This window comes from Cebidichthys violaceus, unplaced genomic scaffold (genome assembly GCF_023349555.1).
Source record: "Cebidichthys violaceus isolate CVI_PGR_0920_01 unplaced genomic scaffold, fCebVio1.0.p SCAF_21, whole genome shotgun sequence".
Lineage (NCBI taxonomy): Eukaryota > Metazoa > Chordata > Actinopteri > Perciformes > Stichaeidae > Cebidichthys > Cebidichthys violaceus.
In genome coordinates, this window is record NW_027176384.1 from 5,936,633 (window position 1) to 6,063,046 (window position 126,414).

General features: G+C 42.2%; 2 protein-coding genes across 2 annotated transcripts; one reads left to right on the forward strand and one right to left on the reverse strand.

The window, feature by feature from the left end:
* Nucleotides 1-30,440: 30,440 nt before the first annotated feature.
* efcab6 (EF-hand calcium binding domain 6) lies at nucleotides 30,441-38,679 on the forward strand. The gene is made up of 6 exons (XM_068716769.1): nucleotides 30,441-30,605; nucleotides 31,397-31,615; nucleotides 32,950-33,159; nucleotides 35,170-35,364; nucleotides 36,933-37,083; nucleotides 37,626-38,679. The coding sequence occupies exons 2-4, from the start codon at nucleotides 31,523-31,525 to the stop codon at nucleotides 35,338-35,340; spliced, it is 474 nt and encodes a 157-aa protein (XP_068572870.1). The 5' UTR covers nucleotides 30,441-30,605; nucleotides 31,397-31,522; the 3' UTR covers nucleotides 35,341-35,364; nucleotides 36,933-37,083; nucleotides 37,626-38,679.
* Nucleotides 38,680-40,061: 1,382 nt separating this feature from the next.
* On the reverse strand, nucleotides 40,062-120,773 carry mpped1 (metallophosphoesterase domain containing 1). Its single transcript, XM_068717059.1, has 7 exons — nucleotides 120,654-120,773; nucleotides 114,891-115,306; nucleotides 112,608-112,789; nucleotides 91,888-92,113; nucleotides 55,409-55,524; nucleotides 47,285-47,398; nucleotides 40,062-44,631 (listed from the first exon to the last, which is right to left on the reverse strand). The coding sequence occupies exons 2-7, from the start codon at nucleotides 115,067-115,069 to the stop codon at nucleotides 44,510-44,512; spliced, it is 939 nt and encodes a 312-aa protein (XP_068573160.1). The 5' UTR covers nucleotides 115,070-115,306; nucleotides 120,654-120,773; the 3' UTR covers nucleotides 40,062-44,509.
* Between the last annotated feature and the right edge of the window lie 5,641 nt (nucleotides 120,774-126,414).

The following is a 126,414-nucleotide window of genomic DNA, read 5'->3' on the forward strand; positions in this document are numbered from 1 at the left end:
TCAGAGTTTACTCAGTCAAGATACACTACAATGCATACACATTGATCATCAATAACTTAAAAGAACAACCTGATTGATTGGGATTCCTGAATCGAACCAAAGTCAACAGGATCCTTTTTGTTGCAATCTTTGGATTATTTCCTGAAGTTGGCAGAATAAAACAGTGGTATTGTACATTTCTGCAAACTACGATTATGCTGGATCTCAACATTTCTGAATGTTTTCTCTTAGCATTTCTACATGCGTGTGTTTCTGAACCAAAGATACGTTTCAACATTTTTAGATACGCATTATCTTTTGCCGTTTCGAAACATTCTGAATTACTCTGAGGTTTAGGCAACAAAACTACTTGGTTAGGTTTAGTAAAAGATCATCATTTGGGTTGAAATTAGTACGTCACTATTGGTTTCAAACAGGACACAAACATTGGTCTCTTGGGTGAAAGTCCCATCCGTCCTCCCTGTCTTCCTTCCTACATGGACTTTGATTGCAGATGTTTTTGTGATGCGTTAAAAACAAACATGGCTGTATTAACTTCACATAGGCGCTGTCTTTCGCTTAATAAGAAACGAATGCATTCTCATTTCTTTTTCAAAATTGAGCTTTAAATGTACACGAAAAAGAGAAATTAAGCAAAATAACAAAGTCAGATGAAATATGTCACATTAGAAAATATCCCCTCTAGCTTAGGGGTTAAAGGAACAGTGTGTAGGATTTAGAGGGCGTTATTGGCAGAAATGGAGTATAATGTTAACAACATATTAAATGTCATTAGTGTGTAATCACTGAAACTAAGAGACGTTCAGTTTTCTTTGCCTTAGACTGAGTCCGCCATGTTCCTACAGTAGCCCAGAACGGACAAGCCAACCACTGGCTCTAGAGAAAGACTTTTTATGTTACCTGAAGGCCAGTGTAGTTCTCTGAAATGCTTTGAAAGGGAGGAGTGAGCGGAGGGGTAATCAGTTGGTTTCAATCTGCTACCCCACCACTAGATGGCACTACATCCGACACACTGCTTCTTTATGATGATAAGCAACATCCCCTGTTTCAGTTCAGCCAGGCATCTTTTCTGTATCTCTCTCTCTCTCCCAAATGGCCTGTCATCTCTCTACAGTCGTTAATAAAGTAAAAACATAATCACCCTACATTATTCAATGGGGCCCTCTATCACGATGCATCTGACTGAACCCTATTCTGACAGAATTAAAGCTTTTAAAAGTTGAACATTTTGGAACAGAGCTATACTTTTCAGACTTTTTTTTAACTAATTCAGTGATTTTTGTTAACTTAAGCAGTGACTGAATTGTGTTCAAATATAAAAAAACCAACAAAGGCAGGATCAACATTCAATCACATTTCTGTCTGTTCTGTGATGGATGAGTGTGTCATTTTAATCCCATTCTGGGAAGTTGTAACTAATCGTTGTCTGCCTGTTTGTTTGAATCTACCACTTTGTGAAATATAAGCTCTCTCACTAGTTGTCGATCTTATACCTGCCCGTTTAGCATGCTGTTAAAAACTGTACTGTATAAAAGTGCTGAGGGGTCAAAACCAAGGGGATTGTCAGACTACAACCAAGAGGTTTAAATACAGCGATGGACACAGGTTTAGTGTCTAATCCTCTATTTATCTTAATTGGACAGCAATACAGTTCTGATATGGTCACTTCCACATGGGTGATCACCCTTATCCATGGGTTCTGAGTTCCCAGCAAACTTTCCTCGAAAAAACGTCTTTTCAGCAAGTGCCCCACAACGTCAGTTTATGTTCAAGTGAAGGGAACAAAAGAGAAAGTCAGGTGACATATAGAGCGTAGTCCTCGTAGAGCTCGATCTATGCCTGCTACATCAATAAGGATCGTGAGAGTCTACTTGTCCAAAGTTACATCCAAAGACAACATCAGACACAGCCCTTTGTGGGGGCTCTGTGCACGTTTTCTGCTGTCCGTGCACATCCAACATTTTCTAACTACGTCGAAGGACGGAGAAAATTGAGAACTTTTGAGGATAAATCCCCCCAAGGCTTACCGAAATGGTTGCGGTGGATTGATGAGTCACAATATGATTCCAACAGGCTGTTAACATTGTCGTTTTTAAAATGATGAGCACTATCATTCCATAACCATCACCATGTGATTGTAACTATGGCAATGAAAGTCCCCGAACTTTAACAAAGTTAGTAACTGTAACCCGAACCACAGTCTTTCCCTAACCAAAGTTGTGTTTGTGCCTTAACCCAACCAAACCTTAACCTTAGCGCAGTTTTAGAAGGCACAGAGTAAAGATGTCATCCTGCTGAGAGGTAACCTGACCCATCAGATGGTTTGTTACACAGAATCACCTGAGAAGCCGTCATTGGAAATTGTTTGGAAAAGGGCAAGCACTTTCAAAAAAGATCTTTTCTAATGCAGAAAAGCCTTCAGTGTCATTCTTTGCTCTTCTGTCAGTGAAGTCATTCGCTCCAGTTCTCATGTCTCTTGCCGGTTTAACAGGGCCTGTTCGGCCAGGATTCTAGAATCTAGAATTCTAGAGTCAAAAAGACTAACAAGTTCATCCTGTATATTGCTCATAATACTAATGATTTAATCCATTGCTCAATGCTGTAGCACACTCAAAATGAACAATTTATTCTTCCATTCTTTACTATTTGACCTAATCACATTTCATGTCATCACGCAACCACGCACTGTCCCTTTAAATGTGAGATCTCGCCTACTTATACTCTACATAATGATGGTTGTGATGAGGTGGGCTTTCTCTTTAATCACCAGCACAGAGTGTATTTGAAAAATTGTAAGCCAAATTTAATTCTTTTTATTACAAACCAGCCAGAAAGAGTGTTTTCAAACACCATCAATATGCTAATGAATTAAAATTAACACAAATGACAAAGACAGGATCTTCTTGAGCGGAATGGATCAGACCATTGGCACCATGGTCAGGGGTTCAGACTGGGTTCTTATTTATAAATCTGGGAGTCCCCAGAATAAATATTTATCTATATTTTCAACAAATAATGTCTAAAAAAATATTCTTGACTCTCATGAGCAGTTCCTGAATACACCAACACAACATCAGGAAGCTTCCTATACGGGCATTCCCAGGAGTACATCTTTATCAAATGTGGGTCTGTGGTCTAATCTGCATCTAGTTCAGGAGCCCAGTATTCCTGGGAAGCCCTCTTGTAGACCCATCGTGTTGTTAGGTTATGTGGAGCCTTTGTAAGACTAATGTTTAGATAGTGTGCGAACGGTTTCCAGAGCCCCACTTTAATGCCGCCTGTCTCTGGCAATCTGGAGCCCGACCAGACAGAAATTAGCCCTCTAATTGACAGACAAAAAGAGAGTTCATCTCCGTGTTCTCTTATGATCGTCGCCTGATCCCTCTCTGCTCCTCTCTGTCACTCCTCATCCTTCTCGTCTCGTTTGTGATCCGACTGTCTCCCTTCATTCCTCTCCAACTCTCCGTCTATCCCCCTCTTTTATCCCTCCTCTTCAGAGGAACCGTCCCGTCCCTCTGCTCGTCCTCCTCCCATAATTCATAGTGACAGGAAAGGTTAGAGCGAGCACGGCAGAAGCTCCAACTGACAGAGAGAGGGGAGAGTCGAGTGTCTTTTTAAAGCCGCGTCGTTACACGCTGTTTACGAGTCAGCACAGTTTGACTGAAAATAGTGTCGCATGTGTGACACTAAATAATGTCAGAGTTGTACGACACACATTTCCAAAGTGCTTAAATCTGGAGGACGACGGCGCTGACGTGTGAGGATTAGTGCCTTTTATTTACTACAACCCAAACATCCTGTCATATTCTGTGATTCTTCTTTCATTAGAGTTTAATTTGGCATCCAGGCGGTTCCATCTTTTTTGTGTCTTTACAGGAAAAAGAAAAGTGTTGTCCGAATGAAAATTTTGACCCCTCTTACTTTCAACACACTGCCAAGCCTACAAACATGCCATACCAACATGCAGGTGAGGTGGGAGGTAGTCATTAATCATTACTCTAATTAGGCCTTAGCTGAGAAGGTTTCATGCTTAGCAAATTAACATAGTGGATTTCCTGTATTTGAATGGGGTTGGCTAGATTAAGGCTACATCCACATTACTCTGTTTTCGTTTGGAAACGGAGTTTTCAAACGAAAACGATCTCCATCCACACGGCGTTTCAGCCATCGTTTCCGAAGTGATCTCCGTCCATATTACACGCCTGGAAACGAATATCACGTGACTCTTCACGTACACTGGGCATGCGCCGATGTAAACAGGAAGTAGATTGTCGTATTTTGTAACTAAGCAACCAGAGTAATAAAGTAGTCGTTAATGATCTTAAGTACGTGTTTGATACTTAAGATCTTCTCTCAAATCTTCCTCTATAAACTCAAACAGATACAGTTCGTGGAAAGTTTAATACGTTTTATTTTTCAGACTTAACTTTAGTTACAGCGCTGTGGGTCTCTCTCTCTCCCTCCCTCTCTCCGCTCACTGATCTCTCTCTCTCTCTCACCGATCGCTACAATAACAGCTGTTTCCTTCGCAGACATGCAGACTTTAACTGGACAACAGCTGCTAGTAAAGACAACAAGGTCAGCAATGCCTGTAATCAGTTGTCAATTAACCTGGTAGTCGATCGCGGGTGTCTACGTCATTGTTTCCAAACTTATGCGTTTCCGTCCGTCCACACGAATATGCTACCCGGAGTTTCCAAAGTTATCCGGCTTCGGGATCGTATCTAAACTCCTCCGTTTACGGTGCTCCAAAACGCCGGCGTAGTGTGGACGCTCAGTGTAACCGTAGCAAAACATATGCGTTTCCAAACGAAAACGGAGTAATGTGGATGTACTCTAAGCAAACCAGTTTAGAGATCTGAAAATTTCACACATTTAGTCTCATTTAATTAATTTTGTCCGTGAATTAATCATTATCTAAACCCATAACTAGATCTGTGCTAGTTCATATTAATATGTTGAGTTTACTTTGAAAACAGGAAAATGTTCAAAGAAAGAGTCAAGATCAAAACAGCAGCCTTTTGTTTCAGTCTAATGCATCAGTCCAACCCTCAGTTCAGACTGATGTTGATCATAACGACCGTATGCCGCCCAACCATTATCTTTGTTTCTTCCCTTTCCAGTCTGCCGATCTCAAAGTTGGGAGTTCACGGCAAGGAGGTCACATGACCTGACATCGCTAAACCAGCTAATTTTTACTTTGATGTGGAAGCTGATTTATCAACTTGAATTAAAATTTTCATGGAATAATATATGTATATAATTTTTTGTTTCATAAATTAGCTTGTCTCACAATAAAAAGCTCAGAGACCACTGTGACTGGATTAAGTAATATTTTAATATTAATGCACGTTTTGAATGGTCACATTCAGACAACTTCTGTTATATCATTTTGCAACGTATCCTCATACATTGGTTTGTATGATATCCTCTAATGTATTCTGCATTCTTCTAAAAAAGTCTGCAACATGAGCGATCAGTGTGTCTGAGCAAGCCCCCTTTAGTGCAGAACTTGTTTAGGCAACAAAACTACTTAGTTTTGTTCAGAAAAAGATTGTGGTTTGGGTTCAAATAGGTATGTCTGATACGTAAAATAAGTCAATTTGTTATGTAACTTATGTACTTAACTAACACCACCTCCGTGAGTTACATTACAGACATAGTTATTTTACGAAACAAACGCACATAAAAGTACAGTAAAATAAGTTGACCTTTGGTCTCACAAGAGATGGTTAACTGGGTGAAAGTCCAGTGGTTGTTTGCAGACTTTGTCGCTCTTCATACTAACACTGTGTCGGCTGAGAGGCAGCGCTGCACGTCCTGGCTCACAATTATATGGTTTATAGCGAATGCAACTTTTCATAGCTATAGGTACAAACAGTGAATGACAACAGCCTGCATATTGTTATTAACACATATTAACACGCATACAAATACATTCTGACCACTAATCATTACATTAGTAGGACCAGCTGATCACAGAGCTGTACAGGAGGATATATTTCATATGCGCTGATTGCGTGGTTCGTCAGACTGCTGCCAGACTCACTTCCCTTTAGCTCTATCAGTCCTTAACGATATGTTTTAAAACAGCTTTTGGATTTTCCCCACTGTACATTCAGATTTTAGAATTTCCTTTCAGTGATATACTCAGTGTTCATCGATGCAATGTTTGTGACATTGTGACAATTTGACAGTTAGAGGTGCTTTCAAGGTCAGAATGCTTTATTGTTGCAATGGGGAACTCCCCAGAATTCATCCAAAACTGACCCAGAATCTGAAAAGTATTTTAAACTGCTGAATGTGCTGTCCTTTTTTTAACGTATAGCGTATAAGGTGCAGAAAATGAATGTGACTTTTACTTATCAAACCTTAAAATAACCCTCCCACTTTGCAACTGTATACAATGGAAGTGAATGGAATTAATAAATTAGATTTAATTTAATTTAATTTAATTAATTTGTGATGCACGCAGCATTTAAAAATGCAAAAAAAAAGTCTTCTGTGGATTATCCAGAGTTACAGAGACACTGGGTGATTTTTGGGTGGAGAAAGATATCCCAATATCTCGATTAAAAAAAACAAAAAAAACCTGGCTGGTTACCACTAGAGGTGAGTGAGAAATGTGTTCTTTCACAATTTGTGTGAACTGACCCTTGAAACATGGAACCGAATACACAGTAAAATCAGATGGCTATCAGACTTGACTTTGGGTCATGGCTGTTCAATACTAATCAGCTGAGAGGGTAACAGGCAGACATGAAGGATGGGGCTTGCTGGATTAGCATATAACAGGCCGGTAAACAAAAACAACAGAGCTTTCATTAATTAAGGACCACGGGGCTGGGTGGGCAGACGGATGGGCGAGGGCTGCTGAGACACTCTGAGAGCGGCACAGCGCCAGGCGTCCAACCACGCCAACCAGAACACAGCTGCCTAATGGAGCGCTGGCACTGCCGAAGGATGGGGGGAGCTGGTAGAGAGAGAGGGGGAGAAGAAAAAAAAGAAAGGTGGTGTGGGGGGGATTGAAGATAAAAAAATAGATTATCAAGGAATTTGCGGGAGAAAAAAGGCAGAGGGAGGCATGGGCTGAGAGACAAAAGGGGGAAGAAAGAAAGGGAAACAAAGTTTGCGAGGGAATTGAGAAAAGGAGGAAACAAAGGCAGATAAAAGGATGGGGGGGGGGCTGTGTGCAGAGGGAGAGATGAGATAGAGATGGAGATTGGATGATATCCCTCTGTCTCTGTTCATTAATACAGTATGATCTCCTCGCTCCCTCCTTTGTGATTTTAACACATTTCTAATTAGCACAGAATCCTCTAAGTTGGAGAAGGAGGGGGAAGGGTAGGGGGGAGATCATATTTATATCTGTCTTTAATAAATTCACTTTCATTTGATCTTTTTTTAAAACGCACGGGCTGCTCTGGAGCGCCTCTTCTTTTTCCCCCTGACTCCAGCAGAATGAAAGGTGGTGTAAATGCGGGGGCTAATTGTTATGCTTGTAAGGAAGCTTGAACAGTAGCTGAAGTTGTTAAGATTTTCAAAGTTTTACAAAAAAAAATTAATAAAAAAAAAACACCTCCCCGAAGATTCAAAAGTGAACTAAAGATGTGGAATTTAGGAATTATAGAAACCAGTGGTGAATGCAGGATAAAGCAAACCGTTTCATAGGTCAGCATCTTGTGTGTTTCTGCTGGACTTTACGCCATCTGCTCCATTTTGGGTATTGGTAGAGCAGAGACAATGTCAGTGTAACACGCACATGAGGGAGGCTCCCTCCACGCCTTCTTTTTTTAACTGAGAGACTTGGCAGCTCGTCTAATCAGAGTGCAATTAGATGGAGACTTCTCTGGGCGATGGAAGACTCTGATTACCCAAGAGTCACCAGGGCTATATTTAGTATTGCTGCTCTTGTTCCTCCACGGTTAGTGCGGCGCCCCCCGGAGCTATACTGAGCAAGCTGATGCGTGACGGGAACATTCGGAATGTGGGGGACGTTGCCGGACTTGGCTGGGGCCGCCCACTCGGAAAGCGATTGCAACATGGACTCCAGCAATGTTAGCCTGATCCAAACCCTCATCAACCTGCTTCCCAGTGAGGGAGGGTGGTCCAAATTACACATGTATATTATCTCTTTGTGCTCAATGCTCCTCAGTGCTCCTCTGCTCTGATCCTGGACTGCTCATTGTGTTAGAAAGAGTTTTTGCAGTGGTGGGCCGCCAACTAAGCCTTCTCTGCTGGCCTAAACAGAATCACAAAGTTATAGCTATTTTATAATTGAATGCTTTTTCACAAATACACTACATGTATTATAATTTTTTCCCATTAGCTTATTTTCTCATTGCACAGCTCCTCTTCCTCTGTTGCTCTGCTTCCAGCCTGCAGCGCTGCTTCCAGCACAGCTTGTTTTAAGTAGATCTTTTATCCAATCAGATTTAGCCCCTATTCCTCTATGTAAGAAGAGAGGCCTGATGCCCGCAAGAGAGCTTTTGCAGTTTAAGTAAATGGGGATGTTATTGTTGATTGTCATAGTCTTCAACCAATCAGATCTTTAGTTGCTTAGCCTGCTAAGTACGTCAGCATTAAGGTGCGCTGTGATTGGTCAGTTGGCCAGCGTGACTTTTGTTCAAACAGAAAGCTAGCTAGCGGAAGTTCATATTTGGTAAGAGTTCAGGTTGAAACATATGTAACAGAAGTTATGACATTTTAAGCATTTTGCTTGGTGTAGATTCTTTTTTTTTTTTTATACCTAGCTTTGTTTTTGTAACACTCAATGGCTGAAGGATGATTTTGGAGTTACAGACTTTGTAATCAAATAAAGGAGGATGGAGGATGCAGTGTTGCTGGGTTGATTTGTCATGCTTTGTCATATACGTGCACGTGCGGTGCCTCAGCTGTTTTTTGTTATTGTTCCGGGTTCAAGAGGTCACACAGCCCGTTGTTTGTTACATGAGCGCAGTCCACCGAAAACATTATATTTCCCACAATTTAAGCTTCTGCATTTTCCAAATGCACTAGTATTATTCAAACGTATTGTTCGGTTCGTAAGCCTCATACCGAATGGTTTAATACGAATACGTGTATTATTACACCCCTAGAAACAAAAACTAACCGTAGCTGTCATAATGAGGCGTTCAACTGTAGTAGGACAGCACAGAAGGCCCAGGTATAAAATGCACGGCCCGCCACTGTTTTTTTGTATAGTAGTTTTGCCTATGAGTAGGGCCAACAATGCAGCCAGGTATATCCAGGAGTTGTGCATATTTTGGATGGCTCTGCAGCTCATGACATCCAATTCCAGCATTCAGTACCAATGCTGGAAATAATGTGTCCTTTACGTAGCGAGTAAAAGTAGCAGTACGGGTGGTGATGAACTGTGTCAGACTTTCGTGCAGGATACTGGAGTTTGATTCCGCAATCACAACTCTTCCCTATCTTGCAAAGTTGCCTCGCACATTGTAGGAAGGCAACATTTAAAAAATGTCATAACTGACTATTGTTAGCAGATTGGAGAGAGGGAGAAAGACATTTTGATGTCTGACATTTTGTCAGACATCTAACATATATTATATATATATATATATATATATATATATATATATATATATATATATATAAAACGTATTTAGAATATTTTCACCGCGTTACTTTGCTGACAGACAGCCCTTTCTGACGGGAAACTGAAGCCGTTATCTATGTTTTTTTCAAAGACAAAAGAATCCATTGACAAAAACAGTAATTTTACCTCACAGGAAACGGGAGCTGTTTTTGTCAAAGGACTCTGGTTGTTTCGAAGACTCAATATTGTCATTTTTTTTGGCGAGGTCAGTCCAGGAAGTTTGGTTTTCTCGTTCATGTAGATGGGTGGTTGGACGTACAAAGCACCAGAAGTCAGCGTTTGCTGTGTTCCAGGGGACCGGTTCACCAAATTTGCAAAATGCTAGCTGTGATTTTCCACTGTTATTTTCCCCCCCACGCATACGTTCAATATGTACACGTCCATATGATGATAGGAATGTCTTCTAGGTGGATTGCAAATCAATTTGATATGAAGGTCATTTTCAAGAGACAGGACTGGAGACCTGAGGTAGAATTGTGTTTTTTGTAATTTGCGTAAGCAATTGATTGATACGAACAGATTCTGCTCTTAAAGGCTGTAAGTATGGCAAACTAGGAAAAGCTCCAAGGCACTGTGAGTATAATAAAAAAGGCTTTCATATTAAATGGCTGACATCATGGCTGTAAGTAAAACCTCCTCACGAAGATATACCCAGGTTTCATTTACACTGGTTTTTATGTAATTCGTCGTATCACATGATGATCTGACACAATAGTTTTCCAGCACTTTTTGGCCCATGGCCTTGTTTTTTTCAGACTCATTGATTATTCTCATTAGTACAGCAATTAATAAGCTGTCAAGTTGTCACGTAAAATTTGATCATGACATATTTTTTTGTAATCTATTTTCACCAACGTAGATAGAAAATGGTGTCTATAGAAACAACTCTTCATTGAATACAAATTGTTATGGATTTTATTTGAACTTTGCAAGTTAAGATTTATAAATGAAAACATCTATTGGCCACTTTAGTCTTGTAATGAGTAGATATATTCTTCAGATCCTCTGTTATTACAACTCCCAATTTTCAGCCAGGAAACACAGAGGCACATCCATTTCAGGCTGCTGTTCTAAACCATAAACTTCTCCGTCTGTGCTTTACCGACCCACAATCCCCTCCTTCTCCACTCTCTATTTCATCCGTCTCCCAGCCGTCTTTGCATCTCCTCCTTGTTTAGCACTTTGGGGAAACAGACCCGGGCCTCTACAGATCAAGGCGGGCATGTTGATAACCGTGTTCACAGAGATGAAAGCTCCGGCGAGCCAAGCCTCACAAGTTCTCTCGGGTTCACGAGTTCACCCGCTGAGGTGTAGTGTTGCCGTTGCTGTCAATCACATGTGTGTGAACCCCCCACAAATCAGGGGCAACCTGAGGACCGTGATCAGAGTGTTCAGCCTGTTTGACTGAAACCGAGAAGGACACATCCAGCGGCACGAGTTCCGCCGCATCTTGGACAGCCACTGCATCCAGCTACTGCATCCAGCTGACAGACAAGGAGTTTCAGAGGTGGGTGGGGGGGTTTGTGGTGCACGCCTAACACAATCTGACACGACAAATCGCATGCCGAATCTGTGCAGCCGCATGCAAAGGAAGGCCCATACACACCGCACACTGGGACTGGTTGACTGCTTAGTGAGCTGGGACCAACATTCAGGTAGTCAGCAGGAGGTGACGTAGATTGCTGCAAGTATGAAGTATTTGTGTAGGCCAACCAGGAAGTTAGCATTGCGCTGGTTCTAAAGACAAACATCCAATGGGATGTTTTTCATTGGATTCTGGATTATTGCAGAAATTGAGATCGGTGGCAAACAAACGTTTATGATATTTACAAAAGTAAAAAGTAGGGCTGGGCAAGTTAACGTGTTATTATCGCGTTAAGGCATTAATTAATTAACGCCGACAATTATTTTATCGCGCATTAACGCATTTTTTTTAATGCAATACACACCGTTAATAAACAGTGGAGGGAGGTTTCGGCAGACTACGTTCGATGCAGCGTGTGGGAGAAGTATAGATAAACAAAAGCAATACAAGCTAACAAATGCCACAGCGAAGTGTATAGCTACAAATTGCAGGCCGATTAGTATTGTGGAAGATGTCGGTCTGAGGAACATTTTCAAGGTGCGTTCGCGTCGCGTTTGGTGTGAACGCACCTTTGGGATCACAACAAATGAAGGCACGTATGAGCCTCCGTCAAGACGCACCATCACAAGAAGAATACACGAGTTGTATGAAAAGGAGAGGACTACAAAAGCGATGGCGTTACAACGTGCACCAACTGTTGCTCTCACTGGACACTACTGGACACTGCTGGGTAACCATAATCACCTCGGAGTTACAGTGCATTATATTGATGAACAGTGGGAGCTGCATTCAGATACTCTGACTGTCATGAAAGCAGAAGACAGACATTTTGCTGAAACGAGCGCGGAACATTTTATTCATGTTGCACTGCAGTGGAATGTTTAAAATAAAGTCAGCACACTTAGCACAGATAGTGCAAGAAATATAACTGCTACTGTGTAAAGGGAATAGTGCTGTTAAAAAGCACCTTATTTGTTTAAAGTGTTTGCAAACCAAATGTTATTTCACTTTTGTTCATATAGCAGTACTTCTAAAAAATAAAAGTGTGCAATACACTACTTTTTAATTTATTATTGAAACAATAATCATGCGATTAATCACGATTAAAAATTGTAGTCGTTGCCCAGCACTAGTAAAAAGCTAAGGGTATAAACAAACTACACCACGGTCACATCTTTTCGTCACCACCACCAATCTTAAGCTGTTTAGACTTTCAAAAACTGCATTTTCACTGAGATCAATTACTGTTTACTCTCTCACATGCACCTGTATTAACGGGGCAGTCTCAGGAATCTAACAGCGCCATAAATTGCAATTCTATACAATATAACACAAAATCAAATGTATGCTAGCATGTTGTTTGATAAGCTACAACAATGTGTGAAGCATAGAGAAAGCAAGAGAAAAATAATTAATAACAGACGTGGCATAATTGAATATTGCTTTGTTACTGTGGACATTTGAGGACCATTATCATGGCCAACCAATGTTATTGAAAGATAAACTAGTCATACCCCCCAAGCCTAGTTGTTGCTATTTAGCTGAATGGCTAATTGAATGTTATGTACTTTTTTGCCTCGCAACCTCACAACAATGTCCAGACTCTATCTCCCTGCCTCCAGTCTTTATGATAAACTAACCAGCTAAATATGAAGCTGACGCTTTATATTTACTGTACAAACATGAGAGTGGTATTGCACTTCTCATATTTTGTAACGCTAAGCAAGAAGCAGAGTAAGCGTATATAAAATGTTGAACTATTGATATTGATTTAGTTATTTATGTTAAATTCCATCCTGGGACAAAAACAACAGCTAAAGACTTAGATGATGTGGAACATTTAAGCTTTTGGATTTGCTTTGCTATAAAATAACTTTTCATTAATGTCTCTTTCACTAAACTGTTTTCATATGCACAGAGTCTCACACACATTGTATGACATCTGAGCTCCACAATTGAAAGTCTGAACAAATACTGACATAAAAAAGTGTGCATACAATCAAATTTTATATCATCTTTTTCTAACATGTGTGCACACTATATATTGCACATACACACGTCATACAACCAGCACGGCCTTGACTATTCCCAGTATTCCCCTGCGGTGGGGAGTCGTTTGTCGACTAGGACGACATCACTAGCACTAACTTTGTGGTCAGCCTTTGTCTCAGGATGAGAGGGAGCTAATTGACTTTTAAAACTTCGGGCCCTGCAGTCAAATCCACTCCAGAAACGTTCCTCAACTTTTTTTGATGCGGCTCTAGAGGATTGTGTGTGACAGGTTCATTTTCAATGGCATTAATTGGTTTTAGCACTCAGGACTCTCTCGCTCTATCACACACACACACTTGCTTCGTCTGTCTGTTAGAACAGATAAAGCCAAGCATAAAGCGTGACCTCTTTTATCATCTCGTCAGTGACTTGGATGTTTTTCACATTATAGATCACCTGTGGAACTGTACCGTTTATTTAAACATGAACGTACAGCTTCTACTTGCTTTTTTTCTTGGCTCTAGAATCACTACAGTCCCAATAACACGTCCACCATTTCCTAGAAACTGTTCCTGGACAAGCTAGGCTTCAGTGACAGCCATGACTTCAAGATTGCTCTAGTCTGCACTAAGCTAGGTATGGATACAGTGAATTGAAATGTAGATTTCGAGAATGGGATTAAGAGGAAGCAGCATTCCAAGCAGGTTGCTAACAAGACTTTAATGAGTCTCAAGCCATGCTAGCTGCTCTTTGAGGCTGTATTTACTTATGCGGTCCAGTTGCCAGAAAAAAATAGTGGCATTGTACATTATTGAAAACCACAGACACGTTGAATCTGGACTTGAAAATGAAAACGTCAACTAAGGGCGGGTCAACCAAGACTTTCACCCTGGAAACCACTGTTCATGTCATGTGTGAAATCAAAAGTAAACGTTGACTTTACACTTGTTACATATCGTTGTTACGCTTGAAAGTCTGCTAAGTGTGGTTGTCTATTTACGTTTGCTACGTTACATCGTTACATTCGTTGTTACGTTATTATCATAAAACAAAGCAGGATGTTTTTCTAAACTAAACACTTTTATTAAACCTAAACCTAACCAATCATTTGACAAAACGTTGACATTCAAAATACCTGGTGGAAACATACAATGCCAACATATTGGGTTGACACAGTGCTGCTTTTTAGCTAAATGCTACGACTAATACCACATGTTATCAAAACATTAGATACATAGTTATTGTATTACATCTAGCTTCTTTGGGGCCGTGAGTTAAATAAAAGCACAGGGAACGATTCTTCAGAATATTTAAATCCATTGAATGATGTATATCATCCAAATACAGATTAGCAAATTAATGTAACCCACAAATTGAATCTACTTTTACACTGATGCCCAATATGACAATTCTGATGCATCCTCTGCATATATTGTTTTAAAATGGTTTTATTCTAATTTGGCTGCTGAGGCTGATGGAAAATAAAACAAAGTTTTGGACAAATTAAAATTTTGACGTGATGGCGCTAGATGAAAGGTCAGGGGATCACCAATTACAATTCTGCCTGAGGGGAACGTGAATGTCTGAACATAGCAATTCATCCAATAGTTTTTACATTTTTTGAAAAGTCAGAGGATCACCAAAATCATTAGACCTAATCCTCTCGTCATCATGGATATATGTACCAAAAGTGTCCAGTTGAGGAACAACTCCAGTCAAACAGAGTAAACAAAGAACAGAATCTCTTTCCGGTCTGCGTGATGCCCCATCAGTACTGCGATACAGGAAGCTGCAGACTCTCTTCTATGACAAGGTACAATCTGAAAGACTTTGTGTGTTTTACATCCCCGTGTTGCGTGTCACCATCTGGCCCTTCTCCCCTGCATTATCCTATTTAAAGACGGAGGGCTAAATTGGCTCTAAGTGGTGCGTCAGGATGCAAACGGCAGAGGGAACACTTTTAATTAAAATGTTTGCCCAGAAAAATCAGCTCCTGAGTTAGTGTGTTAATCACGGCTAATTTGCGGGAAAGGCAGTAGAGTCGGAGAAGGGCTCTTCTCTCGCATCCTCGAAAGCCACACTGGGATGTTCTCCATGGCAACCAGAGATGAGTCACTTCCTGTCTTTATTGAGGAGAGAAAAACAAGGTCTGTCTCTAAAATATGAATGTTTGTACACCAGTGTGTTCTTTTATACCTATCAGATGTGCATGAACCCTACTCCAGTGTGGCAAGCGCTGCAGGCCTTTGACACCACCTGGCTTGGTAAAACAGGATCTCCTCAGGGCCATTCTCAGTAGCTTTATATTTCCCATGAACCCTCACTCCTTTCAGAAGCTGACCAGCTGGTAGGGAAAGACATATTTTATTTATCTTTATTTCTTCTTCCCTCTCTCCACAAACCCACTCTTCCTCAACCTCCCTGCCCTTTACTCTTTTAATCTCAAAATCTAGCGATCGTCCATTCTGTGCAATACATTTTTCATGTGCGTTTGCAGTTACGGTGTGAGAGCATCGGGGCCGGTGAGGTGAAAACACTTCCTGGGCCACTTCGTGAGGCCGGGAGAGGGCGAGACAAATCTTCATAACGATAGGTCGGTTTTTAAAATAAGTTTATGGCTTTCACAGGTCTCCTATCTTAAAGGAGAATTGCACAAAGTAATGCTGCTTTTCTGTCTTTTTGTCAACGCTCTTGAGATTGCAATCATCTTGTTTGGATCAACTTTATTCAAAATAAAAAAAAACGACAGGAGGTTGCATGTTTATGTTCAGTGTGAGCTCCACATGATTGCCAGTCCATTGAGTCGCGGATCTGGCTGTACAGAAAGGCTGATATAAACGTGTATGTGAGTAAAAACAATGCAAAGGATTAATAAAAACACAGTGTTCTCCCAGTTTTAGGCTGGATTTACCATTGGCACAAAGGGTTAATGGAAGTCCCACTGTAGATAGCATAAATTTTTGTACAAACTTGGAGGGTATTATTCCACTTATACCATGGCCATGGAGTCTATGGTTGGGCAATTGGACAAATATATCGGCTATTGACTGAGTTCATCGCTGGGTGTTGTTTTGAGTCCATTTTTTGTCATTTTAAATTGCCCGAGATTAAAAAAAAAAAATGAACCTCCAAAGCTCAGTTCAAAGCGTGCACAAATAGGCAGTTGGATTTTAGCCATATTATACATATTCTTGTTGCACTGATTTCCAAGGATTCTTTCACAAAACGGGGCAGTGACTAAATGACAATTAAGCCGTCTTCAGGGGTTGCTCTGCGGTTGATTGTTGCTGAAAAGCAACGTCCATTTATAAATAATTTTTGATAACTAGACCAAGAACTGTACTGTGGACCCTGATAGTTATGTTATCCGCACCTGTTTATTCATTTGGAGGCTGCAAACAAAATATGTGTCATGTGACTTGTTGCCGGAAGACAAAGGTGGAAATGTGACAGTTGGAGAGTTGAGTGCCGGTCAAAGTTTTTTGTGTTGGAGTTCAGAAAGCGTAGCTTAGTGTGACTTCCACAATGTGACGCAAATTTCAGAACGAGAATTCTTAGAGTGAGACACAGAACAACAAACAGACTGGAAAGTGAAAGAAAAAAGGTTTCATTTCTCTATAGGGTTCTTTCCATAATGTTGTCAGCCTGTCAGCGGCAAAAACAAGTTCTTCAGGACGTACATTGACGATGAGGAGTTCCCCCGAAAAATTACATTACACTCTCATTCAATAACCAAAGTTACCCTTCAATATTAACCCTAACCTTAGTCCAATGCAGAAATGCCCCACAGTATTTGAGCGTAAACCCTAAAACTTTTGGACAGCACATCATGCTACCTTAATGAGTCTCAAGCCATGCTAGCTGCTCTTTAAGGCTGTATTTACTTATGCAGTCCAGTTGCCAGAAAAAAATAGTGGCATTGTACATTATTGAAAACCACAGACACGTTGAATCTGGACTTGAAAATGAAAACGTCAACTAAGGGCGGGTCAACCAAGACTTTCACCCTGGAAACCACTGTTCATGTCATGTGTGAAATCAAAAGTAAACGTTGACTTTACACTTGTTACATATCGTTGTTACGCTTGAAAGTCTGCTAAGTGTGGTTATCTATTTACGTTTGCTATGTTACGTCGTTACATTCGTCGTTACGTTATTATCATAAAACAAAGCAGGATGTTTTTCTAAACTAAACACTTTTGTTAAACCTAAACCTAACCAATCAGACCACAAAACCACAGACACGTTGAATCTGGACTTGAAAATGAAAACGTCAACTAAGGGCGGGTCAACCAAGACTTTCACCCTGGAAACCAATATTAACCCTAACCTTAGTCCAATGCTGTTACTGTTTGTCTTCTGGATTTTGGTTTCCAGCGTCAAAGCTCATTCATTCACAACTGTTCAGAAGAAAACCTGACAAACAATGCAACCATTTGCATTTCTTCAGCCAGAACCCCCATCTATCTGCAGTAGTTGCTCACACTAAAGCCGTGGCAGAGGATTTTTAGAGGAGCTTTTTTAGGTCTTGAGCTGGCAGATTTACAGATCACGTTACACTGGAAATGAACTTGAGATGCAGCAATGGTTGCTGGTCGGGGAGAGGTCTTTGGAATTTTAAGGAATTGCCGACCATATATATCCATTATGATATATCTTCTTTCCTTTCCTTTCCACCTGTCTCCTCCCTCAGGGTTGGATCTCCAGGACCTTTACCCTCGTCTGAAAGAGATTTTCCACCTGCTGGATGCGGTAGGAGTCAGGACTAGGGAAGTAAATAGACAAACAATGGAGCGATGAGTCTCCTACACACTGAAATGCATATTCAAACCTCTTCCTTTATTTGCACCGCCTTTAAAAAAACTGCAGTAACAGACAAGACGGGAGTGATCTTGAATGCGATCAGACAGGACACAGGGGACTAATCTCAGCAGATTGCTAAGAGACAAAGGCACATGCTCAGGTGTGTGCTTTAGATATAAATGCCAGACAGCTTTACAGATGAGCCAATCATCATCCGCAGCCTTTTGATGGCCATAAACATGATTAGATGATTGCATATGGCCAACGGTTAGCCACTCAGTCACTAGCCATATGTTCGTCTGACAGCCATCCCCTTCAACACGCCTCCGCATCCAGTTCTGCCTCTTTAATTCCAAATCAGTCTACTTCAGCTGGATGAAACTTTGGAGACTGACTAAAACTTTGGGGAGAGGGGGGTTGAATTTTCCCATTAATTCACCGTTATGTTTGATGTTGCTGCCGCCACTCACAAAAACAACAGTCGGCTTCCAAGTTTGAGGAAATGTGTGTGTGTGTGTGAAGCCTCTCCCAGATATGAATCACACATGTCTGTCTGCCAAAATCTCCTCCTTTTAATGGCATGGGAGAAAAAAAAGAAATCCATCCATCAACTGTTTTAATAATCTATTCGGTGGGTGGGAGATCAAACAAGAGTGTCCTCACACCGCCAGCCAATAATGAGCTTTTTTACTCAGGCAGGTTTGAAGCCAACTATGGTTTTTAGACTACCTCTGGGGAAGGATTCAAGAGCTTGAACGAATTGCTATGATTAACATTGTCTGTGTGTGACTTCCGACGTAACATACACGTCAGATGGAGGCGCTGTTGTGCCATACCATCATTAGCACCATATTATTACACAGCTTTGTTCTGATTGGTCAGTTATGTCATTCTACAGTCTGTTATTTCTAGCAGACCGTTGCTATGGACGTAGTTCTGATCTCTATACAAAACCTTTTTTTTGCTGAAACAATAAAGTAATCAAGAATTTTTTTTTTTAATCAAGAATCTCATTTAAAAAAAATTGTCATTCAAGTTTTTCTTTTTAAAATCTCTTTAGAAAGTACCTTGTAATAAGCAAGATATTGTACAGCGAATGTGTCATTATTGGTATTGTTGGATAGCGTACTACTTTTTTCAGTTCTTCATACTTTCACATTTCTTCAGTCACTTTTCACGTACAACCAATTGATGCCACGAATGACAATCTAAATATTAAGCAAAGAATCTCAATTTGAATGAATTTTTAATGAACAAACAAACAGCGCTCTGTGATGCAGCTGGGGGGGCTTCAGAACGAGTCGAGTCGAGTCGAGCAAGTCGTCCACAGCAGGCTGGTTGAAGCTCATTGACTGCAGCTCACTTTTGCTGCTGGATGTACTAACCTCACAACCAAACTCTTTTTCACTTATCTGAAACTAACGAGTGCTTGAGCGGTACTCAGGAATGCTGCGAGAGGCACGCGTTCCGAACGGCCATGTGTTCTGATAGGGTAAGCCTTCCATACAGACACTGTCCTATAACAGAATTCTTGGAGGAGACCCTGGGGATGCCGTAAGGAGGAAGCTATGTATGCAGGCTTTATATCTGCCTCTGAGTGTGGTCATTCAGAGGTGGTCAGATGACACTTTGTACACAACGTTGTTCATTTAAAGCATACTGAGACCTTTACTTGACTTTTCTACTAAAGACAGTTTGGTTTCGTTCCAGAAGGAGGAAGGTTGGATCACCAGAGCAGACCTGCGACATTCACTGGAGAGACCGGGTGGGACCAAACCACGGATCACAGCGCTGCTCAATGCTTTGGATCCGGAACACACAGGGGTCATCCAGCTGGCCGCTCTGGAGAGACTCAACCTCAGCATCGGCTCCGCTCCCACAGGCAACACGGCACCGCCACCCTCTACTAGACACTGCTGAGCTCCTGGATGTCCCAGAAGAGACTGAAGACACTGCTGTATGCTTGTTTAACCATGTATTAGTGTGTGTGTGTGTGTGCGCGCGCACTTCAATTCCATGTAAGGCCATAAATATGTACTAAGTGCACTATGTTTTTGTCCCCAGGAGGAGCAGAAAACACCAGATGAGAGGCAGACCACACGGTGTGCTGATAAACTGTCTCTGGCATCAGCTTCACAGAGAAGAGTGAGTGTGTTAACAACATACTGAGATCAAATATCACACGTATCACACACAGCATACAGTACACCACGAGATCAAACAGAGAGACAACACAAGATTGGATCAAAAGAAAAAAGGGGTTAATTATTAACGCACTGTTTGATTTGTGTGTGTGTGTGTGTGTGTGTGTGTGTGTGTGTGTACACTTTATTAAGATGGAGAATTTACCGCTGGACAAGCTGAGTGAGCAGCTCAGTTCAGTGTTGGCAGCTCTGGAGCTGGTTGACCCTCAGCGCACCGGCTACGTCACGCGGGAAGTACTGAAGAAGGTCTTGAGCTGCTATGGCACGGCCATCTCTGACGCACACTTCAACAAGAAACACGACCAGACACACGCAGTGCAGTAGTAATAATAATAATCAAAAAGATGGCAACTGTAGTTTGTATTTGTATATATTGAAATGTAGCCCTGCTAGCTGAATTTTAAGGGAATAGTTTTGCATTTTGTTTACTTTTTCGCTGAAATTCAAGTGACAATTGAATATGATTCTGATTCTTTAGCTGCAAGCAGCTGCATGGAGGTCAATCCAGAACCAATGGAAATCAGTGTCCTTCAAGGCTTGAACATTAACGAGATGCACCTGACTCCTTTAGTTGATGATAGACTCTCTGCCTACACTGGACTTCCTGGCATGTAAGTGTCTTAAGTAATAATAATACTAATAATATGATTGTGCTGGAAAATCTGATCTGGCAACACTATGAGCTTTGTACAGGGGCACTTGTTTGAAAAACTGGACCTGTGCAGGACTCGGCTACAATATGATGCATTAGATATTTCATTGCTAAGTGATAAACCCATGAACTGTGCTCAGTTGTGGCTTGAGTTGTTTTTCTCAGCTCACTTTCTCTCTGTGTTTCCAGGCTCTGTGAGACCTCTACCACTAGACCCGGAAGTTCCTCTAAGTCGGTCTGTTACACCGGCTTTCTCAGGAGCCTGGGAGTCCCGCTAACAGATGAAACACACACATCCTCATTCCAGGAGAAAAGGTAGTATGCGTTCAATGCATCCTGGTACATGTAGGCACTGCTGGCACGGTTCAGCAAGCAGGAAAACTCAGTTTTCTCAGTCAAAATAGCACGCACAATACAGGAATGTATTGCTTCATGCAAAAACATTTACCAGCAACACTGATTGCACATTTCCTTTTAAGCATTTAAAGAGGCTTTGCTGCACGTTTTGGTTTCAGGTTGGATTACTGCATAATTTGCTTTGGTTTCACTTTAGACTTAACTTGGTCACTTGGACTTGTTCGAGACTTTTGACTGCATTTGTGGCTTTTATTACAGTCCCCCTTCTGTACTGTGCTCCAAACTATCTGCCCTTTGGCCATGCACTTCACTTCAGTCGACCCCGCAGTCAGTCAGGGGACAGCGACCTTCCTCCGTCCTGCAGGTCAGTTCAGACACCTGCAACATCCTGGACATTGTCTCCCAGAGGATGAGATCCAGGCTAGAGCGACACTACAGCAGCCTGACTGACCGCATCAGGGCCATCACCCACGGCTCTGATGGGACGCTGTCAGAGACTGACATACGGACGGTGAGTGGGGAACAAAAGCTACACGACTATCTCAACATCAAAGCAGATATATTAAACCCCACCAATCTCCACATGGATTGGTGCTGGATATCTTTTATAATTATGATATTCTAGTCATTTTCAACAAACCAAAACCTATACATTGCTCTTAGCTCTTAACTCATTGGTTCCTACTGTAGACGTACATCTCAGCAACTTTTTCAGCTTTTGTAAGAAAATAATTTTATTAGAACTTCAACATTTTCTCGGTTATGATAACATTGTAGTAAATTGTAGATGACACTGTGACAAATTACAAAAGAAAAAGTCATACCTATATATATATATATATATATATATATATATATTTATTTTTTTTATATACTGTACACCAAAGCACTCCTTTGGATCCTCAGCAACACACCCATCGCATGTGAAGTAGATCAGATGAGCTAGATTTCTGCATTTTAAATCTTCCATAGGTGGTCAGTGAATGATACAGGTCAAATTTCCATGTGTACTTTGTTGTAATGAGTCTGGTTCCGATTCTTAAAAGTCAATGCAACCTGGCCTGAATCACAGTGCAGTGGGCTGCCAACTGGTCCTGCTTTTCTCTTCTTTCGCCCTCAGATAGAGGACAGCTAAGTCATCTTGGACGACAATAATTTTCACAAGTTCAGCGAGCAACTGGGCTTCAGGGACAGATGGATCGAGCGCTCGGCATTCCTGGTGAAGTACGAGGGTGAGAAAGGAGAACGGCAGCCAGAACATCTTGACCAGCGCCGTCAAAAATCCCATCAGTTCTGCATGGCTGGGTTTTCAATGCTTAAATAGAGATTTTCAAAATCCCTTCCTACTCCCCACTAGGCTCCCGTCCCCCTCCACTCCATCTTGCCTCACATCCCGACTCCTACCCCACCCACGGTGATCAAACATAAGCCCCCTGCTTCCTGTAAAATGTCTTTCTTAGCACATGAGCCGTTGGAGAATTCATCCCGGATTATAAATAGAGTAAGAGTGAGCCTCCTCTTCACTCATTAGCGGAGCGGAGAAGCACACAGATACAGAATCACACTCATTTCTGCTTGTTTGGGCTAATTATATGCTTTGGAAGCAGAAAACAGAGCAGCAGGGCATCGCTCTAATTTGTATCCACTAAACCAAAACCTCCCAAAAAGACAGTAGAAAGAATAACAAAAAAAGAGAAGACTCATCAAACAAAGCCAGGACTTAAAGTTAGTCATGTTTGCAAGGCATAAAAATCAGGTCTCCTAGATTTAGAATACAAGTGTGCTTCTAAATAAATGTAGATTAGGTCAGGCAGTTTAAATGCCCAGTATGCTTGAAGACATGAAGGGCATTCTTTGGAGAGCGGAAAAAACACAAATTAATTCATAAAATGGAGCAACTATTCCAATTTACAGGGTATAATTCCCACACAAAGATGGCAAATTTAATTATGTGCCTGATTTAAAGGCCAAAAATCTAAACTTGTGTGAATTAATATCTGTTTCACCCCATGGTTTCTGTAGAGGCCACAGCCAGAGGCAGGCGGGAGTGCTCTGAGGGTCATGGTAATAAGGATGAGGTCGACCCCCTGCTAACTTCTGTTGCATGAAGACCAGGATCAAGATCATCCATGGGGTGAGGAAGATGTTCACAGGAAATGCTAATCAGCAATGCATTCACCTGATATTTTAATTAAAAAAGAAGGATGTGTTAAGTAGAATGATGTGAATAGTCTGCTTTTTATTTTTAAAGTTATATTCCCTAAGATTTTAATAACATTAAAAGCCATTTTGGTGCTATTTATGTCTGGCATTTTCTTTGGCATTTTATGCTTTTATAAGAGACATGACAGGAAATGAGGGAGAGTGATGCTGACAATTAAGAACTAAAGTATTAAACAGAATATGTACCAATATGAGTGGACTTAGAGATTTGACCATGGAACTTTGTGTAAAGGCAATAACTCCAAACATAAACTTCTTTCAGAAAGTGAATCGAATTTATACATATTTACAAAATCTCAAAGCAAAATGATAAATAGTCTAAAAATGACTTGGGACTCGTAGACTTCCTCTTCTGCCTTCTTCAAAAACATACGGCCTACCAGAAAGGCAAAAAATGATGACGCAAGTAGAAGCTAAACAGCAACAATAATGATGTTCAATGGATGAAGCCTTTGTGAAAGTTTTTAACAAAGAGATGTCTTCGAGACCTGCTTTTCTGTGTGCTTGTTGTAGATGTGTCCACAGCAGCAACATACAGTATACAAGATCAATGACAACTCCCTCAAAGGTAGAGACTGGTAACTAAATGCAGCAGAGGGGATGACGTGCAGATTTGCATGGAGCATGGTGAGCGCTTTACAATCTAATCAGATTCATGAGCTGCTCTTTTTCTATTCAAATGAAAACCTGGAACCTGTATTGGTAAAGGTCCAGTTGTCATTAGCAGCAGTAAACACAGGTGTCACCAAATAAACCAGGACCAAAATCTTAAAAGTTCCCTGTAGAGTTGTGCTAAGGCAGCCTGGTCTGACCAAATTGGGTGATGAGCCAAATTTTTTATGTCATGTCGCATTTTATTGTTACGCAATTTTTTGCTTTTCTCATGTCTTTTTAAACTCGGCGCGTCTTTTTAAAAGACGCGCAGAGTAAGTGCTCCAGAAGTTAGGGTGACGTATAAAGAGCTAGAAAGTTGGTGTGGGGAGTGGGACGAGGTGGATGGATGAGTCAACCAAACAAAAGACTATAACCCAGTAGGCCGCTGTTCATCTCCCATGTGAAACCAAAAGTCAACCGATCGTTTTTTTGCGTTGACTGCTTAACTTATGTATTATGTTAATTTACGTAAGAAATGTACTTGATTTAACCCAAACATGATCTCTTCTATTAGTTTTGATTGAATTCACAACGTTAACCACGTGCCATGCGTCCGTCTGTTGGGAATGAAAATGGCGTTAACTGACGCAAAATATCTGTGTAAATAAAAGTGGCCCAGGTGTTACCAGGTGGCCCTAATGATCCAATCTACCCGTCATGTTTTCTAGATACCTGGTGGCAGGGAAAGGCAGGGGTCATCACAGTCCTCATTTTGTTCATCCCGTGAAAGTGCATGAACTTTTGTACGAATGGTTTCCCAGTATTCCACTGATCTATAGGTGTCGCTAACACACAGAGATATGCAACAACAGTGTTTCCGCCGGTAAAGTTGATAGGCCTGGTGGCCAAGTATCTTTTTTGAGGGGCAGAGGGGGTCTGGTGAACATCAAGGTTTGGCTTGTGTCTTGAGGAGTTGTATTATTTTTCCACTGATAAATAGCCCAAACTGTACTCACACTGAACTGCTACATTCAAAGCACTTCAAAGTCCCTCTCGCTCTCTCTGTGGACTGCTTTACTAAGTCTTGGAATGTGAAAACTCTACACTTGTACACAGAACTCTTCAATCAATGAATGTCTCCCATCTGGTAACGCAATCCCTTCCCATTAGGACAGCATGACACCGTTCCGACTGATGGACAGGAAATGTAAAGGCGTGGTTGACTGCCGTGATTTCGAAGTGCTGTTCAGCAGCCTTTGTTTCACTCACTTCCTCCACATTTAAACTGTGTACAGCCCCACTCGCTCTCCGTCGTGTATTTCACATGTAAACTGTCCTAAAAACTCTACAGCGCTACAGTGACAGTCCATAAAGAGTCTCCAACATTAACTAACACACGTGTTTATGTTGACTGTCCGTCCATAGTGCTGTAGCTGCAAGCTAACGTGCCTACAAGCTAACATGCTAACGCTACAAGCTAGCAGCCTCGCCCGCATGGTGAGCATAACATAACACAAATGGTGCATATTTCGGTTTGCAATATTGGAGTCCAGTAGTTCAAGTACTTACAGCATATGTCGTTAGTGTGAAGCCTCATGTTTATTCCGTCAGCTCGTTCAATTCGCTCCGCATGTCTCGTGCAGAGTTTCCAGACACAGTGCATGTTTCAAAGTTTGAGAAGATCTCTGAGCCTAAGTCCCTGGCATGCGTGTTCCAGCAGTAAACACACACACACACACACACACACACACACACACACACACACACACACACGCACACACAATGTCCTGGGAGCTTCTTGTTGACAGCACACAGTCTATAGTTACATATTGATGACGTTTTATATGAAACAATAAATGCGTTGAAATCACGTCTTCGCGTAGACCACCTTTCACTGGCCAGCGTAATATGATTTCAGAGAAATACGTTAAAAGTAACCAATATCATGTCTCTTTCAACCTACAAATGAATAAACCATCAATATTTTAAAACAAATTGGTGTTTTGTGACACGTTGATATTGTAAATTTAGGCGGTTGAAAAGATGGTGAAAATAGGTCTTAGACGTTCAGACCCGATTTCAACCAGAAATCAACGTTGAAATCCGGGTTGGTGCTCACTGGGCAAAGAGTTTAATAACACGGTTGTACAGTACATCAGTGCGGTTCAGTTCCAGCCAGAGGTCCTCCTGCGAACTTGTTTGTTGAGTTGTAGATCTACTCGGGTCTCAGCAAAAGTTTTAAAAGCACCATAGCTTGTAAGTGTCCTGTCATGCTATGGTGTCTTGTTGCTGCCTTGGTTAGCCACCTCAGGTTAGTGCAGTGTAGCTCCAAAAACCAAGACGCTCAGTTGCAAAGCATTCCCAGCCATAACATGTGCAGCGCTTCTCTGACGCTGTTAGCCAGAAATACCATTCGTACAAATCCTTTTCCTGGCTGGGTCAGGGCTGCTAGCTGTGGGGTTGGCCGACCCTTTCTTACAATGTCCATTTTTTCCTGAACTGTCCTTCTCCAGAAAGGCGTTGCCAGTATCTCCGCCACCAATCCGTTTCTCCTCCTCCTTCAGCCATTGAGTGTTAAAAAAATAAAGTTAGATAAAAAAAAAAAGAATCTACACCAAGCAAAACGCTAAAAATGTCATGTCAATGTCATAACTTCTTATCTTTCTACTTGAACTCTTACTACTAACTACTAAGTTCTGCTAGCTAGCTTCAGCATCACAACAGTCACGCTAGTCCACTGACCAATCACACAGCACGTTACTGACATACTTGTCGACTACCTCGATAGCTCTGAAACTGTCAAAGAATATGCCCAACATGTCAAACAAAAAATCTGATTGGTTGAAGACTATGACAATCAACAATATCGTCTCCATTTACTTTAATCTGCAAAGTCTACTTAAAGGGCATCGGGCCTCTCTTCTTACCTAGAGACATTGGGGCTAAATCTGATTGGATAAGAGCTCTACTTAAAACAAGCTGTACTGGAAGCAGAGCTGCAGGCTGGAAGCAGAGCAACAGAGGAAGACCGGAGCTGTGCAATGAGAAAATAAGCTAATGGGGGAAAAATTATAATACATGTAGTGTATTTCTGAAAAATTATTTAATTATAAAATAGCTATAACTTTGTGATTCTGTTTAGACCAGCAGAGAAAGCTTTGCTGGCCCTGACGGCCCACCACTGCATTTATCCATGTCAGCAGTAGGGCTCGTTGAAAGAATTACGATGCCAGTTCCAATACCAATATCCTTAAAGTGATACAGATACCAACGGAGTACCTCACTTGACAGCCATCATGGAAGCTGTGTTTGTGTCCCACTGTCTAGCTAATCGTCGCCCTCAGTTCCACCGCAGGTTAACACTGTTAGCGTTGTTTGCACCGTTAGCTGTCGGCTCAGACATTGGTCCACTATGGCTGCGGTAGTGGGCCAATCACATGTCACATTAAATCGAAGAACGCTTGCGGTGATTGGCTGCAAGCAAAAGCATACAAAGTTAAATTTTCTAGTTCAGGTTACTTAAAAAGATTGATTGCAGGTATCTTTTGACTGGAGGATTTTCGATATTACTTGGTAACTGGGTATTTTCGGTCGATACCTTGAAAGTATAGAGCACAGATGCCCATTCCTTCAGCTGGGTCAGCAGGCTAAGTAACGTAGCCCAGATGTACTTTCCTAAGCCAGATGGGATATGCAATCCCTCCAGCATGCTCTAGGTCCGCCACTCAGAGCTCTTCCCACAGTTGCGTGTGCCAAGAATACCTCCACATGGAGGTGTCCTAATCAGATATCCAACTACCTCTTCGGACTCCTCATAAAATGGTTGAGAAGCAGTTCTACCTTGAGCTTCTACAGGAGCTTCTAAGGCTAAAGATGCTGTAACTTTCATTTCTCTGGGACTTCAAGACTTTTTTATGGAACATTATGGCCTAAAACCTAATGTGTTTTGTGGGGACTAGCAGAACTCCAACCATTTAATTAAACTTTGATGCTGAACAATATTCCAATCTCATAAACTAGCTGGCTAAGTAGGTGACATATGCAGTATTGGGCTGACTTTAGTAGGAAGGGGTTGAGCTTGCTAGTTTAAGAGACATAGATCCTGTAAGGTGAGAGGGCGGTGAAAGTTATCACACACTGGCTCAGGAGCTTTGTTAAGGAAGGAGTTCACGCAAGAGATTCACTTGAAATAAACAGTTTTAACTAAGTTTAACACTGAACAAACAATGGAGTGGGCCGATCAACAGTGAAAGCACTGCGTGAATGTGTCATGTGTGCTATGGAGGTGTTGAAGGTGCAAATAATGCAGGGTGGATGTCAGCTGTAAGAAGGGAGAGACAGAGCGGACCGGCTTTTCTAGTCTGGAAGGCCCAGGTGGCAACAATATAAAGTAAACTAAAGAAATATTTGTAATTTTATATCTATTAACTAAACTGTAAAAACAAAAACATTGATGAAGCTTGATATGACAAAAGGTTGTGATTTAAAATGAATGAACCTGAAACATACACATAACCTAAATATAAAATACATGCAGCCATTAAAATAAAAAAATGAATAAACAGTCAACATAATAGACACAGTTGGTATAGTTTCCTCAATGACTAGGGCAGGATATAAATGTAAAAATATGCCCTAAAAGCCACAACAGAAAACATATGCATTGTCAGTACATTTCATTATTACATTTGCTGTATTATTATTAATGATTTTAGAGCACCTACTCTCGTGAACAAGCGCCTTACCACAGGGGGTTTGGATGAACAAACATTTAAGCACTGCGTAGAAACATTTTGCACACACTGTGATTATTAAGCCCTTATTATAAAAAATATTTTTCTTGATAAATATTATTAAATGCCATGAAGCAGGGCTTCTTAAATTCCACTCATTTTTAAGTTTAGTTGTACAATAGGTGTAGTGACCCCGTTGCTTTCCAAAAAAGTCACCACGGTTGCTGAAATGTTTGTTTAGACGCGTGCTAAATAACGAAGTCCAGTTTCTAATATAGGCATTTTATTTCTCACATAAACAGAGGCCAACCACTTTATCTGTCATTATCCATTTCCTCTACATAGAACCAAAAAACCTAACATTCATATTCATGGCTTGTTGCACGTTACATGTAGCACGGTCAAAAACTGTTTGCTTCCTCCTGTTCAGCAACACCTGTAACCAATAACCCCACTGATTATATTACCTGCACCTGGTTCACACCGGCACTACGCCCCCAAGTGGTGGGAGGTTGTACAAAAACAACAAAATGGCTCCTACAATAGGGTTTGCAATCTATTAGCTTTGTGAAAACAAAGTTTAGATTTCTAAGATCTTTTTTTCCAGATGTATAAAATTGCTCGACTTGTGGAGGGTTTTCAAATGTTTATTTTCTCATATTTTTTCATCTGATAATGTGAGTAAAATTGAAGGGAAAAATATTTGACTTATCCGTCTGCACAGAAATACTTCATTGAATCTATGAAATCAAAGCAGCACAAGTTTCTGTTTGTATCACAAGCTCTTGTTGTTTTATCCATAGACAGATTTTGCAGGAGAACTATGAGGGATTGAGCGGCTCCCTGACTCACCAGGAATCAAACAGAGATGGCGCAGTGACAGTGGACGAGCTGCGGAACCTGTTACAAACCTACGGCTAATCTGTCCGCAGAGAGCAGCTTGTAAATCACCTGCGCAGGTCAACGGCATCTTTTACTTTCTCTGTAAAGACATACATTGGAGACAATTAAAGACAGAAATTTAAAAAATAGCACCACTCAGATTTTGCTAGATTTTTGATACCTTCATCAGATCTTTATCATTAGCTAATGACCAATCACCACCACTGCCTATGGTGTCGTAAAGATCTGCCAGTCTCCCTTTAGTCTTTGACCATGTGAAAGATCCTCCTGACCACCACCTTGTCTTTGGCCGGTCCCATCTGTATCAGCGGAACCGGAGGAGCATCGAGCCGAAGCTCTGCTTCTGGCTGGAGGAGGAGCCGCTGGGGCGCCGAGCTCTCCATTTTCCGCCAGGCTCTGACTGCAGGTGGAAAAAGGCACTAAGGTCCATCCGCGGCTGGCTGGTCACTGCCGGCATTAAATAGTTTCATGAGTTATTAGTTCCTCATAGTAATTTTGAGCATGTTAGCATTCTGTAGCACTAAACAGCTGATCCTGATAGGAAGGTCATTAGTTTAGGTAATTCGACAAAATATCACTCAAAACAAAAAAATGTCCACCTCATGGTGGAGTTGGAGAAAAGGTCTCTGCAGGATTAATCCACTGGGATGCGTTATCGCCTGTGCAGGCTAAAAACTGCACCTGGTAGTTGAAATCATTCAGTGTGAAACCAACTTGTTTATGTTGCACTTCCTCCCTCCTCTCTCTTTAGACTCGAGGTGTCCATGGATGATAACTGCAAGAAGCTATCTTACATGGATTTCCTGTCTGCGTTTGACCATAAAGCAGAGAAGAGGTGTGAGCGCCCCACTGCTTCTCTTGATGCTGAGCGCCAGAAAGAGTCCTTCTGCGAGAGAGGCTGCGAGAACTAGTCACTGCCTCAGCACCTAGTTTGTATAAGGTGAATTTCGAACACGCTTCAATTTTCTTCGTCGTCATTTTCTCCACTTATCACTTCCCTGTGGCTGTCTGTCCTCCAGGCGTTCATGGCCTTCTTGTCTGTTGTGAAAGTCCCAGATATATCAAAAAAAGTATCATGTCTGGGTTCACAACATCATCTGGAGGTGTTTCACCGAGCTGCATTTACTGTATCAAGCAAGTCACATGTCGACTGAAATAATCGGCTTTACTGGAATGGTATGAGTCAAAAATAAGCCGAATCTGTTGTGATTTAATTGTAATAAATGGTTCAAAAGGATGCCAAAATAACTTCACCACGATGCAGATTTTTCATGCTTTGTCAGTTCCGTCTGCAAGATGACAAGCAAGTTCAGGTCGATCGGAACTATGCTATGCTAACATTGCAGCTGCTCCATCAACACTCAAAATAACGTCATCTAAAATAGGATAAATACAGCAGCAACATTTTTGTTTTGGTCTCTTTTCAAATATGAGTTACTGTCGAAGAGCTCTGGGTGTCCACGGACGGCTACAATGATTTTTCCTCCATTTCTGATTCAACAACAGTGACTAAAGGAGAATGTCAACGCTGATAGGCTTCAGCAACACAGCATGCAATTCATGGCGTGTAATTCACATCGCCTGGCACTAGTTTATCACTATTCGCGTCTTTGCGTTGACTTTGAATGTAAAAGCGGAGCATGAAAAGTTTGCTTCACGTTTAGTGTGAACACAGCATTAGCCTTGTTATGCTAAGCTAGGCTAACCAGAATGTTGAACTATTCTTGTCAGACGTCAGAGAGGTGCCTGAGTAAGACCGGATCCCTTATCCCTACGAACACCTCCAAGGTCAAGGAGCATCTGCAGCAGATCCAGGAAATTGTCTCAGGTCACTTGTATGAAATCACCAGAGAGCTGATGGATCTGGACCCCTCCAACAGCACCACCATCTCCAAAGAGCAGTTCAGACAGCTTTGTGATTGTCACTGTCTGAAACTCACAAATGATCAGGTAAAGCCAGATAAAAAAAATCTTTACTTATATTCCAGTCAATTAAAATTCCAAGAGGAGAGATTTAAGAGAACAAGCACATTTCCAACAACTCTCCCAGTGCTTTCAAGCTGAAACAACACACACTGGCATCAGTCCATGGTTACAAATGAGGAGAGAAGTCTGAATTTCAGTGCAATTGCCAGCTCCATTCTTTTTAGTCTGATATGTTTTCTTTAATTATTCTAATCAAAATCTAATTCATCTTTGTTGATAATTATTGACTGTGTGAGAAAGTTAGTCATCTGTAAAGCCAATTTACTGTGCTGTGTGTAACTCTTTGGGGTTCCAGTCCCCCCAGTGCAAATGATTATTATCTCCGCCAGGCCTGTGGGGAGAGCATGCGTTGGGTTGTGTGTGTGTGTGTGTGTGTGTGTGTGTGTGTGTGTGTGTGTACATGCGTCTTTCTGTCCACGGCTAATCTCACATAATACTGGATCCGTCAGCCTAATATTTCTTTATATAACTGTTTTTCTCTGCATTGGGGGCTCCACGTATTTACATTTTGCAACAAACGACAGCAGAGTGACAAATACCACAAAGACCAACCGACACATCCTACATGTAAGCTACAAGTGGGGATCAACAACAATAATAGCGGAGAAATTAATACACATAGACCAGCGACCCATCTTTTCTCCCCCCATCTAGTGCCGCCATTTTTATTTCCGCAGACATTCCGTATCATAGCAACCAGGCGCAACTAAAGAGTTTCAGCTGAAAAAATAATGCTATGCCTATTTAACTTCTTTGTTATTTATAAAGTAATAATATTCCTAGTAATGACCTACCAACAAAGCTTATTTATAGCACTTAAATCAGGACAAATTAAATTCTGCATATCCCATTATTGAGCCAATCATCACCGTATGGGAAATTCCTTCACTGTGACAGCCCTACTCTTCACTCCTCTTAACCGGCCGCAAGTGATCAACAACTGGTTCAGTATCAAAATGCATTTCCAGCAATCGGAGCCTTACTGACTCTGTTGCAGGCCACATTTTGGCCTTTGTTGCGTTTCAAAAACTGACATCTATAAAAAAGTTTGGTCTCATTTTGAACTGGAGAATCTGCTGATAAATTCTATATGTTATGATCCACTAAAGTTAGGCACAATATGAGATGAATAAATCCCTGTTTTTATTATCTTCTCCTTTATCTTGACTGTATGGGAGCCCAGAGGGACAATTCAGTGTAATTCAACTCTTCTTTGTTTGGGAGAGTAGAGAGGGATCTGCTCCCTCTCTACTGAGTGCACTTTTCTAGTTCTGTGCGTGTCTCCTTTTGCTTCTCAGTTCGAGTGTGTGTGGAGTCAGATGCCTGTGAATGAGGAGAGGAAGCTGCAGTACAGAGAGTTTCTGAAGCGCTTTGGTGCACTGGGCCGGATGGCAGCAGGGGATCACACCAACAGCGTCGCATCGCCTTCCTCTGACTCCAGAGCAACAGCCTCAGCAACAAAACTGAGTTGCCCAGAGACTACACAGGCCACTTTCCAACGCGTTAAGGTACAGCACATGACGAGATGAACCTTTATCATCTGTCAAACCCACTGTTTATATTGAAATTATCATTGCTCTTGTAAAATAATAAAACAATAACATCACTTAAGCTCAGTTATAAGTGCCAGTCTGAGAATATTCTTTACATTTTTTTTACTGAAAGCTGCAGTATGATCTGTGATGCATGAAGACACCAGCTGCTATGCAAAGCTCAGTATGTTTCTATGAGAAGTCTGGAAACTACAGAATGATTGTATATATGTGCCCAGACGGACATTTTGAGCACAGAAATAGATTTATATCCAGAAGACTGACCTCTGTCACCCTGTTTCACTTATTCAAATGTCCTGCTCTGTGCACTTACAAAACCTTGGACACTTAATCACGGGATCCCTCCCGCTCATCCCGACTCTGTGCACTCGTCCCTGTTACAGTGTGCCACCATTTTAGTCATCTAAAAACAGCACACAGAGCAAGAGATGTATGAGTTGGAAAACGAGTAAAACTGAATGAGGTTATTATTGTGCAGTTATGTGGATAATAGCAAACATAGGAATAAATGTATTGAGCAGAGAATATATTTTTGCTCGCTCAAATAAATTATTATTTACAATTTCCATACAAAATAAAGTAAATGCCTTTACTTCAAGTCAAGTATGATGTAGTAGCAAAAATGTATTAAAAATAAATAAATGCAGCATGTGTCACAGCAATCACACAGACAGCCTCTGTTAGTTCTGCTGCCAGTGTCTGTACATCAGCTGTTTGGGGAGAATAAACAGACTACAAGACACTCCAGCTGTCAAATAATGCAAATAACATGAGGTGGAAATTGTCTTTGTATATGCAAAGGGAGTCAAGATCTGTTTACAGTCACCATCATATTTCTTCAGAAACTTTGTTTGGAGAAGAGTTTTCATTTTGGAGATATTTGACAGAATGGCTTCCTTGTTATTTTTTTCAAATAATAGTAATAATAGTAGTAATTTTGTAATTTGAATAATTACTATTATTATGGATATTATTATGATATTACTAATAATAACGTTAATCATAGTAATTTACATTTTATTTGATTTATCTACTACACAAGGTAAAATGATAACTACACACACACACAAAGCAGATAAAGGAACATAATACCGCTAGATAACAAAAAAAAACAGCAAAACAAAGAAGAGAAGAAAAACCAGTAAAAGAAAATTTACAGAAAAAGTACATATATATATATATATATATATATATATATATATATATATATATATATATATATATATATATATATATATATATATATATATATATATATATATATATATATATATATAGATACATACACTCCCATGCACAAGTATTTGTTTGGTTATTGAAACAAAAATAAAACAAGAAACAACCCGTTTAAACCCCAACATTAATTGAACTTTGTCGACTTCCAATACATCCCAGAATCCCACCAACGTTTAAAAATTAAATTCTGTTCTTTATTAACATCGTTTTCAAGAACCTTCTGAAATTAAAAAAATGTTTGAAATGTTCACTGTTTTCTTTTTGTAGCCTTAAATAATGGCCACCAGTGTTAGTTTTAAAAAATAAAGAAAGGACCAGTTACAGTTGAGCTAGGCGCTACTTTACGTGCAGATGCCTGTTCACTCAGACCACACATCAAGCTGCTATTTAAAATTCTGTAGACACAGCATTACGTTACATATGGAAATGATGTACCGTCTTGAGTTTTCATCTTTGTAGGTGATTCCAAAACTTATCTTGTGTCAAGTATGTTCTTGAATTACTATATAGTGAAATTATCTAACTTACTAAGACTTATTTCCGAATGATAACAGCTTTTTTTCAAACATGTTGCAAGTGGAATTATTTCATGAATCGCATGAACACCTCCTGTGCAGACATGCCGTTAGAATCTGCTGCTTGGTGCAAAACTGAAGATGACACTTTTTTCAGTGTAGTTGTGCAGCCTTTCTTCTGAACATCAAACCCCCCCTCTCATTTTTCTCCCAGTCTGCCCTCCAGTGCACCTCCAGGTGTGCTGCCTCAGCGGGGAGGCCGGCAACAGGAAGCCTGCAGGGAAGCACGGAGAGAAGGCCACGTGCGGCGCTGCTGGAAGGAGATCCAGACGAACTGCGCCAAGAAAGCTCCTCAACGAGAGGGACACATCAAGACGTTGTATGAGCGACATAAACTCCCTTTGCGGTGGTAAAAAACATTTGTTATAGTATGCTGCCCATATCTGTTGTGAGACAAATAATTGTACACTATACCAAAACTATTTAATATTATAATATGATAACATTATAAAACGCTCATCCATTGGCCCCATTTGACCTCTGATTTTTAGGGATTTTATTTACGACGACTAACATTGACAACTGCAGACTTTGATGCCCTATTAAGTGAGAAACTCTTGACAGACAGACAATCTTGCATCCCCAAAAGTTGATCTTATTTATGGCTCATAAGTACCAGTGTGGTGCCCGTTAGGAGCAGGAAGTGCTGCTTGCTCATCGCTCGTTGACTCTGTCTCTGCAGTCAGTGAGCCGCGGCCTGAAGACATACTTGAATCAGTCCACAGAGCCCTGAAGCCCTGCCCCCGGCTGCTGCAATTGTTTGTTTATTCAAAGTTTATTAATATTGACAGTGTCGCATGTCCAAATTGCATCAACTTCGACACTGCACATCCTTGTGTTCCCATCAATACACCTGCCAAGTGTTGAGTAGAACAGCTGAACGGTTCATGAGATATTCAAAGGACACACAGGATTATTTCTTTGCCTTCTAGTTAGATTAGTTAACCATTAATTAACCATTAACAAGACAATCGTTACACATTCAATTATTATATTATTAGAAAGTGGTATCAAACTAAATATTAACATTAAATGTGACAAAGATTACTTGTCATTAATTTGCTTCTCCTCCACTTTGTTTACACGGTGCAATACTGAGAAATCAAACGATGTCTGTATGCATGTAAGCTTTTGAAAATCTACCTACCCCTCATGCATCTAGTCATCGCAGTTGGAGTTAATGTGAAATTGGGACACACGTTCGTGCTTTCAGCTACACATATCCACGCTGAGCGGCACATTAGCACATTTCAAATTAAATCTGTAGTCCCTCTCCTTTCCTGCGTTTAGCGTCTGATCTATTGTAGCTTTTTTGGCTGCAAGTCTACGCTGGGTTACAGTGAAGTGGGTGGATGGCTATGGAATGCGGGGGGGGATGGGCGACGGCGGGGTTGCCAGATTGTGTAAACTCAGCAGGGACCTCCCACCCCCAGGCTCTCGACTATCGCCTCCCATGACAAACAAACTGGGCAAGTTGTGGTAAGTGCCTTTTTTTCTGGCATGGGGAGGTGTATATGAAGCTTTGAACAATGACACACGGGTGGGCACGATCTAAAAGGACTCCTGCTGAGCGACTAAGCCGAGCCCCCGAGCTTCAGTGGAGCGCGTGGGTGAGGGCCTTATCTGGCAACCCATGAGCTGCAACCTTTCCAAACCAACTTTGGAATCACAGACCTGCATTGTCTCGACAAGAAACCGACCATCTGTGTAGAATTGCAGAGACCCCCTGCATCTTATTTGATTCGATGGTGTGTCTGTGCGCAAGTTTACAGACACAAAAAACACTTTGTTCTCAGCTTGCGAAGAAGCAAAATGGTACCAATCATGTGGGTGCTCTCACCTTTATGTGTTGTTTTCTTTCTCCTTTGTTCCTTTCCTTCTGTCCGGGGGTCTGACGGCGATCCCGCGTGGTTTCAGACGGGCCTGGGGGTTCTGAGCGAAGACTGCGTGGCGGTCATGTTGAGGATCCGCAACGCAGTCCACTTCTCCTGGACCTCTGTCCGACGCCGCTTCCTTACGTGTGACCCCGCCCGCACAGGAAGTGTCCCCACGCAGGCTTTTCAGGAAGGTAGGGTCCTGCCAAACACTCTGATAAACTGGTTCTTTATGAATTATTGATGCAGCTCCGCTTGTGTCCCTTCTATCAAAATGTCTGAAGGAGAGTGACTGAAAATCCATGGAGCTCAAACTTGCAAGCTTGCAAAGACACGCACACAGACACCTACAGACACACACACGCACGCACACACACACACACACACACACACACACACACACACACACACACACACACACACACACACACACACCTGTCCACTTGACAGCCAATCAGTAATTTTAATTGTTCAATTAAGCTGAAGGTTGCAACAAGACCACGCTGACGTTTCGGCCCAGGAGAACAGCAGCTGACACTCCTGTTTTATTGTCCCTGCCATTTACCTGCTGTACAATCCACTGACGACAAGGAGCCAATCGATAGAAACAATTAGCAAGCTGGTTAGCGATGACATCTCCTAAACCCCTCAACCTAACACACCAGGACACACACACACACGCACATACACATGGGCACACATACACACTCCAACTTTTGCCGTTGTCTCCCTGCAGGTGCTGCGGCACTTCAGCGTAAAACTGTCGAAGGAGGAGTTCTTCCACCTCAGCTCTTACCTCGATGCCGACACCACTGGGAGGATCTGCAATAGCAACTTGGGCCTTTCTTCACTGACCTTCACCCAGCTGCGTACAGCTGCTTCAACAAGGGTGGCCGGGTTACCAGCTGCACCGAGGGCCCCGACTCCATAGTTTTAGTGTTCGGTTATAATTTGTGATTATTTTATTTAATTGTAAATTAATTTGATCTTAAATTGATTGATTCCATTTAGATTTATAAAATCCATAGATGTTTTTTTTAATGAATGCATTTTCCCGTAGATGTGTAAACTGTAAACCAGCCTTGCCTTTTGGTGAGCGGCAAGCGTACCGCAGCTGTATCAAAAACATGCCGATAGCTGCTCTATGACTCTGGCTCCAGCCGCCATCTTGTAAACGGAACACTGCACCGCTCACCGTCCGGAGGGAACTTTCTCATTTTACAGCTGAACAGTACACAAAAATATGTTTCTGAGAACATATTTTAGTGTACTGTGAGAAATAGGCGATGAAGTAACAAAATCTTGATTCATATTTGATCAGCGCTGCCTAGTTTGGCAGTTGAAATTCACCAGCAGTGATTGACAGATGCGTTAGAGACTCCTCGGCTTCTTCGGGCATGGTGGAATCTTCCAAATGCCATTAGGAGCTCTTAGAGGAGGCAAAGGAAGCAGATCTTTTTTTACAGATTATCTGTCTCATGCAGGATATATTGACAGTTTGAGCAAATATGATATTTATATTTTTTATTAAAGTTACCAACTGCAGCTTTAAGACGGCCCTTTAGAGAGGCCCTGTGTCGGACTACTTTTAATACTTTGGTTAATATTATATTTACATGGTGCATATTCTTTAATAATACCTATAATGATCACAAATTCTCAAACTGATATGGGAAGGGTTGAGGGCCTCTTGGTGGTTTTTTTCTGGCCCTCACAGCAAGACTTTAGATTTCCAAATTTGATCTTTCACTGATTCAACAAATAGATCCATCAAGGGATTTGACGACTGAAAAAATATGGGGAAAAAAAATAAAGATGAACAAGGAGAGACGTGTTCTCCACTCTCTGTCTCCTGCCTGACTATTTGACACTGATTTGTGTTTCAAAGCCAATCAAATAAAGTGCCTTTTTTATGATGCAGACGGTGGGAAGAACCGGGCGCATCTTTTGTTCGCACAGGAAGTGAAAAGTGAGATGGATGACAAGGAGATGGAGGGGACTTCTGTCATTCATTCAAAGGAAAGCGCTGCCGCCACAGCAAGATAGTACAGAAGCTCTCAGAGAAGGAGAGGAAAAATGTAGAGAGCTGGGAGTCATTATCTGAGGGGAGCTGAGAGAGGGACGAGCAGATGGAAACAGAAAAGGGATGATCAGAACTGAGAGAAAAAGCTCAGCATCGTGGTTGGAGAGGCAGAGTGAGAAAAAAAACGAGGGAGGGAGGGACTTGGAGGAAGAAAAGAATATATAAAAGCTAGTTGTATTAATGGCAAAGTAAAAAAGCCATCCGCGAATAAATTACCCGGTCTCCCCCTGGGATTACTAATGTAATTATTTGAACGAGGGTTCTCATTAGAATGTGCAGAGGTGTGGAAGACCTGCGGAGCAAAATGGGAGACAGAGATGGAGCGGCGAGGGTTTATACTGGAAATTAACTCGCTGCTCTGGGCTCTATAATTGATACGAGACATAGATACCTTTGATTTGGAACAAAAGGGGAAAAAAAAACAGGACGGGAAAAGTTTCCTTGCCACCTCTAATAAAGGATGGGAGAGAGACAAAAGGGGAAGAGCAAGGATGGAAGTAAGGGAAGCATGATCCAGCAGTCACAGATAAGGTTTTATTCAATCGGTGAACAATCTCTCAGAACCAGCAGAATCCATGTGGTTTTTAAGAAAGAGAGGTAATTTACATTTTAGAGTTGTCTCCAGGAGCAACACAGTTACATTTTTGCAGTTGTTGGGTTTTCATTTTCCTGTCCCAAAAAATGTCCCAAACAACGATGGCAAAATACAATACCATATGAACACTTTCATTCCAAAATGTTATACGTCCATTTAAAAAAAAAAAAGACCTGAAGTTCATAACCATCCAGTAATGTTGAAGTATCCAGCCAATATAAATGTTACCAAGGACACAAACGATGCTTTATTGAGTACCACATAAAAGTACCACCACATTCTGCTTTCAAGTTTTAGCTGTCAATCATTCGGCATGTGTGGGTGGCACACCCCCCCCACCCCGCTTTTTTTTTTAAACAGTACATATCTCATTTTGGAACAAAACTCTTCATATGCAGATTGTCTGAGTAGCAGAAGTCATTATCTCCTTTAAGCATGCCTCAAGAATGAAATCAAGAAATAGTACAGCACTTTTTTTTTCTTTTTTTTCCCTCTCGGAAAAAAAAACAGGAAACACACATAACACGGCTACTGAAGCAGAGGAGCATCAAAGAGACGTCTAAATGAGGACTGGAAGTGGAGAGTCAGACCAAACAGACGGCTCTTCATGAAACTGAGAGATGAAAGTTCCTCCCATATTTTGGTTTTTAATAGTTCCCTTTTATTCCTTTCTTGGAACATTTTTCCGCCGTAGACGTTAATTAAGTTTGTGTTTTAAACGATGAGGCTGAGCACTCCCTCTCCTTTTACTCTCTCTTATTATTTGTATTAAATACACTCACACAGATGCACATCCACATCCTACGTTGTGCAACACCATCTCCTGGCTACATTCAGACTATTACCGCTAACCCTGATCTTAAGTCTCCCCAATCCATGCCCAAAATGCTGGATCATAATGATAGACTGTGCCGGGATTCATTCTTCTGATCCAACACAACCAGTTAGTGAAGTGAAAATGGTGCAACTGTTTGTTTCTTATAGATACTTAAGGTGTTGAGCAGAGATAGTTCTTATCTGTGTGACAATATAACATACCATTAAACACCCTCTTCCTTTCCTAGTAGGCTTTTAATGTGAAAGTTCTGCATGAAGAACCTAAGCAGTGATAGAAAAAAATGGCAAAGAAGTAGGGCTGGACAATATGGCCAAAGATGTTTTCATAATCGATTTGATCGATAGTGATAATTATCACGATATATATTTAATAATGATGTTCAACTTACAGTTTTAAGAGTATTCTAATCAGGAGAGAACCCTAAAGAAACCATAAGGTTAATTATAGTTTACAATTCACAATTATTTATCATCAGAACGGGTCGTTGGGGGTTCCCTACATATGTACAGTATGACACTTCTTGTTGCCATTTCACTGCTGGTTGCTGATTTTGAGCATGCACACCGGACACTTCCGCCGGCTGAGCCGGTTTAAAGCCAATCCATACTTTCCGTGACCACGAGGATCCACTTTTGTCTTCGTGCTGTAAATGTCATCATCCGCCCATGTCCGCTCGGACGCCATGTGGATGTTTGTGTGCAGCCTAAAATTTGTGACCGACTGTGCATGCTCCAGTATCGTTCCACACTCTCATCCATTTGGTGGTGTATGCGCCTCTAGCTGGTTTGCAAAGACGGAGAAAAAGAAGATGTTTTGAAGAGAAGTTGTGTGAGGAAATCCGCTGTTACCCACATTTTAATAATTTGCCTTTACAGTAATACAAAGACAGCTAAATGGTGTTAAACTCCTGGCAAACAACGTCTTGGTGCATTACCGCTACCAATTAGAATAGAGTGTGGATCAGGAAATGTGCATATCTGGAACACCAGGCCGACACTGACCCACAATTGTTGTATGAATGGAGCATGTGCGTACGTGTCCACGCAACCAATACAAGTCCACAGCTGTTCACGGAAAATATGTCCAGTCAGAACTTGTGGTTAGCCCTGTGCTAACTTGAATGGGGATCAAATAATTAAATTGTGTTGCTCTTATAGATTTTCCAAAATGCTATCGGATCGAATTGATCAAGATTCTGATGGTAAAACAAGTCATTTCCTCAAAAAACAATCCACCGTTTTAAAGCTGCAATAGTGTCCACAGAGAATGACCGAGTCAGCTACGGAGGTGCTACTCTGTTCTGGCAGTTCGTCTTCTGGTTTTGTAGGTAAAGGACAAGGGTTTCAAAAATAAATCATCATCAAGATTTTATGGGAAACTTTTTCGAAAGTCAGAATTATTAAGAACAATGTTTCTGTTTCATAAGATAACTGTAAGATCAAAGCAGCAAAGCACAGAATGACATGACATACATTACCTTTCTTAGCCGTTATTAGCAAACAGCCTTTATTTGTGTGTGCTAGCCACACGGCTATTATTTGTCTGCCATGCAACCTCTTTGTGGACTGTTTTTTTGCTTCATTATGTTCACAATTAGGAATCTAAAACCCTTTTACCTCTACACAGGCTACAACATTTGCGGTCAATAGATCTACCATTGTCTTTGGACTTCAATGAGGCTTCCACCCGCTTCTACAGTTAGTTTAATTACTAGTAAAACCTGCAACGAAAATATTGCCAGTATATTCATATTCACTAAATTGACAAATGCCACATTTTAAAAAAGGGCTGCAAATACATAATAAACTACAAGTGCACCCTGAGACCGCAGAGCTCCACCAAGGCCAAATGCCCTCAACATCAACAACAACAAAAGTTAAAAATAGCAGATCCATAAATCTGAGCAGCTCCAAAATGTTTATGGTACACCCTTCCACCAAGTTTCATGAAAATCAGGTCAGTAGTCTTTCTGTAATCCTACTGACAAACAGACAAGCCAAACTGATATCATGAACTCCTTGGTCGATGTAACAAATTACATTTTTGATGTTGATCTATCAGTGGTGTTGAAAAGTTAGCTAACAAATTAATGTATTTTACTGCTATCACTCTGACTGTGTGGGCCCGATATTATTGGAGATACAGAGTGTCTGTATAGGTTCATCACAATCATCTGCAGGTGGTACAATATCTAGATTAGCATCTGTATACTAGGACTTCCTACATTAAGCTCCAGATGCATGTGTTGTCAAATTGGCAATTACGATTTCTATATTGGCCTGTGTTGTATTAAGCTCCAGTGCCCCTACTCTCTGCGCATCATAATTTAAACCTAATCGTAATACTAAACCTGCCCCTAAACCTGCCCCTTGAAGAAGTGAGGATCTGCCTAAAACTCAACCTGCTCCACGTAACATTACACACCTTCCACCGTTATCCACACATACACACACACACACACACACACACACACACACACACACACACACACACAGACACACACACACACACACACACACACACACACACAATTTCTTGGTGAGTTATTCTGCTGCGTCTTTCCTTCTTTTTGCCTATTTGGAAACATTAAGACATCAGCTGGCACAATGAATGCTGATGTGCTGAGGAAGCGAGAGTAAGCTGCAGCCCCAGGGAGCGTTTCATACATAATGTCGGAGAGCAGCGAGATCAAAGTGTGACGTGGTCTTGTTATGCTAAGCACATTCAGACTCTTACTGAGAACAGCCTTATTCAGAAAATAGAGCAGAGCAGAAAAACAACGATTTGTTTCCCTTTAAAACACAGACAAACTGCAAAGAGACATGAAAGAGTTAATAATCACCAAAATGGGGCCGAGTAGCTTCACAGAGAAGAAAATACCATCATAAGCATTTACATTACTAAGAAATAGACCAAAGGAAATGTAACAACCACACATATTATGTCTTTTTGAAAAGCTTGCAAAAGCTTGCAACAGCTTGGAAATCTTTGAGAATTTTTTTTTTTCTTTACATTGACAGAGAACATTTACATTAAACCAGTTACAGTACATGTAGTTACAGCTTTACTCCTCTTGAAAAAGGGTGAAAAGTCTCTGTCTCTCCCGACACGAGGGACGGTCCGAGAAACAACCACCAGTTTGACTGTCCAGGAGAAGCGTTAGCATGTAGCACCTGTCCAAAAAGCCGCCCTCCCAGTCGTAGCTAACAAGCCATGCTAGTCCTTCACAGCGTGAATAGAGAGAAAAGGAACAAATATAAGAAGAAGAGAAAAAGGTGAAAGGGGAGGTACATGGAAAGAGGAGTGGAGAGGGGAGGAAAAAAAACAAACAAAGGGGAAGTATCGCGTGTGGTTTCCTCCGCGTCCTCCTCTAGGCACGGTTAAGAGGCTTATGAGGGCTTTAATGAGGCCCAGGGGGAGCGGTGTCAACATGGCTGACACCCCGACTCTCACACAGCCCCTGGCTGAGACCTCTTGCTACCCTCACACACTCGCTTTGATCGCAGACACTGGCAAAAAAAAACCCATCATTCTCTGGGCCCGAGGAAGGGAGAGAAACAGAAGGAAGATGAGGGGGGTTGAAAAGTTCTGTTAAAATCCCTCCGGGGGGCCAATGTAACGTCGCTGCTGTTGAGTCGTGGCTCAGCCAAAAACTCTCACGTAGACGAGGCGCTGGGTTGTTTCACTGTAAGTCCTAATGGTTTCAGTTAATTTAAATGGAGTGAAGAACAACGTAGAACAACTTGTCACATGACTCGACGTAGGTGCGGTGTCTCTCTCGTCTCTCTGAGACCACATCAGATTATCAGTGCAGTAAAAGAGGACAAAGATTTGTCCGCATTGAAAAGCGTCTCTCCGCTCGTCCATTTGTCTGCTTTTAGACTCAGATGAAGAAATGATGGCACATAAAATAACAATAATAGCAAAAAGGAAGCATCCCCTCCCTTTAGTCCGCTCCGTCTCCAGGCATGTACGCCGTGTGTCGTGTTGAACACACACACACCTGCCTTGTATTTACAGAATCTGCTTCGCCGACCCTCACCTGCCTCTCCTAGCTCTTTTCTCTTGATCGACGGCGGGCGTTTTGGGGCGAGCCTCCTCTAGTCATGTGGTCCTCCCGGGGTTCGGGAGGTCAAAGACAATGGGCGCATTCATGGGCAGGAAGTTGACGGTGCAGGCGGAGGCGTTGACAAACGTTGTGGTGCCGTCGGTCATCATGCCGTAACCTGGGCATTAGGGAAAAAGAGAGAGAGAGAGAATAAGAGAAGGAAGATGTCTATAAAATCTTATAGCATTTTGAGATTAAGCTGGAATTTCAGCACATGTGGTAAGGGTAGCAACTTGATTTATTCTTGAAAGTACAACGTATGACATGTCGTGTTTATTCTCAACATTTCAACTTTATTCTCAAAAAGTCAACTTTATTTTTGAAATGGTATATATCCTCAACATTTTGACTTTATTCTCATCATTTTCACTTTATTCTCCACAATTAGACTTCAATTCGACTTTTCTCTCAAAATGGTATTTTGACTATATCCTCAACATTTTGACTTTATTCTCATTATTTTGACTTTATTCTCAAGATTAAAGAAACAAAGAAACACAAAAAACTGTATGCCTGGTACTTATGCTATTCTCAACAATCCTACCTAATCCTCGACATTTTGACATTATTCTAGAAATGCTTGATCAAAATCTTCCTTCTCTCATGTTTTCCCCTTATGCCTGACCATAAAACTCTTCTGCAGATTTGACACCTGTCTTTCCCAGATGTTACATTTCAGGCAGAATTTCCTGAGCTGCTGTAGTCAGTCATAAAGCAGCTATTTGTATACACTTCTATTCTCTCCTCCTTTATTGTATGCCTCTAAATTGCAAGAACTCAAAGCAATTTTTCTTTTATTATAGTGTACAATGTGACCCATTATGGAATTGTTTACACTTTTTTTTACTGCTTACCACTAAAACCTTGCTTACCACTAAAACCTGCTTACCACTAAAACCTTGCCTCCCCAATGCAAATCAGTAAATATCCACCAATATATGATTGAATAATCAGGGGAATCACAGTGTACCCCGGGACGAAAAGAAACTGTGATGCATCTGATGGTGATCGTAATAAATACATGGAGTTAATCTTTTGGATGACCAAACGACAAAACACCAGAGTTATTGGCGCTTTGCATCGCAGCGCATCTTCATCATTTCCAAAATGGCGAGAATCCAGTTTGAGCAAATGTATGCATGAGTGTAACACTAACACCACTACAGTCAAAAAATCTCTGCTTCAAAGGCACTTTGGATCAACGTTGCTTCCAAATGGCAGATGTAAAAGTGTTACCATTTTGTCAAGCATAAGTTAACTACCATCTCTCAGAAAGAACCACAGTACAATTTAACTTTGCACTACCAGTGATTTTCTTTTAAGTGTAGGTGTCACGTTCACCATCTCTTGGAACTGAGCAGATGTCCATGTTGGTGCTTTCAGATTTGGAATACATGAATACAAAACACGCGGAGGATAATGGCTGTCTTTCCGAGTTCCCCCTCGGAGTCCTCGTATTAATGAAGAGAGCTGCTTTCAGCCTCTTTCTCCTAATATAAAGTGTGATCTAGTTTCTAATCTGGTTCTCTGTGGTGGGGGACCACTGCACGAGCTCAGCACTGACCTGATAACCCCAAAAAAGCGATCCTTCAACCCAGGGAGACGGCCTCTCTGCCCTCGCTGGCCTGGATGTAATGCTCAGAGGGATGTGGCTACTCAGCTATTCTTTCATATACACTTTAAGCATTTTCTTCAAGAAACCTATTGAACATTATCTCCATATTATCTAAGTTTACATGGCTAGAATTGAATTGTCTCAGTCAGTTAAAAATATTTAATTTAAGGAAAAAACAATACCATGATTTAAATACATGGCTTTTTGCTACATGTGAGGTTAATTTAAATAATAAGCTTAATGTTTAGGTTGGATATGTGAGAATGATTCAGACACAGTGATGTAGTGGCAGGTGTTAAAATGTATGTTAAGTAACTGCCGCCAGAATATGATATTGCATGATATTGCATTCTATGATATTGCATTCTATGAATTCAGGTCATAGGTCATTTATGTGAGCCTTATGATGTGTAGACTGTATTCTACTATTCTAGTATACATCCCTGAATAAAAACCATCACAGTGCAAACATGTTTGTATGTATGTGGGGATATAATTGAATTCATATACATTGCAAAAAAACCCTCACGCAAAAGTGAAGGGAGAGTCTGTGGGATTATAAACTGGTCTCTGGACAGAGCCAGAGAGCAGCACACTGCGCTGACAAGTTTGTAAAATATAGATACATTTATGCATTCAGAGCCTTTTTTTATTTGGCATCAACCTCCAACCATCAACTACGTTTTGTTGAAAGCTCTAAGCGATTCAGGTTGCGATTACGCCTAGGACGTAGCAGCTGAGATGCGTAGCTGCCTGGAGCCAGTGCAGACAGCTGAGTAGATTCAATTCTGTTGTGGGAGTGGTACGCTTGCTGTATAGACGATGGCTGATTGAGGTTTGTATTCATTCAATCAAATAATACAGCAGTGGTCATTGCACACTGACAGAGATCTGAGTGCACTATTCTAGTTTCCACTGTATCAGTTTGATTCATTCACTTAAGGACCACCAAGACTCTGCGTCTTCTTATTGTCCAACTGCCAAAATCCAGGGAGAAGATCTAAGATAGTTAAAATGTTAAAATGGGGCGACTGGAGGATCGGGGGTTTGATCCCCGGCTCTGCTAGTCCATGTCGATGTGTCGTTGGGCAAGACACTTAACCCCCAATTGCTGGGTTTGTTGGGAGTTGAATGTTTTACAAGCTCGTTCAAGTACCTTCATGAATATGTCCGAACACATGTAACTTCGGCTGGACTCTCCTCTGGACTGTGTTCAGCAGCTCCATGCACCCCACACGCTGCATCTTCTTCGGGACCCAGTCCAGGAAACCTGCACACAGTGACACACAAATCAAACACACTTTTCACTAAACATGCTGCTTCTCACAGACCCTGCAAAAACGCCATTGCACATATGAAGAGCTGTGGTACAAAATTAGATAATGAGGTGGTGTAATGGTTGGTTGGTGAAAGAAAGTCTTCCACTGTTAAAGAATATTACAAAGCGGACAAATATTATAACAGATTTATGTTTCTCACTATAATGTGGAGATGGACAGCGAGCTACAATGCAATGTGCTCAGTCAAGCCTACTGTGGGTAGAGAGGAGAGCCAGTGAATAGCAGAATAATGCCACGTTTCACTTTTTATTTAGCGGGTACTGTAGGTCCTCTAAATATTGCATTGCATTGTGGGAAATGTGCTGTATAATTACCACTCCACTCAACCATTCAAACTTATAAGAAAACTGTCACCCATTTTGAATGTTAACAGCTGATTGAATGGGCAAGTGGATCACTACTATTAGAATACTTCAGGCAGACTTCTGACCTCTCAATTCACTACAACTTCATCACTACGTGGACTGTGTTGCTCTCTATACTTCGACAACTGATTTCCTCCTTTGCTCCCATCATAACTACTACGACCACCAAAGGTCAACGCTGTCTCGTTGCAATTGTATTAGTGATCAACCATGTTAATAGACGATAACATTTTTTTTTTTTTATCAGTCATATTTGACTGTTTTAAAATAGTAACAAAATAATAAACTGTTTAATCCTTACTCTTCTACATAAAGTGGCAGTTATACAGTAATGATCCGGTTTGGATCATTTCAGTAATGCAGGCAGCAGTGTGATGATACTGTTGGGTTGATTTTCTGTTTACACGGCTGAATGTGTCTCCGCGACGGTTATAAATTTCATCTCCCTTCAAAAAGTCATACATCACATTTTAAAACGAAGCTGTCCATTTCAGACTCCTTGTCTAATGGCAAACTGCACATCGCAGCACCAAAAAAAAAGAAAAGACTCTTAGAAAGCAGCCATAGAAAATAAAGATCAATCACAGCCACACACAGATGCAGACTTCACAGTGTGTGTGACAGGGATGAAGCATGGAGTGTGTATGATTTAGTGGCTGCTCTGCGAGGAGGGATGCTGCTGATGCTGAGTTAATAAAAGCATCAAGTCGGAGAAATAAAATGACCGAGGAGCTCGTGCCTCCATCTTTTCTGCCTTCTGTCGCTCTGCCCAGACAGGAAAAAGAAAGTAAACAAAAAGGAAAAAAAAGAAAAGACAGTGAAGTGAACGAAAGAACAAATTATCAAATGAGAAAAGAAACTGAAACAGGAGTTGCATTGTATTGATCAAATTATTTTCTATAAAATACAAGAAAATTGTAAAAACACAAAAATATTGTAAATTGCCATGGTTTCCATAAATTATATTTATTTGTTATTTGTTATAACTTAAGCCTTGAATAGAGTGCAGAAACTAACATTTCAACAAACAGCATCTTCTCCAAATTGATCATGAGATTACCATAACCAGAGCAGATTTCATAGAAATCTGGCCAGTAGAAAAATTGAAAAAAAAAAAAAAAGCTTGATCTTTGGACCGAAATGATGGACGGACAGAGGAACAGATTTAAAGACGATGACATTGCAACCCTAACTGTGACTGTGACTGTGGTGTGGTAAGAAGTGAGCTCCTACTCATTTTCTACAAGATGAATGTAAATTGCTTCCCAAAGCATTGTGGGATAGCAGGTGGACTAGACCTGACCAGCAACTCGAGAAACAGGAGGGAGGTTTAACTCATGGCACAGTTTGCCTGGAAGCTTTAAAAAACTTAAAAAACGTTTTTATCACCTTTGGATAAATGTCTATGGAGAAATGATTACCGTGACTTCTGATTGAACCTTGTCTCTAAGATTACAGATGTAAATCAAGATTAATTAATTAAGACATTTTCATATTAAAACATGAAAGGGCCTCCAACTAACCAAGTTTAAAACTGATTAAAGCCATGTCTCAAGTCTTTAAGAGCGAGGCCAAGCCGCATCTTAAGGACAAGTCCAAGTCAATTCTCAAGATTTTATGGGCGAGTCCAAGCCATGTTTTGAGTTTCTAAGGTCATATCCAATACCAGTCTCACAAGTAGCGGAAGTTAAGTCTCTAGTTTTAAGGACCTGTCCAAGTCAAATCTGAAGTATTTAAGGGCGAGTTCAAGCCAAGTCTCAAGTCTTAATGTACAAGTCCAAGAAAAGTCTCAATTGTTTATGGACTAGTCCAAGAACATTCTTAATCCTTTATAGTAAGTCCTCATTTTTGCAACTCTAGTCTCAACCTTAAGTTTCAAAGTTTCAAATTTGAACAGTAGTTTGAAATCGCCTAGCAAAACTATACCAAAGTTTGTGGCCATTTCGGGTAATTGTATGCTTGCAAGCATCGACACGGCAACAGCAAGTCTCATGACTTGGATGCTTTCAAGTCTTCAGAAGGGCAAAAGAAAAGAAAGATATAGAGAAAGATTTTCTAGGGGTGATCCTTTATACATTTTACCACCAAACACAGTGCAAAGAATCTCACTCAGGACAAAGTTAATGGACCATCTCATACACAACACAGACATAAAAACGTCCATGTTTTTAGCCAGCAGTGAATCAGTAATGATGGTAAAGTAATACGGTCTGACTTCTTTCTCCTCGAAATGTCTCTATCACACTTTTAATATCAGTTTAAGTAAAAAGAAAAAAAAAGCCGCCTTAAAACAGTAAGTGTGTTCTTTACAAGCCTTGGGAGATGGTGGAAGTGAAGTGAGAAGTTACGAGGGCTTTTTTGTGTCTCGGGGTATTTTGCTCTCATGTGCTGCTTGTTTCAAAGCAGCTGCTGCTTTGGGCACTGCGCCTGTTTTCCTCTTTTTGTCTCACTTTCTCTCTGTCTCTCTCTCTGCTGTTAACTTCTTCCTCACAGCCAGATAAAGAGGCCATATTTTTCCTCTAGAGCTGCCGATCTGCCGTTTTATCGCGCCTCGTAAAAGACGGGAGCTTTTTGCTGCAGTGCGAAACGATGTCTTGCTCACAACTCCTTTTTTTCCGTCACCTTCTCGGCCATCATTCGTTTCACACCCTTCTTAAAAAATATTTTAAAAAAGGATGTCTTTTCTTGACCTCTGGCGCTTTGAAGAATCCACTTCATCAGCAAAACTTTTGTCCTCCATCCCCTTTATTCTTTCTCATGCCATTCCCTCCAGTGTCACTCTGGGTCTATGTGTGTGTGTGTCTCATGCATTAGTAGCCTGCTGTAGCTGCTCCATATGCCGGTGGCTTACGAGCAGATAGCTGGAGACACTTCGCTAAGCTAAATGGAAAATAAACGTCTGTGTTCGCGGCCGAGACTCAGACGTTGAAATCAATCACACACACGCGTCTGAGCACCACAGCTGCAGCGGGAGATGAGGTGTGAAAGTGTGTGAGGGAGAGTGAGAGTCAGAGAGAAGGAGGAGAGTGTGTGTGCGCAAGAGCGTCTGTTTGTGTGTGTGAGGCGGAGACGCGCGTACAGGACGTCAGTTAGCTTGTGAGTCGACATCTGTGTTGGTTTCAAACCTGTGCCATGTTTGTGTTTGAGGGCGAAAAAATGCGTAAAAGCTAAAAGGCGATCACAAAGAAGGCCAGTAACGTCTGAAGGTAAAGTGTGTTTTCAGGCAGAGCGGGACGAGATGACCAGAGTGTGTGAGTCACCGCTTTGATTACCTTCCCCCTTTATTCATCCACTCAATACGACAGTGATTCATCAGCGCCACTTCCAAATGAAGCGGTGTCTACAGAGAGCGTGCTGATGGTGTCTGTGTAAAAGCTGAAGATGGATATTGTTTATGTAGTTTGTATAAATATGTATGTTTTGCAGGATCTATTGAGGTCAAGTAAGATAATTCTTCAGGAAGTGCAGTTAGTGACAGTGTGGGCTCCATGGTAGCTCTTACAGCGTGATGGAGTAGCGGCGGGGGGGGGGGGGGGGGGGGGGGGGGCAATTTGCAATATCCCCTGTTCAATTCCAGCCAGGGATCTTTTTGTTGCACGTTACTGTATCATATCTACTAAAAAGATATAAAACATGATGGACATGTTATATGCTGTTGCCATTATTTCTAGATTCAATACATTTAAATGTGACTACTTTTAGGTCACTAAATGAAAGACTAAATAAAGGACTGAGAGCCAGATTAACATTTGGACCTTTTTTTCAGGCACAGGTGTGACGTATTCTGGCCAAAACACATGCAGTGTATCGATCAAACAGATGGAGTCGCAGTTTGTGTTTCAGTTATTTGTTCAGGTGTTTGCAAAGTGCATCTTTTTCTTTTTGCATATGCATTTTATGAAGAATAATGCAAATAATAGGCAAAGACATGTTAACAGAGGTTGATTATGTGTTCCCCTGGATTTACTGAGGTCAGGACTAAGCGGAAACTTATGCTGCGTTCCACTTGGAGGTCGGAACGTTCTCATTTGATATTTGTAGCATCGACATTTGTGGCATTTTCAACGTTTACCCAAATAACTCAATTTATAACAAGATAATTATCATAGACTGTTGACCATACCCAGCTACCTAATAACATACCGCGACATATTTTGACATCAATTTAGGAGAACAGGTTTAACGATATGATAGTTTGTATTATGTTAATCAAATACATAGAGTAAAACATTGCCTTTTAGTTGATGGTTTAATATTTACAATGTTCGCCTCTATTGTTGCGTGACTTCAGACCACTGCTTCTTCATGAAGTCATGGTAGATGGGTTTGCCCTGACCTCACAAGTAGGAACTCCGACTTTGAGTGACTGTACATTGTATTTTTTCGAGTAGGAGGTCGGACATTTTTGAGTTCCGAGTTGTCTGTAAAGCTGCTCAGATGGAAGCTACAGGAATGTTTGCTCCACCAGTAGCTTGTGTACATTTTATGCTTCTTTGATTTGAATAAATATTCAGATAAAATAATATAATTTAATGAGTAACATTTTGAATAACAACAGTTTTATTTGGTGGAACCAAAGTAAATTAAAGCTGCAAGCAGCATTGATCGGGCCCTCGCAACTTCACGCACGTCGAGGGTACTGGCAGGACTCTGGTTGACACGGCCATGCATTTCTGTGACCATCATACACTGCGTGCACGAGTTAGATGATTTTTCCTGCGTCGACCAGCAGCGTAGCAAGATCATGTTGCCAGGTCTTAAGCCTCAAATGTTTTAAGTGTACCTCCAATACAATCATAGATGTAAGCCTGTTAAGATCTTTAAGAAAATGAATGTGCGTGAATGCGCGTCAATGTTTGAAACATAACAGACTGACAGTTTACTGGGATGGGGTTCAACTCCCTGCAGTGTCCTGCTGATTGTATTTGGACTTACATGAATGTTAACAGAACAGTAGTGTCATTTGCTTTTACTTGAACACTTCAATTTAACACTGTTTTCATTTTAAGCTCTTCTGTAACTTTAGATTGTAGTGTGAAGCATTCATTATAACATTTAACCTGATTCTCATGTAGAAGCTCTGGACAGATCATTTATACTAATGCCCACTGACATGGTTTGAGAACCACTGTTGTCTAACTTTTGCTCTCCAAGCATCTTAGTTTGCACATATTTAGATCAGAGAAGTCTTTTTCTCATGGTGTGACCACAAACCCTTTTATTAAGTTCAGTGTTTGGGCCGCTGTAATTATAGAATCCTGCTTACGTCCGTGGTTGCCAGTAGGTGGCGCTATGACTATGAGTTAATATTGGCATGCAGATGTCCTAAAATCATGACAGTAATCAAGCATGTCAACTTTGGGACAGTTTTGACAAAGTACAGTTGAGTTACAACAGCTTGATGGATGATGGCGAACCATGTAAAATGGCCGCTACACCAAGTCTATGTTCAATGAATTCTAAAGCTTTTAGTAACTTGTAATCGCAAAGGTCTTTAGATTGTTCTGACCAAATTCTAAGCTGATCTGATTAATTACCGAGGAGGAGTTCGTAGTACAGCACCTGGAAATGGGAAAAATACACGAGAAATTCATACAAAATTCAAAATGGCTGACTTCCGGTTGGGTTTAGAGCATGGACCCCAAAGACTTTTTTTTTTAAGTCTACATGTGATACATCTGCTTACCAAATTGTATACATCTAGGTGAAACGTACTGTGAGGGCTGCATCGTCGAAATATTCTTGGGGGCGCTATTGAGCCGGCTTGCCACTCTGAAGCATTCAAATCACATCCGATAACTACATTCAGAATTTTAAATGTGTTTGACAAGTTTGATTATGTTTTGAGCATTTTTAGCCCCTCAAAAACACTTTTGTTTTTCATGGCGAAGAATGCGTCGCCATGGCAACGGCCTTTCACGAAACAACAAGCGTTGAGTAACTTTTAATCACAAAGGTCTTTAGATTGTTCTGACCAAATTCTAAGTTGATCTGATTAATTCCCTAGGAGGAGCTCGTTAAAATAGAGCACCTGGAAATTGCAAAAAAGACACAAATTCATACAAAATTCAAAATGGCTGACTTCCGGTTGGGTTTAGGGCATGGCCCCAAGAGACTTTTATTTAAGTCCACGTGTGATACATGTGCTTACCAAATTCTGTTAATCTATGTGAAATGTACTGCGAGGGCTGCATCATTGAAATTTTGTAGGGGGCGCCATTGAGCCGATTTGCCACTCTGAACAAATAAAATCATATTATATAACTACATTTTGGTCTTGTAATCTGTATGCCAAGTTTGCTTATGTTTCAAGCATTTTTAGTCCCTCAAAAGCACCTTCGTTTTTCATGGCGAAGACTGCGTTGCCGCGGCAACGGCGTTTGACGAAACATCAAAGGCTTCATGAACTGGCATTATGAACTTCTTACATTTGTGTGAAACTAATTTGATGTTCATCAGATTTGTATACTAAGAGAAACAAGCCAAAGTATAGAGACTTTAACTTCCTGTTACCACTAGGTGGCGCTATGACTATTATACAAAATTGTTCTGTAGATGTCTTCAGGAGCAGAGACTCATCAAACATGGGAAATCTGGTAAAGGTCTGATGATGTGGAGTCGAGTTACATCAGTTTATTTGTTCACGGCGAAGGATCGAAATTTGTAGAGCCACCACATCGCCACCCTTCGACAACTTCTTACAATCTTCACAATGAAGCATTATCAAGGTCTTAAGGCTTTTCTGACAGAATTTGAGAGGGATTTGATTAATCTGTGAGCAGTAGGGTGTCAAAGTACACAACCTATGGCTTCCTGTTGCCACTAGGTGGCGTTATTACTATGATTCTAAATTGTCATATAGATGTATTCCGGGTCAGGATTTTATGACATATGAGAAATTTGGTTCAGATTAGACAGTGTACGGCCGAGTTACAACAACTTCCTTTTTCATGGCGAAAAAGGAAGTTGGATACATAGTTCGATAACTTTTTGATCTTTGAGTATCTTTTCACTGCCAAGGTCTCAAGAGCATACTGACCAAATCGGGTTTAATCTCTAGGAGGAGTTTGTTAAAGTATGATGCCTTGAAACAGTCCAAAAACGTCATAAAATTCAAAATGGCCGACTTCCTGTTTGGTTTAATAATGAAAAACTCCAAAAGGATTTTTTGTACATCCCATCATGTTCCACATACCTACCAAATTTCATACAGCTAAGTGAAACCAAATGTTGGGGCTACTCAATAGGGGGCGCTATCGAGCCAATATTTCATACCGCAGCTGGACACCCCAATCATACTGCAATTTTCGCAAATTCTGGCTTGCATGCCAAATTTCCAAAAATTCCCAGTATCCCAAGCACCTCCTTTTTGCAAGGAAACACGCGCAATAATAATAAACATGAGAAGAACAATAGGTCCTCCGCTCCGACTACGTCGGTGCTCGGGCCCTAATGAATACTACATTTTAATTTTTTTTCATAGTTCAGTGATCTGTACATACACACAAATTACTTTAGACATATATTGGAGCCTATGTGTGCGTGTGTGTGTGTGTGCTGTAATGTGTGTCTTACCCAGTGGGGGGCAGTGTGTCACCAGGATGTCTGTGTTGTCGGGGATCTGGTTCCACTTGTCCAGCAGAGCCTGACCCCGTGGCAGGTTGAAGCCCCAGCCATAGTACCAGGGCTGCCTGCAGACACACACACACACACACACACACACACACACACACACACACACACACACACACGTACAGGAAGTAAGAAGAACAGATGGGTTGGTCACTGTGGCAAGTACAGACAAATGTCATGTGGGATGCTTTGAATCTTTTTTATCAAATGTCACACGTCACACTCTCCTTACATTGATATGATAATAATTCACTAATGAATCATTAATTCTAATGATTATAATGAAACATGATCCTCAATTGAAAAGTGGAGAGTTATAATCATATAATGCACACTATGTGGAAGCATTTAAGTCACAGTATATTGTATATTGTTATTACAGTCCTCTAACTTTCTCTCCGTTGTTTTTCACACCAAGGAGCAAACCTGAATCCTTTTTAGAGCTTGACCGATATAATAACTGTAGTTTGGAGCAGGAAAAAGACAATTATTCATCTAATACTCATGTTTTTTGTCCATGTTACTTGATATAGAAATAAACTAAAAACAGCTATGATGATAGGAACACCACTTTGTCGGTTGTTCACCGGGCCGAAAAGTTTTAGCCCATATTTTTTTACCCTAATCGCCAGAAAGAATAATGCGTTCAAGGTTTTAGGAGTTTTTATGGAGTGAACAATAGCTTTCTGAAAAAAAAGATGTAGTCTACATTGAAAAACATAATTCCATGTCTGTCACATATTATGGCTATAGCGCATAAATAAATGACAGACTTCTCAATGTAAAACACTGATGTACTGTACGTCTTTGTGGGACTGCAGGCGGCTGCACAGCCATCAACCAAATCGATCAGACCTATGATCCTAGTATTTCAAGTGTTCAAGCTTTGATTTCTAAGTGACCTAATAGGTTACAGGTGTTTTCACAGGTGCATTCTGGGTGCAGGTGATTGACAATTGAGTGTGGTATTTCAACGGAAGTGTTGAGCGAACGTGTTTGGAGATAACCTTTTATGTTATTTTCCAAAATTATTTTAGACTTGTGTAAAGCCCAAAATGTTCGTATGGTTCTATACCTGCTCGATAGATATGATGCATGAGTTAATGCTTTCCATAAATGTGTCACAGGTACTGTTTTTTGTGTCGTGACAATTACAAAAAAAAGGAAATGAACCACTGAACAAGCAAACACACAGCAAAGCAAAACAGGGGAAATATTTTGTTTGTGAATATTAAACCACAATTTTTGCTGACATTGTTGATTGGACTGTACGGTCGGGATTCTTTTTGACAGGGATCTAATGTAATCACTTTGTTAATGCAGTTTTCCCGCGTTTCAGCATATGCAACATTTTGGCCTCTTTGTTGTTGCGTAAGCATCTTCTTAAAAAAGTCTAATCCGACCTTATTTTTTGCTTCTAACAGAACTTAACCTGATTGTGCTTTTCTAACCGAAATCTCCTTAAGTTGTGGCCTGGTTTGTGTTGAAAAATCGAAGGAGAAATTGTCGAAGAGCAAAGATCATAACTCCAGCTTGACCTTTCACTTCTCTTTTTGCACCCCACACTAACAGTCTTCCTCCTTTTTGTCTTAACATGAGGTTTGACCTTCACGATGAATAGCAGTCGTCTAGTGTACGAATCAAACAGGATCCCCGGCAGGCGGGCGGAGCAGGGTGAACAGAAAGCTACATTAAACGCCTCCTTGATCACAGTCGGGCCCCGGAATGCTCGGCGACGGGAGAAAAAAAGTAGAGAAGGAGAAAAGAAGAGAAGAAGAACGGGAGAGTCTTGACGGCTGGGGCTCGTGTCCCTTTACTTTGATAACGGACGCCGCGGTCGTGAGTGACGGAGAAAAAATTAACATGTCACTTACAATCTGTACTCCGATCCATCTTCCTCTCCAACGCGCCGCACACGTGTGTGTGCCGCTTCTGCGCAAGCGTCTTTTTTTAAATTGCCAAGTGCAGTCACTCGAAACACCAACTTTATCGCCGTGGCCGATGCCCGACGCGTCTGTGCTCAGTGGCACATCAGATGAGGATTTTTTTTAGAATAATTTCCGGAGTGTGTGTGTGTGTGTGTGTGAGAGTCTGACATGCTTGGGGACTTCAGAGACAGATGGGGAGACAGAGAGACAGGCCTGAAAATAGGAAGAAATACCTGTCACACAGTCTCCTTGTCCTTCTCTCTAATTAAGAAAGCTAAAAACGGAGACTCCAGGTCGCGTGTGGGCGGGGGAGGGAGGAGTGGTCCAGCACATGTGGCATTGCATCATGGGAAATCACGTCCTACATTTCGGCTGGAGCGCCATGCGATTAAAATTCCATCACTTCCTGAACATCAGAGACTAAACATTTCTGACGAATGATCCGACGCTGCCCATGAACACTGTTTCAATAATTTACCCGGCTGATATTAAAACATTTAGACTGGCCTTAGCATATTAATAGGGCCTGTGGAATGCAATATTCATGTCCTTCTTCACATGGACGTCTCAATTAAAATGAAATGAGCTTGGCGGTGCAGTCGATACTCCCGTTACTCCCAGTGTGAACAGAGGGATGAAGAGAGAGCAAACAAGTAGACATTGAGGTTTCCCTCAAAAAACGACCACCTTACGCTGATTATACGTATATTATATTTATATAACCTATAACAGAGTATTCAGCACAGAGAAGGATTCATGAGGATGGAAAGAACAGGTGGATGCTTGGACGGATGAATGGAGCCGTTCAAGTCTACTTAAAAGACCAGTGTGCAGGATTTAGGGAGCTCTACTGTACCGCCATGTTTCTACAGTAGTCCAAAATGGACAAACCAAATACTGATTCTAGAGAAAGACTTTTATCTTATAATGTGAGGAGGAAACTAAATCACAGTAGTCCTGCAAAGGTCCGTATTGTACTTTTGCATATCTTATTAAGTAGTTATATTCTCTTGACATTATTCACAACCATTTTCCAAAGCATATCCAGCATTTAGATTGATTTCTTGTCTTCCAGACAATCATTTCATCTCAGCTTCCTGTGAAAATCTACTCGATCAACTTGAAGAGATTCACTGCATTATGTTGTTTTCCAAAGAAGCAACGCCGTGATGTCATTCCAATAATAATTTGATTCGTCTTCATTCCCTATGTGAGAAAGGTGGATGTTTGGATTTACAACTTTGACTGCAGAGATTGTGATCTGCATCTGTTTATTTGAACTACAACCATGAACTTTCCCTTACCTCGACCGATAGCTTTATAAGCACGAACACAAGCTTTTCCTGAGCTCAATCAGATTGATGTTTGTTACCAAAACATAAAGGTACTCTGTGCAGTTTTTGATCACTTGCAGCGCTATGGAGTAATGTTTCCATCCCATCTCATACAGAAAGCAATTTGAGGGAGGATGTCATTCCCTTTGTTATCCTAATAGCAGGGAGAGTGCAGGGGCAGAATATGTTAGTCTAGTCTGCCTGACTCATTGATACTTTATCTGACTGAGGTTTGTGCCAGTTAGAATCTACGGCCTCCCACTCAGAAACATCAGTCGCCTGAGGCCCCGATCACACCGGGACGCGTTGCAACAGGTGCGGCCGCTTCAAAAACACCCGTTGGCAAAGAGTGTCGGGCAAAACAGCTGATGAGCCGGTGGAGCTATCAAACGTAAATAACAAGGGAAAAATGTATTCAATGCGGACATGGAGCTCTTGCTGTTGCTCTGCTGTTGAATGAGGAGGAGGGGAAATATGTTCATCGTAATTAAAAACTGCTAATATTAACCTTACGTCTGCCTCTGTCAGTTCCTACCACACATACTGGCATTAAAACAGGAAGTCAGTGGTACAGTCGTTAAAGCTCCATTTGGTTGTCTGCCTGGGCCAACTTTGACATTGACGGGCAGTGTGACTCCGTGCCTGCCGCTGAAAAGTTGAGAATATTTCAACTTTTAGGTGCGTCTAAAAACTGCTAGAAAAGGGTGCAATGCAGGAGCGGACACCGATCGCAAAATGTTTTTGTGTGTGCACGTGTTTCTAGTGGCTTGTCTCGGTGTGATCGGGGGCCAAACTGTGCTGTCCGTTGTGCTGAAGCAGCAGTCGGGTTTGAAATCTCTGAATCCTGCCCTTCCGTGGGTGACCTGAAACCCATTCCGACCAGTGGTTTCACACTATTCCATTGATCTACACAAACACACCAAGTAAACATGGCTGTAAACAATGCTGGATTTAAAATACTTTGAAAATCGGCATTGCAAATGTTTTTGTGAGGAAGGAAGTGCGTTCAGCACGTTTGTTAGACCTCTAGTATGCACGCAATCTTTAGTGAGAAACACTCAATGTAAACTCCTGACTTAGTTTTTTTTTTTTTACAAGCAGGGATTGTTATTTAAGGCACATCATCCAATGATGAGCTATACCACATCCCGTTTTTGTGAAGCTAAAACTTTGCGGCCAGAAAATTCAACCAAGAAGAAAAAATAGAACAATAAAGAGTGTGGATCACACAGAGGGCATCGGTGCATTACCAGGCAATGATTCAATTCAATTTATACAATTTAACTTATTTTGTATAGCCCAAATCACAAATTTGCCTTAGAAGGCTTTACAATCTGTACACATGTGACATCCTCTGTCTCGGGACCCTCACATCGGAGCAGGATGATATCGATAACAGCTGAAAAAAAGAACGGCTTTATACTGCCATGCATTAGCTATCTGCAACAACTTTCAGACTCTGAGAGTTGATTTTCATAATGCACTTAAATTAATTGAACCAGCGGTTGCCAGGGAAGTTGGACAGCAATGTGAGAGCTGATTTGGCAACAATGTTAAGGATACACCGTTTTTTAGTTAATAAGATAAAGCAGTCATGATCCTTCAAATGCTTGCACAAGTGATCTGTGATTGATCAATGTTACTTTTGAGTTCCTGTCAAAACTTCAGAAAAATTCACTTTCAAATTAAAAAACTTTCCTTTTAATAATTTTCGAGGCTGTTTATCCAATTTCGTGTAAAAAAAGAAAAAGAAGAAGTTCTTCAGTACACCTAAAACAGCGATGATCCAGTCTATCATTTTGTCAGCAGAGGATTATAAAGTACCGCGGCTTCTTTAATTTTACTGACATCAATCATTCTGTAAGAGAAGGCGTCAGTCTTTTGTCAAACGGTTTGTATCTCATTTTGCAGCGTGTCTTTCGGCGGCGTCTGCCTGTGCCGGGAAAAAAACGTCTGCGTGCCGACCCGTGGGCGTCTCCATCGCAGTTGCTAAAAAAGAGATTATCTCTCGCAGAGGAATTGACTGTAGCTTCTCTTTCTCTCCGCCAGAGAGACCCGCTCCCATGTTTGCCGAGCTAACTGAATGTAATTCCACGGATAATATCCCTGCTTCAGAATTGTGATGTTTTTATCAGGTGAGGGATTAGCAAGTGGTACAAGTGATTTGTGTTAACGTAGCGGAGGGGAAAGCGTGGAGCATATTAAAAGAATCTGCTAATGTGATGGGCTGGTATTTGTTATGGGCTTTCTTTTTTTTTTTAAAGAGGAGAAAATAGATGTCTGTGTGTATATCTTCAGTAGACAAGCAACAGCGTTCAAAAGCGTTACTTTCATGACACACACACACACACACACACACACACACACACACACACGCACACACATACGCACTGGCTATACTCTCAAATGCTTTTTAAAGATTTAACAGAAAAAGGGCAATGCACAGCTCCTTGCTTAACTTTTTGAGCTTGCATGTATCACCGGGTGTGTATTAGTGTGTGTATTAGTGTGTGTGTCTCACGAACGGAGGCCCGCTCGTATCACTGGAGTAAGTCCATGAATCATTAAAGGCCTCTGCCGAGAACTGCCGAGCACCCATGCCTGCCTCTCTCCCTCTCATTCCCCTCTTCTTCATCTCTCCCCCTCTCCTCCTCCCGTCTTCCCTGTCCGTCTCCTTTTGACATATTACTCCGTCTCTCTCCCTCTTTGCTTTGCTTCACTCCTCGTTAGTTGGGGGGGGGGGGGGTGCAGCTCCCAGGAGAGCAGCTTGGTCTCTGAGAGGCCGCCTTCGGTGTTTGAGAGGGAATATTTAACAAGCTAGAGAACAGTGAAGGTATTCTGAGGTCCAGCAGGGAAAAGAGAGGCAGAGGTGAAGCACAGGGGTATCAAACTATAGTGCTTTTTGAATATCTGCCAAACTGTGTCCAAGGCATAAAATGCTGGCACTGATTATTCTTTTATTGCATACTTCCTCAGTCATAGTAGTATTAATTCATTTTCTGGTCTCCTAGGTAGGGATGGGTATCGTCAGGATTTTATCAATACTAGATACTTAAAAGTTCCAAAATCTTTAAAATACATTCTCAGCTAAACATTTAGCTAAGTGATTAGCTTTCATTTATTAACCTATTCTTATGATCAAACTCTGCATTGCATCGTTACCTGCAGTGGACGAGGATGGACGGCTGCTCGACAAACAGTAGAAAACTGTACATTTCTGCAGATTGATATTCCGCTTGTTGGCTGAAAGTTGTGATAAACTGCTGCTGTTTCCTCATTTACTTGTGAGGGTTTTATTTGTGATAACGAGAGTTCTCAGCATCTACAGGAGTAAAACGTAGCCACACTTTGGGTCTTTTTCTTCTCTCTGCCATGATGTGTGTCTCACGCTGTACTGAGCCGGAGTCGGTGTGTGAGTAAAGCACAAAGTCAGAGACAGAGAGAGGAGGTTTGAGATGAGGAGATCTCACTCCAGAACTTCTAAAGTACCGATAGCAGATCCGTTATAAAATGATTGGGTTGAGCAGCATTAAGTTTCAAATTCTGCTTCTTTTTTGATGTTTTGTTTTGTATATTCATACAATGAAACACATATTATGTTAACTAATAACTTTTGTTTATGTATCTAAACCTGATCTGAATGAGCCAAACTGTCACACTGGGTGACATGTTCCTTTATTAACATGAACACACATCATAGTTCATTTTGACTCAATCCCATTTCCACCAACCTTCTGTCCCACAAATACACCAAAAAAGAGCACCAAATGTAGATTAATCCACCGCTAAAAATAGTCCCTCCAGTTACAGTAACATTTGTTTAAAACTACCGTGACCAACTGTCACCAGAAAAAAAAAATCAAACTACAGTAATTGTGACCTTATTTTAAAGATTATATCATTAGTAGGAACTAATAGTTTGAACACACATTGGTTTTGGTATTTTTATGAGATTTATTGACGATAAACAAACTGAATAAAGCAGCCTATTCAGGGTTTTAAAATAAACCGCTGTTATAGTTGTATGAAATAAAAGTAATACTCAGAAATAAAAAGTAAAACTCAGTACTGCAGCTCAGGTCTGATATATTGGCACCAATACCAAAACTTTTCAGATTCAGACAAACAAGGAGGGAAAGAAAAATACAGCAAACACATGCAGACACACAAAAAAGAAATGAGATGAGGAAGTGCCGTGGTTGTGGGGTAAGAAACTAAAATGGATTACTGTAACAAGGTCCATCCTAATGTGTAACACAGGCCTCGTGCTAATCACTACATGCACTGACGCAGTGAAAACACCCAACCGTGATCACCTCTGCTAGATTTAATTAACTACTCATGACTTAACGACCCTAATAACAGCCTGGGAGGCAGGTTGGGGGAGTGGAGTGTGGCGGTCCTCTTACACACACATTTGTGAAGCGATTTTTCTTCTGTGTTTGATATGCAGCAGATACATGAAGAAGCTTGTTGATAAATGCAGTCATACCTATTTATCTAAGTGCTTTCCCACAGCCTTATTTCCAAACTTTCATTGCCCGACATCTATCTCAACTGACAACGTGGATGTTTCTAAATCAAAAATAAGAACGAACAACGTAGCGTAAAAACGTAACGTAACAGCGTAACGTAATAACATAATGCTGTAACGTAATATAACAACATAATGTAAGAACGTAGCCTAACAAAGCAACATAACAACGCAACATAACAACGTAACATAACAACCATAACTCAATTAATATATAACAACAGCCCTTAACAGACTTTCTTAAATAACGCTATGTAACAAGTGTAACACCTAATAGCATAAAGTCAACATTTACTTAAGGTTCCAAACAAACAGCTGCCTGAAAAATCCAATGGTTGTTTGAGTTAATCACCACCTCTCCCACCTGTCCTCGTGATACTCGTTATGATTACCACGTCACTTTCTACGACAGCAGCTTGATATACTACGTCACTTGCAGCCAGAAGCCAGGTTTCCCTCACTGCTTCCCTGTGCTTCCCCTGCCGCATCAGTGGCTGATATAAGGTACAATGGGGCAACCGTGGCGCCGAAGTAGAGAGGTTCGATCCCCGGCTCTTCCGATCCGAATTTCAAAGTGTCCTCTGGCAAGACCCTGAAGCCCAAGTTGCTCCCTATGTGAATATGTGTGAATGAGCATTAGTTTATGATCAGCAGTGTGTGTGAATGTATAACAGAGTTTTGAGTCGGAGGAGGAATTGAAGGGTGCTATACAAATGTAAGTCTATTAACAAATTTGGGGCTTTCGTCGGCTCTACAAACAGTTTATTATCTCCTTTGAATGCCATATCTAAAAACATAACTCCAGCTGAATAATTACAGCTACAAGGCTGCTGTATTGATCCAAACATAACATACTTTTAAAAGTATGAAGTAGCTAATTAGAGTTCCAAAAGGTTCCTCCAACAGTCTGTGGCTAGACTTACTGACAGCCACAAGTGTTCAGGAGTTAAATTGTGAGCTACTTGACATTGAACTGAACAATATTAAAATCTAAAAGTCTAGCCTTGAATGACAAGACCGGCCACAACAAGAAGAGTGGCAGCATAAGAACCATTGTTCCCTAAAAAACACTCCTCTGATGTGATGACGACACAAGTCAACTGATTGCAAAGAAAAGGAATAAAAAAAGAAGACAACAAGAGACGAGACAGAATTAAAGTTTTTTTACAGAAGCCACACGTCAAAGCGGCAAAGGCTTCCGTCCTGCACAAAGGGGATTAGCTGTGCCTGTTTTGGCAAATTTTGACAGTTATAACTCAAAAAACATGATGGCGGCTAGTGGACACAAACAGGCAAAATGGGCACTCATATAGCCCGAGGTGGTACATGGACAGCATGTGAGAGTTTGACTCGGTCGGCCCACTCAGCACAGCGGGGTACCGAGTTAGAGGGACGCAGAGGAAACAAGTTCTTTTGCATGTTGCAGGGAGACAGTTCTTCAAATTCATATATTTTTTTTGTGACTGAAAACCAGTGCAGACAAACACCATTCGATTCTACCGTTCGCACACAGACTTTGACGTTTAATCGCGGGGCCAGCACACGCATGCAAGTCGGCCTGCCATAGCAGGCTGATCCTCACAGCAGGAATACAGCGAGAGACAGAGACTTAGACACTGAATGACAGCAGGGAAGAGAGACAGACAGTGAGAGGGAGGATGCGAAAGACACATTCCATAATTAATACAGAAAATAAGATGAGAGGGAGAGAATAAGTGGGAAAGCTATGGGTGAAAGCACGATGAGGGAGTTAAAGAAAGAGGGAGAGGAAGTGGGGAGCAAAGGGAGGAGGGACTGAAACAGTGCAGGAGTGGCGGATGGGGTGAGGAAGGAGGGGAGGAAGACAGTGCTGGAAGGCAGAGTATATCTGACTATGACAATAAGGAGGATTAGAGATGTGATGGAGACTCGCCTGCAGCGCCTTTATCCCTGTCACTGTGTGTGTGTGTGTGTGTGTGTGTGTGTGTTGCCCCAACACCATTCACTCCATCCATCCCCAACTCACCACCTACTATACTTTACTTGGGTTGCACAAAATGTTCTCTATATTGTTTATTGGACAAATTGGTGGGGCAAACCCAGAATTAATCAATACATCAATCTCCTCTATTAAACATCTGCAATTCCATGACAATTAGGCAAACTCCATCTGCTGAAGAATACCATGTGATGTGATTGAACTACTTCACAGACCTTGTGTTGAGAGCCGGTTGATCTCACAGAGAAATTAATAAAGTTACCATGACCTGTTAACTGCGCGTGACGTGGTGGTGGCACGGAAACAATGCAGAAAGTCCACTAGGATCATTTGTCATGTTTGGCACACACAAATTCCCAGGTTGAAATTAATCGTTTTTATTTGATGAATCGGTGTAGTGAGGAGGTTGGGGTGTGTGGGTAAAACATGGGACTTTCATCCAGGAGACTGGTGTTAGTGTCCTGTGTAAAGCCAAAAGTCAAAGATGAGTTATTTTAAATTACGTAGATTATACATAGTTTAGGGGATTCACAGGGGATTTTGAGGTCCCTATTCAATTCAATTTTCAATAAAAAAAATTTCCAGCACTGTCACGAACATGACAAATACTGTTTTCTTTTTATGTGCCCACACCAAGGCCATATGGTCAAATTGTAATTATTGAATCATTGTTAATTAAAAAAGAAGATCAACCAGATGGCAGGAGGATACTTTAAAACAACAGTTTGACTTTCTCAGATTTCACAATGTACACCTGAATGCACCATGATGTCCCTGTTGGCGCCCAGATGCTATACCGTACAAAACGCTCGATCAATTTTAAGTGGAGTTAGTGAGCGCTGTTTTCTTTGCTGGTGTGGGGGGAGGGGGAGGTTGCCTCCACTGGTTGCAGTCTCTAAATCTTTTGCAGCCTTCAAACTGTAGTTTTTCTGTCAATGACGCATACGTAAACTGAAATAAGTCAGTTATGGTACGAGACAATAACGATCCCTGCTTGAAAGTCCTGTGTTTGACCTATCCATCCATCCACACTGACCTCCTCCCTAAACCCACTGTCACTCTTTATACTATGTCATCCGTCTTTTCTCCCGTCATATTTACTACAGGTGCACTACTCCTTTAATCTGCCCTTCCACCTGTGTGATGGCGACTGTGTCTTCAACCCCACACCTCTCTGCTGAGAGGCAGATTGGAGACATGTTGGCCCTCAGCACGATTCATGTAACTCATGGCAGGTCCCAGGACACACACACACACACACACACTCTCTGTTTGTGTGTGTGTGTGTGTGCGTGTGTGTGAGCTCTCTGTAATGGTGTAATTGCAGTTAAGCAGTGAGTGCAGTGGGGGTCTCAGCAGAAAGTAACGAAAGGATTAGGCATGATTTCTAGAGCTGTGATCTACACACAGTGTTCTACTAGACACAGTCTTTTCTCTGCTGATACCCTAGCAACGTACAAACAGACACACACACACACACACACACACACACACACATGCACACACACACACACACACACACACATACTCAGAAACTCAGTTGAGGGCCCAGTTGGGTTCAGTTTGCATGTGTGTGTCCAAGCATCCTGTGAATCCTGGACAAGGACACTGTGGCATCACAGAGTCCATCTGTGGGACAGAGAGTCGGGACATCTGTCCATTTGACACTCTCTCTCTCTCTCACACACACACACACACACACACACACACACACACACACACACTCACACACACACACACACACACACACACAGAGTGAGTGAGCTTCATCAAAGAAACAGTGTGAGGACACAGAGAAACACGTTTCCCTGGTCTGTGAGTGTGTGTCTGTGTCTATGAGGTTGGAGTGTGTGCTCACAGCTGTGCTCCGCTTTCACACTCATCAGCACCCGTACACACACACACACACACACACACACACACTACTGTTGATGTAGAAATACGTGAAATGCGTGTTGCATGCTCACTGTTTCTTTGATGAAGCTCACTTGCGCATATGTGTGTGTATGTTTGTGATGTGTGTGCGTGTGTGTGTGTGCTGTAGTAGTGTATACTAGCACTGTATATCACACAGGCAGATGTTGTCTATATCTCATAAAACAAACACACTTTTAAGGGGCCAATTATTGCCATTATCAATTAACCAATCGATTATTTTATGATAAATTGATAAGGAGTTTAGTCTATAACTTTGAGGGAGGACACGTGAGGCAAAGACTCTGTGTCAGGTGGAATAGAGGCAGGTGCATGCTTGGGTTCCAAAAAACAACAGGAAGTTGTTGGCAGCTGATTTGGGCGCTTAACAACACGGGCAGAAATAAACGGCAGCAGCAGAGGTTGTGACACACAGCTCATGGATGGATGCTCTACAAACAAAAACTGGTAATAGTTTTTATGGTCCCAGTTGCCAAAATGTTAACAAATATAAGCCAAAAAAAATTAGGTTTAGGCATAGACTGTAAATAAGAAGTGGACGCAGTCATTGTGATGTCACCCATTGGTTTGTGGACTGGCGTTTTGAAGCTTTGATTTTGACGATTTCACCATCACCATCTTGGAATACAGCCATCGCCATGTTTTTTTTGCAACCAATGAAGTTACCATATTTGGAGTGCAGAAGAGTGATGTAGATACACCGTATGTGTCTCTGATAGCGGCAGTGACCTGTCAATCACAATAAGGCCGCCCTCTGATTGATAATACTCAGTCATTTAATGCCCACGTTGAGCAGGGCGACAGTGTATTTGAATTATACACAATACAGTCATTTCATTTACAGTCATTTCAAAAGCGTTTGAAAGAGTTGTACGGTAATTTGAAACAATTTATTCAGTAAATAATGAAGCTGTCTGTTTCAAAACTTTATAATCATGTAGTAAATGTTCAAATGCAAATTAGATATAAAGCTAAAGAAAAGCTATAAGAAAAAGAAAAAAAAGAATGAATTAAAAAGACGAAAACATGAGTTATAATAATCATCTGCTTATTCTGATCAATTTGACTGGTACAGACGTGATCACTAAGCTGTTTCCACTGTAAATCATTTAATATTCTGTCAGCAGGAAAAGTTTGTCCAACCAGAGCTGTGCACTACAAAAAACTCTCCATCTGAAAACATCTGTGAATAATCTGCCTTCCTCTTCTTAGACAGATTCTATTCCCAATCCATCCCCCGAGTGATTGCTGTCACTGGCAGCTGCCTCCAAAAACTGCACCGCCATCACACCAACTTCCTCTCATTTAAATCCATCCATCCATCCATCTACACCGTACATCCATCCATCCATCCCCAAGGCTGTAAAATGTGCTTGTTTGCTGAAACTCTGAAATATCACACCTCAAGGCATGCGTCAATTACATACACACACACACACACACACACACACACACACACACACACACACACCTGGCAGGTCTCAGTCCCCTGGATGTTTCCTGCTTTTAGTCAAAGAAAGTCTGCTGTTGTAGAGGGGTGGAGGTGTGGGCAGAAAAAGAAGAAACCGGAAGAGAAAGGATGAGGAGCGATGGATAGGCAGACAAAGAGAATGACGCAGAGCAAGAAGTAGAGGAAAAGGAGGATAGGGGGAAAAAAGATAAATGAGATACAACAACGCACAAAGATACGAGGAGTGAAAGCAAAGACAGATGCAAAGAGGGGGAAGTGGGAGGGAGCTGGACAAGCAGACATAAGGAATAATATACAGGATTAGTGACAGATGAATAGCCGAGTCCCCTGTTCCTGCTCTCCTCTGCTGTCATGACTCTAACTCCCTCTCCATCTTTCTCTCTCATGTGCTGCTTTATGCTCTCCTGTCCAGTCTGATGTCAGAAGAGCCAAAACCGATTCCAGCCGTTCTGGGAAAGAGGGTTTCATGTCACATCCTCAGTTCAGTAGATGTAGTCCTACGAGGAGTGTGATCAAACTATTTGTATATTTAGTTTTGAACTGTAGACGGTGACAGAACCATTCTTCAGTGAAGGTAGATCACAAATAGACTAAATCAAATATTCAAAATTTAAAGATTAAAGTTTTATGACCGCAGCAAATCATACAGAAGATTGTAGGGGCTCCATGCATCATTTCACACGCATTGAATTCATCAATGTATTTCTGAAAACTTGACCAGAACTAAAAATAAAGTTCTGCAAAATTGAAAAAAGCTTGAGCAGACAACGCTTGCAATGATGGATCTGTCAACAGCTCTGTCGGGTCATTAACAGGTTGTTAAAGGTAGGGTTGGTAATATATATATATATATATTAAAAAAATGCCATTACATCCTGCAATCAGTGAATCAAAAGCTCTGACAAAAAAAAGCCTTGTAACATATTGTAATGAAGATCATGTGCGACTACGGAAAGTCGTTAAACCTCTAAAAAGTGGCTCTAAAGTTAATAAAATGATCATAGTCTTAAAATAAGATTTTGACATTAATGGCAAGTTCACTTATTTAAGATTGTTCAGCTTAATTAAGTCACCACGAAGACCGTCATTGTTTCAGTTGGTCTTATTCCCAAACAAAGTTTCAATTAAATTAGTGCAAACCATTTGACACACAGTAAGTGTGGAGATCTCAGGGGCCCTTGAGTTCTGAGGCCCCATGCAGTTGGTAATCCAGCCCACCCTCTTATTGATTTTATCACCACAGTATATCTATCGCTGACTGTAGGAGTCTCTAATTTATATTCTACCAGTCAGCAAAAGGAGATAGTAGACGAGTGATTATTATAACCCCCTAATTGGGATCAACTGGTCATTTAAAATAATTAAGCCTATTTCATCGGGTCCCTAGAAACTACTTTAAAGGAAAACCCATATTCGATTATGCTCAATCGTGCCTTGAGAAAAAAAAAACACAATTTCAGTGTTCCAACTCTTAGACTTTTTAATATTTGGTGAAATATAAGGACTCAAACTGGCCCGCTTTGGTTGAGGTGTGTAAAAAATGAGGCCTTGATGTTTGGATTGGAGAGGCGCAATGATGAATTACCCTTGAATGACTTTTAATCAAACACTTCCAAGGACGTCCTTTCATTCATCTATTAATTTACCTTTGCGACTTCATTTTATTTGTCAAAAAACAGTTACTTTAATGGATGCTGAGGGCCTGCAGGAGCCGCATAATACACAACTCATCCCAGAACCGTCATATGTGTAACACATGTAACTTTTTCCACCCTGATTTCTATGAACAACATAGAAAATACCGTGCTGACACTGCACTGAATACTTTAGTAAAGCCATTGACAGGATTCAGGATGAATTGATCTACCCACTCTGATGAAGCCGACATGCTGAAAAATGTCTATAAACCTGTGCCTGCGTTGCTGATTTCCTCCTTCCGCAGCCTCATCTCATGCATCTTGTAAGTGGATGAAGCTCTGCTAGGGCGCCATTTCCATTTCACAGCACAATATAAAGCCATAAACAAAAACTGCATGAATCGCTGTAAACAATACCGGCGACATGACAAACGGCACATGGAAATGTTCTCAACGCACGACACGTGACTCGCCGTCGTCCCTCTCCGCCGACAAGACTTACTGTCAGGGAATAAGACGGTAACAAACACGGGGGCCGTAGAAAAACACTTTGTGACGCTCCCCAGAACAGGCAGTTCTAGACGAATCCTCCCCACCCCCAACCCCCACCACCACACACACACACACACACACACACACACACACACACACACACACACACACACACACACACATATACACTACTCAACAACACCCCCAATCTGCCGGGCTCAGCGGCGGGAGGGAACTGGGATGTGACAAATCAGCCGGGACCCTGGCAGTCAACTTCATGCCCGGCGATAATGAGCTCCCGCCGGAGACGACTCTCACTGGGAAGGAACAGCGACTTGGAAAAAAACGTTAACGGCGCGCTAATCGGCCGAAGCGGAGTTGTTTAAGGGAACAAAAAAAAATGTAGATAGAAAGGTGTGAAAACTTGAGGGTTGGAGGGTGGGAGGAGGAGGAAGACAAGCAGATGGGTGGACAAACATAACTAGGAAGAGGGGATGAGCATGGGGGGGCCTCCTCGGTGGATCGGGATCTCTGCTGGATGCGCATGGGCAGGATCAGAGCACACGGTTACTGCCCTGCCTATAAGCCTCCCATGGTGTAGCAGGTGGAGGCTGCGGCATGTGTGTGCATGAGGGTGTGTGTTCGCTCTTACAGAGCACGTGGGTGAGTTGATGTGTCATTTGGAGAGGCCTGGAACTGCACCTGTGTGAGGACACTGGGGGTGGTAGAGTGAGGTGTGTGGGTCGGGGCAGAGCTCGAGCTGGGCCTGCACTCACCACTGAGTACTGTCACTGCATACTCATGTCACCCATCATGATCTGGGTTAAAATAAGTTCTAATGTCTACTTTGTTAAAGAGTTACTCAACACCAAGCTCAAAAACAGAGTTTTGTTTCCCTCTCTGGTTGACAGTTTCAAGCCTGTCTCCCCCCTTCTTCTTGCACCTGCAACCACTCTCAGCAGCAATGTCACAGGTTCATCCGCTTCAATTCCCATTTTCCCTGCCAGGTGAGGCAATTCAATGAATCATTCTTGCGCAGTAATGCCAATAAAGAGACAATACAGACAGTTATTGTGTATATATTTTCCATCATTAGCTCAAGATATTGAAGAATTGTGTAGAATTAGACGGGATCAGGGGATGATCGGATCTGGGAAGAAGACGACCTGATCTGGGCATTATCACAAAATGATGCTGTTGGTGTGCTTTGCTCTTACACCAAAAACAAAAAAAGTGTGATTGCAACCGCACCAGGTCGCACCTCTTCAAGCAGCCTGGGTGAGGATGTTTAGTCTGCACCACAAATTGACGGACAGCTTTCACACCACGGCACCATAATTAATTTGAGTTCAACCAAACACGTCGGATTTGATAGCAGCGTTTATTTGCCTGGAGGCTTCCGGATCACAGGGCTAGTGAAACCTGAAAAGTTAGAGGCTGAAGACTATCACCGAATCAGCCTCTAGTCCAGAGCGTCTTGCTGCCCGAGGATGCAATCTTTACAGCTGAAAAGATTTGATGTTTCAAACAACATTATTACTTTATGACATATTCCTCAGGTGCTGCTGGGTACCACTCTGGCCTTCTTCTTATCTATGTGTGAAAAGTCTGGCGCTAAAGTTTGCACCTGGATATCAACTGGACTAAGAGCCACTGACACATAACGTGTGTTCTGATAAAGGGGGAAAAAATTATTTGAACTACATTTTTACTTGTGCATGATTTGTGCTGCAGGTTCTGCTGTGCTGCAGGTTCTGTTATGCATGCTTCTAGCTTTGAGTACCACCACCTTTCTTTTATTCCAGTCAAGCGCTGGTTTGGGGTTTGTGTGGGCATTTTACTGCAAAAACCTGTCAGAGAGAGTTTCGCGACCAATGGACTGTTATGCCAAGCACCGCTGCTGCCGCTGATCGTTTTTTTAAACAGTATCGACGGTTATAATGACAATTTCTGCTCTACTGCTGTCAACAGAAAACAACCCTTTTCCTTGCTTTTTTCTCTTAACCTAAGTCCTTCCCTTCGGGTTCGAAGATTTCGTCGTAATACAAACAGACTCAGCACCGCTTCACCTGTTTTCCAACTTTCTGCCTTCAAACAACCCTCCATGAAATGTCACAGTAAAGAAGAGCGAGAAGTCATTCCCCCACCTTGCCTTGTCGTGTCTGGACTTCGGCGTATGACATTTTTACATCGCCACCATTCCTTACTGTTAGTGCCGGTGTAATGAAGGGCCGCTTAACTTGCATTTAGAAGCGCTGGGGGAAGCACATTTGTCCCCTCCTGTTCTAAATAATGACCAATTACCGGGGAGTGTGAGGTGCGCCTCAGCCCCGCGGATGAGACGTTTCAGATGGCGGAAAAGCTGTCATGGGTGGGCGTCGGGGGGTTGGACAGGGGGGTTTAGACCTCTAATTGGAGGCAGATTTCACGATGATATTTCTGATGATGCTGCAGCATGAGGGACAGATAAAGAGATGAAAAAAGAGAAGGGGAAGGAAGGGAAACAGAGAAACGGGGAGGGGTGACATGAGGGCGTGAGCGAGAAAAGAGCCGATGGAGACAGACAGACAGTTGGAGACGGGGAAAGTGGAATGAGAGATGATAAAGAGAAGGAGGATGACATGAAGAGGGACGGGAAGAGAGACAGAGAAAGAGAGAACAGGTCCCGCGGCTGTTTGTCTTGCAGGGATAATATTCCACCAAAGTCTAATTCTGTCCATAAAAGCTGTCGGACTTCTTTTTTTCCCTTCTTCTTCTTTCCTCCCGCAACCGCTCCCCCCTCTCGTCCTTTCAGAGTGATAGTTGCCTTGGCAACCGTGGCAAATCTTCCTTTTCTCAAACAGATGTCCCATTTAGTTGGAAATTAGAATGTGTAAAAAAGCCCACGAGACGCAAATTATTTCAAAGTTCTCTGGTGGAGAAGAGGAAAGGGGGGGCAAGAAAGAAACAGAAAGACAATAGAGATAAAAAGAGGGAGGGATTCTTCTTTTCCGCTCCTCTTCCGCGCTTCAGCGTGTGAATCGTGGATATTAACCAGATCATCCAGCGCTGGTGGCTTGTTCAGGGGGAAGTGGAGGAGTTTTTGGGGCCGTTGGTTGGGCAGCGAGATGATGGATCCCTCCCCTGCATCCAGGTAGGGTGGGGGGCAAAAGGCAAGAACTGTTAGCCCCGGTGCCAACATGGCAGAAGGGACACACTATGCGGAGCACCGGGCTGCCCTCGACGGAAGGATGGAGCTTGTCCTGTGGTCTCCGCATGCTACAAAAAATATACTGCTCACATTGCAACCTCATTTAAATGGAGAGTTGAACCTCCCACCTGTTAACAGTTTGTCTTCCTCGTTTTCAAGGCAAATAATAATGTGCAAGAAAATATGCACCTCATGTTAAATTAAAGAATCTATAATCATTTTATTAAACAACTCAAATTCTTGCTCTTGTTTCAAATGCAAATGAGTTCTTGGAAAAGTACCCAGTTTAACAAACCATTTGATGAGATTTAAAGGAAAAATGCATCCAAAAAAACACTTTAAGCTGTTCATGAAAAAAAGAAACTGGCTGGGACGAGTGATTCACTGGCAAAATGGGAACAACTCAACGTTCTTGTGAGCCATGCTAGAAATACTAGAGCACTGACATTCAGCAATCAACGGGGAGAAATCCATCATGGCAGACCAATCACAACACAGTCAGCAGTCTCAATAGACCAGAATATGCAATGCTGCCTCAAGACATGTTGGATCTATCTTCAGGCCGAGGAAGCTTCCTTTAGGCAGCACAGAAGATAAAAATGAACCACTAACTGCTGAATTACTGGCAAGCAAAAACCCTTGACAATATGGTATATGATAGTAAATGATAGCTAAACAAAAGATAGATCTGCCTTCTTTAATTTAATAATCATCAAAACACATTTTGGTTCAATCATTTGTATCTGGAAGGCTGAGGTTACTTTTACAGTACCTTGCAAAAGTATTGACCCCCCTTGGCGTTTTTCTTTTTTTGTTGCCTTACAACCTGGAATTAAAATAGATTTTTTCGGGGTTTGTATCATTTGATTTACACAACATGCCTACCACTTTGAAGATGCAAAATATGTTCTATTTCATCCTTACTGACCGCCAGAGGCAGTGTTTAACACTGGATATCTTCTGCCTCGCGCATGCGCAGGTCGAGTCTTTATATCAACAAAGTCACCTGTGACCTCGGATGACCCCCGTCGTCTATAAGTTCCGGTGTCATCCTGAGATCAGTCCTTTTTCATCTTCTCGCTACGCAGGCTAGCTACCATGGTAGTAGAAGCTTAAAGCGAAAATTAACTGTCTATGATCAAGACACATTAGAGTTGTCGCGGTAGCCTTGTGACCACCGGTCGGAGTTGCGGATCTTCGCCCTCCAGAGGCTGCGACAAGCTGTACCTCTTAAGGGGGAACGGCGTGTTTCGACGTTTGGCCCCGGACTCAGTCTGATACGGGCCACCTAAATCACGAAGACAACAATCGGTGAGATCGATTAACATTGTTTCTATAACCATTGTTCGTTTTTTCCAAGGCTGGCAGAGCGCTTCCGCTCTAGCTAATCCAACGGCGGCGTGCTAGTGTGATAGAATTACGCCGTCGGGCCGCCTTTCACGGTTAACGGAGCGTCCTCGCTCCGGCTAACTTGGTGCTAACTAGACTACGGTAATACTCGGATGGTGTCCATTGTTTTTGTAAACATCACGGCTATCGAAGTTAGCAGAGTGCTCTCGCTCAGGCTAACTGGTGGGACACCAATAGTTACAGCAACTGCCCAAGTGAAGAGAGTGTCCTCGCTCCCCTCTCACTATAAGGACTGTTTTTTCTTTGGCCTGTTTCCACAGTGGCAGAGTGCTCTCGCTCAGGCTAACTGGTGGGACACCAACATCTGCAACAACTGTCCGAGTGAAGAGAGTGTCCTCGCTCCCCTCTCACTATAAGGACTGTTTTTTCTTTGGCCTGTTTCCACAGTGGCAGAGTGCTCTCACTCAGGCTAACTGGTGGAACACCAATATCTGCAACAACTGTCCGAGTGAAGAGAGTGTCCTCGCTCCCCTCTCACTGTAAGGACTGTTTTTCTTGGCCTGTTTCCACAGCGGCAGAGTGCTCTCGCTCAGGCTAACTGGTGGGACACCAATATCTGCAACAACTGTCCGAGTGAAGAGAGTGTCCTCGCTCCCCTCTCACTGTAAGGACTGTTTTTCTTGGCCTGTTTCCACAGTGGCAGAGTGCTCTCGCTCAGGCTAACTGGTGGGACACCAATATCTGCAACAACTGTCCGAGTGAAGAGAGTGTCCTCGCTCCCCTCTCACTATAAGGACTGTTTTTTCGTTTACCTGTTTCCACAGCGGCAGAGTGCTCTCGCTCAGGCTGACTGGTGGGACACCAATATCTGCAACAACTGTCCGAGTGAAGAGAGTGTCCTCGCTCTCCTCTCACTATAAGGACTGTTTTTTCGTTGCCTGTTTCCACAGTGGCAGGGTCACAGATGACCTGCTATCCAGGGCTTATGACACAGCGGCACGCATGGGCCGCATCGGCAACTCCCTCTCCCACCTCATGCTTGCCCTCTCAGCTTCTCTGCAGCAAGCTACTCTCGACGCTTCCGCCACCAGCCTCAGTGATGCTTCACTACAGGCGTTTGCCCTCATGTCAAGGGAACTTGGACGTCTGATGTCCACCCTGGTCCAGACTCGCCGCCAGGTTTGGCTAGCGCAGTCTCCCCTGTCGGAGACATGTAGGAGAACCCTCCGTACTGTCCCAGTAGAACCTGGTGAGCTGTTTGGGGCATCTGCTATACAGGCGCTTCAGCGGACAGTTGAAGCTAGCCAGACCAGGCAGCAGTTCTCTGGCCTTCGCAGAGACATGCCCGCACCCCGCAGACCTAGGGGTCCCACTTCGGCCCCCCGAGGCCGTGCTCAGCCCCCAGCTCACACCAGTAGCCATCACAGGCCTCAGCGTCCCGCTGGGAGGCCAGCTCGCTACCCAGACAACCCTACTTATGTCCCCCCCAGACAACCTCCGAACTTGCGGACTAACAGTCGCCCCCCCCAGAGCCTCCAGAGGCAGGGGGGCCAGGAGATGATGTCTCCGGGCCGGCCGTCGGTTTTTTCTCTCAGCAGCAGATCAGCTACTGGGCAGCTCATGCTTCAGACCCCTGGGTGGTGTCCACCCTAACCCAGGGGTACAAACTTCAATTCCGACGCCGGCCCCCAGCCTCCAGCCGGGTCAAAATGACCATCACCGACCCGGCAAAATCCCTAGCCCTTTACCAGGAGTTAACCGCGCTCCTGGCCAAGGGTGCAATCGAGAGGGTGGACCCCCTGTCACAACCCAGGGGGTTCTACTCAACTTACTTTCTCGTAAAAAAGAAAGGCGGCGGACTGCGCCCAGTCCTAGACCTGAGGGAACTCAACAAGTTCCTAAAGGTATTACCATTTCACATGCTGAGCACAGCAGACGTCCTTCGGGCTGTTTCCAGGGGAGAGTGGTTCACGTCTGTCGACCTGAAGGATGCCTATTTCCACGTTCCCATTGTGCCTCACCACAGGCAGTTTCTGCGTTTCGCCTTTCAAGGCCGTCACTTTCAGTTCAGGGTGCTCCCATTCGGACTCTCCCTCTCCCCACGGGTGTTCACAAGGTGCATTGCTGCTGCCCTTTCCCCCCTGCAATCACAGGGCATGAAAATATTGCCGTACTTGGACGATTGGCTGATCTGTGCACCATCCCGTCTTCAGGCAGCACAGGACACTGCTCGCCTCCTCTCTCACGTGGCCCGGTGGGGCCTCAAGGTGAACATGGAAAAGAGCTCCCTGACCCCTTCCCAGAGCATAACCTTCATTGGTGTGGCTCTGGATGCAGCCACTATGAGGGCCTGCCTGTCACCCCAGCGTGTGGACGACATCCTCCACAGTCTCTCCTCCTTCCGAGGGGGCAGGCGGTTGCCCTACATTCTCTTTCCCCGCCTGTTGGGCAAACAGACCGCTGCCTCAGCTGTCGTTCCCTTAGGCTTGCTGTCACTGCGCCCCCTGCAGAGATGCTGAACAGCCTTCACTTGGACGCCAAGTGGCACAGGCACAGGGCAATAGTAGTGGGAAAACAGTGCCTACTCGCTCTATCCCCATGGAGGGAGAGAGCATATCTTGCAAACGGTGTCCCCATGGGCTCGGTCCCATTCCGCCGAGAGGTGGTCACAACAGATGCCTGCCTCTCAGGATGGGGTGCAGTGTGGCAGAACAGGACTGCTCGAGGGCAGTGGTCTGCTCAAGACCGCATGGAACATGTCAATGTTCTAGAGCTACGGGCTGTGCACCTAGCGCTCAAACATTTTCTGCCAAGCTTGAGGGGAAAGCATGTGCTTGTCCGGTCGGACAACACCTCTGCTGTGTTCCACATAAACCATCAAGGGGGTACCAGGTCCCTAGAGTTACTACGGGTATCCCGTGCCCTTCTGACTTGGGCTGCCCCTCGCCTTACCAGCCTTCGGGCAATGTACCTGCCGGGAGAGCGGAACCAGGTTGCAGATTTCCTGTCCCGTCACAAGCCTCCAGCGGGGGAGTGGTGGCTTCATCCAGACGTGGTACAGAACATCTGGGGTCTCTTCGGCAGAGCAGAGGTGGATCTCTTTGCCTCGGAGACGTCGATCCACTGTCCCCACTGGTTCTCCCTGACAGAGAGGACCAGTCCTCTGGGTCAGGATGCCCTGGCTCACACATGGCCAGAAGGGCTTCTTTATGCCTTTCCACCGTTCCCTCTGATTTTGCCAACGCTTCTCAGAGTTCTTTACCAGGGCCACAGACTCTTGCTAGTGGCCCCCCTGTGGCCAGCCAGGACTTGGTTCTCCCTACTGCACAGACTCTGCTGCAGGACACTCTGGCGCCTCCCCGACAGGAGGGACCTCCTGTCGCAACTTGGAGGCCGGATTTGGCATCCCGATCCCAGCCGCCTCCAGCTATGGGTCTGGCCGCTGGAGGGCCCGACCGGCTGCTGACTGGCTGCATAGAACCAGTCAGAAGAACTATCCTGAATGCCAGAGCACCATCTACCCGTCTGCAGTACGAAAACAGGTGGAGGCTGTTTTCTGAATGGTGTGCAGTGCGGAACAAGGACCCAGTACAGTGCCCCGTGCCTGCTGTACTTGAGTTTCTGCAGTCCCTCCTAGATAAGGGCCGGTCTCCCTCTACCCTGAGGGTATACGTGGCAGCTATTTCGTGGCAACATGCTATGGTCAACAATGACAATGACACAGTGGGGAGCCACAGACTGGTGTCCCTCTTTCTAAGAGGGGCTCTGCGATTACGTCCCCCGAACGCCCCAAGGGCCCCTGCATGGGACCTACATTTGGTGTTGGACACCCTATGCTTGCCGCCTTTTGAACCCCTGGCACAGGCGGAGCTGAGATGGCTGGCGACCAAAACGGTTTTTCTCCTTGCCATCACTTCAGCTAAACGTGTAGGCGAGCTGCATGCCCTGTCGGTGAGTGAAGCTTGTCTGAAGTGGAACTCGGATGGCTCGGGGGTTACTTTGTGGCCTAATGCAGCGTTTCTCCCAAAGGTGCTGACACGCTCGCATATCAACCAGCCTATCCAGCTTGCACAGTTTGACCCCCCATCAGGAGAGGAGAAGTCAAGGCTGCTGTGCCCAGTGCGGGCCCTCAGAGCTTATGTGGAAGCCACCGTGTGAGAGCAGCTCTTTGTCTGTTATGGTGGGCCTAAGAAGGGCTGTGCTCTTTCAAAACAGCGCCTGTCCCACTGGATCGTGGAGGCCATTGCCTATGCATACAAGGCGAGCGACCATGCTCTCCCATCCGGAGTGAAGGGCCACTCTACCAGGAGTGTCTCCACGTCATGGGCAGCCCTGAGAGGTGTGCCTGTGGACGATATATGTGCCGCGGCCTCATGGGCATCTCCGAGCACATTTACCAAACACTACAGAGTCAACGTTGCCACCCCTCACCCATTGGGGAGGGTTCTTTGGCCAAGTTCCTCTGCCTGAGCTATATGAGGTATGTACTTGTGCTTCCTCGTGACTCTGTTGATATAAGTCATCCAGTGTTAAACACTGCCTCTGGCGGTCAGTAAGGATGAAATAGAACGAAAGTTACGAACGTAACTACGGTTCTATGAATCCTGGATGACCGCCAGAGTTCTTGGTCACTCGGAATCCCGTGAGCTCGCGAGAAGATTTCGTAGGACTGATCTCAGGATGACACCGGAAGTTATAGACGACGGGGGTCATCCGAGGTCACAGGTGACTTTGTTGATATAAAGACTCGACCTGCGCATGCGCGAGACAGAAGATATCCAGTGTTAAACACTGCCTCTGGCGGTCATCCAGGATTCATAGAACCGTAGTTACGTTCGTAACTTTCGTTTTATTGTGAAACAAACAAGAAATAAGACAAAAAAAACTTGAGCGTGCATAACTATTCACCCCCCCAAAGTCAATACTTTGTAGAGCCACCTTTTGCAGCAATTACAGCTGCAAGTCAGTTGGGGTATGTATCTATAAGCTTGGCACATCTAGCCACTGGGATTTTTGCCCATTCTTCAAGGCAAAACTGCTCCAGCTCCTTCAAGTTGGATGGGTTCCGCTGGTGTACAGCAATCTTTAAGTCATACCACAGATTGGATTGAGGTCTGGGCTTTGACTAGGCCATTCCAGGACATTTAAATGTTTCCCCTTAAACCACTCGAGTGTTGCTTTAGCAGTATGCTTAGGGTCATTGTCCTGCTGGAAGGTGAACCTCGGTCCCAGTCTCAAATCTCTGGAAGACTGAAACAGGTTTCCCTCAAGAATTTCCCTGTATTTAGCGCCATCCATCATTCCTTCAATTCTGACCAGTTTCCCAGTCCCAGCCGATGAAAAACATCCCCACAGCATGATGGGATGGTGTTCTCGGGGTAATGAGAGGTGTTGGGTTTGCACCAGACATAGCGTTTTCCTTGATGGTCTCATCTAACCAGAGTACCTTCTTCCATATGTTTGGGGAGTCTCCCACATGCCTTTTGGCGAACACCAAACGTGTTTGCTTATTTTTTTCTTTAAGCAATGGCTTTTTTCTGGCCACTCTTCCGTAAAGCCCAGCTCTGTGGAGTGTACGGCTTAAAGTGGTCCTATGGACAGAAACTCCAATCTCCGCTGTGGAGCTTTGCAGCTCCTTCAGGGTTATCTTTGGTCTCTTTGTTGCCTCTCTGATTAATGCCCTCCTTGCCTGGTCCGTGAGTTTTGGTGGGCGGCCCTCTCTTGCCAGGTTTGTTGTGGTGCCATATTCTTTCCATTTTTTAATAATGGCTTTAATGGTGCTCCGTGGGATGTTCAAAGTTTTGGATATTTTTTTATAACCCAATCCTGATCTGTACTTCTCCACAACTTTGCCCCTGACCTGTTTGGAGAGCTCCTTGGTCTTCATGGTGCCGCTTGCTTGGTGGTGCCCCTTGCTTAGTGGTGTTGTAGACTCTGGGGCCTTTCAGAACAGGTGTATATATATCCTGAGATCATGTGACACTTAGATTGTACACAGGTGGACTTTATTTAACCAAATACGTGACTTCTGAAGGTAATTGGTTGCACCAGATCTTATTTAGAGGCTTAAGCAATATGCACGCACCACTTTTCCGTTATTTATTTTTTAGAAGTTTTTGAAACAAGTTATTTTTTTCATTTCACTTCACCAATTTGGACTATTTTGTGTATGTCCATTACATGAAATCCAAATAAAAACCCATTTTAATTCCAAGTTGTAAGGCAACAAAACAGGAAAAACGCCAAGGGGGATCAATACTTTTGCAAGGCACTGTATGCTCAACTCACTTTGATGGCATTTGATGGTTTCAGTTTTACTGAAGGGACAAACAATGTGTCATACTGACATTTTAGGAACACGGTGCAGCTGTAAACTTTGATTGGAACAAATTATAACAGATTGAATATTCAAATTGTTTGATATTAAAACTCTACTTCAAGTGTCAAATAAAAGACTGACGTCACTCAAAGGGGGAACGGTATTGCCTCAACATTCCGGGAGAGCAACAGTGGAGATGTTGCGTTTTGCCTCACCAACATGATCCCAACAGCCTGAATTAGTTTGGAGCAGGCTGCTCGAAGACCAGAAGGAGAGACTGTGTACAGCTGCCCCCAACTTTATGTGGTTATCATGGCCCTTTTTCACCCAGCCTTTAAGTGTGGCTGTTCAGAACAGCTACCAACACTTTTGCCTTGCGTCATGGTGCAACCCCCCAGTGTACCGTGGATTTAACGTTATGAAGGGTAATGCTAGTAATACCATCACAATTGCGGCAGGATTTGTGGAAATTGAATGGACAATTATCCTCCCCCCAAAAAAACTAAAAATCGCTCTTTTGCTAAAGCTGCTTATAACGATTGTTAAGCAGCCAGTGGCCATAGTAGCTATGACGGGAGCAAAGTAGGAATCAGGTGACAAAGGATGGACCAATCAGCATCCTGTGAGGAGCTACTGGTAACTACAGCCGTGGTTTAGGTTTGTGAGATGCTTCAATAGCATCAGTTCTATCTGAACTAGATAGATGTCTTTATTGAAAGAAGAGCAAAGAACCACACTGAAGGCTTTTCTCCGTGGAAAAATTATTTCTGCTCTTCTCCTGACTGGCTTCGGCAAGAGTTTGATGGACAGATGGTTTATCCAATCACCTGCCAAATGCCCTTTTCCAAACAATTTCCAATGAGAATTTCTCGGGTGGTTCTGTGTTCCAAACGATCAGGCGGGGTCAGGTTAGATCAGGGTGGATGGATGGATCAAAGAAACACAGGATTGTCACCCAGGAATCCGCTGTTGATGTCCATTATGAAACCAATGTTGACTTAACTTAACTGCATGTACAAAACGAATGTTACTTAACTTACAAATGTATCCTAAGTTACTTTAAAAAAGTACTTATTTTATTCCAAGTAGTTTTATTTTACGTTTTTGTATCTACCAGCTACTAATAATGCTTTGTCATCTGTATAGAAAACCAACAGTTAAATGCAATGACTTTAGGTCAATAGGCATTATGGTAAATGTAGGACTTAAGCACTTCACCATAAAATAGCACCCAGAATTCCGATTAAATAATCCTAACATTGCCAGAGTATGCAAATGTGTGTTTGTCAGTATTCTCTTTGAAGGAAAAACAGTGAGACAATGTGACTTAATTTCAGCACATCAACATGTTTATCTTGCTTGAAAGGCTCATTTTAATGCAAGTGGATCAATCTGAGTTAATCTGCCTTGTTTCACGACGAACATATTTGTTTATGCAAAATTGCTGCGATAAATGAAACTGCGTTTTGAGGAAGCAGAATCATCTCATTTGCCGGTTTCATGCCAGCATGAGAAGAGCGAGCGAGACAATACGACTCTCTAGTGTGGACACTTTTTGCAGTGTCCGCGGCATTCCCGACTCCCCTGACTCTGTGGTCAAACACCGAACATAACCGCTCGCTGATGAACTGGCGAGACGGAAAGTAGAAAAGGGTGGGGAGTGGTGTGTGTGTGTGTGTGTGTATGTGTGTGTGTGTGTAGAGGCAAAACTGGAGAGACTGAGGCGAGGAGGAACATACGGACAGAATCACTTTAATTCAGTTTTTCTCCTCGACAATGCCACGTGCCTTGGGGAGTGAAGGCATGTGTGAAATGGAGGGAAATGCCCCGTAGCGTGCCATAATACACAAGCTCACACACAAACGCTGACACACACCCACGCACATTGAAGTCCTGCCCCTGGAGGCCATTTAACAGGTAATTTAAAGAGAAATCCCTCCAGGGAAACGACACAGTAAATGTCCTCTCGTCTGTTCTTCCTCCCTCCATAACTGTTTATTCAGCTACAGGGCTGTAGACTGGCAGACACTTAGGAGAGAAGAAGCGATGAAATTGAAGAAGAGTAGGGAGAGAAAAAAAGAGAATGGGGGCGCGTGAGAGGGTGGGAAAGTGACAAGTGTTAAAGTAGGCCAATTTTTTTTCTTCTTCTTCTTTCCTCCACCAACCCCCTTAAGTACCCGTTTATTAATGTTCAGTGTTCGTAGGCTACTTTATTTGGGTGCTGTGGGAGTTTAAGTGCTACGGGGATGGAGGTGGGAGATGGAGGAATGGTGGGATGGAGGAGGTGAGGAGAGAAAGGAGAGGACAGCGCCCCCAGGGGGGTGGGGGTGAGGGGTGTATTTGGGAGTCTCAAAGTGAATCAGATGTTAATTTAGTGTGGGCTCTGGTGAGGAGGCCCATAAACGCATGAATTCCCAACTGTACGTCTCTCTGTCTCTTTACATCTTTAAAGGAGCACGCCGGTGGTGCTGCATGTTCTGGCCCATTGACTACAAGCCGTGCATACATTATATTACTCCGACAGAATCCCAATGCCTACCAAGTCTTTTTGCATTCATTTCCTGCCCTACAGCTATTGATTTCAGTGGACTATGGAAATCAACATGACAAAACTTGTGAGCGGCATCTGTCACACTGAGCATTTTAGGTGCTGTGTATTTTTCGGCTTCAAAAAAAGGTTAGGCAAAGTGCCTAAGACAAACCGACACATGATGCGGACCACATTCTCATCGAGAACTAAAACATTGCCGGCTGCCAAGACTCAGTAGCACATAATACAACTAATGTGATCTCGTAGAACAGCGTATAAATAGCACGCCACTTTAAGGAACGTTCCACGTGTCACAAACGTGGAACGTTTTGAAGCATACTCCACTTTCCTGTCTATTTGAATCTAAATGGATCATAATTTACTCAATAAATATCTTGCTTTATTGAAGAACACTTAAAACTAGAGATTGAGACCATATTTTCTCATAGACTTCTATACAATCAAACTTCTTTTTGCAACTGCTGGTCAGTAGAGAGAATGCAAGTTTTAAGAAAGTTCCGCATTGGCTTTACTCGGCAGAACCGAAGGTTGCTGCCTGGTCAAGATAAGCATTTCAAGCTTTTCACTTGCAATTTCAAGCACCGGGGTTAACAGGAAATGGTAGGGGTTAGGTTAAGGCAACAAAACACCTTAGTTAGATTTCGGAAAAACATAATGTTTGGGCTTAAAATATAGACGTAAATTGAGTGAAGTATGTACCTAAACAACGTAACATGTCACAAACTTCAAAATAAGTCAACAACACTTTTGGTTTCACACAAGACATGGGACACCTGGGTGAAAGGCCTGTGTTAGATTTAGTTTGACTAAAACCTTCCACTACCCTACCACCTACCACAAGTAGTCTTTCTCACATTTGGATCATCAAGATCAAGATATCAGGTGTGGAATTAATCTGCAGATGCTCCAGTTCCAAAATAGACTTTTTTATGGATATAGCTAAATAGCTTTTGAGCCATGCCAAAGGCCGAAATGTGGCCAACAACAAACAGACTGTGTAAGGTCAATGACGGAATAAAACAGTCAATAAAATAGGTCCTTGAGCATACTGTACAGTCATAAATGAGCACAGAAAACATAAGGCTGATGAGTCCAGTAGACAGTTCACATACCACAAAAGGTTGCTTCTTTTGATTTGAAGAACTTGAACAAATTGCCTATGCTTTCGTTTTGCTTGTGGGATTTGAGATTTGGCAGCAAAACAGCAACATCTTCAATGCAAGAAATGGCCAGAATAACTTGATTATTTTCACAGCGTCTGTATCCGCTTATTGTGTGTCTTTAGAACTTAACTCTCTGCTTTATAGCGGCCATTTCTCACACCTTGGAAATCAGACTGGTCTTCAAAATGCCCCCCTGCTTTGCAAACGCATTACAACACAATGTCTGAGTAACAAAGGCCACTAAATATTCACTCCAATGGATTAGCTACCTAAGTTTCTGCAAGTTGATTTTCATAGCTTCCGGAAATTAAGTGAAACCAACGGCTGCCTGGAAGGAAGGAAATAGGTCTAAAAAAACTGATAGAATGTCTTATAAAATGGTTGGCAGTAATGTAACCTAACACAATTTGTAGTTAATGGGCTAAAACATGCAACACCACCGGCAGAGCAGTTGGCTCAGTCACTCGCTCGTTCTTTCTCTCCATCATTCAAACTTCTCTTTCTCTGAAGTGTCCCCTTTTCAGAGGGAGAACAAAGCAAACTCCGACCGCTCAGCGCCAAGAAAGATGGTAAAATTACCTTCATGTCATATCCACCATCATTAGACTCATTATCATTAAAGGAAAAGCTTGGCGCGCCACCGCTGCATTGTACCTCTCCTCTTCCACCTCTCTGGTCTCCTTTACTTTCACTGGGGGCCGTGAAAACAAGCAAGTTAATTAAAGTCGGCGAGAGTCCTTTCCATTTCTATGCTCATCAGCGAGGACAAGCCATCAAACGGAACACAGGTAGTCCATTTCTGTCAAATGAGAGAGTGGAGGGAGGAGGAAGACGAGATTGGGTTGGTGAGGGGTGGGGGACAGAGAAGAGGAGGAGGTCTCTCTTCATCTCTTTAGTTTTTGATGAGCTTTCTTAATTGGGCCACTATAGAAGGAGAAGTGAATCCTCAATAATTAAAAAATCTAATTAAGGAGTCTTTTGCATCTCCGTCCTTAATTATTCCACGCGGAGCAGTGGGGAGCGATACATTTCTGCCGTTTTCATTTAAAGACGAAAAAAGGTTCTCTCCTGTCGCTCCGTGCAAATCCCCCGTCAACAAACAAACTACTTTGTCTCTCTCATCCCTGTGTCTGTTTGTGTGTGTCTGTGAACAAGCTGTCCGTCTTCCCTGCCTGTCTTACATTCCTCAGAGACGATCTTTAGAAACATTTAAAGAGATTTAACCCATTAGCACCAACGTATATAGATGATTTTCCTCATCTGCCCCCCACCTGTACTCCCTTGCTATGTCTATCCATTTCTTTGTTGACCCACTGACTCAACCTTCATGCCGAATTCAACAGTGAAAAGTATTCAAAGACAAGATGGTGCTTGAAGACCAAGACTTATATCTTGACCCTAAAAAACGTCCCCTTAGGATTTGGATTCAAGTCTCTAACCTATTAGTTTCAAAGCTATTAGGGCTGCCCCCTAAAATTAAATTATTCGTAGCATCCGTCAAAGACCCTCGAGCCAAATAGTCTACTGTCAAAGTTTTACACATCTTCTGTCGCCTGGAAAATAGGCTAAATGTTTAAAGGATAAGGCTGGGGATAATCTACATATTTTTACACAAACAGACCCAAACCTAAACAGTGAATGTATCGACTAACAAGTATAGTTTGTGTATCAACGCCTGATATATCTTCTTCCTCTGAGCCTTAGGAATCCATTGTGGTTAAAACACATCAATGACCACACTGTTGCACTGGGTGACCACCATGATCACACTGCATTTTATTTTAACTCAATCCCACATGCACAGTCCTGCTGCCACAAATACTCACTAGAGAAATAAATAGGAGTTAATCCACTGCTGAAAGTAGTCCCAAAAAATTGCACCATTTCCTTGTAACGTTTCCTAAAAACTACAATGACCAGCCATTTTAGGAAATTAGTGAGCCTTTTGAAGCTATATATTTGTGAGCAATTGTTAAAGACTTCTAGAGACTTTGTTAAAGTCTCTAGAAATTCGGGATTGTCGTGACAAAAGATAAAATAATTGGCACTCGGATAACTTCTGCTATGAAACACTGTTTTTGTGTTTGATAAGACTCCTGGATCTGTTACTCAAACTGGACTTCTTGGATCTAGAGTGAGGATACCCGACGGTTCGGACAAATATCAACAAATGATGTTCGGGTTAAGCTTACTTGACATGGTGCTTCAAGATCTTTTTTGTTAAAATATAGTGTAAACAAATGAAAATGATGTACCTATACTGTCTCTGTTGGGCTAGACTAGACTGTTCAGTGCTGGAGTTTATTTACGTGAGCGTATATAATGACTGTAACCATGGTGACAACAACATCATGACAGGGTAACACAAATTCAGAGCCTCTGCTTACATTGATTGTGTTTAAAATGGTTCAGACATAAAAAACAGAATGCCTGTCGGACAAGGGTCGTTGACTTGGTTTTGGGACACGAACATCTGTCAGAGGGACTTTGTGCCAAAATTTTATTTCATGAATTACATTTTTTTGTGTACATTGCATTTGTTTTAAAGTTGTGTTTAATCAAATTGCTTAAGTTTTTTCAAAAGTATTATAATTATTTAATTGCGTACTGTAAGGCTGCAGTATTTATATTTCTTTTCTATGAAAGTGGATGGATTGTCTGGAAAAAGTGAAAATGCCCATTCCATGCTCAGGAGACAAAGCGGGTTATCCATTCATGTTCCCACGGTAATGCAAGTCAATGGGACCATTCCTTCAAATCCAATGTGATAAACAAAGTATATTCAAAGCAGAATGAATCACTGTAATAAAGAGAAGGGGAGGTTTTCACCCCTCTTCCTATCAGACACATGTTCTTAATTGGCCACTGATGAAAAAATGCACGGAGCGAAACGCTCGTACTTGTGTCAGTGTTTGTGCTTGTGGAGGAGCAGATCCAGGAACATGCAACGCTGGGTGTCCCGATCCATGCAGCTCATTTTAATAATGACTCAGCCGAGGTTGCCAGATTGGTCTCTGCTGCCGAGAATCTTAGTTGCTAAATTATCAGTACAGAGAGTAGTTCTGAGATCCTGAGCATCCAAGATGTGTGCTACCAGCTGGTGACACTATTATGTACTTTCTGTGTAAATATTTCCTTTCAAAAGTAGCATTTTTTAAAGCACCATTCAGGCCAGTAATAGAAAGATGAAGCTTAATTTGATTAATAAATTAAATATAATACCTCATAATTCTATGCTTTTGAAATGGTACAAAAAAGCTGAAGTTCTACATTGTATAATTGTGCAAAAAATCTCTACCTGAAGTTGTTGTTTACAGTCATCCCTGACATCCTCTAATTTTACAAGTTAACAAATCTGCAGCAGAGATTTTTTTTGCACTTTGCTCTTTAAAAAAGATGGAAATAATGACTAATACACTGGAACGGACTCTCACCCCGCTAGAATCATCATTTGTCCTAAGCGGAAAAAAAATTTGGTGGAGAAAGCTGACATCCCATAAAAATGGTAGCCTAAATATAGCTACAGAACATTTGTCATGTGTTGCGAAGCTCCTATTGTTTAGTGTTCTATAAACAACAATTCATCTGGACTGTTTTTGTTCAACAAATAAATTAATGTTTCTAAATTAGGTACATCTAATGAAGGCTTTTATTTATTTCACAACATTTTTCATCAGACTTGCTGGTGTGGTGTTTTAAAATAATAAGCATGTGTAGATTACTTAATCTTCCAATGCATAGAGATTCTGATCTCACCGAGACTTCCTGTTTAAATACAGGATGAATTATATTTTAAAATGTAGATTTTTTATATTGTTTTAGCAGTTTTCACTACCATTTATTAACACAAAGTAATACACTAGTAACTAGTAAAACACTAGTAAACTCACATTAGTGTCAGTGCTATATGCTGATGCATGCAGGGACACATTTTGCGGGTTTGGGGAGAATGGAGCAAGCATGATCTAATTTAGGTTGGGATGTATGGGGTTAGGATTGGGATATTTGGTGTATGTGTGTGTGTGTGTGTGTATGTGTGTGTGAGAGCGTTCCTGGCTGGACTGGGATGGACTGGGATGGACTGGAAGAGCCTGCTGAGAAGCACAATGCATCAGACTACCTCTGTGAGAGAGTGAGAGAGTAAGAGAAGATGGATAGAAGTGAGGGGTGGGCGGAGAGAAGATGTATAGTGAAATCCCTGTCTGTCAAAAGGACAGAATGAACCTCGGAGAATGATCTCTCATAACCCTGGATCTTTATTGGATACACGTCCTGCTGAGTCAGAGAAAAAGCACTTAGATAATCAGGCTGGTCAGATAGTTCGACAGGCTACCCACCTCAGGGTGGTGGAGGTGATGGTGATATAATGGGTGTGTTGAGGGGAGAGAGTGGTGTGGTAATCCACACAGCCTGGCATTGCCATGACGACGAAGGGACCGGAACAGGCACCGTCCCGCTACTCCTGCCAGAGAGAGGAGGTGGCTGCTGTGTGTGTGTGTGTGTGTGTGTGTGTGTGTGTGTGTGTGTGTGTGTGTGTGTGTGTGTGTGTGTGTGTGTGTGTGTGTCCATCTACATGCAGAGCCCATCAAATGACTGAGAAGGAGAGAGGAAGGAAAGGAATGAGGGTGAACAGATGAAGAGAGAGTGGGAAGGAGGGAGGCGCTGATAGAGGAAGAGGAAAGGCAGGAGAAGGTTTACAGTGGATAGAGAAAAAGGAGAAGAAAGAAGGGATAACTGAAGGTTGCAAGAAGGAGAGAAGGAGAGATGGAGAGGGTGAGGAAAGAAAGGAAGAATGGAAGGAAGATGGAGGAGGGAAGAGGGGAGCCAGACAGTGCAGAGGGGGGAGACACACGGAGCCTCCAGCTGGAGCCCCTCTGTGCTGTAGGAATACACCCCGAGGCTCACACACACACACACACACACACACACACACACACACACACACACACACACACACACACCGGCATGCAGTCCAAGGCAAGTGAGAGCACACACTGGGAGACACAATCACAAACCCACAGCACACACTGACACATTCAGACAGAGATATTCTTACAGAAACACACATACACACACACACACACACACACACACACACACACACACACACACACACACACACACTCGTCACCTCATGTCCCTATTACACCAGCCAGGGCCAGCCGGTGAATCTGAATAAAATCATCTCTCCCTTAATCTCCATCCCTCCCTCTGTCTGTCTGTCTTCTGTCTGTCTTCTGTCTCTTTCTCTTCATCCATTATCACCTCTTCCTTCTTTCCTACATCTCTCCTTTGTCCACTTCCTCTCTCATTTTTCTTTTCCACTTCTATCTTCCTCTTGGTCCACCTGAGGCAACTCTCTGCAGTGGCTTAAACAATAAACTCAGGGGACCCTGCTATCACAGCAAACCAATTACCCAGAACTGGGGGCACACACAAACACACACACACACACACACACACACACACACACACACTCAAACATTGCCATCGGCAGCCTGTCACCATAATACACACACTCACAGGATCATGGACCACCACCTAACCACTTACACACTCACCCTCGTACACACACATACGAAGCAGCCTGTCCATGAGGAGTTGCGGTAGAATAAAAGAAAGCAAGTCAAAGCTATATAAAGAAGCACATAAATTATACATTTTAATGATTCAAAGATGTACAGATGAAGCTGAAAAGAGTACAGTAGGAGAGCAATGTCACGATAGCAACGCTTTAACTTTTGCACCAAGTCATGGCCGGATTGACCTGCTAAGGGGCCCGGGGCAAAGAGTGAGCTGCTAGGCCACCCCAACCCCACCACTCACTGTGGAATGTGTACAGTTTTTCTACGTTGGAATACTACCTTGCCTCACATACATATGCCATGTGGTTATTTGACTAAACACAAAACTGAAATAATGAACATCTTGAAATGTGATTTTGAGAAAATTAAACTGTTTGATTAACCCTCCCACAATATCTTGACACAAGTGGTATGGATGAATAATAAGAACATGTGTTTAGATAATACCTATATTTTGACGTTAGTCATCTATTCTAAGTCATTATTGGCTCAGTGATTACTGGTTCAGTGAGCCAATAATGGATTACGTGAAGACGAACATGCACACTGTTAACCTCTTAAGCCCGACGGACCCAAATTCATTATCTTATTTCCCAGGTTCAAAGATTATCTGTCTGTATGGTGTGGGCTCTGTGAGCATCGACTGATGCAGTGCTACAAGACACAATCAGTAGGAGCTGACGTTTAGAGGTCATTTTTTAGGAGTTGTTTGTTTTCTCCTTTGGTTAATGTTTTCTGCACACAAAAAGACAAAAGAAAATAAAACGCAAAATCACTTTTCTCGTATCTAAGCAGCAGCAAGCAAGCTATCCAGACATAGATTTTTCAGATTCATCAACAAAGGTCATTAAAACGTTTCATTGACTATTCCTCCCTTAAAAGACACTATCGGAGAGAAATTAAGGTCTGAGATGTTCGCTCTCTCGTGTGCAGTGCGATGGCAGGGGCTACTCACCAGGGAGAGCCGTAGATCTTGAATCCCCGCACAGTGACATCGGAGTCCTGTAGGTAGATGCAGTTGGTGAGAAGCGACTGGACGTTCTCGTAATTCTCCGGCTTCAACTTGGAGGCAGAGGGGAAGTAGTAGAAGTCCTGCTTGATCAGGTCAGCCATAAACTCCTGGTCAAAGGTCAACTCGTGGTTGCCGGCGATTACGATCTTGATGTCGTAGGGCAGGGTACCTGGCGGGGGAGGAGAGAGTGAAGAAGAGAGGTGAAAAAAGGAAAGTCAAGGTGAACAAATTGTTAGGGGAGTAGGGAAAAAGGAGAGAAAAGGTTGAGTAGAAGTAAGAAAAATATAAAGTAAAGGGAAGATGGGATTCATTGGGAAGTGACAAGGACAATGCGATGAGCAGGCAAAAGAAGGACATAAAATTTTGGTAACAAAGAGAGAAAATGAGAGGGGTGGGAGAGGAGAAGTGATAATTAGGGCAAGAACGGGGATGAAGCATGGGTCAAAGACTGTATATAAGAATTGAACGTAGTCATGGTGACATCATCCATTGGTTTGCAAATGACGGTTTTGAAGACTCAAGTTTGGTATTTTGACAGTCGCCGTTTTGTTTTTTTGACTATTGTCATCTTGGAGCTAGTTGAACAAGACTACCCAAAATGTTCTAATTGACTTTCATGAACTGTAAACACACTATGAAAGGGTCAAAGTTCTAAGATGGAAACACGGACAACTCCCAGACCGGACAATGTTGTGGAAGCGACCTGTCAATCACAAGGTAGCCCCGCCCCTAAGCATACCCTGCTTTATGATCTATTTGACTCTAAATGGACCATAATTTACTAAATTAACATCATGCTGTATTGAAGAAGACTTGAAACAAGCAATGTTTACTGAGGTAATAAATCAAGTGAGAAGTAGGGTCATTTTCTCATTGACAGCTACACAATCAGACTTGTTTTTGCAACCAAAGGAGTCGGCCCCTGATGGCCAGTAGAGAGAATGCAGGTTTAAGGCATTCACTTTTCAGAACGGGAGCTTGCCACCTGGGAGAGATAGAGGCGTAAATAGAAAATCGAAGGGGACATCAGGACATGGAAGGGAGAGACAGGAGATGTATGGGGAGGGAGTGAGAGAAAGGAAATGAAGGTAAGAAAGCTGGCAGACAAAGTAGAGAGCTACAAGGAGGAGAGGAAAAACTGAGGACGATATAAAACCCATCCCAGGCGGCTTGGCTTTCGCATGCAACATGGCTTTCTCATTGTCTTCCCCTTGATTTCTAGCAAATCTGTACATCTGTCTAAGCTTTCCTCCATCAGTCAAGGTCTCAACCCAGTGCACTGCTGTCTTCTGTTTATGAAAGCATAGCTGAGTGCATCTGTCAGGGAGTCTTTATCTGGAGGAATGATGATGAGGGAAAGCAGAAAGAGTGATCATTGTGAAGTTTACGACTCAGAATATTAAACATTTACTGGCTGTACGGCAAACGCCGTTGCATCTTCCCCCCTTTCTCTCTCATCATCCTCCTATAATCAAACACCCACTCCTTTATATCACCCCCCCCCCCCCATTCTCCTCCTCTGAATGGCTTTAATTGGCCATTCAAAGCCTGGCACAGCGGGGAGCGGGATCGATCCGTGCCCATCAAACCCAGCGGCGGCCGGCCCTTCACAAATCTACATGATGTTTTCAAAGCTCTGCTGAGGAAACAGAGGGCCAACATTGACAAACATCTGGGGGTCTGCTTTGTCAGGTAGAGCGGCTGACGGCGAGTTCAGTCACAATTTTTTTTTTCCATGCAGCTGAGCACATCGGGTCTATGTGTTTGTGAGTGGCTTTCCCTCGCATGTGCGAGTTTGCATGCATCTGTGCGTGAGCGTGTCACGTTGGTGAAAAGGAGTAATTAAACTGAGCTTTAGAAGAGGCTGACAGCCCGGCGACGGCTCTGTCATAACAGCCAATCACAGCCCAGTGACAGAAAGAGGGGGAGAGACAGAGTGGAGGGGGGATAGAGGAAGGAGAGAGCGACAGAAATACTTTAGGAAGCCCAAAAATCCTTGAGTGCGAAGGAGGAATAATAACAAGATGAAAGAAGCTGTCAAAGAGTGCCCGTCTCTTGCAGTTTGGGCCGGGGCCGCCCCCTCTCCCCCAACACAGCTCCCATTTGTTTGGCAGAAGGGTTCGTGTTTAGTTGTCAAGCAGACACCAAAAAAGCCCCGTAAATGAGGGGCTGCACCTCCACAAAAGCACACGGACACACACAACACCGCACACTCAAACCATGTTTTCCACCGCTTTCCATCAGACTTTGAAGAGATTTTGAAGTAGCGTTTCGCTCAATCGTCCATCTATAAACCAAGGTCGGAGGGCTACTTCACTTTAAAATAAAAAATGTGATCATTATCTTTGATCGAATCCCTACTGAAGCTTGCAGGACAACTGAGCGCCTGTATTTTTTTTATTATCTCAAACAAAGTATTGACGGTAACAGGGTTGACTTCTTACCAAAAATGCATAAAATCCCAGCACCGTTGTCTAACGTTGTGTTTCTGCACTGTGGGTCCTGAAGTTCAATATCTACCTCCCTCTACTTTCCTCATACATATCGAGGAAGGTAGGAGAGGAATTACAGAAATAGTCAAGCAAACCACGGTGCATTTGGCAGCGCTTGGAATGTACAAAGTATTCGGAAAGATTTTAACAAAGTTCAGCTTTTGTGCAGCTCTTAACACACTGGACTGGTTGTTCAGTAATTCAACAGTAAAATGACAATTGAAAAACTCAACAGAATGTCTCCAACTGAGTAAAAATGTACAAATATTAATTTAGATTAACTTTTAATCAACGGCAAATAAGCATTTGTGACCTACACCACAATGTCTTTGTGCCTTCTATGTCAGATGTCTGCAGCCGCTTCACAGAAAAAGCCAGCTTTCGGAAATCTAACAACAGTGATTTGGGGCTATACATATAAATTTAATTGATATATAAATACATATAAATGCATGGACATGCACCTCCCTACCTACAAGAACTCATTACTCCCCAAACCTCCACCCGCACCCTCAGATATTCAAACAGCTTGCGCCTTAGGGTCCCCAACACCAAGCTCCACACAATGGGCGACCGGGCCTTTGGCTCGGCAGCGCCGCGCCTATGGAACAGTCTCCCTGACCACCTAAGGGCAACACAGACACTGGACTCTTTTAAGACTGGCCTAAAAACCTTTTTATTCAGGAAGGCATTTCTGACTTTGTGTTAAATCACTGTCAGCTATTTATTTTGTGTTTCTGTTCATTTACTGTTTTCTATTATGCTTATGTTTATTACTTTTTGTATTATAGTTTGTTTTAACTACATTTTAACTATGTTTTTACTATGTACTGGCTCTGTGGCACTCTGAGATTCCATGAATGAAAAGTGCGTTACAAATAAAATGCATTATTATTATTAATGAAAAAACACAGTACTTTCACACAGGAGACTGATGTTCGTGTCCTATGTGAAACCAAAAGTCAACATTGACTTATTTTAAGTAACGTTACGTACTTAACTTAATTACTTAACTACGTAACTAATGTATTTATTCTAACCCAAACCACAATCCTTTCCTGATTCCTGAAAACCACAGTAGTGGGAAGTTTATTTTGAACACGAGTCACGAGTGGAATTTGCAAAACTGACGCTAGAGGGGTATACTAGTTTGAAGTGTGGGGCCACAGACCAATAAGCATGGGGCGCTATGAAAATGTCATGTCATGATTATCCTGGCCAAAGTAATTGTGAATTTGCCATATTATCCCGATAATCATCCAAGTTTGCTTAAACTCTTAAAATGGTGCTAAAACTTAGTGGAATAACTATCTTACATTTACTTCACCTTATTTCTTTTAAATCACAGATAGGACACACCTCTTTTTTCCTATAGGTGCAAAACACACAAACAATCTTAAATACGGTTATCATAAATCATACATAAAGGATGAATACATTTTTTTTAAATAATTGTGTGAGTCTGTTCTTTGCTATATGATAATTGATTTATTCAATGTCTGAATCAGGCTCTATTTTTCACTTCTCTACCATGATCGTGAGCTAGACAGCTTTTTCAAGTCGCTCGTCATGGATGATATTCACAATTATCTCAATAATCAAAATTCACAACGATCAACTTATTATGAGTGTGGTTTGTTGCGATCTGTGATAAAATACTACATAGTCCCATCCCTCCTGACCAAGCTGCAGTATCTAATGAGCTAGGAGTGAGAATGTGCTGCAAAAACATTAACAGTTCAGTTATAAAAATCAACATGCAGTTATCACACAGCCATGTCAGGCTGGTCGTTTCCAGGGTCTTTACTTACAGTATATACAAATCTTGTTTAATTGCATCTCATACCGCCTTACATTTTTACAAACTTTAGACAGCATGTATTTTCTCTGTAGCCTTAATGACGACTGTGATAGCTTCTTGGGAAAAGAATAAAGCTCGCCAGGAAAGGAGCCAAGATGCTGCATTGGAGCGCAGCATCTACCTGGAGACTCATTTAGCTTGTTGTTTTAGTCTTTGAAGACCGGAGCAGCTTGAGTGTGAAATGAATACTTGACTGACCTGAGATTGCATGCATAGCTAAAATGTAAAGTGAATATGAAAAATTAATGGGAAATGGTCAAGAAGACATTTTTTGTCTAAAACCTTAAATAAACATTTATTTTCTACTCCGTGTCGGGTCAAGGATCTCGTCTCAGGACTGACACATTTACATTTGATAGTACAATCTTGTCCACCTCCATCTACAAATGAATGTAAAGAAATGCTATGATTCAAACGGCATCATCCAAAAGCCACCACGGTGACAATCAAAGACAGACAAGCTGAGGAAGAACGAAAGCTGCTTTGGATGAGATCATCAGCTAAATGCCTAAAAAACGATAAGTAAGGGGAATGGATGTACCATATATGTGCATGTGTGTCTGAGGAAGATGGACAGCGAGGTGACAAGGCAAAGACAGCGAGGCAACGTGGCGGTGCTCATAAAATGTTTCTACAAATAAACCCATTTTGTGTCTCCTCAAAAATTCTGCAACATGAGCAATTTTTCACCCATGAAGTTTGACGGCCAACTGTAAACTGAGAGAAATAAATCACAGGGAGAAATATAAAACTCCACCAGCTGGACAGAAATACCCTAACCTTCCTCCTACACCTACACACACACACACACACACACACACACACACACACACACTCTTACTTAGCAGAATTAAATTTCAATTTCATGGATGAATTTTTTCAAAGTTTCCCCCAGTAAAAAAAAAGCTGCAAAATGACGAGGTATGAATACCAACTAGCTGAACTTTACATAGCGGTGATTCTGACTAAAAGCAGAGAGTGTGTGTGCGTCTGTTTATTGTAGGAATTCAACTGCTGTAAATATGAGAATAATAACAATACAAAAAAGACAGAAAGAAATACAACAGTACAGTCTCTCAATGTTTCTACAAATAAACCCACTTTGTGTCTCCTCAAAAATTCTGCAACATGAGCAATTTTTCACCCATGAAGTTTGACGGCCAACTGTAAACTGAGAGAAATGTGTGTGCGTCTGTTTATTGTAGGAATTCAACTGCTGTAAATATGAGAATAATAACAATACAAAAAAGAAAGAAAGAAATTCAACAGTACAGTCTCTCATTGTGCGTGTCCACAAAGAAAAAAAAATCAATCCCAGAAAGACAATTTCTGCATCAAATAAGAATGTGTTGCTTCTGTTACAAAAGACAGAGAAGAAAAGGGAAGAGGATGTGGGTGGAAGTGTGCAGTATGGGGGGGGGCATCTAAACATTTAGGCCCCCGACATTCCCCCACAACATGCGGGCCGCTCTTTGTCGCCTTGCCATCTTTTGTCTTTGAATTCAAAAGGCTGCTTTTCAAGCAACAAACAGTTTTAATTTGTCTGTGAGTGAATCGGCGGCGCGGGGAGGACGGCCACCTCATGTTCCGCCGCATCAAGAAGATAACAAAAGAGGAAGGAAAAAAAACCACACACACACACACACACACACACACACACACACAAAATAAGCATAGGAGAGTACAAAGATTGAGTGAAAACATAGGACTATAGCCCAGGCTGGAAGTGAGGCTGCGCTCAGGAGTGGCAACAGCTGGACTTCAGTGTCTCCTTCTGCCCCTTCATCCTTTTATTCCTCTCTGGTTCTGTTTCAATCCCTTCTCGCTCAGCGTCTTTGCTCTTTAGTCAAGTGTCTGCCTGCCTCCAGTCGCACACGTCCCAGATCTGCTGTCTGTCTGTGTATCGCCACAAAAAACCTCCGTCCTCCCACTCCCGCAGGTACGTACATGATCCCGAGGGTCTGTGCATAAGCATATTGTTTGTGTATTTTGACACGTAACTGTATGTGTGTGTCTATACATAACACAGGCTACAGTATCTGTGTGTGTGTGCCTGTGTGTGTGTGTGTGTGGAGTCCCACCCCCGCCACAGGAAATCTTCCGGAGTTCGGCCACCATTGTTCCGAGGCTGCGATGGGGTGGTCTGCTCTTTGAAGAGGAAAATCCCTGCTCTGCCCGAAGCTCTGGCATGTATAGGGGGATTACTGCCCATTGTGTGTCTGTGCGTGTGTGCTCTTGTATGTGTGTTTGTGTACATGCAGAAAAAAAAACAAGCGATGTCCTGCCTGCCAAGACAAAGTTAATTCCTAAGTGTGTGTGTCTGCATAGATACCAAAGACTAGTAGCCAAAACGCCCTGCCAAATAACTTAACACCAAAGTGTATTTACTTGTGTGTGTGTGTGTGTGTGTGTGTGTGTGTGTGTAGAACATTGATGATTGTGTGTGTGCAGTTGCGGAAAACAGGGGGCCAAACATATCCTGCCAACCCAAAATGATTAGATTAATACCAGTGTGTGTGTGTGTGTGTGTGTGTGTGTGTGTGTGTGTGTGTGTATGTGTGTGTCAGTATGAGTGAATGCATGTGTACTAGAAGCAGCAGCCAAAACCGTCTGCTAAAATTAAATTCAAGGGAAAGTCCAGTTTATTACAGCTTGGGTCTTAGTTTTCATGGCGCAGAAGCATTTAATGTGTGTGCATTTAAAGTAATTACAGAGTGTTATTTTGTTGTTTTTAAATGACCATATCAGACCTTATCTGGTGCTTAGCTCATAGACTGTATAAAATTGGTGGACCTAGTCTCCAGTTCACATCACCCATTGGTTTGTGGACTGGTTAAGCCTTGAGTTTGGCACAAGTGACACAAAAGGATGGGACTAAGTACAACCAAACGCTGAATAAGACATTTTGGGCGACCAACATCTTACAATTAACATTCTCTTCAATTAACATTCACTATTACTAACATAAAAATGGATTTTGTTACATTCCACCCTAAGGTAAAAAATAATTACCCAAACTGCCATTGTAAACATCCATCAAAGTGAACAGACTTGGTTCAACGTAACCTAGTCTGCACCTAATAGCATTTATTATCAGCCCACTAATAAATTGTCGTTATCAATTGTTATCACCACCTTTATAATGCTTCAGACGGGACCTGCCTGCACATTGTTAAACCCAATGTAAGTTGAAACAAAACTTGGTTAGGTTCAGTAAAAGATCATGGTTTGGGTTACAAGAAGTATGTTTCTTATGCAACTTAAGTTACGTACATAAATGCTGCATGTTAAAATGAGTAAAACACGTCGAACTTTGGTTTCACACGGGACACAAACAAGAGTCTCCTGGATGAAAGTCCTTTGTTTATTTGACCCAAACATCCACCCCGACTTTCTGTTGTTCTTTATACTACACAGAGTGTAAATAAGAAGTGGACATAGTCACCGTGATGTCACTTATTGGTTTAAGGACTGCCGTTTTGAAGCCTTGAGTTTGGCAATTTGGCCGTCGCCATCTTGGTTTATTGCAACCAGTGAATGAAAGTGACCATAGTTGGACTGCAGGGGAGAGACACCGTTTATGGCTCTCGTAGTGACCTGTGAATCATGAGGTAGCCCCGCCCTAAAGCATGGTCCTAAAGCATGGTCAATTTGATACTAAAAGGGATCATAATTTGCTAAATGAACATCACGCTATATTGAAGAAGACTTGAAACTAGAGACTGAGACCATAAACTCATGTTTACAATGTTTACTGAGGTAATAAATCAAGTGAAAAGTAGGGTCATTTTTGCACTTCTATACATACTGACTTCTTTTTGCAACCGGAGGAGTCGTCCTCTGATGGCCATTAAAAAGAATGCGGGTTTAAGGAGCTTTCACATTAGTTTCAGTTTTAGGAACCGGAGGGTGCCGCCTGATACTACGTCACCTCTCTTTCTGCTTTGCTCCGGTCATGATTACTATGGCCATTAGAGGTGGCCGCCTAAACATTTTGAACCTCCCTGCGGCGATCCATCTTACCAATAGATAACGGCCTACTGAGCAAATAGGGAGGGCAATGCTACCTCAAATCTATGCTCCCAATGACAACTGATGACAACCATTTATTGGGCTGATCATATTAAAAGCAGGTCTTGAAGATGAGCTTGAGGTTTAGATAATCTGACTAAACTGTTAACTTGTTTACAACCTGTATCGGTATTAACAGAAGGGCCAGAACTCTTTAATACCAAATTCTCTGTCCGGGTTTACTTTATTGTCTTAACATATTCCTGTGCGCCTTTGTGTGCATACACCCCACAGCTTCTGTACGTTTTCTTTATGTATAGAACACAGTGAGATTATAGCCCAACAGTGCCGCTTTAGCCAGCCTTTATCTGAGTATGCATGAATAGAAACGCAATAATTCAAAGAGGGGGCTTCAAAAGAAACGACACTGATGTTCAAAGACAGACAAGCTAAAGACTCAGCTCGGATCAGTCTTAATTCCTCCCACAGCATATGTTTGTGCGGATGTACTCGTCAGAGACAGGGGAGGGAAGACTGGATGTGAGAGAAGAACGTATGTCACATGGAGAGAAAAAGAGAGAGGTGGGTAAGGTATGTGCAACAAGGTACAGATGGATGACGAAGGGAGAGAAGCAGCGAAGCTTCCACCTTCTTGCCTCAGCTTAAACTTAATACTCGCCCGTTTCGTTTAACTCACCGCCCACACGCACACACCATCATACACACACACACAATCTCACAAGCAGACGCAAAACAAAGACAGACCGCAATTATGAGACGGCGTACACAAACACCACCTACTGAGCCGCGCATCCAAAACAGCAGCACCTCCTAACACTCCACAATGTCCTCGCCCAAACATAATGTGCCACACACAAACACACTCCACGACGCGCACACACACACACACACACACACACGGAGAAGCAGTGACAAAGACAGATACAGCGCATCATCAAGCTGCCTCGTAGGTGGTCTTCCTCCTCTCTCTCTCTCCTACACTCCATCTCTGTCTCTTTCATCCTGTCTGCTCCACTTCCACGTTCAGCGTGACGTGTCGCCTACAGGATAATGCGGTTTGAAGATTAAGCTGCAACTTTTTCGGGAACGAGCGACGTGGGCCCCTGATGAATGCTGCTGATTTCGATGGCTGGCCACTCGCCATCTGTCCCGTGTCTGTTTTGAAACTGGATCTCTACTGACGCAACATTTAGCCGCCTGATAAAGTCCAACCCTCGAACGTTGCAGTTTTCGGCAGAATGGACCTTTATGTTTTTGTCTAAGCTAGTTTTTTTTATGTGCTCAAGGGTACTCAGGATTCAAGTGTTTTTACATTTCCTTTTTCATTCTCTCTGTTTTTTCCTTGCTGCCCCATTAAGGGTGTAGACAATCAAATCTCCTCCGATATACTTTAAAGGTACATTGTGTAAGATCTTGCCAGAATTGGAGTTTAAAACACACAATTATCAACCAAATGAGAGTTGACGTCATGTCGAAGGCGTCTGTGTATTCTGTTGCAGAGATATCTACTAAAACGGAGATGCTAACCAGCTAGCCTCCTTTTGTAATACCGCTTGTACCTAGAGAGAGATAGTGAGTGTCAAAGCGTCCAGTTTGTCTTTAGTACAACAAGAGAGGACAAGGAAGTAGAGCTGCCCATAGGGCTTGTCAATCAGTCTTGAAAGTTTGTTTATTTGATCAAATCCAAAGTGACAGAAACGATAAAAACGTCTCGTAAAGACTTCAGGGCGGGCGGTTGCTTCAAAACAAACTTTCAATTAGCAGTTAGCCGTTGCAACTACGATTCAACCAGAGCAAAACCTGGCTCTGGGGCCTGATCCCCAGGGGGGACTCACCCGACTCCCCACCGCATCAGCAAACTTTCTGTTGCTGCTGTACACAGTTTAGACCCAGTTCAAACCTGCTGTGCATTGGCTCAATGCGAGTTGCTACAGCTAACTGTATGACTGTCTCCAGAGCAACCCGCTTTCCTCAAGGTAAAGTATAGTCTTGGAGTAATGGGGAGGACAGAACGGATAACAGGAACTCTCAGAATGTCCTTGGAAGACATTTTATTCTGCACACGATCCCAATGTAACTTTGACAAAATGTGGCAGGAGTTCAACACATCTCAATCAAATCCAACGGAAACAAGACCTGGCTGTTTCCACTGCCATAACCTTGTGACACATTTGCTTGACTAATCACAACTGCTATTACTGCTGTTTTTTCAATAGCACTGTGTTTCATGCCAATATCTGTACACAGACTGACTCCGCTCTGTGTTTGACTCCCTAACAGCTTTGCCTCCGTTTGTTTGCTATCTATTTCTGCTTGAAATGGTTAATGCAAATTCAGCAACAGTTTGCGTACAGCAAATTACATGCACCGATGCTGACCCAGAAAACAAATCTGAGACAGAGAGAAAAGGAGAGAGAGAGAGAAAGGAAAATTATGAGAAAGACTTCCATCATTTCATAAGTGATATCCACAGAGGCTTCTCTTGCTTCCAAGTGTTTTCTGAACGTGGAGGAAATGAAAGAAAATAACTTGTTTGAAAGAAAAAGTGGGGATGTTGCTGAGACCATTTTCACATCCAGTCGCTTTTCGTGCACACACACGCAAGGATCGCAGTCTTTCAAATGTGCAAATAGACGACACAAAAGCAGTGAGGGACAGATGGGAGGCAGTTTGCTTAAATTTACAGTCACTTGAAATTCTGTCGAGTTTCCCCAATGTTAAAAACCATAAAGGAGTGTCAAACCTCCTCGTTATGCTCTCCTCCAGCAGCACTCACTGCTCAGGAGAGGGGGAAGAAGAAAAAACATAGGAAGGAAGGAAAGTGGAGAGAGCAAGAAGGAAAATGAGGCTTCATTTGAGGAAGGAAAAACAAGGGAAAGAGGAAAGTTGCGATAGAAGAAATGAGGGAAATAGGGAAGGAAGAGCGGAAGCAAGGGAGGAGAGAAGAAGAGCGTGCTAGAAAAAGACAGCAGTGATGAAAGTTTAATGCCCTCACTGTTACCAAGCTAAAGGGAGCAAGCTGGGAGGAGAGTGAGGGAAGTTGAGGTGAAGATGAGGTCCGAAGGGGAGGTGTAGGGGGGGGTCAACACCTGACAGAAGATGAAGGCGGAGGGCCAAGAATCACACACACACAGACACACACACACACACACACACACACACACACACACACACACACACACACACACACACACATACATGGCTGCAAAGTTGCAGAGCGGGGAAGACACACTCTCCCTCTCAAGGGCGAAGAAGAAAAAACACACACTCGGATTCAAAGTGCCTACACGGCAATCGCATCATGGTCGTCACTTATCTATTATTCAGCAGTTGAGGGGAAAAGAGTAGAGCAGGCGCTAAATAAAGAGTTGTAGCTGAGATGCTAAAGGCTGTAGACCTCGCAGCCCAGAGTCAGAGAGAGAGAGAGAGAGAGAGAGAGAGAGAGAGAGAGGCCTGTGGTGGTTTTACTGGGAAATACACTGACACATAATATCAATACCAAGTCTGAAATGATTACTTTGGTTCCAACCATAGACTGTATAAAAAGTAGTGGATTTTGTCATCGTGATGTCACCCATTGGTTTGTGGACTGCCATTTTGAAACCTTGAGTTCGGCGAGTTTGGCTGTTTCGGCGTCGCCATCTTGGATTTCGGCCGCTGCCGTGGTGTTTTTTTAGCAACCAAGGAAAGAAAGTTAACGTAGAGATGCCGTAGACAGCTCTGGTAGCGGCAGCAACCTGTCAATCACAGTAAGCCCGGCCTAAAGCATAATCTGCTTTATGGTCTATTTGACTCTAAATGGACCATAATTTACTAAATTAACATCAAGCTGCATTGAAGAAGACTTGAAACTAGTGATTGAAACCATAAGCTCATGTTTACAATGTTTACTGAGGTAATATATCAAGTGAGAAGTAGAGTAATTTTCTCATAGACATCTATACAATCGGACTTTGTTTTGCAACCAAAGGAGTCGCCCCCTGCAGGTCAGTAGAGACGTTGCCGCCTGGTTCCAACAAGATCTCTCTTTTTGTAACCGTTATTATGCACGTGTACCTCCAAAATGCACTGAAAGCTGCACCAATATATATTTTTGCATTCAAGAATGCATGAAACTACTACATGTAATGTGAGAGGTGTCACATGCACTGACGAACCCACAAAGGATTATCTCCCATCTCTGCAGCTCCCCTCGAATTTACAAAGCTTTTTCAGCTTGTTGTTTTTGTTTTCCTTTTTGAATTTCGTTCCATAAAACCTTCTTCCAGCAGCAACAAGCAGAAGTTTATAGCAGGAATACTAAAAAAAAAAACACTGTACACAACACATTTAGCAACTAGCTGATACACACAGTATAGCAAATGTTCAAGATTAGTTTTAGTTTGTTGTGACATTATTCTGCCCCAAAGTGGCCAAAAAAAATCCAACAATGCAGTTTTAATATCTCAACAGTTATTATCTCTGTGACAGTTTCAGCACTGTATCTAAATTATCTCAAGCATATTTTTGGCATTACTGTTCTTACCATTAGTTGTGACTCATCAGCCGACAAATACACTAAAAGCAGTTAATTAATCTGTTGTAAACTAAAATCCGAAAATGAGATTCATAAAAAAGTCATCAAAACACCCATAGAAACTTCTTAAGCTGAATGTTGTGCTTATGTTGAATACCAACACTCGTGTGTCACCCTGAAGTATGCTTTCTACGCACACATTTTGTGCTACAACTTCAGTCACCATTGGAAACCGTTGTAGTTGTAAATTGTAAATCCAAGCATGACAACCACTACAGCTCTGCAGAGGAGTAAGCTAAACATTTAAGCCCACAGGGGGTGGATATTTAATGGACTATTGCAGTATTCCTTTAAAAAGCCTATGCTACGTGAAACAAACAAGGGATGATGTGTTTTTTTTACCTGGATTCACCCCATGGGTCGAGTTCATAAAAGAGAGAAAATTACCTGAATATTTTCTTAATTTTTCATGTATTCTGTGGGTGGAAATTATCCTCAAACAAATAGCTAGTTTGTTGTAAATTGACCTGTGTTATTGTGAGTAAGTATTTTGCTCTGTGTGTGTGATGCCAGTAAAGCAGTACACTGAACTGAAGTCAGACACACGAGAAGAGAGTACAAAGCTTTTAAGAATTAAAGCTGCTCCTCTCTTGACCTCGAGTCAACTCCCAAACACAATGAGATCCATATTTAAACAACATTCACTGCAGTGTATTCCCGCTCCGCTCCGCCAGCTCACGCCATCACTGGGCATGAATAAAGACGTCACTCAAGTCTACGGCAAGCGGGCAGCACACGCAAACAAACACGCAAACACAGAGAGAAGCTTTGGCTCAGCTTACGAAATCCACGCGGATGCCTCTTGGCGTGTGTGTGCTCACAGCCGTGAGTTGTGATCAAAGAGGCCATTATTGGAGACAATTGGACTGAAGTGCTGCTGCTTGCAAGCCCGAGGTCTGCCCCTCGCTCTCAATAACCCTTTTCTTTCTCCTCCCTTCCTCTTTCTCAATCTCTCTTCTCTGTGTCTCCTCTCACCTGTCCCGAGTAATCAGCCTCCATCCCCGACAATCCAACACTGGCTTCTGCACAAACAGAGGCTTTTCAACACCGCTTACAGTTGTCGTTTTTAGCCATCACAGCTCCTCAGGCTGTACAATGTGCTTGTGTGTTTTTTGTTTTTTTACACCTTTAACACACACATACATTAAGTTACTATATTACCAACACTGGAGCGTAACTCTACACTACAAAGTGTGGACCTCTGTTTCTAGTCATTTAAATAGAGCAGAAATGTACTTTTAAGGTCCTTTCTGCTAAGATTACTGTAAACTTCCTTTTAATTTTGAGAAATTACCAAGAGGGGACCTAAATCCTTGGGTATTATCACCTATCAAAGAGGGGACCTCCATATACACACAGGCTTATGAAGACAGACACAATGATTATAAAGAACACAATCACCAATAGAAACATAAACTTACAAAACAAGGGACCATGCAGTTGGATGGCAAGTTGTAGCTCCTTATATACAAATTATGTATTTTTAACACTTTTGTGCTGTACAGTTTTTGATTTTAGGATGATCAAGAAACCATCATCTTTGTCAAGTATAAAAATCCCTCTGAAGATTCTTTAATTCCTGTTTGAATTGTGTAATCATCACAGTAAGTTGAAGTCTGCATTTATTTTTGTTACACTATTATTGCATGGTAATACAGTTAAAAGTGCAGATGGATAAAGGTCTGCACTGCAGACATTGTAACTTTGAAACAATAAAACTAAAGCCGACTGGATGTTCAATGTGTTGGTTTACACAACTTAAAGGGTCACTTAGACCGATTTTTAGGCCCTCAGCTCGAAAATAGCATACCCATACGATAATGAGTGTAGCGTTGCAACTGTAAGGGCTATTTTAACACTTTTGGTATTAAAATAACCCTAACACTTGTGAGATGTGTTGATATGTGTAAATATCAGTATATATGTTACTGGTTAAGAGTAGATTAAGATGGCACACAGCACAAATTGAAAACTGTAATTTTCGAATGGAAAAAAAAGCAATTTCAGGATATTTCTTTATTAGAAATCATGTAGGTCCAAGCTTTCCAGCTCTCCCAGATCATAGAACTATATGTTGAGGGTCTCTAAACAAATTTTTACTTTGATAAAGTGAAGCTTTATCTAGTACATCTTTATCTAGTACATCTTGATCTAGTACGGACAGGTCAAACGAGGTCAACCAAAATGTAATTTTGTTCCAGCTGTTTCATTGTAATTTTATATACTATATAATTATATATTTCACTTCTTTTATAACTAATAGTGTTCAATCTATCCATATGCAGCAGTTTGGCATCATTTTGAGATCCTGGATCCTCTCTGAGATTGTTAATGTTTGTCATCCATGGGATTTTATCGTCTGAATTTCTTTATCCTCCAGGGCCTTTCAGCCCATGTGAAAGCCCGATTTGACCCAATGAATGTTCCATAGACGCGTCACAGCCTGCTCTATTGAAACAACCTAACGTGACTTTGAATGACAGAATCCGTTAGCCAATCAGAAAATAAAAACTACCCGAGTGTCAAATTTCTCAAATCCGATTTGCTGAGACGTATAACCCTGCCCCTTCCGCTAGCAGGCACACGAGGCACACGACGGCAGCGCCAGCTTTGAATTCAAACAGAGGATGATGAGCTGAACAGATGGACAGTAAACATGAACAGATTAATTATTTTTTTTGTTGCAGAACATCTCAAAGTAAGGAGCTGGTTTATGATGTGATCGATTATGCGGATTATGATGATGGCTTTGTTTTGTAAGTAAAACTACGAGGCTGTGTCGTAGCGGAATGTGAAAAAATGGCTGCGAGCGTCTGGTCGCTAGCGATCTCCGGAGCTAATGGGTGTTAGCATTGAATTCTTTTTTCAAAATGTTATTGGCATAAGTGTGGCGAGTGGGACTGCCTAGGGGGCGCTATATCAATTGTGTTACTTGGTATTATATGTAGCTTTGTCATATGTTGTGTTTGGAGTGTGTACAAACAGCTGAGATGACTTTGTAGCGCAGGAGCTGCAGTTTGAGCAGGTATGCGGCATCATTATATTCGTTACTGATGAGTGCACATTAGGAGTGGATTCATTTTTGGATGCATGCGTCGCTCCCGCCGGTGGGGTGATGCCTGGAAAAAAGTTAATTCAAAAATTTTGATTTAACTAGAATTGGTGCAAAGTGTCATGTTTAGTAAATGATACGGCCCTTTAAATGTAATGTGTGAACACATGTGTGTATTATTATTTTGCTGCTCTCCTTAGAGAGCAGGGAGAGTTTTAAGTCATAATCCCCTTGTTTGTGTCTTAAATGTTATTGAACGCATTATGGTTTCATACATTTTGTTCTCAGGTTTCATACTATAACAGTCACTGATGGATCGTTTTTTTCTCTCCCCAACAGCAGTTGATTTGTTGCACATTCATAACGAGACAGTATTGCATGGCACGCAAGTATTATACCAATAAAGTTGAATTGATTTGTATATCATGTGACCTAAAAAGGGTGCAGATCCTCTAGATTTATTTAGCTGGCTTGTCACACGCGACTGAACTCTACAATAGTGGAGGAATAGGAGGAGAAGAAATCATTCTTTGGAAACAAGGGATTTGCAACGATATGTAGAAAATGATTCTCATTGAGGCCTCTAACCAACAATTATCACCATTAATAATTAATACCTTATATATATATGTATATATATAATATAAACTTATTCTATAAAGCTTCGGAAAATACAATTGCCTATCACAGTTTCCCAGAGCTATATTTATTTAGCTAGAAGATATTTGATTTAAAACTGTATACAACAAAGAAAATCAGCAAGTTCTCACATGTTACAAGATGATAGGATGATAAGATTTTGACAAATGACTTAAACACCTGTTTATCAAAATTGTTGTTGATTACTATACTATTACTACTTAAATCCAATGGTTTCAACAATACACTAGTAAAATCTTAAATAAGTAAAGTGACTCGCAAAAATTATAGAAACACACACACACACACACACACACACACAGAGACACAGTCCCCATACAGTGACTGACAGCTGGACTTGCATGCATCACCATGACAACAGAGGGCAGAAGTTTGGCATCAGTCTCCAGGGCTGTGAGCTGTGAGTTTACCCAGGTAAGGCAGCCCTCCTCTGGGGAGAAGTCTTCCTCCTCCTCCTTTCTAGTCCTTCTAAACCTCCTCCTCCGACTCTTTCCCTGCATTCCCCTCATTTTCGAACTTCCTTTTTTTCTACTCTGCATGAATTTCATATCCTGCCTCCTCAGTCCTCCCCTCCGTTCTTCTCTTCTTTTCGCCTCTCCTGCAGCGTTCACCGTGCCTGACAAAGCCTTGAGCGGCTGCCAGCAGTCCCCGAAGCCGACTGACTTCCTGCTAAAAATAAGAGCTGAGAGAAGAATCGCAGAGAGCTGCCACCGAGGGCTGAAATTGGGGAGAGGTTTGGAGTATGTGGAAAAAGAAAGCGAGAGAGAGGAAAAGGAAAAATCAGTACAGAAAAAAAGAGGTAATAAAGGTGGGAGAAAAAGTGTGGAGGAAGACAGAAGGAGAGAAAAGGTGTAAGAGGTTAAACAAATAAACTGAAGGAGATGCACTACACAAAATAAGAGCAAAAAAAGATTGAGGAGACTCCATCGGAGGAAAGATAAAAGAGTAGAAAGTTTGGGAGCAGATATAGCGTTACCTGACTGTGGCTCAGCTTGAACCGTCTAATGAATACGCTCAACCTGATCTCCCTGTAAATCTGCTCTGCACACACTGAACAGCATGAGTTATATTCATCTACTGTACAGAATGGGACTGTGTGTGTGTGTGTGTGTGTGTGTGTGTGTGTGTGTGTGTGTGTGTGTGTGTGTGTGTGTGGGTGCGAGTGTGTGTGACAGAGACGGGGAGCAGGTGGGAATAAAATAGAGAGAGAAAGAATAGGAATAGCCGGATTATAAATATTTACACGAGCAGACGAGGAAGAGCTGGCAGAGTTGCAGGGGGACAAGGAGACGACGACGGCGGAGGAGAGGAGGAAGGGATGAAGAGAGGAGAGAGAGTGACTTCAGAGGCAGCAGCAGGCGGGTTTGGCTCGGTTTATCTTTTCTTTCCCCGTCTCTCCCGTTGCCTCTCTCGCCGCTGGAGTGCGGGGCTAGCGGATTTGCAGCTCGCGCTCCCTGCAGCTTGCACGTGTGTGTGTGTGTGTGTGTGTGTGTGTGTGTGTGTGTGTGTGTGTGTGTGAAGAGGAGGGGAAGGACAACAAGTTCTCCCCTTATCTCCCCCCCACACTCCCTCAGAGAAAGAGACAACTACGCAAAGGCGTCCACTAAAGGGCTTCCGCCATTCTCGGAGGAGGTTTGCGAAGGTGTTGATGACGCCGGCGACAATGACGATGATAATGGAGATGATAGCGGGGACCGCTCTGCTATACCTCCACTGTTGTAGATTCACCGAGACAACAGTTTTCCCTGACGCGCTGGCTTCATACGGGGTCATTTCATTCCGTTTGCCGAAAGATATCACGCAGCAATGATAAGACTTACACTTGCTCCCAAACTCAGCAGAGATAAGATCCTAAGAAAAGTCTGAGCCCGGCAAAGCTCCTACAAAAAAGAATGGCTCCCAGATATACTGCAGAATTCTTAACAGTGCTCTCTATAGTTACAGCAATAAACCAGGAATATTTCTCATTATGACTAAATGTCTGATATGCTACCTTTTAATGTTAATTTATGTCACATTGTAGTGATTTAACACACCGTTGGTGGTCAAAAGTATGTTAACAGACTTTTCTATGCAACTGGACAGCTTTGAAAAAAAAAATCTTAACTCAAAATCCACTTATTAGTTATTTTCCAGGGCCTTCAACTGCACTCGCTGTCTTCATTGTCAGATGGAATCTGTTTATTTTTAATGGCTATGGCACACTTGTCCCCTTAACATTTGAGTTTAATGCTGTGTTCACACTACAAGCAGCAAAAGCAACATATGGACCAAGCGTGGCCAGCTACATTGTCAACTGCTGAAGTGTTGCTCAAGCATTCGTTGACATAATTATGTGGTTAAATAGCACTTAGAACTGTCCAACAATTTTTTTTTTTTTAAGACGGAATGGAACAGTGTGAAACAAAAACATATGATTGGTTGACACTTAACCGTCGCAACGGAGTGCTAGGGAAAGTTAAGACCGGCTCAACTTTGTTTTGTAGCATGTCACTTCCGTCACACAGCAACACGTCACTTTGTAGCTCAACATCTTCCTTTAAAAATGACTAAGAATGTTGCTGCGTCGCCCGTAGCGTGAACGCAGTATTAGTGATGATTGCATTACAACTGAGCAAACCCCATTCGATCTTGTGTTAAAGCAGCTATAATCAATAAATATATGTTTAAATATGCTTAAAAAATATATATATATATATATTTTTTTTTTTTAAGCAATGTGAATCCCACGGCGGTAAGGCGGACCCTGCCAATTAAGCTTTGATCGTAACTCTATACAGGCGCGGACAACTGTGCAAAATTTACACGCAGCGTACTTCAATACATCATACAGTGAACAACAAGGTAAAAGAATAAAACAATGTGAGCGACTGCTTAACAAGAACAGGACCAATGACCAGGGGTCCAAAGGACCTACACGGACATGGACAAATGATGAATCTAACATCAGGCAGACTGACGGACATGCTTATGCTACAATAGATTGGCCTTAACAAAGAAAACTGTCAATATGGAGAAGCAGTCAGAAAATAAAAATAAGTTAAATGTCTGCCTATAATTAGTGTCAAATATTAAAAGTGGAATGTAAATATTCAAAATACGAGGATCATCCGCTCCATCTTTTGAAAGCCTGCTCTGTAGCAGTGGTGTCAGTGTTAAACTACAGGGATATGAGCTCTGTCAGAGCTGAGAGCAATGTAACACAAACCAGACCACGCCGTACCACATCACACTTAAAGGACCATACTGCGGGTTTTTGCATGTTTCACATAAATGACATACTGTGGTCTGTTCTCCAAAGCACTGCACCAGTTTTTTTTCTTATTTCCAGACCGTGGTTGGTTTCAATTAATGTCAGTAGGCTACGCTAAAAAAATCAACTTGCAGAGACCTCCTGTACATCACATTGAACACATTGAGTCTATTTCATTATTTTGTCAAAGTTCTCATTGTGTGGAAGTGCAGTTATGAGCAAGGAAGTCCTCAAAGATTTGGGAATCAGTTGCCACATAGCGATGCATTCATGAGCTCTGTTAAAATTTAACACAGAGGACAAACACGAAGCAGACTGGGAAATCGTGTTGCTAGTTACATTTAGGATGTGTGCTGTTCACAAGTTGACTCAAAGCATTAATGCTCTCAAAGTGTCCTTGAACTCACCAACAAGGAAGAGAAGAGTCAAATCTATTCATTAAAGGAGGAAATCGATTTATGGCATGCTTGGGAAAACCATCAGCAGTAAAGTCAAGTATATCTTTGCAGTCAATGTTGTAAAATGTGTAAAACCTCTGATCTGGCCCTTTAACTTACAGTGAAAACAGAAACAAAAGTGTTTTCGCCCTGAGAATCCTCTCCTAATGAAAGCGATCTTAAAAACTAGTGGCGTAGTAACTGTAGCCTAACACAGACCATTACAATGGGATCTAGATAGAGAAACCCCGGGCCTTGACCCGCTCTGGATCCAAAACCACAACTCCCACAGATGCTAACCTAGCCAGTCGTTGAACTTCTTGACCTCGGAGGGCAGTCCAAGCTCGGTGAAGTCTCCGGCGTGGATGAACACGTCTCCGTACGGCATCTGGATGCTGTCGGTGCGGGAGTGGGTGTCCGAGATGCACACAAAGCGGGTGTAGCCCGGTGGCTTGGGCGCGTCGTGGGGCATCGGGTCCACCCTGAAGCGAGGAGGGACAACAAAATACAAGCAAGTTAAGGGAGAGGGGAAAGGAAAATAAGGTCACTGCGGCTCTTGGATAACTTAAACAATACAGAAGAGAGAGAGAGAGAGAGAGACGCAGCGCTGTATGCAAAGTCTCTGTGGTAAGAGGCTGACAATGAAAGAAGTTTGAATTGGTATCCAGCAGAAAATCATCCCCACAGACTGAGGCAGTGGAGTAAAGGAGAGACGTAGCGAGAAGCGAGAGGCCACAACAAAAGCACGGCGCTGAGACAGACAGAAAGGAATGTGCAGAGATAGAAAAAGAATAAAGCACAGATATAGAAAAAGAGCAGAGTCCTGTGGGACCTGCAGATCCACGGGGTCTCCAGGGGGGAAAGAGGGGAGCTGGTGAATAACCGTGGCCCACTTTAGCGAGCACTCCTCCAGGTACGATAACACCCAGCCCAGCATCCACCCCCTCCTCTTCCTCCTCTGCACCTCACCACAAGAGAGAGACGGTTGGAAGTGGGAAAGGAGATATGCATCCATGTAGGAGAGTCACAAAGTAATGAAATACAGATATGGGTTCATGGAGAACGTTTCATTTCTACATGTGGGTATTCGGAAATGTAAAATTATGCTTTTTGAAGCCCCGCAGAGAAACTGTCTTTCTGAGTATCAATGTAACAGTGTTTATTCTTGGTTATATGAACTCAAGTTAAAACTGAAACTAACGTGGAACACGTGGAAGTTAGAGGAGCTGTGTTACTACAAATGCAACACTGAAGGAAGACAAATTACATGTAGCCTACTATGATGGTTTCTCTTTCTGTTCATTTATTCTCAAATGAATTCCAGTTTCTTTTACTTAGGACCGGATCACACCAAGACACGACGCAAGCAAAACCATTGTTTTCCTTTGGTATGCCACAACATGGCATGCTCTCCTTTCTTGCGCCGTGTGTCACGTTTTTCTAGCGGTTTTAAAATGCCACATAAAAGTTAAAACTTTCTCAACTTTTCAAAGGAAGACACAAAGTCGCACACTTGGCCCAGTCACCCAATCAAATCGAGCCAGAGGAGGGCTGTACTACCAACCTTCCTGTTTTGATGCTAGTAGATGTGGTTGAAATTAAGGTTTTTTTATTCTGATCAACTATATAATTTTTCCCCTCCTCCTCATTCAACAGCAGAGCAACAGCAAGAGCTCGATTCATTTTTCCCCAATCATTTACATTTGATCAGGGGTGTTTTTGAAGCAGCCATGCCTATTGTGACGCGTCTCGCTGTTTCATTCAAACGTTAACAAACCTGCACAAATGTTTCAGATTAAAATTCTTCTTGTGGCACAAAAAGTCGCCAGTAGGCCCGAACCATGTGAGGCATTACCATAATAATAATAACAATAATAACAATAATATTAATAATTTGCCTGGGTTTGCCTCAAAATTGTCCTTACTGACAATCAAATCTAAAAATGTGCCAACATCTCTGCACATTGAAAAGATGAGCTTGTGCTGTAGCATGTTGTAGACTCATGGTGTTAGAGTATCTCAAGAGGATCGTTTGGTTGCTAGCATGCTAGTTAGCTTAGTATGCTGTTCGTGTGCTGTTAGCTTGCTCAGGATGATTTCTTTGCTGTTTTCTTTATTTTTGCTGTACAGTGTCAAGTCCAGAAATCCATTTCAGAAATACTGCTGTATACATGTATAAGCTTGCTATCCATACAACAAAACATTGTCATTTTTATTTTCCTCTTTCTGTATAAAAATCAAATAAATCAGATAAAACATATTAGTTAATGAGCTTTAGAGGTGTTGTTGTCACCATACCAAAATGATTACTTCGACTTGATTCCGATACCGAAATGATAACTTGGCAAAAGCCTAAAACATCAGTAAAAGTATTGGCATAATAGATGGATGATAATAATGTCTGATCAGATCTAATATATATATATCAAAAGTAAATGTTAAAAAAGTCATTATATCCAGGATGCCCAGGAAAAGGATCTGAGGATATGCAAACCAAAATGTCAACAAAATGAAATGGGCTCGAAGTGTAAATGACGGCTGTATGCTCCTTTAACTAACCACCTGTTTCTTATATCTACTCACATGTGGACGTGTGGCGGCTGGAAGCGTCCCTGGTTGATGTTGTAGAAGGTAAAGGCCTGAGTTGGGTTGGTGCTGTATTCGTCCACTTCCACCGCCGTCCTGTTGCCTCGCTGGGCTTGCGACTGAGCCTGCGACTGCTGCCGTCTTGCTGCCATGATCTCTGACAGGGTGAAGGCCATGGCACAGGGGACCGGAGCAGAGTGGGGTGTAGGAGGGCCAGGTGTCGGGAGGGGGACTATAGCTACTTGTTGTTTTTGATTCAGGATAGCGAGCAGCTAGTCCAGGCTCGAGGAGAGTCTGCTGTGAGGCGTCCTGATGGGCTCAAACCCTCGCTGCACAAACAGTCACGGTTAGCTGGGGAGAGGACATCACCTCCTTGCTCCTCTTTCTCTTCTTCTCTGTTGCTCCTTCGACCGCTGAGAGGGAAAACAACAGAGCACAGCTGATATGAAGAATGTGTGGTAAAGACAGGAGTTTTGAGAAGTGGTGGAGCGAAAATAATGGATTTCACAGTTTGAAGTCATCAATGAAGTCAGCAATGAAGCCAAATATAATTCTTCTTCAATGGGAAGTTTAGATGCTACCTATAGTTGTTTTGTTTCATTGTAAACTGAATGTTTTGGGGTCTATTGATGTCACCTCTGGTACCTTTCCTGGGACAATTTCCTGACAATTTCCTGAAACTAACTTCTTAGATATTAGAGACAATAGTTTCCAAATCCTTTGATTTCCAAGGATCATTTCTGTCCACCAAATTATGTCCAAATTATGTCAATTCTTTTTTCACAGCAGTCTTCCACAAGCTGCTATCTTAACATCTGTGGATACTAACAGTTGCCATGTTCGTTGTTTACATAATAGTAATTTTGGGGGAGTGGCTTAGAGGGAGGCCTTAAGGAAAAGTGTTGCCAATGTGGCGACTTTCTTGCTAGATTTAGCAACTTTTGGAGATAGCCGCTGCTAGCTACTTTCATTGGAAACACTGGGCTGGGTTTTTAATTTGGATCATTTTTAAAAGCTAGCGTACTCTTGCTAGTTTTCTCAATTACCAACCCTGGCACCAATCTGCTTACTATTTTCTTTGTTAATTGATTAATCATTTATTCTATAAAATGTGAGAAAATAACAAAAAAATGCCCATAACAATATCCCAAAGTCCAAACTGATATTATCATGGATCTTATTTATTCAGTGAGTCCAAAACCCAAAGATATTCTATTGACCATTAAAGAAGAAGCAGCAAATCCTCACTATTAAGGGGGTGGAACTATGGAGAGTATTTTTCTTTGAAAATGTCTGTGATCGACTAATTCCTAATTCATAAATTAGCGGAACATTTTAGGTCTACAACAAAAGGTTTTTATTCTCAATTAATGTCAATCTATTTTTTTCGAGAAACTTGTGAATCCTATAAAAAGTGAGAAAACTTGTGAAAAATGTCCCTAAGCTCTGAGAGTACACGGTGATGTCTCAAATGTCTTGTTTGTCTGACCACCAGGCCGAGGCAAAAGATGAAATAAAACAAAGAAAAGCAGTAAATGCTCACGTTTGAGAAGCTGGAAGCAGAGAATATTTGCCACATTTGCTGGATTAAATCACTGTAACAAATAATCGATCATCAAAATTGTTGCTGCCAACCAACTGATCTATTCATTGGCAATAGAAAACCATCTCAGCTCAAAAACAAAAATGTCTTACACCTTGATAGGTGTGTGACGTTTTCATTTTTTTATTTGCTAATTTTTGGACGATTTGCATGTGGCAGGCCTCCCCAATAACAACCTGATAAAACAATTATTCATCCATAGCCTGACAGAAAATACAGATGGAAACCGGCTATAAAGGACAAAGGCATGCTATCCCTTGATTTAAGAACCAGGTTTCTTAAACACTTAACTGTTGGTGATCTATTAAATGATAGAACTGTGGTGATTTTCGAGGCGAGTTCTGCATCCCCTCCAGCTAGTGTAGTACAAGTGCATCTGTTAGTGCAGGTTAAATCTGATATTTAAATTCATGAAAAAAGGTAATGTGGAATGTAAGTCAGGCTGGAAATTGTAGCTCAAGAATAATTTATTATTTTCTATTCAAAGTTTCTTGTTTCCTGCATGTGTACAGTATATTATTTTCATTTGTTTTGCTCCTGAGATATAAAGAATACACTGAATTGATGAAATCCTTTTAATCCCTGTCCCCGGTGCGTGAGGCCTGCACGCGTGTGTCGCCCATCAAGAATGGATTCAGCTGTGCAGCTCATATTTTGGAGGCTCTGGCAACTGCTGGGAGAGAGAGCGGAGCCGCTGAGAGGTGCTGAGATGACGGGGATGCTGGAGACGGAGGTGATAATTTGGGGACAGGCGCCTTTGGCAAAGTCCGCCTGGGCCGCCAATGCGATGTCGGCGTGCCATCTCGGAGTTCTCATTCACTGCAACCTCACACGCTGACAACACACCGACGTGACAGATACACTTCACACTTCACACCGCGGTTGTTGTGTTGCGGGCAAATCCCAGCGTGCATGGTGTATTCAGGAGTGCATACATTATGTGCGTTGTGTGTTCTGTGCGTGCATGCGGTTTGATGTGTATGCGAGCCTGTGCATGCATATTGAAATGTGTTACTGTTGTCATGAATGTGACAGTGACAGCCCCCTCACACTGCCAGTGTGAGACAGAAAGATGCATTAGCAGATGCTGCGAGATTATAACACATTGGGCCCAAAATGCAGTTTTCTGGATCGTGCAGCGCCACACAGGAGGATGAATGTTCAGCTCACTAACAATAACAGCACCGCCTGTCCAATCTCAACCCCAAATGTATTCACTCTGACTGTCTGAAGTCAAAAGTTAGGGTTTGATCCATTTAGATTCAGCAACATGTGTAACAAAAGTTTTAATGACAACAGATTCAATTTAAATCTATGCTGCCCCTTTTCTAACTGCTGCTTTCTGCACACCCGCTCCTTCTGCGGTGCCCACACCAGGAAGAGTCAACAAGCCAACCACACCTACAGACTGACTAGTAAAGTGCCGCGGTACACCCCAGTAAATGTTCTAGCCACTGCTCTACAACACCATCATGATAGGGTTTGTTCACTTTCTACTTAATGCTTTTAATTATTTTCATCCTCTTTGTGGTCATTTTGCATCTCTTTGTGGTTATTTTGCATCTTTTTGTGGTTTTTTTGCATCTTTTTGTGGTTGTTTTGCATCTTTTCGTGGTTGTTTTGCATATCTTTTTGGTCATTTTGCATCTCTTTGTCTTTGTTTTGTGTCTTTTTGGGGTTATTTTGCATCTCTTTGGGGGCATCCTGTGTCTCTTTTTGGTCATTTTGCATCTCTTTGTGGTTATTTTGCATTTTTTTGTGTTTTTTGTGTCTTTTTGTGGTTGTTTTGCTTCTCTTTGTGGTTGTATTGTATCTCTTTTTAGTCATTTTGCATCTCTTTGTGGTTGTTTTCTGTCTTTTTGTGGTTATTTTGAGTCTCTTTAAGGGCATCCTGTGTCTCTTTTTGGTCATTTTGCATCTCTTTATGGTTATTTTGCATCTTTTTGTGTTTTTTGTGTCTTTTTGTGGTTGTTTTGCTTCTCTTTGTGGTTGCATTGTATCTCTTTTTAGTCATTTTGCATCTCTTTGTGGTTGTTTTGTATCTCTTTTTGGTCATTTTGCGTCTCTTTGTGGTTGTTTTCCGTCTTTTTGTGGTTATTTTGCGTCTCTTTAAGGGCATCCTGTGTCTCTTTTTGGTAATTTTGCATCTCTTTGTTTTGTTTCTCGGTGTGGTCATTATAGTCGTTTGATTGACTTTTATAATTGACGTTAATATGAGAGCAGACTTTTTGCCCCAACATATGTTCATGTGAATCATACTGAACCCTAAAATAACTGCAGTTTTATGCAATTCAGAATCCCCACGAGAAGATAAGAGATGTGTGGATTTGCCTGTTATGGATGGTGTTATGGTTGAGTACACTTAACAGTACTATCTTCATTTAAAAGGAATATCCCTTTATTTTGAGACTATTAAATACATTCAGAAATGTTCAGTCATTTGCTTTCTTCAGGCTTACAAGAAACATGACTCTCTTTCCTGTGACATCCTCAGTGGAGTGAAAAAGTCACCTTCAAGGATAAAGAGCATGATATACACATATGCATCTACACAGGAACGACAACTTCTCAAAATCATATCAAGAGAAAAGTGTAGACCAGGATTTACAGATAAATACAACAAAGAAGAATGATTTGTTGTCCCATGAAAAAGAGAGCACATTGTCCAAATATCTCTACCATTTCATATTTTTGGAAAGAGATTAAGACATAATTAAAATTGTATTTTCATGATTAAATACAAAAACCATGCCAACATATAGATTTTCACCCATGCTCGTGCACTGTAGTTATACTATGAACTCAGCTGAAATAGATTAAATTACAGTACGAGATGCAGAATAGCTATTTTTCCAAATCAGGAATTTGTTTTCATTCAGGCAAAAATATAAAGATGCACGACTATACCAACTAAATGGACATTGATGTTAAGGCTGGACTATTTGGAGCTCTGCTATTGACACGACTGAGTTCTTGTCTGCAACAAGAGATGTTAACGACAATTAAAGCTCACAGAGGCTCCAGTTTAGGGGCCCCTACCTTGTTCAGTGTAAAGAGAAGAAAGGAGAGGAGAGGAGAGGAGAGGAGAGGAGAGGAGAGGAGAGGAGAGGAGAGGAGGAACAAAGTCAATGGCAGCAGCAGCATCCATTACGGACCAAAACAGTCCCAGATCCAGATCCAGAGCAGAGAGAGTCCTGTACTGTACAGAATGCTGTTGAGGCTCTAGAGCGCTTAATAAATGCAGAAAGAGAAGACAGGCTGTCTGATTGATGCTCTCTCCTCTTGGGCACATTCTCCTATTTAACAGGCGGCTGTCACATTAGACCGTGTAGCAATTTCCTCCGCTTATTCGCTCATTTTTTTCTGCTACATATGGACACACAGAGAAAATGAATGTGCATCTGAGTGTGGTGCTATATTATCTGATTTCATGCACATGACTTACAGCTCTGTGAAATACATTCACAGATGAGAAGAATTCCCTCTAAAAAAAGAAAAAAAAAGAAATACAAGATAGAATCAACCAAGATGGAAAAGTGATGGAAGAATAATAAAAACATTTCTTTCTTGTTCTCTTGAACAACTGTTATTATTATTATTATGGCCAAATTCACATTTAATTCACTCACACACTATTTGTTTCAATGGATTACTTTGAAGGCAGAATTTTGTAAGCCTTAATTAAAATCAGACATTGAATCCCTTTAAAGTGTAGTGTGGGTGATTGTGAAGAAGTTTCCCTCAGCTCTTAGAATCTGCAGCCTGCGCTCTGGTTAACTGAACTATAATAAAACTTTGGTCTCTCCCTGAGACATGGAGGCTCCATAAGCCTCTCCAGCCTGTACCGTCCGCGGAGACTTTCGATGCCGTACTACTGAAACCTGATCCAACATAAGAGCGTTCCGGTGCTGGAATGCGTTATATCTGGTAACATGAATGCGTGCCGTTTATGAAAAGCCAGACTACTCAGACGTCCGCAGAATCCCGCTCACATGTGAGGGGGAAATAAGACATGAGAGTCCCGAGCAGAGATGAACCGGGGGAATACGTAGCGCTCTGCGGGCGCAGTGCAAGTCTCTGCTCCGGTCTCGCATGCATGAAAAAAGGACACCTCTGCGTAAATGCACCTAAAAGATGATGAAGAGGAATCAACCTACCAGCTCCGGTGGTGGGCTGCAGTGAGGCTGCTGGGGGACGGTTGTGGAGAGAGGACGTTGCGTGCGCTCACTGAGAGGAGACGCGCTGGTCAGTTTGAATGCAGGCCCCGTGGTGCACCGGTGTAGCGTCTCTCTCGCTCTCTCTCTCTCTCCCTCTCTCTCTCTCTCTCTCTCTCTCTCTCTCTCTCTCTCTCTCTCTCTCTCTCTCTCCTGGATCAGTCCCTCCCACCGTATTTCCCGGTGAGCGGTAAAATGAGGAGGAGCAGAGGAGGGACGGAATGAGTGAAGACGGAGAGCTGCTGCGCGAGCTTATCCCCGGTCACATTTGCTCACGTTGATGGGGGCCACGCAGGGCCACCAGTGTCCAGGATTAGGAGTGTCCCTTATTCCCCCAACAAATATTTCAATGTAAAAGCTGATTCTGTCATGTTTATAATTCTACTGACCAAATATGTTTTCTGTTCATTTCATCATCCAACAGGATGATTTAAAGGCTGTTACAAAGCCTTCGTCTTCACTGACAACAATATAATTCAATCACAAAACATCTTGAATAAATTATATGTATTTTAGTTTATGTATTTATTTAGTTGTAGAATAAATATTCAGATCTAAAAACTACTCAGGTACAAGTAAAGGTCATGTGTGCAGATACCGAAGTACAGTAGGAGGAAAAAAACAACTTCAAGTATCAAAAGCAAAAACGCTGTATTATTGCATATTGTAATTATTGATACATTACTGTGTATGTAGCAGTCTTTTAGCTACTTTATACATGTACTTTCATACTTCATATATTGTTGTATTGTTTAATCTATGACATTGCATCATATTTGATAAACGTTCCCTGATCTTCAAAGTAATTACTGTGGAATGAATATGGTTCGAAAACATCATCAAGTATCAGAAATTGTGCATACTCTAGTAAAGTACATGCATCTCAAAATTATACTTAAGTACAGCACAAACAGCTGACAAACGTTCCAACATGTTCTGTTTAGTTAGAGAACAAAAAATACCAACACACATTCATATCTCAGAAGCAGGAACAAGGGAAATGCAGATATTATTGCTTTGAATTGATTATAAATTGCCAAATTGATTATCCGAGGTTGTTGCTCAGATCATTTTGATGTCGTCCCGATGATATCAGCGCAGGGATGCATCACTCATTACAAACACATGTCAGTTTTTTTTGTTCATTTTTGAGACTCATGCGTCATATAGATGTTAGAGCAGGAATCGGCTTCTCCTTTCTCTCATTTCTCAAAATTCTCCGTAAGGAAGAAAGCAAGTTAAAACCACCATGGACCGATGCAAGAGAAAGACACATAAAGTGCCCCATCTGCTACCTGTGTGTGAACCAATGAACCCTGATGTCTCATCTGCATGTAGGATTATTATGATCTATTGTATATTCATAAATAAAAACTAAATGTTATAACATTTCCACACTGACACACCTCGCTACCAGTGCTGGAAGAAGTATTCAGATGTTTTATAGTTGAGTAAAAGAACCAGTAGAAAAAACAATAACTCACCACTCCTGCTAACAAAGTATTATTAGCAAAATGTACTTAAAATTCTCGCTCTGCGGACAGTTGCTGTGACTGATATATTATATTTGATATTATCAAATTGTTATTACTGATGCATCAATGTGTAAGCAGCATTTTACTCTTTAAGCCACTCAAGGTGGAGCTATAAACCGTGTTTTCCAACTCATGGGTCGCCATGAGATACATCTCATACATGAGTTAGTGGGAGCAGATAACACAGCCATTTTGAATGTTATCAACCCATTAAATGTAGGCGCATTATGGGCACACCTGCATCTCAACAAGATTTACAGAAATGCAAAGTTAATATATCCAACTTTGTGCAGAAGCTCTTGCTTAGGGGCTCCGCAGGAGCTGGGCCCGGTAGGCACATTTGGTAGTCCACCCATGGTTGTACAGTCGTTATCACTGCTATTATAATGCTTCAGACGGCGCAAAACAGCACCTACCCGCACTTTGTGAACCAGTGTGTATTTGGCCCATCCGTCTTTGGCCCATCCGTCTTTGTCGATCTTCATACTATTTCTCCTGACTTTGTCTTCGCCATTGTCATGATTACTATGGCCAGAGGTTGCAGCCCAACAATTTCGAACCTCCTTGCGATGATTCATCTCGCCAATAGATGAGAAAGGCCTACGGAGTCAATTAGGAGGTAGAGTAACAAAAGACCCTATAACAACTGATAATTCTCTTTTTGTGAGGATAATTTATTGAAATTAGGCGTTTAAAGAGGAATGTCTCACTGGTGGAACTGGTAACAACTCATTGACATCTGAAACAATTAGACAAAAACAACATTACAAAAAATAAATGTAGAATGTAAAAATATTTCCCTCTGAATGGTGGTGGAGTAGAAGTATCAAGTACTTGAATCGAAGGTTTAGTGCAAGACCATCAAAATTGTGCTCAAGGACTTTACCTGGTGCTTAGTTACCTTTCATCCACCCACCAATGACATACATTTTTCGGTGATATATATCATTGTTGATCAGGACATGGCATCCTGGAGATGAAAAATAAATTGTGTTTTATGAGAAAATCCTCTTAAACCTTTGCATTTATGCTGAAATGAGAAAAAAGCCATTCACTCCCCACACGATTGGTTGTGTAAGGGTTAATCAGTCAAATTGCAGCATTACGCCGTCTCACCACCTCTGCTCCTGTTTATCCACAAGTAATTGGACTGAGATTTAGGCTGGTAATGAGCTAAACAAATAGACCACAATCTGGAGCTCAAACACATGCACCCATAACCACCCTAGTTTAGGTGGAAGCCTCCAGTCTCAGGTTGGAGTGAGTCTGCCATCTACTGGCCGTATGTGATCAATTTGTCAATGAATTGGGATCCACTGAGCAATAATTCCTTAGCTCTTTCTCCCTCTGTGCTTTACCGTTCTGCGCTGTTATTATATTGCAAAAGCAGGTACTCTCACGGAAAACACTGTGAGTGAACATTTTACTGATATGTTCAGTACCAAGATGTTGCAACTTCCTCATCACATTGATCAAAAACCTAAACGTGTATAAAGGGTTGCCTGATAAACATCCAATATTCACTCCCTTTTAGCTCTGTTTTTGGTCTCTACAAACTCATTTAGCTCCTAAAAAGCTCCACTCCCTTCAGCAAAAATATCTTTACCATTTCTAGAGGTGGCGGACTCATTCTCTTTGAAAAGTTAAGGCTGTTCTCATTTGCTGTTCGTACTTATACTTACAAAAAAACTAATGCCCTATAATTTGTATACAACCCTCGTAATCGTGAGTGAGGAGACGCAGGGCTGCCGCTGAGGAAGTCAGGTGACCCAGAATGAAGAGCGACAAAGATGGCACACAGGACTATACACCTGTATGATGTCATGTCCTGTGTGAGACCAAAAGTCAACTTTGACTTAATTTACCTTACTTTTTATTAACTACGTATATTCCTACTAAACTCTGTCTGCTTACTATGTTACGTATCTAACATACCTACTTTAACTCAAACCACAAACTTTTCCTCGACCTAACCAAGTAGTTTTGCTGCCGAAACAGGTTCCGCACAGCAGGAGCTTGATCCGGCGCACTGACAGCTTTTCGTAGGTTATTGTACAAACTCGTATGAGGTTACGATGCCTTAACATTTTTCAAGGCTGTGTTTGAGCAAAACTCTCAATACTGCTGAATACTGGTGTAGTTACGACGGGTGCTATTGCACGCTATTTGCTATTTACCAAAAATGTTTGATAGTTACTTAGGCTATTAGAAATACTTTGGAAATGGATCTCTCTCAGTGGTATGAACAGGAGGAATTTCAATGTTCACATGGGCATTGTTTTATTAAGTAAGACTTGACTTTTTTTTTTATCCAATCCTTTAATGAATTTGTCATGCTTTCTCTGATTCATTATAGTTGGCCGTCATATTTGCACATTTTGTACTTTATGTTAAGACATATCTGTGGTCTTATAATGGTGTTAATAAAAGTGTGATAATGTGCTATTAGCTCTGGCAACAAGGCTGTAGATCAATCAGCGTGTTCCCATCCGTTCTTTCTGATGCAAATATACATTATTTTGTCAACAAAACACATTACATTTTGCAGGTTTGTAACATGTATCATAAATCGCTGCCCTAAATGCGATGCATTTGGTAATTAGACCAAACAGCGGTTCTGCCACATTCTTGTCACTCAATAGGCCTTTATTGCTTCATATCCAGTGAACTTTGAGCGAAGCGACTGATGGAAGAAAGTCAACAAGATAGCAACGAGAGAGTTATCTCAGCATCTGGCACGGTTGCATTTGCCTGCAGATGCCGGCTGCTGATTGGAAGTCCTGGAAAGAACATGTAGGAAATATCAGATCTGCCTGTCGAATATGATTAATGACCAACAGCAAAGCATGAGGACTCAACAATAAAACAGGCTGCGAACTCCATCATTACAGGACTGGCTCTGTCAGACGGAGTTATAGGCCATTCACATCTGGGTAAATACACTGATTATTCTGTAATCCATGCTCATGTTATTGTTTTGTGGAAATCTTAAAGAAGCATTACAATGACAGACAACGGAGAAAGAAAAAGACACAATTAAGAAGAGGACATGGAAGTGCTACCCTGAGCCTTCCACTTAGCACTTATTGTATTCATACTAGCTTGTTGCACTTATTGTATTCGTATTACTTATAGCACTAACTGTTTTTCTTGTTTCTGCACTGTACTTTGGCTCTGAGTTATGCTCTGCTTCATGCTCTTAGATGCTTGTTTGGAAAAGGAAATGTACTTATGACTTCTGGTGACTAGTAGTTCTTTTGATTACCAATGTTGAATGCACTTATTGTAAGTCGCTTTGGATAAAAGCGTCTGCTAAATGACTGTAATGTAATGTAATGTAATGGATGCATCACTAAAGTTTGTAAGGTGACTTGTTTATATCCTGGAGCAAACTTTATCTTCTTCTGGTGTCAGCTGAATGACAGGAAGGAGAGTGTGGTGTAATGCAGAGGTATTGTGAAAACACTTAGTTCAGCTCAGAAACAGTGAAAAAAACACAAATCTAGATGAAAACTAATGGTGGTGTCACGCTCTGATGGATTACCTCGCTTTGTGGAAGCCTTTATTTGAATACTTTCTAAGAAAAAACAACAGCAATTTGGCTACTTATGATGGAGGACAAATAGTCTATAACCAGTCCCCTCGCCTCTCCGTCCCACTATAACCAGTCCACTAAGCCTCTCTGTCCCACTGTAACCAGTCCACTCAGCCTCTCTGTCCCACTATAACCAGTCCACTCAGCCTCTCTGTCCCACTATAACAAGTCCACTAAGTCTCTCTGTCCCACTGTAACGAGTCCAGTCAGCCTCTCTGTCTCACTATAACCAGTCCACTCTGCATCTCTGTCCATTATATCCAGTCAACTGAACCTCTCTGTCTGACTATAACCAGTCCACTGAACCTCTCTGTCCCACTATTAAAATTCCACTAAGCCTCTCTGTCCCACTGCAACCAGTCCACTCAGCCCCTCTCTCCCACGGTAACCAGTCCACTCAGCCACTCTATCCCACTATAACCAGTTCCTTCAGTCTCTCTGTCCCACTATAACCAGTCCACTCAGCCATTCTCTCACAATGTAACCAGTCCACTCAGCCCCTCTGTCACACTTTAACTAGTCCACTCAGCCTCTCAGTCCCATTACAACCAGTCCACTCTGTCTCTCAGTCCCA

Excerpts from the sequence above, each read along its gene's own strand:
- mpped1 (XM_068717059.1), bottom strand. The coding sequence starts at position 115,069 with ATGGCCTTCACCCTGTCAGAGATCATGGCAGCAAGACGGCAGCAGTCG. Across the intron at positions 55,525-91,887 it reads AAGATCTACGGCTCTCCCTG|GCAGCCCTGGTACTATGGCT; the intron begins GTGAGTAGCCCC and ends GTGTGTCTGCAG. Across the intron at positions 44,632-47,284 it reads GTTCGGACATATTCATGAAG|GTTACGGCATGATGACCGAC; the intron begins GTACTTGAACGA and ends CCTAATGCCCAG.
- efcab6 (XM_068716769.1), top strand. The coding sequence starts at position 31,523 with ATGGATCTGGACCCCTCCAACAGCACCACCATCTCCAAAGAGCAGTTC. Across the intron at positions 31,616-32,949 it reads TGAAACTCACAAATGATCAG|TTCGAGTGTGTGTGGAGTCA; the intron begins GTAAAGCCAGAT and ends TTTGCTTCTCAG. Across the intron at positions 33,160-35,169 it reads CCACTTTCCAACGCGTTAAG|TCTGCCCTCCAGTGCACCTC; the intron begins GTACAGCACATG and ends TTTTTCTCCCAG.